This window comes from Amia ocellicauda, unplaced genomic scaffold (genome assembly GCF_036373705.1).
Source record: "Amia ocellicauda isolate fAmiCal2 unplaced genomic scaffold, fAmiCal2.hap1 HAP1_SCAFFOLD_159, whole genome shotgun sequence".
NCBI classification, from domain to species: Eukaryota; Metazoa; Chordata; class Actinopteri; order Amiiformes; family Amiidae; genus Amia; species Amia ocellicauda.
This window is the reverse complement of record NW_027102722.1, coordinates 1-142,279: the sequence shown is the minus strand read 5'-3', so window position 1 is coordinate 142,279 and position 142,279 is coordinate 1. Positions and strand designations below refer to the sequence as shown.

Below are 142,279 nucleotides of genomic sequence, written 5' to 3'. Positions count from 1 at the left end.
AGGTCCAGTCGTTGAGGTAGGAGGAGATCCAGGTGAGAGCAGTTCCAGAGATACCGAGGTCAGCAAGGTAGGAGAGGAGGATGGAGTGATCGACAGTGTCAAATGCTGCAGAGAGATCAAGGAGGATGAGGACTGAGGAGAGGGAGGCCGCCCGAGCACACCGGGGGGAGTCAGTGACTGCCAGGAGAGCCGTCTCGGTGGTGATTCTGAGTCTGAGATGTCCAGGGGTGTCACGAAGAGTTGCGAAGGGGAACAGCCTCTAGACAAGATGAGGTCTAACTGGCAACCTGCACTGTGAGTGGGTGGAGACGAAGAGAGAAGTTAAAGGAGTAAAAGAGAGGAAGAAATCCGGCAGAGTGGGAGGGTTTGGAGAGGATGGTAGGTGAGGACAGCGAGGGGAGGGAGGAGAGAAGAAAGTCGAGTTCATCCAGGAAGGTGGTGAGTGGACCAGGAGGACAGTAGAGAACTAGAAGAAAGAGGTGAGAGGGAATTCAAAGCTGTTGGAGGCGATAGAGGAGAGAGAAGGGGGTGGCACAGAGAAGAGCAGAGAAGGGGAGATCAGGAGCCCTATTCCCCCCCCACCCAGTAAGACAGGGGGAGTGGGACAGGACAAACACAGAGGATAAGGCAGCAGGGGTGGATGAGTTCTCCGGGGAAATCCATGTCTCAGTGAGAGCAAGGAAATCCAGAGAGTGGTGGGAGGCGAAGGCGGAGATGAAGTCGGCCTTGTTGGAAGCATACTTTACACATTTGGATGCCTGTGTGTATGTGTGTTTACTACATGTATGAATAAACTTTATTGCAAACTGCTATGCCCTGTACATGAAAAAGCAAAAGCCACAAGTGTTTTTCATTTATACTATCATTCATGCTTAGTTGGCGCTTTGTGTGCCTATTCAAATAATGGTTTGTGTGTACTGTATTGCATACGCAACCTATCGTTATCTTTCAAGTCGGAAGCACTGCCCAAGGGGGAGGGGTTGCTGTATAACAAAGCTGTCGCAGGGGCAGAGGCAGCGAGCTGATAAGGGAGCCTGCCACGAGGTGCACCGCAAGTGTGCCTAGGCAACACAACTCCAGACAGTTACCTCAGGGATCCCGTAGGGCCGCACCTGAGCCGTCCAGGAGCGAGGACCATAGTCACGCTCTACCGGGAGCTGTCTGCTATCAGCATATACAAAGCGGGGCTACAGAGGTTAACTCTTATGCCCTCCACTTACAAGAACAAGGCCGGCTGCTCTACTAGTGCAGCTAGGAGCGAGGCCGTAATCTACTTGCACAATGTCTGGTGTAGGCAATCAAGCACTTGTGCGGCCTCCGTGCAATATCATGGCAGTGGACCCCTGATCCAATAGGAGCGGGTCACAGACCCAATGAGAAAAATACAATATAATACATAGCTGGCTAATCAGCAGAGTAGCCGAGCTGAACAATATACAATATAAACATATCGCATGACAGGAAGACCTTCATGGATTTTACTGCCGCTGCTAGCACTCCTGCTGTGGAGGAAAAAGCCCTGTGGACAAACAACCAACACAGCAAGCAGTCGGAATATATATAGAACTATATAAATACGACTATTATTTTTTAAAGGGTCTTCTTGTGAACGAAACTGAAACCGAAAGGGGCAGAATTGGGATTAGCTATCAATAATAACTAAACACACACCAGACAGAGACTATGTGTAGTGAAAAACGGTGGTGAACAACACTATGAAGTGAGCCAGCTAGCCAGATGAAATACGCAGTTTGAATGTTTATTACAAACACAGAGAGCTTACATTCCTGAGTCCAGCGAAGAGGCAAAAGAGGATGAACCTCCGCTGACGTCACATTTTATAGAACAGGAAGTGGGAAGGGACCTGTTCTGAGTGACGCGCGCAGGTGCCAATGCCAGCTTTGATAGAGTGATGTTTCGATCGGGTTCCTACGGAAGTGCGCAGAAACCCCTCCCCCTTGGGCAGTGCTTCCGACTTGAAAGATAACATAATGATATGATTATCTGTAACCCACTTTACTCTTATATCTGACAATTGAGATTCACACAGAAATGTTTTTACTTTGATTAACTTTAGTCAATCTCTCAATGAAGCTAAATAAAATGTATTGTGTTTGTTGAACGAAAGTTGTTGATTGATTTTGAAGTCGTGAAAAATGTTTTATAGTCTGTAATTAGTAAGCAAACTTCGGAGGTTTCAGGAGAAGCATGCAATCTGCCTTAATGTTTCTAAATAGCCCTATTGTAAATATAAACCAAAGATATTAAATGTTGTAATTTCCAAAACAGGGCAGTTGCCATAATATCAGGTACTGTCAAATGTTCTCTAGCCGAAAACTGTTTTTTTCAGTTTGTTACGCCATGGCGTCCAACTCGTAACACCTTTTTTCACTATGTCACCATAGAGACATTTCAAGCCAGGCAGTTTATTAGGTTTACAAATAATAATAAATAATCTAGCTGCTGTTTGACGTCTCCCATGTCAGCTTCTCCTTGTACTGCTTCGAGACAGGACAGAAGATTGCTTTAGTTTCTATGTCGCCACAGTTTCAATGAAGGCACTGTTCCTCGGAAGATGTCACAGAAAATATACAGTATCCTCTTGGACTGGGGCTGGTATTGCGAGACCATGACCGTGCAGGCCCCACACCCCCATCTCCACAGCCATACTTCGTCCCAGTCAGCCTCACTGCGGAGAATAAAGGAGTCAAGGAAAAACATCCTTGGCAAGAATTCATGAGCTCGGCAGGATGACACAAAGAAGGAAATACTACAGAGTAACGAAACAATCACCAATCTAGATGTACACGTAATGTCACTTAAGGAAATATTGAAAGTTTAAAGTTTTTAAATACTGATTATCCCCCAGTCCATTATACTGTGGGTGCAAATATTATATTTCCTCATAGTTTACATTTGCTTACTATAGTATGTTTTTCCAAGGTTTTGCATGTAAACAATACATTAGCTGTTCTTCTCTTATAATATTATTATTGTTATACTGTTTAAAGTTATTGGATCCTATAGGGTATGAAGTTAAAAGTCACACATGAAAGAAGACAACAACATGCCAAAAAATGCAACGAAGTATCCCATAACCACAATATGTAATCTTTACATGCAAAAGTTAATAGAAACAAGAATATCGAAGTTGCCATGGTAAGAATACATAATGTCTCCGTATAGAATAGTATTCAAAGTTATACAGTATATCTAACCTTTAATTAGTTATTTTAAATCAAACTTATGTGTAATGATTGTAGGCTATTCATATTGCAGATATTAAACCACTAAAAACATGATCCTAAGTCAAACTCACTAACAAGCCATTCAGCGGTGGTTCTAGCCCCTTTCATCTCGGGGGGCATGGCTGGGGCCAGTTGTAATCGTAGCGGGGCCATCATCGGGGGGGTGTATTGTCCATGATGTTAGTGGTGGGGGGGGTGCTGACAGTGTTTTGTCCACGGTGCCAGTTAGGGGGGCCACAGGGGGTATGTGCCAAATTTGAGGTATGTGCCTATCCTGCGTTTTCTTTTTTTTCTTATTTCTTTTTTTTTTTACATACCAAAGTAAAGCTGTGACCTTATTTGGCAAAGTAGGGTTCAGGATTTAAATTCACAGTGGCTACCTGAACTAACAGTAATGGGGCACACAACAAGTAAACAGAGAAAATAACTACACTATTCCTACCCTCCCAAATCTTACAGGACAGGACAGGTGAGATGCCCCTACTCCAAGATACTTATACAATAGAAAAACTATGGTAATAATAATATAGCCCAAGACAAAAAATATTAATCTTTCTAGACTGTATTAAAGTTCAGCACTTCGGAAAAATAGAATTATTTTGTATTTCAATAAAACAAAAATTATTACTGGTATCCACACACCCAACCAATGTAAATGTCACGGACGGTGTTAATTAGCTCCTTAATCACCATTACTTATTATATTTATATTTCACTTCACTTTATGCAATATGGCTTGTGTATTTTGTTTGGTTCTATATTGCCATTATTTTGTGTGTTGATTATCTTTCACTTTATTGTTTAATTTGTTATTCACTTAGTATTATTTTGATTGTTTGCACGCGTGCCTTATTATTTGTGTTTCTTTGAGCCAATCACCACCGCACAACTCACCTGGGTCCACCTGCACTCTTCACACGCGTCCCCACTTAATCACCCTGCCCTGGGAGAGGAGAGGAGGGAGCGTCTGATACGAGCCGCAGAGACCTCCCACATTGGAAAGTGGACTACAGCAGACAGGAGGGGAGGTGGCAGACCTGGGAGCAGGACCCAGATCAACACGGCGCACAGGGACAGAATAGTGATGTCGTTCGCGAATGTGCCGGGTCCCGTCTGAGAAAGGATGTCTGTTCTTATGTTTTTATTTCTTATAAATGAATACAAGACAGAAAAAAAGTATGAATGTTGTGTTGATGTGCTGCGTATGATGACATTGTCCCGGTGCTCCCGTTTGGTGCAGCACACACACCTCAACACAAGATTCAGTCAGTGCGAGTGGTGCGGCCGAGCAGTGTGGCGAAAAAAAAATACGATCTTCCAACAGCAATTTCAACTAAAAAAGGAACACAATACAAACTCTTCAATGTAAAGCCAAAATTCACAACAAGCCAAAAAAAAATAAAAAACGGGTTAATTGTTGTTTTAGATCAATTGATTGGAATATAGCTAATAGGATCAGCACAATCCAATCAATCAATCACTCACTCACTTGGCCCTGTTACACAGACTGATTAATAGCAGTATGTTTAAGTCTAACCATAAATTCATAAATTAAAGCAAAGAAACTATTACTATGGGCAAGGACTTGTATAAAATCAAGTTTAAACAATGAAAACATGTAATCAAATACACATAATCCCACAAACAAATACATATAGATTTAAAATAGAGTCAGAGAGCTCCCGTCAACTGAACAGCTCCCCAGCATTTGGCGCACACTGCACACTGCACACTGCACATGTAAAAACAAGCAGCCCCCTATTATCTGCACACAAACCAACACAAGCAATGCTAGCCATAGAAAGAGTCTCTCTTGTGTCTTCTGAGCACTGCTTATATCCCCATCTGCTCCCGGTATGACATCCCGTGATTGGTCGCAATGCTCAGTCCAATTAGGGTTAATAAGAGCCAATTCAATCAGTGACAGAGCCGACTGGCTCATCACAGTACTACTATATTTACAGCATGACATAACAGCGTGGCGCTGGAGCGGGAAAGTGCGCTTCTTTTTGCACATCGTCTACATGCGCGAAAAGCCTGGACACTTGGGCTAAAAAAAAGACAAAAATAGAAAGTGTGAAATATGAACGTTAACATTGTAGCGCAAACATTGGGCTTCGAGCCACGTGTAACAGACAGTGCGATTCAGAACAAAGTCAAAAATAGCTTCTGCACAACAATACAACTCTTAGCTAGTAAATTCATGTGGAAAATGGACGCCCCGTCTACAGGGCTGCGGCAAGTCGTGGCCTATTTGTTGGGGAAGGATGTTGAGCTCGGTTTTCCAAACGAGCCGCTGCATATTGACCTATGTCTATTGTCTAAATGTCTATTTATTTATTGATGTATTCATTTATTTATTTCAACATGTATTGATTCATTGATGATTTTCTCTGTGTATTCATTTTTAATTCTGGCATGGATTATCCTGCATACAAAAGCAAAGGCCCGGGACAGTGCGAGCATGACTTATACAGCGCAGTGCAATCATGGTCGCTGCTTGACATCGTCCTGCAAATAAAAAAACATTGGCTGGATGTCAAGTCACACATTGCCGGGCCAGACCTCAAACCCGGATCCTCCGGATCATCACCCTGCTGCTCTCCAGCTGAGCTACTCCGGCAACGGAACATCGGCGCGGAAGGGCGCTATTAACTGTGCGCTGTTTCTGCCGTCACTCATCTCCTGCAATGCCGTGTTTATGTGAGAGCTGTGACGCGCTGTAGCAGCAACTACATGTTTACTACATCTCATCTCCTCTGGGGTTTCAGTGTTTGTGAGACGGTGACACTAAACGCTGAAGTATAATGTCGGCCAATAAGCGCACTGGACACCGCCCATTGGCTGTGATTGACACAGCGGGTTTGTATGACGTCATTCACTGCTACAATGATCGAGTCCAGAAATACACCGTGGTCGTGCAAAAATGCTTTTTCTACTCTTGCGGTTTTTATTTTACACTACAGGAATAAATAACTAAACGAATATTAAATACATAGATACATGTCCCTGCCGATTCCAATGTTGGCGATTCATTGAACATGTAGCACTATTTGCACATGCATGTATTTATTGTCTCACATTAGAGATGAGATGTAGAAAACATGTAGTTGCTGCTACAGCGCGTCACAGCTCTCACATAAACACGGCATTGCACATGCCTGTAGCCAAAGTCCGTTTTTTTGTCTTCATTAAAATGATCCTTTACAGGAGTATTACATGCGAAGCCAAGGCCGGCCCTATCGGAATAGGCAAATGCTAGGGGCGCCCGAAAGAGTGAACATTTGTACGGAGGTTTGTTGCACTCAGTGCTTGTTATTGTGTGGAACCAAGTCACAGCAATTCCTGGTTATTAGCCAATAGGATGTGAGTGTTAATATGGGATGTCCTGTATAGAGCTGCTGTTAGGGAGTCAGTCAGTGAGTTGCACTGGGCAACAGCGGCACTTTGTACTGTCAAAAACAACACAAAAACAGCTATTGGGTTTTGCTGATTTCTATACATAAGCAGCTAAAATTGGACATTGTCAACCTCGCCTCTAAAATATAAAAGTGCGCACACGACCGGGGGTCACGGTGCCATAGCTTGTGTTCACCTAGAAACTCGTCCGGCAGCGGCGGACACAGCGGATTTCAGTGCAGACGCGTTTCAGCAGCGACACGTTTCCATCACACCCACCGGCACCGCGTCCAGTTTGCATATATAATGTTGCTTGATATGGGATTTTCCGCTGCTGATGTGTGGTTGTGAAGCAAAGATATGTTTGAGTCCAAATCTGCCTGATTTCATGGAGATTTTGAGCTGTTTTTTGACTTGTCTCCAGTTGTTAAAATCTTCCCCAGAACCCGCACCCTGAATTACTCAATCGTCTTCGCCCTCATTTTTCAACACTAATTTTGTGCAGTGCACAGTGGGACAAAGGGAAATGGTACAGACTTTAATCTAATAAGACACAAAATGCTTGAAAGTTTCTATTATGTTTATCTATATGACTACAATAATCTTTAACAAATTAAAATGTAAGTGGTCTGAAACAGTTTTAATACAAATATATACATTTATTTAACCAGTTGATTTTTGTACTTTGTGAAATGAATGTACTAAATATAAGCAACGGGGTAAATGACTAATTCACAGATTTAGTCCATGTCTGGACCTTGACTATACCTTGACCAAGAAATGTGGACCCTGACACAACATAATTGACTACCCCTGCTGTAGAACATTGCTACATTATGCATATTGCACTAAGGTGTCTGTAATATCATTTTTTCGTGCAATACTTTTTTAATACTGTATTTATAATTCATTTTATGTCACTTGTTTCTTTAAATTATGTTTTTATACTGTTTGTGTGGGGGTTTTGTTTCTAAAATAAAGAAGATCTCAAAGACATAAAGCTATGCAGTCTGTGAGTGTATGAACACAATGACCCTGCGATGCAGGGGGCACCACTTAAAATCTTGCCTAGGGCACCAAATTGGCCCTGTGCGCAGCAACTGACGTTATGCAAACGACATCCAGCTGGATAGTGAGTATGGGGTGAAAAGAGCAGGAGAGACGGGAGAGAAAGCAGGCAGCAGCGTCATTGTCGCAGAATATTGAACATATGTTCAAAAACACTGCCAAACAGGGTAAGGTTGTTATATGTACTACCTAATCTAACAGTTGAGATAGATAACGCTAACTACGTGCTAGCAAACAGTCGTCAACTCCACGCAGAAGGTAGCTAATGTTTTTACTCGTGTGTGTCTGTGTCTGTCAGGATTACACAAAAACTACAAGACCGATTTTCACAAAACTCAGTGGAGGGGTGTAGCATGGGTCAAGGAAGAACACAGTAAATTCTGACCATTATCCATCCAGTGGGACTAGCTAGCTACAGTGACCGATTCAGAAGATTTTTACCCTGAATATGTGTGATGTGTCGGTGCTCCATTCACGTGTGTGTGTGTGTGTGTGTGTGTGCATGTGTCTGTGTGTCTGTGTGCGTGCATGCGTGTGTTTGGACTGAAAAAGGTGGTACATGATCTTGGTAAGCAATTTGACAGCATTGTAGTAAATATTTTCGGTGCATCAAAAAGCGTCCTCGTTAAGATACCAGCAGACAAGCTAATCCAGCACAAATTATTGCATAAAAAGTAACCAAAATGAAGTATTTAAACCTCATAATTGAATACAAAATGAGGGGAAAAACTGCAAAAAGGTCCACTTTTTGAAAAAAAGAACCCCCCTTCCACTAGGCTGGCTACGGGCCTGTTGCAGGAGATGAGTGACAGCAGAAACAGCGCACACTTAATAGCGCTCTTCCGGGTCTTTCCGGAGTTGCCCGAGTAGCTCAGTCGGGAGCGCGTCAGACTGAAGGTATGAAGCCCCAGGTCCGATCCCTGGCTCTGGCAATGAGCTACACTGTTTCCACTTCCACACTTTTACTCTGTACAACAATCTGACGCAGAGCAACCATGATTTTACAGCGAAGTGAAATCATGGTCACTCTGCTTCAGATTGTTCTGCAAAGTAAAAGCTTTCATTACATGTCGTGTAAAAAAAGTGCAAAAGTCCAAAAGTGTCTTGACAAGTGTTGAAATTAAAGCTAGACCCACGCTAACGCGATTCTTTAAATCCCAGACGATATTTAAAATGGTGGGCTGCTCACATTTAATGACAGGCAGGATTTCACGGAATTTAGGTCTTTTGCATCATGATGCCCCAAAACAACTATTGTTATTTGAGGTATTTGAATCAATACTTATGAAAATCAAAATCAAAAACTCAAAATAATGTAACTTGTTTTCGTGGATGTGCTCGACTCTCATTGGCTGCTGCCGGTCTCGGACCCGAGTCGCATCTTTAATATGAATTGTGTTGAATCTACTCGCCTGCCTGGCGAGCTGCAGGTTTGAGCAGAGGGCAGCGGCTCATCGGTTAGGCCCCGACCTGCTGCTTTCTGTTCAACCGGACACTTAATGACTCCATTGAATGAACAACCGGCTTAGATTGTACTTTTCAAATTGTGTAAAAAAGAGTTGGTTCTTTAATATGTTATTCATACAATTCTATGCTTAACTTAAACCCTCTACAGTTAAAAATAATGAAAATGCTCTGATTAAGGTTCAATTAAGCAATCGAGAGCTCTGTTGGAACAGATACCACAGGCAGTGCCCATCTTGCCCATCTTGCCAAAGACTATCAACATCAATATTATTAGCATTAGTAATGTAACTATTCTCAATTTCCCAGCTGAGCTCACAGACACTTTCACTGACCCCCCCCTCCTTCCTGGGGGGTGAATCCCTTCCTAATTGATAGGGTATTTCTGTTAGTGAAAGGACTATTTCCATACAATTTCATGACTTTAGACTTTAAACTATATCTCATTCAATGATTTATTTATTTTACATTAAGTTATACCTTCAGTAGCTTCCTTATTTTCCCTCATATTCCATTCAACCACCATCACAACTCTCATGCTGAAAGTGGCAGCACATGTCTTTCACACATATCAAACTCCCTTTTTCCAGCTTCCCAAGCCTTATTAACTCTTAAACCCCTCGTCAACTTCCTCAAACCTTCCTCAACATCGCTCAGACCCACTAAATTGCTCTGTATCCTAACAGCTGTTCTTTCTCCTTTTCCTAATTTCTTACAAGAAAATTCAAGTTATATTTATTGACATGTATTATTACTATTTATACACACATTTCACTCCATTATTTTAACTAAAATATTTACTTAACAAAATATCTTTTAGAAAATAAGCCTTTTAATTGATTTCAATAATGATTCCCAGGTACCTCAGGAAAACAAAGTTTCAAAAAATGTGTCCAGTCAATGATTTCCCCAATGAAGAGTTTGCGTGAGCACTAAGACTGTCCACCTGCGCGGCTCATATGTCCTTATTGTGTCAACTTCCTCCTATTGAAGTCCAATCTACACCGGTACATGTTCAGAAGAACTGTTCCCGAAACCAGATTGAACTGATCAATAGTTAATTTCTTACCTACACACTGTATTTAGGGATCTTATATCTGGGAATTTCAAAAACTCTTCATTGTGGAACTCACAGCTACCAAATGACCCTTTAATTTCCTGGAGTATCTGGTTATCTATTGAAGACTCTGTATAGGAAGTTGAAGAAAGTGTTTTGTGATAATTATATAATGTTTTATATTAATACTAGCATTAGAAGTAGTTTTGTATACAGACTGAGCAGATTCGATTTAGCAGGACAAGTAAAGGGTCAACAAGGTTGATTTGTTAGAAACTCCTGTCAGAAATGAAAGATCACCCAGTGCCGAAATAGCCTACAGATGTCTGCTGAGAATTTGTTTATGACTTAATCATTTCTCCAGATAGGCAGGAATTGTTTCTGTTAACGAGCGATTGACACTAGGTAAATGACGACCGTGGGATCGCATCTTCCTAGTGCACATCAAAGACGGACATCTGCTTTGGATCCATCACCTCTTCACGGGAGGACAGATCATAAAACGGACCCGGACCTGTATCTTCTGATTGGATGAACGGCCATAAGATGTTACGTCATTTTCCTATAAAGCTGCACTCATGTTGGTAAACATTAAGTTCTCACTGAAGGAATTATGCCTGACGTGGGGCTTCCGAGCGGCTTGATTAAAGTTCTATTTGCTTTATCTCCACGATTTCTCCACTTATTTCCGAGACGGTTCTACATCTATGTATTCATATCTTCACCATATTTTACTGTTTCCTCAGATTCCCATTTCAGAAATTAGCTCAAATTCAATTTTCAACATTTTATTTTGTAGTTCTGGTTTGTAAAATAGTATTTTATTTTTATTTTCTCCTTTAAATGGTTCAATGTTAATTTAGCTCACTTATTCAATGCTTGTCATTTTATATTTCTATAGTATCCTTCAAATTCGTACCCTTTGACTATTTCACTCATCTTAAATCCAAGGTCTAATTTTAACATTTATTTCAGGTATTTTATGCTGGCCCCAAACATTTTCTGAAAATAAGACTATAATATATAACTATTCTGTTTACATTCTCCTGCCTGGATTTTACATCAGGCTGTCAGGGCTGCACCAGAGTGCTGCTCCTGTGGATTTCAGCCTTTCATTTCCCTTTAATTTGACTTTATAGAATTTGTCCATAATATGATTTTTAACAAACAAATCCTTGTCCTTCTGGGTCTTAGACGACACCATTACTATTTATTTACTTTATTATTACTTTATTTTTATTATTTAGTGTATATTGTGTATTACTTTAACATTATTCTCATAATAGAATATATAATTTATTTATAATTTGTGATGCCTTATGCACTCTATATGCACTCTATATACAGTTAAATGTTTAGATCCAGCCTGGAGCTGAACCTCTGGAGCCACTGGGGAGCTGTTCAGTTGACGGGAGCTCTCTGACTCTATTTTAAATCTATATGTGTTTGTTTGTGGGATTATGTGTATTTGATTACATGTTTTCATTGTTTAAACTTGGTTTTATACAAGTCCTTGCCCATAGTAACAGTTTCTTTGCTTTAATTTATGAATTTATGGTTAGACTTAAACATACTGCTATTAATCAGTCTGTGTAACAGGGCCAAGTGAGTGATTGATTGATTGGATTTTGCTGATCCTATTAGCTATATTCCAATCAATTGATCTAAAACAGCAATTAACCCGTTTTTTTTTTGTTTTTTTTTGGCTTGTTGTGAATTTTGGCTTTACATTGAAGAGTTTGTATTGTGTTTTTTTTTTAGTTGAAATTGCTGTTGGAAGATCGTATTTTTTTTTCGCCACACTGCTCGGCCGCACCACTCGCACTGACTGAATGTTGTGTTGAGGTGTGTGTGCTGCACCAAACGGGAGCACCGGGACAATGTCATCATACGCAGCACATAAACACAACATTCATACTTTTATTCTGTCTTTTTTTTTTTTTGGATTGTTGTGAATTTTGGCTTTACATTGAAGAGTTTGTATTGTGTTCTTTTTTAGTTGAAATTGCTGTTGTAATTGTGGTAACTTATATTGGTGTGTTTATTGTATGGTTTATCTGATGTTTATATTGTGGTTTCTTTTCACTTACATTGGTGTTTATTGTATGTTTTTTTTTAGTATTTCTTTAATGAAGGTCAATTGCGGTTTTATTATAATAATTGGTCGTATGTATTTGAGGGAGAAATTAACTTAACTGTTTAATGGATATTGACTTTTTATGGATTGTTTAGTGATACTGTGATTGTTATTCTATTTGCCTAAATTGCACATTGTGCACCCAGCGTATTAAATTGGTTATTAAAAAGACTTGGTTATATACTTCCTCTTGGCTTTTCACTCTCCCTTTACATCACTAATTTTAGCTTCCAGGGTTATTCGACCGGACCGTCCGGTAAACCAAAGGTGGTGGCAGCTACACGCTCCTCTGTCAAATCCAGTTAGGACACGACCTTACTAGGACAGGTTTCGTTACAGTACATATTGATGATCCTGTACTGTTATCCTTACCAACAAAGGCAGATGTGACAAATGAATGCATAACAATAATATTAGTAAATTGGGTTTGATGTATAAGGTGTTGTAGATTATGCAATAGATCTCAACGTCATTTACTGATAGACATCACTCTTTATCACTTTCACTTTTGAAGGAACTGCTTTGTATTCTGTGTATTGTTTTATTGTAGTGCTGCTTCCTTTCTTGGCCAGGTTTTACTTGCAAAAGTGATTTTATTCTCAATGTAAGCTCAAAGTCAAATAGTTTAAATAAGAAAACAATGTATTGAAATGAGAACATCATGAACCTGTGTAATTATGCTGAAGGACAAGCACTGAAAGCAGAGAGAATTTTGTGTTTGGCATTGAATAGCCTTAAAGAAAACTATGCCGTTTTTGGAAACTTTCATATTTAAGTTGAATGTAGGTAAAAACATTCCAGTCACTCTGAAGAGAGAATACAGTTTACTGTGCGAATAAGTAGCCCCTGAATTGAAGATAAAAATCAAAAGTGCTGTTCGTAATTAGTTTACACTTTTACATCAGATGTCTTGTTTTTGCTTTCCAAATTGAGGAGTTGTGGCATATAATGTAAATGAAGTTACTTCACTAGTAGTGTGATTTCTACGTTGTGTATGTGTGTTTGTATATATGAACTCATACATTTTTTAAAGATTGTATTTGGAAAACAAATTCAGGTATAGCACGTGTCCCCCTTTTGAATGGGTTCTATATATAACATTTTAAAACGAATGATTCTGTATAGAACGCTATGTTTGGGGGTTCTTCATGTAACCCCTTTGAAGGGGTTCTACATAGAGCCATAAAGGGATCCACCAGAGCGATTACTCGAGGAACCCTTTATGGTTCTGTGCAGAACAATTTCTTCTAAGAGTGTGGAGTGTCGCCACACAATTTCTCTCAGAGGGCTTTTGACCAATGGCAATCCAATCCTGAATGACGTCACCACTATCCTGTTGTACTTTATGGGAGAGATGTATTAAGTAGTTTATAATGAGAAGAATAACAATAATCACCTGTTTTTCATAGTTGCCTATAGGTTTTGTAGTTTTGTATCCATTGTCTCCTTCATATTAGGAAAGGAAGTTGATCCATAGCCTACTCAGAGACAACTGAGAGTTGGTCTCTGAGCAGCAGCACAAAGGGGTCGAGTCTCTCAATGTCCGTGTGTTGGAGATATTCCACCATATTGGTCCCAGCCTTTAAAACAATGTTAATGAAAGGTACTCACAGTCATTTTAAATATTACATCCTGTAGTGTTTCCTTTCAAAATATGATCTTATTATGACTTGAACTAAATAAATCCTTTGACCCACTAATACCAAATTACAGTTAGGGGGGCCACAGGTGTGATTTGAAAAAACGATCTTCCATGTCTTTCTGTTGTGTTTTGACCTGGGGATCTGTAATTGTCCAAGTGGCTACTGCACATGTACTTATTTTATATTAAATGTGTTATTTAATTAGGCTTGGTTCTGGTGAGCATGTACAAGACGTCAGCTTTTTAAATAACTGTGTGTATTGGATCATACACATTTTAGAAATACTCTCTCAAACTTCCCGCATTGGTACCTCACCAGGGAGGTAGAAAACAGCAATAGCATTGAAAAAGTGTGATTGTAGTTCTGCTCTTCTGCAATATATTTCTACAAGATCAAGAACGGGCTCTGAAAACACTGAGGGTACAGGACGAGGACAGCGAAGCAATGAGCAACACTTGATACAGGATAAGAGCAACGGATACTTAGAATTTATAGGTGTAGGCCCCGTAGTAAAATATTCCCATCCGTTTTCATGGTACAATACTTTGATAATGACCCCCAATAGTCTTTCAAATGCCAGAATATCTGATAAACATTTTTTTTTCTGAATTGAAAACCCTAGCTGGCTATGCATTCGTTTGGCACCATCTAACATTTCGGAATCTGTGCATTCTTTACCCTTCCACAGGCGGTACACACTGGCAGCAAAACATAAATTGTTACCTTGGTTTATGTCTATTATTTTACTAAATAAAATACCTTTTAAGCGCCTCCGCGCACCACCACCACCTTGCATATTTCTAATCACAGTGACCGTTATTCGCAAACTCCCATGTGTTAGAATTTCGGTGTGACTTTGTAGTAAATTAGCTATGCTCTCTAAGAAATCTGCAGCGTCCAGCTCCCCCACATTTCGCCTCCTCGATTAGAAAGGATTATTTAATGACCCCGAGCTCGGTCTCAGCTGTACAAAATCATTAGGACCCACATTGTGTGATATTTCATTTAGCAATCCTTGCACAGCTCCATGCACAATACGGACAGCATTCATATAAGATTGTACCAGATCCAGGTTCACAAACCTGAATTCTTCATAAAACTCCATATCCCGAAACCTATTAATTTCTCGGTCATAGCGACGAATAATCTCCAAAAACCCCCGAGGAGGGTCCCCGCCAACGCCACCCTCAGCCATTTGTTCATCATTTTCATTATTCATCTCTAACATTGCAGCATCACCACCCCCAATCTGATTATCATTGTTATTAGCTACCGATGCTAGTTCCTTAGATACATCCTGATCTATATATTCCTGAATTTCCAAGTTTACCGGATGGCCTCCCGTCTGGAGAGTGTGCAACAGTGTCTGTGACCGTGCTAATTGTGACACATTTGTTCTAAATTTAAGCCTACGCAGCATTCTTTTCGCAGCATTAATTTTATTTCTCATTACCCCCCTAATTACACAAGCAGACTGACAGTTTTTGTGCTTCTCCTTTTTCATTGTTTGTCAATTGTTGTTTTCAGAATTGGTTGTTTTTTGTAACAACCCTTCTCGATCGTGCAGAGACTGATTGATTCACAGTGTTAATTACAGATTCATCAAACTCTCATCAGAAACGGGGCAATTCCCTATTTGTTTTAACAAATTTGTCAAAACATGTATTTTGCACTGAGCGGTGTTTAACGCCTCCACAAGCTGACTTGCTTGCTTGCTAAACACCAGGGCCCTACAATCACCAGGGGTCTGTATGTCAACACAGGGTGATTGATCACATTTCATCTCAGTATCCCCACTAGTGGTGGCTTTAACCGTGCTTTTACCCCGTTTACCTCTTTTTACAGTAGCGGAGCTCGGTCGGTTCACTTTCACACATTGCACCCCCACATCGGTGGTGTCGTGTGCCACCCGGTTTGTCTTACTCAGGGCTTTTCTGGGCGCTGTGTTTCCCCTTTGTGTGACTGGTGGCTGTCTCCCCCGCTGTAGAACGGACCTCCCTTTATCAGCACGATCGGATCTCTTCAGCTGTTTTCCACTTGACACGCCTCTCAAGCAGGGCAATGCAGGCTGTGCCGCATTTTTAGCTATAATAAAACAAACATGTCAATTACACTTTATACAGTGACTTTTCACTACATTTCGAACAAATACAAAATATAATAATATTATTATTATTATTATTATTAATAACATTGGTAAAAATGGTGAATGTTACACACCTCCATTCAAAGTTTGCTCTGTGACTTGGGGTGGGTGGGGGAGTGCTTAGTTATGTGGGTTAAACAACTGTCAATTCAAAAAACAAACATTGGTCCCATAAATGTACACAATATAATGTTTTAGAAGATGTAATTAATTTATAATATATAACAACTTGTTCTATGGCATACCATGGAATCTGAATAAAACTGGCCATTAAACGGACCCCATCATCATCAAATGGACCCCAGTCAGATGCCATTATGAAGAGTGTGTCCCTTCATATATTATATTGGATGTGTAAAATTAACTGCTTGGAGCGGCTTATTTATGGGGGGGCAAAATGGTATTTCATAATTTTTCTAAGAATCACACAAAATTGTATTCCACATAACATACCAGGAAACCGCCAAAAATGTTGTTCTCATTACAGAATTCAGTTGGGGCGGAATGTTGGGGTGTCTATTTCACTCCGATAAAGTTGATCTCCAACAGACATCTGTATCTATGCGTGCTATGGTCATGGTCTCACGTTCAAAACAACGTGTACACACTGGGTGAGGTGACCATTTGGAGAGATAAATTGTTATCACATATTTGTTATGGACACGAGCCTAATGGGTACAAATGACTGTACCCACGTGGCACCCATACACGCACCCAACTCCGTCCACACTCCTCCTCCTCTGTATAGCCACTGCCCCCCATTTACCCACGTGTCCCCACACACGCCCCCAACCCCGCCCACACCCCGCCTCCTCTGTAGAGCCGCCGGCCACCATTTACAGTATAAAGAGCATGCTGGTAAACACAGAAAACATGTCACCCGTTCGGGACAGAACAGGTCTGCGGTAACTGGTGGAAACCCCCATAGCGCACTATGGCTACACCAGCTAAGAAGACACCCCCTAGCGACCACGCTGCTGATGAAGATGCGGGGGCACCTAACACAAAATTAAGATGGTCGGAAGACAGGGACCCAAAAGAGGTAACACTTTATTTTACTTTAAAAACGTGTTTAGAATATTATTATTAATTTTAAACGTATGCCGGTGTTTACATGCTGTTAGGCCGTATGTGTGTATATATGAATTTCAATGCAAAGTGAATTTAAATGCATGTTTTCTTCTTTGTATGTTTATCAAAAGAATAGTGTCAGCGCTCCTCCTCTGAGCCCCAGGGATGCTCTCCCAATGTCTGATGAAGACGAAGGTGTCAACACTGGTGATGAGTCTGAAGATGATGACAAGGACCATGAACATGGCAGGGAGGATAAAACCTCAGACACTGATGATGGAGTTGGACCATCAATGGAAAGAGAGGTAAATATAGAGGTCCTACAACTGTGTTTAGTTGTGTACTTCTTTACTGACCGACACACATTACAGTTTTAAGTGTTATTTTCTTTTCTCTTCATTAGAATAGTGGAGTACCAGACACCAGTGATATTGATTCCTCTGTCAACTCTTTAAGACCCCAAACAAGATTGAACATTGCATGCTTCTGTTCTTGCCTTGCTAGAACCCACAAGAGTTTTGATTCAGACAGGGAAGTTCCGAGATATAATTGTAAAAACTATGATGATCATGTAACACTAGTGATGACACACACCATAAAGGGCATTATTGCGCTAGTGTTACAACATTGTATTGGCCGTGAATTAGTTGATAAGTGTGAGGCCTGTCTGATAGGTGACCCCAGCCAAGCACAGCATCTCTGTCTAACTTTAGATCACGAGCAAGGGAGTGTCTGGAGTAGTGTCGCTCTTATATGTAACAAAATAAGTGTCACCCGCTTTCTAAATGTTGTGTTATGTGTTGCACGTGCCCTATGTGGGCTATGCATCACCAGACAGACTGAGAAACAAGTGAAATCTCTTTTGCATAGCTTAGAAACATGCACAAAGGAATTAATGTTTAGTTCCCCCCCCCGCTGTACCGAACCCATAACGAACCGAGACTTCAAAACCGAGGTACGTACCGAACTGTCAGTTTTGTGTACCGTAACGTTACACCCCTAACAAATGCTGTTAAACGGCATATTTGAAACAATACATTTTTGGGAAACAGTCGCGGCTATCTAAGTTTATTTATTCAACGTTGCAGAACCTGAAGGGGAGGGAGTCATATCTCAAAGGAGATCTGATAACACTTTATTTTAAGGGGCCAGAAGTATGCATTAGTTAAGCACAAACACACTCGTAATTAATTTTTAACTTTACATATTAGTCATTATTTATTAAACATTTGAAGGATCCACATTCATGCAATAAATAAACATAAACCTAGTAATTAATGATTAACCGAATGCACAGTAAATGCATTTTAGCCATTATTTACAACTTAGCAAACCATATATTATTGTAGTGTTATGTTGGGTGTATTTTGATAAGAGCATTTTAGCTCTGAGCTGAAGCACTGATCTAAAGAAGACCTCTCCCCCCACCAAAAGTTATCAGATTTCCTTAACTCATCAGCTTGGAACTGGTTTACATCAAAGTGACAGTTTTGGGGAGGATGGCACCGAGAATAGGCCAAATAGTTTGGAATCCTGCTATGAGATAGGAGAAAGGGGCCTGTAGGTAATAAAAACTCTTTGAAGTGGACGAGAGCCGAAATCCCGACATAGAGCTACGAACCCGGGCCAACCGGCATTTCCAAAAGATGGCATGGATTGACATCAGTCATAAATCAAGCCCCCCTCCAATAGGACACTGGGGGCTGAAACCGAAATCCAATCTAAAAAAATCAAGAACCAATCACCTATTGATCTGACAGACTATAAAGAACAGCGCACGGTCTCTCTCTCTTACTCTCTCTCTCACCTGAACCAGAAACTCGCAACCTGTAGCTCTGTTGCCAGAACCGGAACCAGAAACCAACCAAGTCTTTGCCGGCAACAGAAGAATTAAACTGGGAGAAGGAGATTGAGCCGTACGAAGAATTCTTTTAAAGGACTTTATTAAATAAAGAACTTTACAGACCCACCTGATCAGTGGAGTTTTACAGCTGGACAATTGACTAAGTCGACTGAATACGAAAGTGCCAGTCATTTAAATAGCTATTTGAGTCTTAAGAAACTTGACCCTTGGAACGAACAGGGCCCTGCTTTCCTCAAAGACTTTGTCTTCAAGTAACTACGGTGGAACCCTGCTTACAAAGAAGATTTTGTGCACAACCTTGGAGCCTTCAAACCAATGGAAAATCTGTTTGGAAAAGACTCTACATTCGCGAAACCCCAACTTCCAGGTGCATCGACTGAGTGGAAGTTCTTGGACAAAGCTGAACCGGACTGCCTTTGTTCCAACCACACGGACCTCGTGCCGTGTGCTGTTATCTGAGCCCGAAGCCAGAGAGGCCTCTCTGCGACGAAGTTCAGATAAGTTTAACAGTTTGGAGTTTGTGATTCATGACATTTAAGAAATCAATTAGAAATGTTAATCTGTGATTCATAACTCTAGAATGTGTAATATCATTTAGTTTTCTTAAATATAAATGTGTGTTGCATTCAACTGTTTTGTTGATAATTTTAGAAATAAAATCTGTCAACGCCGAGAAATATCTTCTCATTCCTGTTTAACTGTTTAGTCTGAAATTGACACAAGTCAATAGACGTTAGATTATTGGTGGCCCTGCCTATCCTTGATCATTGAATAATAATCAGTTAAGGGAAATTGTGGTAACAAGTAATGATAGGATCTTTCTCGGCACCTAAACGTAAATGAGACTGATATATATATAACGAGAAGTTACCTGACATAAATACTAACCTGCGTAGTTATTTAATGTCTGACTAACAATACTAACGAGAGACTCACCTTCGTCTTACTAACCGGTATTGTAGTTAATGTGTTTATAACCTTTTTTGTTTAACGATTTGTGTGTTATCATATGCGATCCCATGGTCTTTGATTTGGTCACGGAAGTGATTTGTCTTTGATTTGTTGATCTAGAGTTGAATTTTGATTAGCTTTTCCCTTTTGTATAATTAGTGTAGTGCTACATTTAGTCTTTGTTTTTGAATAAATTTAACAATTTATATCTTTGGAATTGGTGTCTGTGTCCAATTATTACAGAAATTGAGTTCTACAAGATTCCAGGATTCGTGATAAGGTGATACTATAAATTCACTTCTTAAATTGAAATTTATAAGTGTACCTTACGATACAACTGATAGCACTGCAACTCAGTGTAGGTGTGCGTTCAGTCCGGCAAACACAACATTTCAGTTATGAAACGCTTTCTACAGGTGATGTATAAATGTAATATTTTCACACATTTGAATAAGTTTGATTTGATACAAGATTTATGAAGTTGACCAAACAAAATGACATAATATTTTTCAGGGGATAAAAATCTCACGACACAATTGGGTAGTCCTCACGGCACACGGGTTGAAAACCACTGAGCCAAGCCACGGTGCTTCTTGGCTTTGCACGGCCACTGAGACTGCCAGGGGAAGACGGTGAGAAGCTTCCCTTCGATAGCTCAGTTGGTAGAGCGGAGGACTGTAGGTTTCAGGCAGCGGGCATCCTTAGGTCGCTGGTTCAATTCCGGCTCGAAGGAAGGCGTGATTATGGTTTGACATCGGTTTTGGACGAGCTCCCAAATGTCAAGCCATTGGAATTGCATGAGGACAAGGAGAAAACACCGGAAATTCGGATTTGCTGTGGAGAACTCGCATTGCCCAAACATCTCATATGCATGTGACCCTTTTCACCCTGAGCCCAGTTTTCTAAACCGGCCAGAAAGCGGTCTGGAACAATCATGAAGCCAACACATTGTGAAGCACTTCACTGAAGCCCGGGTAGCTCAGCCGGTAGAGCATCAGACTTTTAATCTGAGGGTCCAGGGTTCGAGTCCCTGTTCGGGCGCCTTGTTGACCGAGGGCCATGATGGTGAAAAGCCTGGATGGCCTTCCAGGTGACAATGAAATATGCAGTTGCGTCTAGGCAAGGTGTCTAGTCCTCTTTGCTTCTTTCGGCAAATATCCAGCCTGGGCAAGTGTTGTCTTCCAGAGGCAAGTCAAGCCAGGAACTCTGAGAGATGTTTTTGCCGTTGACGACGTGTCACTTTAGAACAGCACAACATGCATCTCTACTTGACTTGGCACAATCTGTGAGGGTTGGGCCAACACAACGTGTCCACACATTTGCAGGCGTCTTGAAATACTTGGAATGACCTGTGGCCCCATGCCATGCAGAAGTCCACAGCTATGCGTGTCAGCATGCTCTGCTCCTCATCCCCAATGTGCCACTTGTAAGAACTTTGTAAAAAGCGACAGAGAACATGATCAGCAAAGAAACACAATTCTCCTGAGAACGACAATCATCGTGCCGATCGTAATCTCAGTGCATACCTGGATGCCCAACAAGCCAAGCCAGTGGTTCCCAAGCGTTGTAATGCCACGGCACACTTTGCTGAGACCAAAAACCTTCGCGGCGCACCAACATGAAAAAAAAAAAAACGGATTTACTAGGTATTGTCTCACCTGAATGGCAACAGGCTGCTAAAACTATTATCACACGCACATTGCATGTTAAAGTATGTCAGTAAGGGAGTAATTTAAAGGGCAAATGTGTGAAGTGCAAGGAGTGGCCCTTAGTGGTTAGGTAAAAAAGTACACAGACAAACTAAATAATCCCTTGATACAAATCATTTATTTAGTGCAGACAGACCAAGACCAGCCACAATAAACTATTCGCAGTAAATATAAATTCACAGCAAAATAGGTTCAGTTCACAATATCCTATAACAAGCTGCACAAAGGCAGCGCTAGCAGTGGAAAGAACGAAGAACTGCAGGAGAAATGCTCATCAGCTTGGAACTGGTTTGCATCAAAGTGACAGTTTTGGGGAGGATGGCACCGAGAAGAGGCCAAATAGGTTGAATCCTGCTATGAGATGTCTGGAGAAAGGGGCCTGTAGGTGATAAAAACTCTTTGAAGTGGACGAGAGCCGAAATCCCGACATAGTGCTACGAACCCGGGCCAACCGGCATTTCCAAAAGATGGCATGGATTGACATCAGTCATAAATCAAGCCCCCCTCCATTAGGACACTGGGGGCTGAAACCGAAATCCAATCTCAAGAACTCAAGAACCAATCACCTATTGATCTGACAGACAATAAGGAACAGTGCACAGTCTCTCTCTCTCTCTCTCTTTCTCTCTCTCTCTCTTTCTCTCTCACCTGAACCAGTAACTCGCTGCCACAGCTCAACCTGTAGCTCTGTTGCCCGAACCGGAACCAGAAACCAACCAAGTCTTTGCCGGCAACAGAAGAGTTAAACTGGGAGAAGGAGATTGAGCCGTACGAAGAATTCTTTTAAAGGACTTTATTAAATAAAGAACTTTACAGACTGCGCATGCCCGCCTGTGCCCACCTGATCAGTGGAGTTTTACAGCTGGACAATTGAGTAAGTCGAATGTATATGAAAGTGTTCAGTCATTTAAATAGCTATTTGAGTCTTAAGAAACTTGACCCTTGGAACGAACAGGGCCCTGCTTTCCTCAAAGACTTTGTCTTCAAGTAACTACGGTGGAACCCTGCTTACAAAGAAGATTTTGTGCACAACCTTGGAGCCTTAAAACCAGTGGAAAATCTGTTTGGAAAAGACTCTAATTTCGCGAAACCCCAACTTCCAGGTGCATCGACTGAGTGGAAGTTCTTGGACAAAGCCGAACCGCACTGCCTTTGTTCCAAACCACACGGACCATGTGCCGTGTGCTGTGATCTGAGCCCGAAGCCAGAGAGGCCTCTCTGCGACGAAGTTCAGATAAGTTTAACAGTTTGGAGTTCATGATTCATGACATTTGAGAAATCAATTAGAAATGTTATTCTGTGATTCATAACTCTAGAATGTGTAATATCATTTAGTTTTCTTAAATATAAATGTGTGTTGCATTAAACTGTTTTGTTGATAATTTTAGAAATAAAATCTGTCAACCCCGAGAAATATCTTCTCATTCCTGTTTAACTGTTTAGTCTGAAATTGACACAAGTCAATAGACGTTAGATTATTGGTGGCCCTGCCTATCCTTGATCATTGAATAATAATCAGTTAAGGGAAATTGTGGTAACAAGTAACGATAGGATCTTTCTCGGCACCTAAACGTAAATGAGACTGATATATATATAACGAGAAGTTACCTGACATAAATACTAACCTGCGTAGTTATTTAATGTCTGACTAACAATACTAACGAGAGACTCACCTTCGTCTTACTAACCGGTATTGTAGTTAATGTGTTTATAACCTTTTTTGTTTAACGATTTGTGTGTTATCATATGCGATCCCATGGTCTTTGATTTGGTCACGGAAGTGATTTGTCTTTGATTTGTTGATCTAGAGTTGAATTTTGATTAGCTTTTCCCTTTTGTATAATTAGTGTAGTGCTACATTTAGTCTTTGTTTTTGAATAAATTTAACAATTTATATCTTTGGAATTGGTGTCTGTGTCCAATTATTACAGAAATTGAGTTCTACAAGATTCCAGGATTCGTGATAAGGTGATACTATAAATTCACTTCTTAAATTGAAATTTATAAGTGTACCTTACGATACAACTGATAGCACTGCAACTCAGTGTAGGTGTGCGTTCAGTCCGGCAAACACAACATTTCAGTTATGAAACGCTTTCTACAGGTGATGTATAAATGTAATATTTTCACACATTTGAATAAGTTTGATTTGATACAAGATTTATGAAGTTGACCAAACAAAATGACATAATATTTTTCAGGGGATAAAAATCTCACGACACAATTGGGTAGTCCTCACGGCACACGGGTTGAAAACCACTGAGCCAAGCCACGGTGCTTCTTGGCTTTGCACGGCCACTGAGACTGCCAGGGGAAGACGGTGAGAAGCTTCCCTTCGATAGCTCAGTTGGTAGAGCGGAGGACTGTAGGTTTCAGGCAGCGGGCATCCTTAGGTCGCTGGTTCAATTCCGGCTCGAAGGAAGGCGTGATTATGGTTTGACATCGGTTTTGGACGAGCTCCCAAATGTCAAGCCATTGGAATTGCATGAGGACAAGGAGAAAACACCGGAAATTCGGATTTGCTGTGGAGAACTCGCATTGCCCAAACATCTCATATGCATGTGACCCTTTTCACCCTGAGCCCAGTTTTCTAAACCGGCCAGAAAGCGGTCTGGAACAATCATGAAGCCAACACATTGTGAAGCACTTCACTGAAGCCCGGGTAGCTCAGCCGGTAGAGCATCAGACTTTTAATCTGAGGGTCCAGGGTTCGAGTCCCTGTTCGGGCGCCTTGTTGACCGAGGGCCATGATGGTGAAAAGCCTGGATGGCCTTCCAGGTGACAATGAAATATGCAGTTGCGTCTAGGCAAGGTGTCTAGTCCTCTTTGCTTCTTTCGGCAAATATCCAGCCTGGGCAAGTGTTGTCTTCCAGAGGCAAGTCAAGCCAGGAACTCTGAGAGATGTTTTTGCCGTTGACGACGTGTCACTTTAGAACAGCACAACATGCATCTCTACTTGACTTGGCACAATCTGTGAGGGTTGGGCCAACACAACGTGTCCACACATTTGCAGGCGTCTTGAAATACTTGGAATGACCTGTGGCCCCATGCCATGCAGAAGTCCACAGCTATGCGTGTCAGCATGCTCTGCTCCTCATCCCCAATGTGCCACTTGTAAGAACTTTGTAAAAAGCGACAGAGAACATGATCAGCAAAGAAACACAATTCTCCTGAGAACGACAATCATCGTGCCGATCGTAATCTCAGTGCATACCTGGATGCCCAACAAGCCAAGCCAGTGGTTCCCAAGCGTTGTAATGCCACGGCACACTTTGCTGAGACCAAAAACCTTCGCGGCGCACCAACATGAAAAAAAAAAAAACGGATTTACTAGGTATTGTCTCACCTGAATGGCAACAGGCTGCTAAAACTATTATCACACGCACATTGCATGTTAAAGTATGTCAGTAAGGGAGTAATTTAAAGGGCAAATGTGTGAAGTGCAAGGAGTGGCCCTTAGTGGTTAGGTAAAAAAGTACACAGACAAACTAAATAATCCCTTGATACAAATCATTTATTTAGTGCAGACAGACCAAGACCAGCCACAATAAACTATTCGCAGTAAATATAAATTCACAGCAAAATAGGTTCAGTTCACAATATCCTATAACAAGCTGCACAAAGGCAGCGCTAGCAGTGGAAAGAACGAAGAACTGCAGGAGAAACGCCGGGGCTATTTAGAGCCCGATTATTCAACACAGAGGGGGAAAACCAAGGCCAAATGAGACTTAGAGGAACAGGAGACATCCAACAACAGTATAAAGATAAAAAGGAATTCACCACATGTCCCTTTAATCAATTGCCTTGCAGTTCCACTGTGTAGCGTTATGTTGGGTGTATTTTGATAAGAGCATTTGGGCTCTGAGCTGAAGCACTGATCTAAAGAAGACCTCTCCACCCCCAAAGTTATCAGATTTCCTTTGCTCATCAGCTTGGAACTGGTTTGCATCAAAGTGACAGTTTTGGGGAGGATGGCACCGAGAAGAGGCCAAATAGGTTGAATCCTGCTATGAGATGTCTGGAGAAAGGGGCCTGTAGGTGATAAAAACTCTTTGAAGTGGACGAGAGCCGAAATCCCGACATAGTGCTACGAACCCGGGCCAACCGGCATTTCCAAAAGATGGCATGGATTGACATCAGTCATAAATCAAGCCCCCCTCCATTAGGACACTGGGGGCTGAAACCGAAATCCAATCTCAAGAACTCAAGAACCAATCACCTATTGATCTGACAGACTATAAGGAACAGTGCACAGTCTCTCTCTCTCTCTCTCTCTTTCTCTCTCTCTCTCTTTCTCTCTCACCTGAACCAGTAACTCGCTGCCACAGCTCAACCTGTAGCTCTGTTGCCCGAACCGGAACCAGAAACCAACCAAGTCTTTGCCGGCAACAGAAGAGTTAAACTGGCAGAAGGAGATTGAGCCGTACGAAGAATTCTTTTAAAGGACTTTATTAAATAAAGAACTTTACAGACTGCGCATGCCCGCTTGTGCCCACCTGATCAGTGGAGTTTTACAGCTGGACAATTGAGTAAGTCGAATGTATATGAAAGTGTTCAGTCATTTAAATAGCTATTTGAGTCTTAAGAAACTTGACCCTTGGAACGAACAGGGCCCTGCTTTCCTCAAAGACTTTGTCTTCAAGTAACTACGGTGGAACCCTGCTTACAAAGAAGATTTTGTGCACAACCTTGGAGCCTTCAAACCAGTGGAAAATCTGTTTGGAAAAGACTCTAATTTCGCGAAACCCCAACTTCCAGGTGCATCGACTGAGTGGAAGTTCTTGGACAAAGCCGAACCGCACTGCCTTTGTTCCAAACCACACGGACCATGTGCCGTGTGCTGTGATCTGAGCCCGAAGCCAGAGAGGCCTCTCTGCGACGAAGTTCAGATAAGTTTAACAGTTTGGAGTTCATGATTCATGACATTTGAGAAATCAATTAGAAATGTTATTCTGTGATTCATAACTCTAGAATGTGTAATATCATTTAGTTTTCTTAAATATAAATGTGTGTTGCATTAAACTGTTTTGTTGATAATTTTAGAAATAAAATCTGTCAACCCCGAGAAATATCTTCTCATTCCTGTTTAACTGTTTAGTCTGAAATTGACACAAGTCAATAGACGTTAGATTATTGGTGGCCCTGCCTATCCTTGATCATTGAATAATAATCAGTTAAGGGAAATTGTGGTAACAAGTAACGATAGGATCTTTCTCGGCACCTAAACGTAAATGAGACTGATATATATATAACGAGAAGTTACCTGACATAAATACTAACCTGCGTAGTTATTTAATGTCTGACTAACAATACTAACGAGAGACTCACCTTCGTCTTACTAACCGGTATTGTAGTTAATGTGTTTATAACCTTTTTTGTTTAACGATTTGTGTGTTATCATATGCGATCCCATGGTCTTTGATTTGGTCACGGAAGTGATTTGTCTTTGATTTGTTGATCTAGAGTTGAATTTTGATTAGCTTTTCCCTTTTGTATAATTAGTGTAGTGCTACATTTAGTCTTTGTTTTTGAATAAATTTAACAATTTATATCTTTGGAATTGGTGTCTGTGTCCAATTATTACAGAAATTGAGTTCTACAAGATTCCAGGATTCGTGATAAGGTGATACTATAAATTCACTTCTTAAATTGAAATTTATAAGTGTACCTTACGATACAACTGATAGCACTGCAACTCAGTGTAGGTGTGCGTTCAGTCCGGCAAACACAACATTTCAGTTATGAAACGCTTTCTACAGGTGATGTATAAATGTAATATTTTCACACATTTGAATAAGTTTGATTTGATACAAGATTTATGAAGTTGACCAAACAAAATGACATAATATTTTTCAGGGGATAAAAATCTCACGACACAATTGGGTAGTCCTCACGGCACACGGGTTGAAAACCACTGAGCAAATATCCAGCCTGGGCAAGTGTTGTCTTCCAGAGGCAAGTCAAGCCAGGAACTCTGAGAGATGTTTTTGCCGTTGACGACGTGTCACTTTAGAACAGCACAACATGCATCTCTACTTGACTTGGCACAATCTGTGAGGGTTGGGCCAACACAACGTGTCCACACATTTGCAGGCGTCTTGAAATACTTGGAATGACCTGTGGCCCCATGCCATGCAGAAGTCCACAGCTATGCGTGTCAGCATGCTCTGCTCCTCATCCCCAATGTGCCACTTGTAAGAACTGTGTAAAAAGCGACAGAGAACATGATCAGCAAAGAAACACAATTCTCCTGAGAACGACAATCATCGTGCCGATCGTAATCTCAGTGCATACCTGGATGCCCAACAAGCCAAGCCAGTGGTTCCCAAGCGTTGTAATGCCACGGCACACTTTACTGAGACCAAAAACCTTCGCGGCGCACCAACATGAAAAAGAAAAAAAAAGGATTTACTAGGTATTGTCTCACCTGAATGGCAACAGGCTGCTAAAACTATTATCACACGCACATTGCATGTTAAAGTATGTCAGTAAGGGAGTAATTAAAAGGGCAAATGTGTGAAGTGCAAGGAGTGGCCCTTAGTGGTTAGGTAAAAAAGTACACAGACAAACTAAATAATCCCTTGATACAAATCATTTATTTAGTGCAGACAGACCAAGACCAGCCACAATAAACTATTCGCAGTAAATATAAATTCACAGCAAAATAGGTTCAGTTCACAATATCTTATAAGAAGCTGCACAAAGGCAGCGCTAGCAGTGGAAAGAACGAAGAACTGCAGGAGAAACGCCGGGGCTATTTAGAGCCCGATTATTCAACACAGAGGGGGAAAACCAAGGCCAAATGAGACTTAGAGGAACAGGAGACATCCAACAACAGTATAAAGATAAAAAGGAATTCACCACATGTCCCTTTAATCAATTGCCTTGCAGTTCCACTGTGTAGCGTTATGTTGGGTGTATTTTGATAAGAGCATTTGGGCTCTGAGCTGAAGCACTGATCTAAAGAAGACCTCTCCACCCCCAAAGTTATCAGATTTCCTTTGCTCATCAGCTTGGAACTGGTTTGCATCAAAGTGACAGTTTTGGGGAGGATGGCACCGAGAAGAGGCCAAATAGGTTGAATCCTGCTATGAGATGTCTGGAGAAAGGGGCCTGTAGGTGATAAAAACTCTTTGAAGTGGACGAGAGCCGAAATCCCGACATAGAGCTACGAACCCGGGCCAACCGGCATTTCCAAAAGATGGCATGGATTGACATCAGTCATAAATCAAGCCCCCCTCCATTAGGACACTGGGGGCTGAAACCGAAATCCAATCTCAAGAACTCAAGAACCAATCACCTATTGATCTGACAGACTATAAGGAACAGTGCACAGTCTCTCTCTCTCTCTCTCTCTCTTTCTCTCTCACCTGAACCAGTAACTCGCTGCCACAGCTCAACCTGTAGCTCTGTTGCCCGAACCGGAACCAGAAACCAACCAAGTCTTTGCCGGCAACAGAAGAGTTAAACTGGGAGAAGGAGATTGAGCCGTACGAAGAATTCTATTAAAGGACTATATTAAAGAAAGAACTTTACAGACTGCGCATGCCCGCCTGTGCCCACCTGATCAGTGGAGTTTTACAGCTGGACAATTGAGTAAGTCGAATGTATATGAAAGTGTTCAGTCATTTAAATAGCTATTTGAGTCTTAAGAAACTTGACCCTTGGAACGAACAGGGCCCTGCTTTCCTCAAAGACTTTGTCTTCAAGTAACTACGGTGGAACCCTGCTTACAAAGAAGATTTTGTGCACAACCTTGGAGCCTTCAAACCAGTGGAAAATCTGTTTGGAAAAGACTCTAATTTCGCGAAACCCCAATTTCCAGGTGCATCGACTGAGTGGAAGTTCTTGGACAAAGCCGAACCGCACTGCCTTTGTTCCAAACCACACGGACCATGTGTCGTGTGCTGTGATCTGAGCCCGAAGACAGAGAGGCCTCTCTGCGACGAAGTTCAGATAAGTTTAACAGTTTGGAGTTCATGATTCATGACATTTGAGAAATCAATTAGAAATGTTATTCTGTGATTCAAAACTCTAGAATGTGTAATATCATTTAGTTTTCTTAAATATAAATGTGTGTTGCATTAAACTGTTTTGTTGATAATTTTAGAAATAAAATCTGTCAACCCCGAGAAATATCTTCTCATTCCTGTTTAACTGTTTAGTCTGAAATTGACACAAGTCAATAGACGTTAGATTATTGGTGGCCCTGCCTATCCTTGATCATTGAATAATAATCAGTTAAGGGAAATTGTGGTAACAAGTAATGATAGGATCTTTCTCGGCACCTAAACGTAAATGAGACTGATATATATATAACGAGAAGTTACCTGACATAAATACTAAACTGCGTAGTTATTTAATGTCTGACTAACAATACTAACGAGAGACTCACCTTCGTCTTACTAACCGGTATTGTAGTTAATGTGTTTATAACCTTTTTTGTTTAACGATTTGTGTGTTAGAGCATCAGACTTTTAATCTGAGGGTCCAGGGTTCGAGTCCCTGTTCGGGCGCCTTGTTGACCGAGGGCCATGATGGTGAAAAGCCTGGATGGCCTTCCAGGTGACAATGAAATATGCAGTTGCGTCTAGGCAAGGTGTCTAGTCCTCTTTGCTTCTTTCGGCAAATATCCAGCCTGGGCAAGTGTTGTCTTCCAGAGGCAAGTCAAGTCAGGAACTCTGAGAGATGTTTTTGCCGTTGATGACGTGTCACTTTAGAACAGCACAACATGCATCTCTACTTGACTTGGCATAATCTGTGAGGGTTGGGCCAACACAACGTGTCCACACATTTGCAGGCGTCTTGAAATACTTGGAATGACCTGTGGCCCCATGCCATGCAGAAGTCCACAGCTATGCGTGTCAGCATGCTCTGCTCTTCATCCCCAATGTGCCACTTGTAAGAACTGTGTAAAAAGCCACAGAGAACGTGATCAGCAAAGAAACACAACTCTCCTGAGAACGACAATCATCGTGCCGATCGTAATCTCAGTGCATACCTGGATGCCCAACAAGCCAAGCCAGTGGTTCCCAAGCGTTGTAATGCCACGGCACACTTTGCTGAGACCAAAAACCTTCGCGGCGCACCAACATGAAAAAAAAAAAAAAGGATTTACTAGGTATTGTCTCACCTGAATGGCAACAGGCTGCTAAAACTATTATCACACGCACATTGCATGTTAAAGTATGTCAGTAAGGGAGTAATTAAAAGGGCAAATGTGTGAAGTGCAAGGAGTGGCCCTTAGTGGTTAGGTAAAAAAGTACACAGACAAACTAAATAATCCCTTGATACAAATCATTTATTTAGTGCAGACAGACCAAGACCAGCCACAATAAACTATTCGCAGTAAATATAAATTCACAGCAAAATAGGTTCAGTTCACAATATCCTATAACAAGCTGCACAAAGGCAGCGCTAGCAGTGGAAAGAACGAAGAACTGCAGGAGAAACGCCGGGGCTATTTAGAGCCCGATTATTCAACACAGAGGGGGAAAACCAGGGCCAAATGAGACTTAGAGGAACAGGAGACATCCAACAACAGTATAAAGATAAAAAGGAATTCACCACATGTCCCTTTAATCAATTGCCTTGCAGTTCCACTGTGTAGCGTTATGTTGGGTGTATTTTGATAAGAGCATTTGGGCTCTGAGCTGAAGCACTGATCTAAAGAAGACCTCTCCACCCCCAAAGTTATCAGATTTCCTTTGCTCATCAGCTTGGAACTGGTTTGCATCAAAGTGACAGTTTTGGGGAGGATGGCACCGAGAAGAGGCCAAATAGGTTGAATCCTGCTATGAGATGTCTGGAGAAAGGGGCCTGTAGGTGATAAAAACTCTTTGAAGTGGACGAGAGCCGAAATCCCGACATAGAGCTACGAACCCGGGCCAACCGGCATTTCCAAAAGATGGCATGGATTGACATCAGTCATAAATCAAGCCCCCCCCCATTAGGACACTGGGGGCTGAAACCGAAATCCAATCTCAAGAACTCAAGAACCAATCACCTATTGATCTGACAGACTATAAGGAACAGTGCACAGTCTCTCTCTCTCTCTCTCTCTCTCTCTCTCTTTCTCTCTCACCTGAACCAGTAACTCGCTGCCACAGCTCAACCTGTAGCTCTGTTGCCCGAACCGGAACCAGAAACCAACCAAGTCTTTGCCGGCAACAGAAGAGTTAAACTGGGAGAAGGAGATTGAGCCGTACGAAGAATTCTATTAAAGGACTTTATTAAATAAAGAACTTTACAGACTGCGCATGCCCGCCTGTGCCCACCTGATCAGTGGAGTTTTACAGCTGGACAATTGAGTAAGTCGAATGTATATAAAAGTGTTCAGTCATTTAAATAGCTATTTGAGTCTTAAGAAACTTGACCCTTGGAACGAACAGGGCCCTGCTTTCCTCAAAGACTTTGTCTTCAAGTAACTACGTTGGAACCCTGCTTACAAAGAAGATTTTGTGCACAACCTTGGAGCCTTCAAACCAGTGGAAAATCTGTTTGGAAAAGACTCTAATTTCGCGAAACCCCAATTTCCAGGTGCATCGACTGAGTGGAAGTTCTTGGACAAAGCCGAACCGCACTGCCTTTGTTCCAAACCACACGGACCATGTGCCGTGTGCTGTGATCTGAGCCCGAAGACAGAGAGGCCTCTCTGCGACGAAGTTCAGATAAGTTTAACAGTTTGGAGTTCATGATTCATGACATTTGAGAAATCAATTAGAAATGTTATTCTGTGATTCAAAACTCTAGAATATGTAATATCATTTAGTTTTCTTAAATATAAATGTGTGTTGCATTAAACTGTTTTGTTGATAATTTTAGAAATAAAATCTGTCAACCCCGAGAAATATCTTCTCATTCCTGTTTAACTGTTTAGTCTGAAATTGACACAAGTCAATAGACGTTAGATTATTGGTGGCCCTGCCTATCCTTGATCATTGAATAATAATCAGTTAAGGGAAATTGTGGTAACAAGTAACGATAGGATCTTTCTCGGCACCTAAACGTAAATGAGACTGATATATATATAACGAGAAGTTACCTGACATAAATACTAACCTGCGTAGTTATTTAATGTCTGACTAACAATACTAACGAGAGACTCACCTTCGTCTTACTAACCGGTATTGTAGTTAATGTGTTTATAACCTTTTTTGTTTAACGATTTGTGTGTTATCATATGCGATCCCATGGTCTTTGATTTGGTCACGGAAGTGATTTGTCTTTGATTTGTTGATCTAGAGTTGAATTTTAATTAGCTTTTCCCTTTTGTATAATTAGTGTAGTGCTACATTTAGTCTTTGTTTTTGAATAAATTTAACAATTTATATCTTTGGAATTGGTGTCTGTGTCCAATTATTACAGAAATTGAGTTCTACAAGATTCCAGGATTCGTGATAAGGTGATACTATAAATTCACTTCTTAAATTGAAATTTATAAGTGTACCTTACGATACAACTGATAGCACTGCAACTCAGTGTAGGTGTGCGTTCAGTCCGGCAAACACAACATTTCAGTTATGAAACGCTTTCTACAGGTGATGTATAAATGTAATATTTTCACACATTTGAATAAGTTTGATTTGATACAAGATTTATGAAGTTGACCAAACAAAATGACATAATATTTTTCAGGGGATAAAAATCTCACGACACAATTGGGTAGTCCTCACGGCACACGGGTTGAAAACCACTGAGCCAAGCCACGGTGCTTCTTGGCTTTGCACGGCCACTGAGACTGCCAGGGGAAGACGGTGAGAAGCTTCCCTTCGATAGCTCAGTTGGTAGAGCGGAGGACTGTAGGTTTCAGACAGCGGGCATCCTTAGGTCGCTGGTTCAATTCCGGCTCGAAGGAAGGCGTGATTATGGTTTGACATCGGTTTTGGACGAGCTCCCAAAAGTCAAGCCATTGGAATTGCATGAGGACAAGGAGAAAACATCGGAAATTCGGATTTGCTGTGGAGAACTCGCATTGCCCAAACATCTCATATGCATGTGACCCTTTTCACCCTGAGCCCTGTTTTTTAAACCGGCCAGAAAGCGGTCTGGAACAATCATGAAGCCAACACATTGTGAAGCACTTCACTGAAGCCCGGGTAGCTCAGCCGGTAGAGCATCAGACTTTTAATCTGAGGGTCCAGGGTTTGAGTCCCTGTTCGGGCGCCTTGTTGACCGAGAGCCATGATGGTGAAAAGCCTGGATGGCCTTCCAGGTGACAATGAAATATGCAGTTGTGTCTAGGCAAGGTGTCTAGTCCTCTTTGCTTCTTTCGGCAAATATCCAGCCTGGGCAAGTGTTGTCTTCCAGAGGCAAGTCAAGCCAGGAACTCTGAGAGATGTTTTTGCCGTTGACGACGTGTCACTTTAGAACAGCACAACATGCATCTCTACTTGACTTGGCACAATCTGTGAGGGTTGGGCCAACACAACGTGTCCACACATTTGCAGGCGTCTTGAAATACTTGGAATGACCTGTGGCCCCATGCCATGCAGAAGTCCACAGCTATGCGTGTCAGCATGCTCTGCTCCTCATCCCCAATGTGCCACTTTTAAGAACTTTGTAAAAAGCGACAGAGAACATGATCAGCAAAGAAACACAATTCTCCTGAGAACGACAATCATCGTGCCGATCGTAATCTCAGTGCATACCTGGATGCCCAACAAGCCAAGCCAGTGGTTCCCAAGCGTTGTAATGCCACGGCACACTTTGCTGAGACCAAAAACCTTCGCGGCGCACCAACATGAAAAAAAAAAAAAAGGATTTACTAGGTATTGTCTCACCTGAATGGCAACAGGCTGCTAAAACTATTATCACACGCACATTGCATGTTAAAGTATGTCAGTAAGGGAGTAATTAAAAGGGCAAATGTGTGAAGTGCAAGGAGTGGCCCTTAGTGGTTAGGTAAAAAAGTACACAGACAAACTAAATAATCCCTTGATACAAATCATTTATTTAGTGCAGACAGACCAAGACCAGCCACAATAAACTATTCGCAGTACATATAAATTCACAGCAAAATAGGTTCAGTTCACAATATCCTATAACAAGCTGCACAAAGGCAGCGCTAGCAGTGGAAAGAACGAAGAACTGCAGGAGAAACGCCGGGGCTATTTAGAGCCCGATTATTCAACACAGAGGGGGAAAACCAAGGCCAAATGAGACTTAGAGGAACAGGAGACATCCAACAACAGTATAAAGATGAAAAGGAATTCACCACATGTCCCTTTAATCAATTGCCTTGCAGTTCCACTGTGTAGCGTTATGTTGGGTGTATTTTGATAAGAGCATTTGGGCTCTGAGCTGAAGCACTGATCTAAAGAAGACCTCTCCACCCCCAAAGTTATCAGATTTCCTTTGCTCATCAGCTTGGAACTGGTTTGCATCAAAGTGACAGTTTTGGGGAGGATGGCACCGAGAAGAGGCCAAATAGGTTGAATCCTGCTATGAGATGTCTGGAGAAAGGGGCCTGTAGGTGATAAAAACTCTTTGAAGTGGACGAGAGCCGAAATCCCGACATAGAGCTACGAACCCGGGCCAACCGGCATTTCCAAAAGATGGCATGGATTGACATCAGTCATAAATCAAGCCCCCCTCCATTAGGACACTGGGGGCTGAAACCGAAATCCAATCTCAAGAACTCAAGAACCAATCACCTATTGATCTGACAGACTATAAGGAACAGTGCACAGTCTCTCTCTCTCTCTCTCTCTCTCTCTATCTCTCTCTCTCTCTTTCTCTCTCACCTGAACCAGTAACTCGCTGCCACAGCTCAACCTGTAGCTCTGTTGCCCGAACCGGAACCAGAAACCAACCAAGTCTTTGCCGGCAACAGAAGAGTTAAACTGGGAGAAGGAGATTGAGCCGTACGAAGAATTCTATTAAAGGACTTTATTAAATAAAGAACTTTACAGACTGCGCATGCCCGCCTGTGCCCACCTGATCAGTGGAGTTTTACAGCTGGACAATTGAGTAAGTCGAATGTATATGAAAGTGTTCAGTCATTTAAATAGCTATTTGAGTCTTAAGAAACTTGACCCTTGGAACGAACAGGGCCCTGCTTTCCTCAAAGACTTTGTCTTCAAGTAACTACGTTGGAACCCTGCTTACAAAGAAGATTTTGTGCACAACCTTGGAGCCTTCAAACCAGTGGAAAATCTGTTTGGAAAAGACTCTAATTTCGCGAAACCCCAATTTCCAGGTGCATCGACTGAGTGGAAGTTCTTGGACAAAGCCGAACCGCACTGCCTTTGTTCCAAACCACACGGACCATGTGCCGTGTGCTGTGATCTGAGCCCGAAGACAGAGAGGCCTCTCTGCGACGAAGTTCAGATAAGTTTAACAGTTTGGAGTTCATGATTCATGACATTTGAGAAATCAATTAGAAATGTTATTCTGTGATTCAAAACTCTAGAATATGTAATATCATTTAGTTTTCTTAAATATAAATGTGTGTTGCATTAAACTGTTTTGTTGATAATTTTAGAAATAAAATCTGTCAACCCCGAGAAATATCTTCTCATTCCTGTTTAACTGTTTAGTCTGAAATTGACACAAGTCAATAGACGTTAGATTATTGGTGGCCCTGCCTATCCTTGATCATTGAATAATAATCAGTTAAGGGAAATTGTGGTAACAAGTAACGATAGGATCTTTCTCGGCACCTAAACGTAAATGAGACTGATATATATATAACGAGAAGTTACCTGACATAAATACTAACCTGCGTAGTTATTTAATGTCTGACTAACAATACTAACGAGAGACTCACCTTCGTCTTACTAACCGGTATTGTAGTTAATGTGTTTATAACCTTTTTTGTTTAACGATTTGTGTGTTATCATATGCGATCCCATGGTCTTTGATTTGGTCACGGAAGTGATTTGTCTTTGATTTGTTGATCTAGAGTTGAATTTTAATTAGCTTTTCCCTTTTGTATAATTAGTGTAGTGCTACATTTAGTCTTTGTTTTTGAATAAATTTAACAATTTATATCTTTGGAATTGGTGTCTGTGTCCAATTATTACAGAAATTGAGTTCTACAAGATTCCAGGATTCGTGATAAGGTGATACTATAAATTCACTTCTTAAATTGAAATTTATAAGTGTACCTTACGATACAACTGATAGCACTGCAACTCAGTGTAGGTGTGCGTTCAGTCCGGCAAACACAACATTTCAGTTATGAAACGCTTTCTACAGGTGATGTATAAATGTAATATTTTCACACATTTGAATAAGTTTGATTTGATACAAGATTTATGAAGTTGACCAAACAAAATGACATAATATTTTTCAGGGGATAAAAATCTCACGACACAATTGGGTAGTCCTCACGGCACACGGGTTGAAAACCACTGAGCCAAGCCACGGTGCTTCTTGGCTTTGCACGGCCACTGAGACTGCCAGGGGAAGACGGTGAGAAGCTTCCCTTCGATAGCTCAGTTGGTAGAGCGGAGGACTGTAGGTTTCAGACAGCGGGCATCCTTAGGTCGCTGGTTCAATTCCGGCTCGAAGGAAGGCGTGATTATGGTTTGACATCGGTTTTGGACGAGCTCCCAAATGTCAAGCCATTGGAATTGCATGAGGACAAGGAGAAAACATCGGAAATTCGGATTTGCTGTGGAGAACTCGCATTGCCCAAACATCTCATATGCATGTGACCCTTTTCACCCTGAGCCCTGTTTTTTAAACCGGCCAGAAAGCGGTCTGGAACAATCATGAAGCCAACACATTGTGAAGCACTTCACTGAAGCCCGGGTAGCTCAGCCGGTAGAGCATCAGACTTTTAATCTGAGGGTCCAGGGTTTGAGTCCCTGTTCGGGCGCCTTGTTGACCGAGAGCCATGATGGTGAAAAGCCTGGATGGCCTTCCAGGTGACAATGAAATATGCAGTTGTGTCTAGGCAAGGTGTCTAGTCCTCTTTGCTTCTTTCGGCAAATATCCAGCCTGGGCAAGTGTTGTCTTCCAGAGGCAAGTCAAGCCAGGAACTCTGAGAGATGTTTTTGCCGTTGACGACGTGTCACTTTAGAACAGCACAACATGCATCTCTACTTGACTTGGCACAATCTGTGAGGGTTGGGCCAACACAACGTGTCCACACATTTGCAGGCGTCTTGAAATACTTGGAATGACCTGTGGCCCCATGCCATGCAGAAGTCCACAGCTATGCGTGTCAGCATGCTCTGCTCCTCATCCCCAATGTGCCACTTGTAAGAACTTTGTAAAAAGCGACAGAGAACATGATCAGCAAAGAAACACAATTCTCCTGAGAACGACAATCATCGTGCCGATCGTAATCTCAGTGCATACCTGGATGCCCAACAAGCCAAGCCAGTGGTTCCCAAGCGTTGTAATGCCACGGCACACTTTGCTGAGACCAAAAACCTTCGCGGCGCACCAACATGAAAAAAAAAAAAAAGGATTTACTAGGTATTGTCTCACCTGAATGGCAACAGGCTGCTAAAACTATTATCACACGCACATTGCATGTTAAAGTATGTCAGTAAGGGAGTAATTAAAAGGGCAAATGTGTGAAGTGCAAGGAGTGGCCCTTAGTGGTTAGGTAAAAAAGTACACAGACAAACTAAATAATCCCTTGATACAAATCATTTATTTAGTGCAGACAGACCAAGACCAGCCACAATAAACTATTCGCAGTACATATAAATTCACAGCAAAATAGGTTCAGTTCACAATATCCTATAACAAGCTGCACAAAGGCAGCGCTAGCAGTGGAAAGAACGAAGAACTGCAGGAGAAACGCCGGGGCTATTTAGAGCCCGATTATTCAACACAGAGGGGGAAAACCAAGGCCAAATGAGACTTAGAGGAACAGGAGACATCCAACAACAGTATAAAGATGAAAAGGAATTCACCACATGTCCCTTTAATCAATTGCCTTGCAGTTCCACTGTGTAGCGTTATGTTGGGTGTATTTTGATAAGAGCATTTGGGCTCTGAGCTGAAGCACTGATCTAAAGAAGACCTCTCCACCCCCAAAGTTATCAGATTTCCTTTGCTCATCAGCTTGGAACTGGTTTGCATCAAAGTGACAGTTTTGGGGAGGATGGCACCGAGAAGAGGCCAAATAGGTTGAATCCTGCTATGAGATGTCTGGAGAAAGGGGCCTGTAGGTGATAAAAACTCTTTGAAGTGGACGAGAGCCGAAATCCCGACATAGAGCTACGAACCCGGGCCAACCGGCATTTCCAAAAGATGGCATGGATTGACATCAGTCATAAATCAAGCCCCCCTCCATTAGGACACTGGGGGCTGAAACCGAAATCCAATCTCAAGAACTCAAGAACCAATCACCTATTGATCTGACAGACTATAAGGAACAGTGCACAGTCTCTCTCTCTCTCTCTCTCTCTCTCTATCTCTCTCTCTCTCTTTCTCTCTCACCTGAACCAGTAACTCGCTGCCACAGCTCAACCTGTAGCTCTGTTGCCCGAACCGGAACCAGAAACCAACCAAGTCTTTGCCGGCAACAGAAGAGTTAAACTGGGAGAAGGAGATTGAGCCGTACGAAGAATTCTTTTAAAGGACTTTATTAAATAAAGAACTTTACAGACTGTGCATGCCCGCCTGTGCCCACCTGATCAGTGGAGTTTTACAGCTGGACAATTGAGTAAGTCGAATGTATATGAAAGTGTTCAGTCATTTAAATAGCTATTTGAGTCTTAAGAAACTTGACCCTTGGAACGAACAGGGCCCTGCTTTCCTCAAAGACTTTGTCTTCAAGTAACTACGGTGGAACCCTGCTTACAAAGAAGATTTTGTGCACAACCTTGGAGCCTTCAAACCAGTGGAAAATCTGTTAGGAAAAGACTCTAATTTCGCGAAACCCCAACTTCCAGGTGCTTCGACTGAGTGGAAGTTCTTGGACAAAGCCGAACCGCACTGCCTTTGTTCCAAACCACACGGACCATGTGCCGTGTGCTGTGATCTGAGCCCGAAGACAGAGAGGCCTCTCTGCGACGAAGTTCAGATAAGTTTAACAGTTTGGAGTTCATGATTCATGACATTTGAGAAATCAATTAGAAATGTTATTCTGTGATTCAAAACTCTAGAATGTGTAATATCATTTAGTTTTCTTAAATATAAATGTGTGTTGCATTAAACTGTTTTGTTGATAATTTTAGAAATAAAATCTGTCAACCCCGAGAAATATCTTCTCATTCCTGTTTAACTGTTTAGTCTGAAATTGACACAAGTCAATAGACGTTAGATTATTGGTGGCCCTGCCTATCCTTGATCATTGAATAATAATCAGTTAAGGGAAATTGTGGTAACAAGTAACGATAGGATCTTTCTCGGCACCTAAACGTAAATGAGACTGATATATATATAACGAGAAGTTACCTGACATAAATACTAACCTGCGTAGTTATTTAATGTCTGACTAACAATACTAACGAGAGACTCACCTTCGTCTTACTAACCGGTATTGTAGTTAATGTGTTTATAACCTTTTTTGTTAAACGATTTGTGTGCTATCATATGCGATCCCATGGTCTTTGATTTGGTCACGGAAGTGATTTGTCTTTGATTTGTTGATCTAGAGTTGAATTTTAATTAGCTTTTCCCTTTTGTATAATTAGTGTAGTGCTACATTTAGTCTTTGTTTTTGAATAAATTTAACAATTTATATCTTTGGAATTGGTGTCTGTGTCCAATTATTACAGAAATTGAGTTCTACAAGATTCCAGGATTCGTGATAAGGTGATACTATAAATTCACTTCTTAAATTGAAATTTATAAGTGTACCTTACGATACAACTGATAGCACTGCAACTCAGTGTAGGTGTGCGTTCAGTCCGGCAAACACAACAATTCAGTTATGAAACGCTTTCTACAGGTGATGTATAAATGTAATATTTTCACACATTTGAATAAGTTTGATTTGATACAAGATTTATGAAGTTGACCAAACAAAATGACATAATATTTTTCAGGGGATAAAAATCTCACGACACAATTGGGTAGTCCTCACGGCACACGGGTTGAAAACCACTGAGCCAAGCCACGGTGCTTCTTGGCTTTGCACGGCCACTGAGACTGCCAGGGGAAGACGGTGAGAAGCTTCCCTTCGATAGCTCAGTTGGTAGAGCGGAGGACTGTAGGTTTCAGGCAGCGGGCATCCTTAGGTCGCTGGTTCAATTCCGGCTCGAAGGAAGGCGTGATTATGGTTTGACATCGGTTTTGGACGAGCTCCCAAATGTCAAGCCATTGGAATTGCATGAGGACAAGGAGAAAACACCGGAAATTCGGATTTGCTGTGGAGAACTCGCATTGCCCAAACATCTCATATGCATGTGACCCTGAGCCCAGTTTTCTAAACCGGCCAGAAAGCGGTCTGGAACAATCATGAAGCCAACACATTGTGAAGCACTTCACTGAAGCCCGGGTAGCTCAGCCGGTAGAGCATCAGACTTTTAATCTGAGGGTCCAGGGTTCGAGTCCCTGTTCGGGCGCCTTGTTGACCGAGAGCCATGATGGTGAAAAGCCTGGATGGCCTTCCAGGTGACAATGAAATATGCAGTTGCGTCTAGGCAAGGTGTCTAGTCCTCTTTGCTTCTTTCGGCAAATATCCAGCCTGGGCAAGTGTTGTCTTCCAGAGGCAAGTCAAGCCAGGAACTCTGAGAGATGTTTTTGCCGTTGACGACGTGTCACTTTAGAACAGCACAACATGCATCTCTACTTGACTTGGCACAATCTGTGAGGGTTGGGCCAACACAACGTGTCCACACATTTGCAGGCGTCTTGAAATACTTGGAATGACCTGTGGCCCCATGCCATGCAGAAGTCCACAGCTATGCCTCATCCCCAATGTGCCACTTGTAAGAACTTTGTAAAAAGCGACAGAGAACATGATCAGCAAAGAAACACAATTCTCCTGAGAACGACAATCATCGTGCCGATCGTAATCTCAGTGCATACCTGGATGCCCAACAAGCCAAGCCAGTGGTTCCCAAGCGTTGTAATGCCACGGCACACTTTGCTGAGACCAAAAACCTTCGCGGCGCACCAACATGAAAAAAAAAAAAAAGGATTTACTAGGTATTGTCTCACCTGAATGGCAACAGGCTGCTAAAACTATTATCACACGCACATTGCATGTTAAAGTATGTCAGTAAGGGAGTAATTAAAAGGGCAAATGTGTGAAGTGCAAGGAGTGGCCCTTAGTGGTTAGGTAAAAAAGTACACAGACAAACTAAATAATCCCTTGATACAAATCATTTATTTAGTGCAGACAGACCAAGACCAGCCACAATAAACTATTCGCAGTAAATATAAATTCACAGCAAAATAGGTTCAGTTCACAATATCCTATAACAAGCTGCACAAAGGCATCGCTAGCAGTGGAAAGAACGAAGAACTGCAGGAGAAACGCCGGGGCTATTTAGAGCCCGATTATTCAACACAGAGGGGGAAAACCAAGGCCAAATGAGACTTAGAGGAAGAGGAGACATCCAACAACAGTATAGAGATAAAAAGGAATTCACCACATGTCCCTTTAATCAATTGCCTTGCAGTTCCACTGTGTAGCGTTATGTTGGGTGTATTTTGATAAGAGCATTTGGGCTCTGAGCTGAAGCACTGATCTAAAGAAGACCTCTCCACCCCCAAAGTTATCAGATTTCCTTTGCTCATCAGCTTGGAACTGGTTTGCATCAAAGTGACAGTTTTGGGGAGGATGGCACCGAGAAGAGGCCAAATAGGTTGAATCCTGCTATGAGATGTCTGGAGAAAGGGGCCTGTAGGTGATAAAAACTCTTTGAAGTGGACGAGAGCCGAAATCCCGACATAGAGCTACGAACCCGGGCCAACCGGCATTTCCAAAAGATGGCATGGATTGACATCAGTCATAAATCAAGCCCCCCCCCATTAGGACACTGGGGGCTGAAACCGAAATCCAATCTCAAGAACTCAAGAACCAATCACCTAATGATCTGACAGACTATAAGGAACAGTGCACAGTCTCTCTCTCTCTCTCTCTCTCTCTTTCTCTCTCTCTCTCTTTCTCTCTCACCTGAACCAGTAACTCGCTGCCACAGCTCAACCTGTAGCTCTGTTGCCCGAACCGGAACCAGAAACCAACCAAGTCTTTGCCGGCAACAGAAGAGTTAAACTGGGAGAAGGAGATTGAGCCGTACGAAGAATTCTTTTAAAGGACTTTATTAAATAAAGAACTTTACAGACTGCGCATGCCCGCCTGTGCCCACCTGATCAGTGGAGTTTTACAGCTGGACAATTGAGTAAGTCGAATGTATATGAAAGTGTTCAGTCATTTAAATAGCTATTTGAGTCTTAAGAAACTTGACCCTTGGAACGAACAGGGCCCTGCTTTCCTGAAAGACTTTGTCTTCAAGTAACTACGGTGGAACCCTGCTTACAAAGAAGATTTTGTGCACAACCTTGGAGCCTTCAAACCAGTGGAAAATCTGTTTGGAAAAGACTCTAATTTCGCGAAACCCCAACTTCCATCTGCATCGACTGAGTGGAAGTTCTTGGACAAAGCCGAACCGCACTGCCTTTGTTCCAAACCACACGGACCATGTGCCGTGTGCTGTGATCTGAGCCCGAAGACAGAGAGGCCTCTCTGCGACGAAGTTCAGATAAGTTTAACAGTTTGGAGTTCATGATTCATGACATTTGAGAAATCAATTAGAAATGTTATTCTGTGATTCATAACTCTAGAATGTGTAATATCATTTAGTTTTCTTAAATATAAATGTGTGTTGCATTAAACTGTTTTGTTGATAATTTTAGAAATAAAATCTGTCAACCCCGAGAAATATCTTCTCATTCCTGTTTAACTGTTTAGTCTGAAATTGACACAAGTCAATAGACGTTAGATTATTGGTGGCCCTGCCTATCCTTGATCATTGAATAATAATCAGTTAAGGGAAATTGTGGTAACAAGTAACGATAGGATCTTTCTCGGCACCTAAACGTAAATGAGACTGATATATATATAACGAGAAGTTACCTGACATGAATACTAACCTGCGTAGTTATTTAATGTCTGACTAACAATACTAACGAGAGACTCACCTTCGTCTTACTAACCGGTATTGTAGTTAATGTGTTTATAACCTTTTTTGTTTAACGATTTGTGTGTTAGAGCATCAGACTTTTAATCTGAGGGTCCAGGGTTCGAGTCCCTGTTCGGGCGCCTTGTTGACCGAGGGCCATGATGGTGAAAAGCCTGGATGGCCTTCCAGGTGACAATGAAATATGCAGTTGCGTCTAGGCAAGGTGTCTAGTCCTCTTTGCTTCTTTCGGCAAATATCCAGCCTGGGCAAGTGTTGTCTTCCAGAGGCAAGTCAAGCCAGGAACTCTGAGAGATGTTTTTGCCGTTGACGACGTGTCACTTTAGAACAGCACAACATGCATCTCTACTTGACTTGGCACAATCTGTGAGGGTTGGGCCAACACAACGTGTCCACACATTTGCAGGCGTCTTGAAATACTTGGAATGACCTGTGGCCCCATGCCATGCAGAAGTCCACAGCTATGCGTGTCAGCATGCTCTGCTCTTCATCCCCAATGTGCCACTTGTAAGAACTGTGTAAAAAGCGACAGAGAACGTGATCAGCAAAGAAACACAATTCTCCTGAGAACGACAATCATCGTGCCGATCGTAATCTCAGTGCATACCTGGATGCCCAACAAGCCAAGCCAGTGGTTCCCAAGCGTTGTAATGCCACGGCACACTTTGCTGAGACCAAAAACCTTCGCGGCGCACCAACATGAAAAAAAAAAAAAAGGATTTACTAGGAATTGTCTCACCTGAATGGCAACAGGCTGCTAAAACTATTATCACACGCACATTGCATGTTAAAGTATGTCAGTAAGGGAGTAATTAAAAGGGCAAATGTGTGAAGTGCAAGGAGTGGCCCTTAGTGGTTAGGTAAAAAAGTACACAGACAAACTAAATAATCCCTTGATACAAATCATTTATTTAGTGCAGACAGACCAAGACCAGCCACAATAAACTATTCGCAGTACATATAAATTCACAGCAAAATAGGTTCAGTTCACAATATCCTATAACAAGCTGCACAAAGGCAGCGCTAGCAGTGGAAAGAACGAAGAACTGCAGGAGAAACGCCGGGGCTATTTAGAGCCCGATTATTCAACACAGAGGGGGAAAACCAAGGCCAAATGAGACTTAGAGGAACAGGAGACATCCAACAACAGTATAAAGATAAAAAGGAATTCACCACATGTCCCTTTAATCAATTGCCTTGCAGTTCCACTGTGTAGCGTTATGTTGGGTGTATTTTGATAAGAGCATTTGGGCTCTGAGCTGAAGCACTGATCTAAAGAAGACCTCTCCACCCCCAAAGTTATCAGATTTCCTTTGCTCATCAGCTTGGAACTGGTTTGCATCAAAGTGACAGTTTTGGGGAGGATGGCACCGAGAAGAGGCCAAATAGGTTGAATCCTGCTATGAGATGTCTGGAGAAAGGGGCCTGTAGGTGACAAAAACTCTTTGAAGTGGACGAGAGCCGAAATCCCGACATAGAGCTACGAACCCGGGCCAACCGGCATTTCCAAAAGATGGCATGGATTGACATCAGTCATAAATCAAGCCCCCCTCCATTAGGACACTGGGGGCTGAAACCGAAATCCAATCTCAAGAACTCAAGAACCAATCACCTATTGATCTGACAGACTATAAGGAACAGTGCACAGTCTCTCTCTCTCTCTCTCTCTCTTTCTCTCTCACCTGAACCAGTAATTCGCTGCCACAGCTCAACCTGTAGCTCTGTTGCCCGAACCGGAACCAGAAACCAACCAAGTCTTTGCCGGCAACAGAAGAGTTAAACTGGGAGAAGGAGATTGAGCCGTACGAAGAATTCTATTAAAGGACTATATTAAAGAAAGAACTTTACAGACTGCGCATGCCCGCCTGTGCCCACCTGATCAGTGGAGTTTTACAGCTGGACAATTGAGTACGTCGAATGTATATGAAAGTGTTCAGTCATTTAAATAGCTATTTGAGTCTTAAGAAACTTGACCCTTGGAACGAACAGGGCCCTGCTTTCCTCAAAGACTTTGTCTTCAAGTAACTACGGTGGAACCCTGCTTACAAAGAAGATTTTGTGCACAACCTTGGAGCCTTCAAACCAGTGGAAAATCTGTTTGGAAAAGACTCTAATTTCGCGAAACCCCAACTTCCAGCTGCATCGACTGAGTGGAAGTTCTTGGACAAAGCCGAACCGCACTGCCTTTGTTCCAAACCACACAGACCATGTGTCGTGTGCTGTGATCTGAGCCCGAAGACAGAGAGGCCTCTCTGCGACGAAGTTCAGATAAGTTTAACAGTTTGGAGTTCATGATTCATGACATTTGAGAAATCAATTAGAAATGTTATTCTGTGATTCAAAACTCTAGAATGTGTAATATCATTTAGTTTTCTTAAATATAAATGTGTGTTGCATTAAACTGTTTTGTTGATAATTTTAGAAATAAAATCTGTCAACCCCGAGAAATATCTTCTCATTCCTGTTTAACTGTTTAGTCTGAAATTGACACAAGTCAATAGACGTTAGATTATTGGTGGCCCTGCCTATCCTTGATCATTGAATAATAATCAGTTAAGGGAAATTGTGGTAACAAGTAATGATAGGATCTTTCTCGGCACCTAAACGTAAATGAGACTGATATATATATAACGAGAAGTTACCTGACATAAATACTAAACTGCGTAGTTATTTAATGTCTGACTAACAATACTAACGAGAGACTCACCTTCGTCTTACTAACCGGTATTGTAGTTAATGTGTTTATAACCTTTTTTGTTTAACGATTTGTGTGTTAGAGCATCAGACTTTTAATCTGAGGGTCCAGGGTTCGAGTCCCTGTTCGGGCGCCTTGTTGACCGAGGGCCATGATGGTGAAAAGCCTGGATGGCCTTCCAGGTGACAATGAAATATGCAGTTGCGTCTAGGCAAGGTGTCTAGTCCTCTTTGCTTCTTTCGGCAAATATCCAGCCTGGGCAAGTGTTGTCTTCCAGAGGCAAGTCAAGTCAGGAACTCTGAGAGATGTTTTTGCCGTTGATGACGTGTCACTTTAGAACAGCACAACATGCATCTCTACTTGACTTGGCATAATCTGTGAGGGTTGGGCCAACACAACGTGTCCACACATTTGCAGGCGTCTTGAAATACTTGGAATGACCTGTGGCCCCATGCCATGCAGAAGTCCACAGCTATGCGTGTCAGCATGCTCTGCTCTTCATCCCCAATGTGCCACTTGTAAGAACTGTGTAAAAAGCCACAGAGAACGTGATCAGCAAAGAAACACAACTCTCCTGAGAACGACAATCATCGTGCCGATCGTAATCTCAGTGCATACCTGGATGCCCAACAAGCCAAGCCAGTGGTTCCCAAGCGTTGTAATGCCACGGCACACTTTGCTGAGACCAAAAACCTTCGCGGCGCACCAACATGAAAAAAAAAAAAAAGGATTTACTAGGTATTGTCTCACCTGAATGGCAACAGGCTGCTAAAACTATTATCACACGCACATTGCATGTTAAAGTATGTCAGTAAGGGAGTAATTAAAAGGGCAAATGTGTGAAGTGCAAGGAGTGGCCCTTAGTGGTTAGGTAAAAAAGTACACAGACAAACTAAATAATCCCTTGATACAAATCATTTATTTAGTGCAGACAGACCAAGACCAGCCACAATAAACTATTCGCAGTAAATATAAATTCACAGCAAAATAGGTTCAGTTCACAATATCCTATAACAAGCTGCACAAAGGCAGCGCTAGCAGTGGAAAGAACGAAGAACTGCAGGAGAAACGCCGGGGCTATTTAGAGCCCGATTATTCAACACAGAGGGGGAAAACCAGGGCCAAATGAGACTTAGAGGAACAGGAGACATCCAACAACAGTATAAAGATAAAAAGGAATTCACCACATGTCCCTTTAATCAATTGCCTTGCAGTTCCACTGTGTAGCGTTATGTTGGGTGTATTTTGATAAGAGCATTTGGGCTCTGAGCTGAAGCACTGATCTAAAGAAGACCTCTCCACCCCCAAAGTTATCAGATTTCCTTTGCTCATCAGCTTGGAACTGGTTTGCATCAAAGTGACAGTTTTGGGGAGGATGGCACCGAGAAGAGGCCAAATAGGTTGAATCCTGCTATGAGATGTCTGGAGAAAGGGGCCTGTAGGTGATAAAAACTCTTTGAAGTGGACGAGAGCCGAAATCCCGACATAGAGCTACGAACCCGGGCCAACCGGCATTTCCAAAAGATGGCATGGATTGACATCAGTCATAAATCAAGCCCCCCCCCATTAGGACACTGGGGGCTGAAACCGAAATCCAATCTCAAGAACTCAAGAACCAATCACCTATTGATCTGACAGACTATAAGGAACAGTGCACAGTCTCTCTCTCTCTCTCTCTCTCTCTCTCTCTTTCTCTCTCACCTGAACCAGTAACTCGCTGCCACAGCTCAACCTGTAGCTCTGTTGCCCGAACCGGAACCAGAAACCAACCAAGTCTTTGCCGGCAACAGAAGAGTTAAACTGGGAGAAGGAGATTGAGCCGTACGAAGAATTCTATTAAAGGACTTTATTAAATAAAGAACTTTACAGACTGCGCATGCCCGCCTGTGCCCACCTGATCAGTGGAGTTTTACAGCTGGACAATTGAGTAAGTCGAATGTATATAAAAGTGTTCAGTCATTTAAATAGCTATTTGAGTCTTAAGAAACTTGACCCTTGGAACGAACAGGGCCCTGCTTTCCTCAAAGACTTTGTCTTCAAGTAACTACGTTGGAACCCTGCTTACAAAGAAGATTTTGTGCACAACCTTGGAGCCTTCAAACCAGTGGAAAATCTGTTTGGAAAAGACTCTAATTTCGCGAAACCCCAATTTCCAGGTGCATCGACTGAGTGGAAGTTCTTGGACAAAGCCGAACCGCACTGCCTTTGTTCCAAACCACACGGACCATGTGCCGTGTGCTGTGATCTGAGCCCGAAGACAGAGAGGCCTCTCTGCGACGAAGTTCAGATAAGTTTAACAGTTTGGAGTTCATGATTCATGACATTTGAGAAATCAATTAGAAATGTTATTCTGTGATTCAAAACTCTAGAATATGTAATATCATTTAGTTTTCTTAAATATAAATGTGTGTTGCATTAAACTGTTTTGTTGATAATTTTAGAAATAAAATCTGTCAACCCCGAGAAATATCTTCTCATTCCTGTTTAACTGTTTAGTCTGAAATTGACACAAGTCAATAGACGTTAGATTATTGGTGGCCCTGCCTATCCTTGATCATTGAATAATAATCAGTTAAGGGAAATTGTGGTAACAAGTAACGATAGGATCTTTCTCGGCACCTAAACGTAAATGAGACTGATATATATATAACGAGAAGTTACCTGACATAAATACTAACCTGCGTAGTTATTTAATGTCTGACTAACAATACTAACGAGAGACTCACCTTCGTCTTACTAACCGGTATTGTAGTTAATGTGTTTATAACCTTTTTTGTTTAACGATTTGTGTGTTATCATATGCGATCCCATGGTCTTTGATTTGGTCACGGAAGTGATTTGTCTTTGATTTGTTGATCTAGAGTTGAATTTTAATTAGCTTTTCCCTTTTGTATAATTAGTGTAGTGCTACATTTAGTCTTTGTTTTTGAATAAATTTAACAATTTATATCTTTGGAATTGGTGTCTGTGTCCAATTATTACAGAAATTGAGTTCTACAAGATTCCAGGATTCGTGATAAGGTGATACTATAAATTCACTTCTTAAATTGAAATTTATAAGTGTACCTTACGATACAACTGATAGCACTGCAACTCAGTGTAGGTGTGCGTTCAGTCCGGCAAACACAACATTTCAGTTATGAAACGCTTTCTACAGGTGATGTATAAATGTAATATTTTCACACATTTGAATAAGTTTGATTTGATACAAGATTTATGAAGTTGACCAAACAAAATGACATAATATTTTTCAGGGGATAAAAATCTCACGACACAATTGGGTAGTCCTCACGGCACACGGGTTGAAAACCACTGAGCCAAGCCACGGTGCTTCTTGGCTTTGCACGGCCACTGAGACTGCCAGGGGAAGACGGTGAGAAGCTTCCCTTCGATAGCTCAGTTGGTAGAGCGGAGGACTGTAGGTTTCAGACAGCGGGCATCCTTAGGTCGCTGGTTCAATTCCGGCTCGAAGGAAGGCGTGATTATGGTTTGACATCGGTTTTGGACGAGCTCCCAAAAGTCAAGCCATTGGAATTGCATGAGGACAAGGAGAAAACATCGGAAATTCGGATTTGCTGTGGAGAACTCGCATTGCCCAAACATCTCATATGCATGTGACCCTTTTCACCCTGAGCCCTGTTTTTTAAACCGGCCAGAAAGCGGTCTGGAACAATCATGAAGCCAACACATTGTGAAGCACTTCACTGAAGCCCGGGTAGCTCAGCCGGTAGAGCATCAGACTTTTAATCTGAGGGTCCAGGGTTTGAGTCCCTGTTCGGGCGCCTTGTTGACCGAGAGCCATGATGGTGAAAAGCCTGGATGGCCTTCCAGGTGACAATGAAATATGCAGTTGTGTCTAGGCAAGGTGTCTAGTCCTCTTTGCTTCTTTCGGCAAATATCCAGCCTGGGCAAGTGTTGTCTTCCAGAGGCAAGTCAAGCCAGGAACTCTGAGAGATGTTTTTGCCGTTGACGACGTGTCACTTTAGAACAGCACAACATGCATCTCTACTTGACTTGGCACAATCTGTGAGGGTTGGGCCAACACAACGTGTCCACACATTTGCAGGCGTCTTGAAATACTTGGAATGACCTGTGGCCCCATGCCATGCAGAAGTCCACAGCTATGCGTGTCAGCATGCTCTGCTCCTCATCCCCAATGTGCCACTTTTAAGAACTTTGTAAAAAGCGACAGAGAACATGATCAGCAAAGAAACACAATTCTCCTGAGAACGACAATCATCGTGCCGATCGTAATCTCAGTGCATACCTGGATGCCCAACAAGCCAAGCCAGTGGTTCCCAAGCGTTGTAATGCCACGGCACACTTTGCTGAGACCAAAAACCTTCGCGGCGCACCAACATGAAAAAAAAAAAAAAGGATTTACTAGGTATTGTCTCACCTGAATGGCAACAGGCTGCTAAAACTATTATCACACGCACATTGCATGTTAAAGTATGTCAGTAAGGGAGTAATTAAAAGGGCAAATGTGTGAAGTGCAAGGAGTGGCCCTTAGTGGTTAGGTAAAAAAGTACACAGACAAACTAAATAATCCCTTGATACAAATCATTTATTTAGTGCAGACAGACCAAGACCAGCCACAATAAACTATTCGCAGTACATATAAATTCACAGCAAAATAGGTTCAGTTCACAATATCCTATAACAAGCTGCACAAAGGCAGCGCTAGCAGTGGAAAGAACGAAGAACTGCAGGAGAAACGCCGGGGCTATTTAGAGCCCGATTATTCAACACAGAGGGGGAAAACCAAGGCCAAATGAGACTTAGAGGAACAGGAGACATCCAACAACAGTATAAAGATGAAAAGGAATTCACCACATGTCCCTTTAATCAATTGCCTTGCAGTTCCACTGTGTAGCGTTATGTTGGGTGTATTTTGATAAGAGCATTTGGGCTCTGAGCTGAAGCACTGATCTAAAGAAGACCTCTCCACCCCCAAAGTTATCAGATTTCCTTTGCTCATCAGCTTGGAACTGGTTTGCATCAAAGTGACAGTTTTGGGGAGGATGGCACCGAGAAGAGGCCAAATAGGTTGAATCCTGCTATGAGATGTCTGGAGAAAGGGGCCTGTAGGTGATAAAAACTCTTTGAAGTGGACGAGAGCCGAAATCCCGACATAGAGCTACGAACCCGGGCCAACCGGCATTTCCAAAAGATGGCATGGATTGACATCAGTCATAAATCAAGCCCCCCTCCATTAGGACACTGGGGGCTGAAACCGAAATCCAATCTCAAGAACTCAAGAACCAATCACCTATTGATCTGACAGACTATAAGGAACAGTGCACAGTCTCTCTCTCTCTCTCTCTCTCTCTCTATCTCTCTCTCTCTCTTTCTCTCTCACCTGAACCAGTAACTCGCTGCCACAGCTCAACCTGTAGCTCTGTTGCCCGAACCGGAACCAGAAACCAACCAAGTCTTTGCCGGCAACAGAAGAGTTAAACTGGGAGAAGGAGATTGAGCCGTACGAAGAATTCTATTAAAGGACTTTATTAAATAAAGAACTTTACAGACTGCGCATGCCCGCCTGTGCCCACCTGATCAGTGGAGTTTTACAGCTGGACAATTGAGTAAGTCGAATGTATATGAAAGTGTTCAGTCATTTAAATAGCTATTTGAGTCTTAAGAAACTTGACCCTTGGAACGAACAGGGCCCTGCTTTCCTCAAAGACTTTGTCTTCAAGTAACTACGTTGGAACCCTGCTTACAAAGAAGATTTTGTGCACAACCTTGGAGCCTTCAAACCAGTGGAAAATCTGTTTGGAAAAGACTCTAATTTCGCGAAACCCCAATTTCCAGGTGCATCGACTGAGTGGAAGTTCTTGGACAAAGCCGAACCGCACTGCCTTTGTTCCAAACCACACGGACCATGTGCCGTGTGCTGTGATCTGAGCCCGAAGACAGAGAGGCCTCTCTGCGACGAAGTTCAGATAAGTTTAACAGTTTGGAGTTCATGATTCATGACATTTGAGAAATCAATTAGAAATGTTATTCTGTGATTCAAAACTCTAGAATATGTAATATCATTTAGTTTTCTTAAATATAAATGTGTGTTGCATTAAACTGTTTTGTTGATAATTTTAGAAATAAAATCTGTCAACCCCGAGAAATATCTTCTCATTCCTGTTTAACTGTTTAGTCTGAAATTGACACAAGTCAATAGACGTTAGATTATTGGTGGCCCTGCCTATCCTTGATCATTGAATAATAATCAGTTAAGGGAAATTGTGGTAACAAGTAACGATAGGATCTTTCTCGGCACCTAAACGTAAATGAGACTGATATATATATAACGAGAAGTTACCTGACATAAATACTAACCTGCGTAGTTATTTAATGTCTGACTAACAATACTAACGAGAGACTCACCTTCGTCTTACTAACCGGTATTGTAGTTAATGTGTTTATAACCTTTTTTGTTTAACGATTTGTGTGTTATCATATGCGATCCCATGGTCTTTGATTTGGTCACGGAAGTGATTTGTCTTTGATTTGTTGATCTAGAGTTGAATTTTAATTAGCTTTTCCCTTTTGTATAATTAGTGTAGTGCTACATTTAGTCTTTGTTTTTGAATAAATTTAACAATTTATATCTTTGGAATTGGTGTCTGTGTCCAATTATTACAGAAATTGAGTTCTACAAGATTCCAGGATTCGTGATAAGGTGATACTATAAATTCACTTCTTAAATTGAAATTTATAAGTGTACCTTACGATACAACTGATAGCACTGCAACTCAGTGTAGGTGTGCGTTCAGTCCGGCAAACACAACATTTCAGTTATGAAACGCTTTCTACAGGTGATGTATAAATGTAATATTTTCACACATTTGAATAAGTTTGATTTGATACAAGATTTATGAAGTTGACCAAACAAAATGACATAATATTTTTCAGGGGATAAAAATCTCACGACACAATTGGGTAGTCCTCACGGCACACGGGTTGAAAACCACTGAGCCAAGCCACGGTGCTTCTTGGCTTTGCACGGCCACTGAGACTGCCAGGGGAAGACGGTGAGAAGCTTCCCTTCGATAGCTCAGTTGGTAGAGCGGAGGACTGTAGGTTTCAGACAGCGGGCATCCTTAGGTCGCTGGTTCAATTCCGGCTCGAAGGAAGGCGTGATTATGGTTTGACATCGGTTTTGGACGAGCTCCCAAATGTCAAGCCATTGGAATTGCATGAGGACAAGGAGAAAACATCGGAAATTCGGATTTGCTGTGGAGAACTCGCATTGCCCAAACATCTCATATGCATGTGACCCTTTTCACCCTGAGCCCTGTTTTTTAAACCGGCCAGAAAGCGGTCTGGAACAATCATGAAGCCAACACATTGTGAAGCACTTCACTGAAGCCCGGGTAGCTCAGCCGGTAGAGCATCAGACTTTTAATCTGAGGGTCCAGGGTTTGAGTCCCTGTTCGGGCGCCTTGTTGACCGAGAGCCATGATGGTGAAAAGCCTGGATGGCCTTCCAGGTGACAATGAAATATGCAGTTGTGTCTAGGCAAGGTGTCTAGTCCTCTTTGCTTCTTTCGGCAAATATCCAGCCTGGGCAAGTGTTGTCTTCCAGAGGCAAGTCAAGCCAGGAACTCTGAGAGATGTTTTTGCCGTTGACGACGTGTCACTTTAGAACAGCACAACATGCATCTCTACTTGACTTGGCACAATCTGTGAGGGTTGGGCCAACACAACGTGTCCACACATTTGCAGGCGTCTTGAAATACTTGGAATGACCTGTGGCCCCATGCCATGCAGAAGTCCACAGCTATGCGTGTCAGCATGCTCTGCTCCTCATCCCCAATGTGCCACTTGTAAGAACTTTGTAAAAAGCGACAGAGAACATGATCAGCAAAGAAACACAATTCTCCTGAGAACGACAATCATCGTGCCGATCGTAATCTCAGTGCATACCTGGATGCCCAACAAGCCAAGCCAGTGGTTCCCAAGCGTTGTAATGCCACGGCACACTTTGCTGAGACCAAAAACCTTCGCGGCGCACCAACATGAAAAAAAAAAAAAAGGATTTACTAGGTATTGTCTCACCTGAATGGCAACAGGCTGCTAAAACTATTATCACACGCACATTGCATGTTAAAGTATGTCAGTAAGGGAGTAATTAAAAGGGCAAATGTGTGAAGTGCAAGGAGTGGCCCTTAGTGGTTAGGTAAAAAAGTACACAGACAAACTAAATAATCCCTTGATACAAATCATTTATTTAGTGCAGACAGACCAAGACCAGCCACAATAAACTATTCGCAGTACATATAAATTCACAGCAAAATAGGTTCAGTTCACAATATCCTATAACAAGCTGCACAAAGGCAGCGCTAGCAGTGGAAAGAACGAAGAACTGCAGGAGAAACGCCGGGGCTATTTAGAGCCCGATTATTCAACACAGAGGGGGAAAACCAAGGCCAAATGAGACTTAGAGGAACAGGAGACATCCAACAACAGTATAAAGATGAAAAGGAATTCACCACATGTCCCTTTAATCAATTGCCTTGCAGTTCCACTGTGTAGCGTTATGTTGGGTGTATTTTGATAAGAGCATTTGGGCTCTGAGCTGAAGCACTGATCTAAAGAAGACCTCTCCACCCCCAAAGTTATCAGATTTCCTTTGCTCATCAGCTTGGAACTGGTTTGCATCAAAGTGACAGTTTTGGGGAGGATGGCACCGAGAAGAGGCCAAATAGGTTGAATCCTGCTATGAGATGTCTGGAGAAAGGGGCCTGTAGGTGATAAAAACTCTTTGAAGTGGACGAGAGCCGAAATCCCGACATAGAGCTACGAACCCGGGCCAACCGGCATTTCCAAAAGATGGCATGGATTGACATCAGTCATAAATCAAGCCCCCCTCCATTAGGACACTGGGGGCTGAAACCGAAATCCAATCTCAAGAACTCAAGAACCAATCACCTATTGATCTGACAGACTATAAGGAACAGTGCACAGTCTCTCTCTCTCTCTCTCTCTCTCTCTATCTCTCTCTCTCTCTTTCTCTCTCACCTGAACCAGTAACTCGCTGCCACAGCTCAACCTGTAGCTCTGTTGCCCGAACCGGAACCAGAAACCAACCAAGTCTTTGCCGGCAACAGAAGAGTTAAACTGGGAGAAGGAGATTGAGCCGTACGAAGAATTCTTTTAAAGGACTTTATTAAATAAAGAACTTTACAGACTGTGCATGCCCGCCTGTGCCCACCTGATCAGTGGAGTTTTACAGCTGGACAATTGAGTAAGTCGAATGTATATGAAAGTGTTCAGTCATTTAAATAGCTATTTGAGTCTTAAGAAACTTGACCCTTGGAACGAACAGGGCCCTGCTTTCCTCAAAGACTTTGTCTTCAAGTAACTACGGTGGAACCCTGCTTACAAAGAAGATTTTGTGCACAACCTTGGAGCCTTCAAACCAGTGGAAAATCTGTTAGGAAAAGACTCTAATTTCGCGAAACCCCAACTTCCAGGTGCTTCGACTGAGTGGAAGTTCTTGGACAAAGCCGAACCGCACTGCCTTTGTTCCAAACCACACGGACCATGTGCCGTGTGCTGTGATCTGAGCCCGAAGACAGAGAGGCCTCTCTGCGACGAAGTTCAGATAAGTTTAACAGTTTGGAGTTCATGATTCATGACATTTGAGAAATCAATTAGAAATGTTATTCTGTGATTCAAAACTCTAGAATGTGTAATATCATTTAGTTTTCTTAAATATAAATGTGTGTTGCATTAAACTGTTTTGTTGATAATTTTAGAAATAAAATCTGTCAACCCCGAGAAATATCTTCTCATTCCTGTTTAACTGTTTAGTCTGAAATTGACACAAGTCAATAGACGTTAGATTATTGGTGGCCCTGCCTATCCTTGATCATTGAATAATAATCAGTTAAGGGAAATTGTGGTAACAAGTAACGATAGGATCTTTCTCGGCACCTAAACGTAAATGAGACTGATATATATATAACGAGAAGTTACCTGACATAAATACTAACCTGCGTAGTTATTTAATGTCTGACTAACAATACTAACGAGAGACTCACCTTCGTCTTACTAACCGGTATTGTAGTTAATGTGTTTATAACCTTTTTTGTTAAACGATTTGTGTGCTATCATATGCGATCCCATGGTCTTTGATTTGGTCACGGAAGTGATTTGTCTTTGATTTGTTGATCTAGAGTTGAATTTTAATTAGCTTTTCCCTTTTGTATAATTAGTGTAGTGCTACATTTAGTCTTTGTTTTTGAATAAATTTAACAATTTATATCTTTGGAATTGGTGTCTGTGTCCAATTATTACAGAAATTGAGTTCTACAAGATTCCAGGATTCGTGATAAGGTGATACTATAAATTCACTTCTTAAATTGAAATTTATAAGTGTACCTTACGATACAACTGATAGCACTGCAACTCAGTGTAGGTGTGCGTTCAGTCCGGCAAACACAACAATTCAGTTATGAAACGCTTTCTACAGGTGATGTATAAATGTAATATTTTCACACATTTGAATAAGTTTGATTTGATACAAGATTTATGAAGTTGACCAAACAAAATGACATAATATTTTTCAGGGGATAAAAATCTCACGACACAATTGGGTAGTCCTCACGGCACACGGGTTGAAAACCACTGAGCCAAGCCACGGTGCTTCTTGGCTTTGCACGGCCACTGAGACTGCCAGGGGAAGACGGTGAGAAGCTTCCCTTCGATAGCTCAGTTGGTAGAGCGGAGGACTGTAGGTTTCAGGCAGCGGGCATCCTTAGGTCGCTGGTTCAATTCCGGCTCGAAGGAAGGCGTGATTATGGTTTGACATCGGTTTTGGACGAGCTCCCAAATGTCAAGCCATTGGAATTGCATGAGGACAAGGAGAAAACACCGGAAATTCGGATTTGCTGTGGAGAACTCGCATTGCCCAAACATCTCATATGCATGTGACCCTGAGCCCAGTTTTCTAAACCGGCCAGAAAGCGGTCTGGAACAATCATGAAGCCAACACATTGTGAAGCACTTCACTGAAGCCCGGGTAGCTCAGCCGGTAGAGCATCAGACTTTTAATCTGAGGGTCCAGGGTTCGAGTCCCTGTTCGGGCGCCTTGTTGACCGAGAGCCATGATGGTGAAAAGCCTGGATGGCCTTCCAGGTGACAATGAAATATGCAGTTGCGTCTAGGCAAGGTGTCTAGTCCTCTTTGCTTCTTTCGGCAAATATCCAGCCTGGGCAAGTGTTGTCTTCCAGAGGCAAGTCAAGCCAGGAACTCTGAGAGATGTTTTTGCCGTTGACGACGTGTCACTTTAGAACAGCACAACATGCATCTCTACTTGACTTGGCACAATCTGTGAGGGTTGGGCCAACACAACGTGTCCACACATTTGCAGGCGTCTTGAAATACTTGGAATGACCTGTGGCCCCATGCCATGCAGAAGTCCACAGCTATGCCTCATCCCCAATGTGCCACTTGTAAGAACTTTGTAAAAAGCGACAGAGAACATGATCAGCAAAGAAACACAATTCTCCTGAGAACGACAATCATCGTGCCGATCGTAATCTCAGTGCATACCTGGATGCCCAACAAGCCAAGCCAGTGGTTCCCAAGCGTTGTAATGCCACGGCACACTTTGCTGAGACCAAAAACCTTCGCGGCGCACCAACATGAAAAAAAAAAAAAAGGATTTACTAGGTATTGTCTCACCTGAATGGCAACAGGCTGCTAAAACTATTATCACACGCACATTGCATGTTAAAGTATGTCAGTAAGGGAGTAATTAAAAGGGCAAATGTGTGAAGTGCAAGGAGTGGCCCTTAGTGGTTAGGTAAAAAAGTACACAGACAAACTAAATAATCCCTTGATACAAATCATTTATTTAGTGCAGACAGACCAAGACCAGCCACAATAAACTATTCGCAGTAAATATAAATTCACAGCAAAATAGGTTCAGTTCACAATATCCTATAACAAGCTGCACAAAGGCATCGCTAGCAGTGGAAAGAACGAAGAACTGCAGGAGAAACGCCGGGGCTATTTAGAGCCCGATTATTCAACACAGAGGGGGAAAACCAAGGCCAAATGAGACTTAGAGGAAGAGGAGACATCCAACAACAGTATAGAGATAAAAAGGAATTCACCACATGTCCCTTTAATCAATTGCCTTGCAGTTCCACTGTGTAGCGTTATGTTGGGTGTATTTTGATAAGAGCATTTGGGCTCTGAGCTGAAGCACTGATCTAAAGAAGACCTCTCCACCCCCAAAGTTATCAGATTTCCTTTGCTCATCAGCTTGGAACTGGTTTGCATCAAAGTGACAGTTTTGGGGAGGATGGCACCGAGAAGAGGCCAAATAGGTTGAATCCTGCTATGAGATGTCTGGAGAAAGGGGCCTGTAGGTGATAAAAACTCTTTGAAGTGGACGAGAGCCGAAATCCCGACATAGAGCTACGAACCCGGGCCAACCGGCATTTCCAAAAGATGGCATGGATTGACATCAGTCATAAATCAAGCCCCCCCCCATTAGGACAGGGGGGGCTGAAACCGAAATCCAATCTCAAGAACTCAAGAACCAATCACCTAATGATCTGACAGACTATAAGGAACAGTGCACAGTCTCTCTCTCTCTCTCTCTCTCTCTTTCTCTCTCTCTCTCTTTCTCTCTCACCTGAACCAGTAACTCGCTGCCACAGCTCAACCTGTAGCTCTGTTGCCCGAACCGGAACCAGAAACCAACCAAGTCTTTGCCGGCAACAGAAGAGTTAAACTGGGAGAAGGAGATTGAGCCGTACGAAGAATTCTTTTAAAGGACTTTATTAAATAAAGAACTTTACAGACTGCGCATGCCCGCCTGTGCCCACCTGATCAGTGGAGTTTTACAGCTGGACAATTGAGTAAGTCGAATGTATATGAAAGTGTTCAGTCATTTAAATAGCTATTTGAGTCTTAAGAAACTTGACCCTTGGAACGAACAGGGCCCTGCTTTCCTGAAAGACTTTGTCTTCAAGTAACTACGGTGGAACCCTGCTTACAAAGAAGATTTTGTGCACAACCTTGGAGCCTTCAAACCAGTGGAAAATCTGTTTGGAAAAGACTCTAATTTCGCGAAACCCCAACTTCCATCTGCATCGACTGAGTGGAAGTTCTTGGACAAAGCCGAACCGCACTGCCTTTGTTCCAAACCACACGGACCATGTGCCGTGTGCTGTGATCTGAGCCCGAAGACAGAGAGGCCTCTCTGCGACGAAGTTCAGATAAGTTTAACAGTTTGGAGTTCATGATTCATGACATTTGAGAAATCAATTAGAAATGTTATTCTGTGATTCATAACTCTAGAATGTGTAATATCATTTAGTTTTCTTAAATATAAATGTGTGTTGCATTAAACTGTTTTGTTGATAATTTTAGAAATAAAATCTGTCAACCCCGAGAAATATCTTCTCATTCCTGTTTAACTGTTTAGTCTGAAATTGACACAAGTCAATAGACGTTAGATTATTGGTGGCCCTGCCTATCCTTGATCATTGAATAATAATCAGTTAAGGGAAATTGTGGTAACAAGTAACGATAGGATCTTTCTCGGCACCTAAACGTAAATGAGACTGATATATATATAACGAGAAGTTACCTGACATAAATACTAACCTGCGTAGTTATTTAATGTCTGACTAACAATACTAACGAGAGACTCACCTTCGTCTTACTAACCGGTATTGTAGTTAATGTGTTTATAACCTTTTTTGTTTAACGATTTGTGTGTTAGAGCATCAGACTTTTAATCTGAGGGTCCAGGGTTCGAGTCCCTGTTCGGGCGCCTTGTTGACCGAGGGCCATGATGGTGAAAAGCCTGGATGGCCTTCCAGGTGACAATGAAATATGCAGTTGCGTCTAGGCAAGGTGTCTAGTCCTCTTTGCTTCTTTCGGCAAATATCCAGCCTGGGCAAGTGTTGTCTTCCAGAGGCAAGTCAAGCCAGGAACTCTGAGAGATGTTTTTGCCGTTGACGACGTGTCACTTTAGAACAGCACAACATGCATCTCTACTTGACTTGGCACAATCTGTGAGGGTTGGGCCAACACAACGTGTCCACACATTTGCAGGCGTCTTGAAATACTTGGAATGACCTGTGGCCCCATGCCATGCAGAAGTCCACAGCTATGCGTGTCAGCATGCTCTGCTCTTCATCCCCAATGTGCCACTTGTAAGAACTGTGTAAAAAGCGACAGAGAACGTGATCAGCAAAGAAACACAATTCTCCTGAGAACGACAATCATCGTGCCGATCGTAATCTCAGTGCATACCTGGATGCCCAACAAGCCAAGCCAGTGGTTCCCAAGCGTTGTAATGCCACGGCACACTTTGCTGAGACCAAAAACCTTCGCGGCGCACCAACATGAAAAAAAAAAAAAAGGATTTACTAGGAATTGTCTCACCTGAATGGCAACAGGCTGCTAAAACTATTATCACACGCACATTGCATGTTAAAGTATGTCAGTAAGGGAGTAATTAAAAGGGCAAATGTGTGAAGTGCAAGGAGTGGCCCTTAGTGGTTAGGTAAAAAAGTACACAGACAAACTAAATAATCCCTTGATACAAATCATTTATTTAGTGCAGACAGACCAAGACCAGCCACAATAAACTATTCGCAGTACATATAAATTCACAGCAAAATAGGTTCAGTTCACAATATCCTATAACAAGCTGCACAAAGGCAGCGCTAGCAGTGGAAAGAACGAAGAACTGCAGGAGAAACGCCGGGGCTATTTAGAGCCCGATTATTCAACACAGAGGGGGAAAACCAAGGCCAAATGAGACTTAGAGGAACAGGAGACATCCAACAACAGTATAAAGATAAAAAGGAATTCACCACATGTCCCTTTAATCAATTGCCTTGCAGTTCCACTGTGTAGCGTTATGTTGGGTGTATTTTGATAAGAGCATTTGGGCTCTGAGCTGAAGCACTGATCTAAAGAAGACCTCTCCACCCCCAAAGTTATCAGATTTCCTTTGCTCATCAGCTTGGAACTGGTTTGCATCAAAGTGACAGTTTTGGGGAGGATGGCACCGAGAAGAGGCCAAATAGGTTGAATCCTGCTATGAGATGTCTGGAGAAAGGGGCCTGTAGGTGACAAAAACTCTTTGAAGTGGACGAGAGCCGAAATCCCGACATAGAGCTACGAACCCGGGCCAACCGGCATTTCCAAAAGATGGCATGGATTGACATCAGTCATAAATCAAGCCCCCCTCCATTAGGACACTGGGGGCTGAAACCGAAATCCAATCTCAAGAACTCAAGAACCAATCACCTATTGATCTGACAGACTATAAGGAACAGTGCACAGTCTCTCTCTCTCTCTCTCTCTCTTTCTCTCTCACCTGAACCAGTAATTCGCTGCCACAGCTCAACCTGTAGCTCTGTTGCCCGAACCGGAACCAGAAACCAACCAAGTCTTTGCCGGCAACAGAAGAGTTAAACTGGGAGAAGGAGATTGAGCCGTACGAAGAATTCTATTAAAGGACTATATTAAAGAAAGAACTTTACAGACTGCGCATGCCCGCCTGTGCCCACCTGATCAGTGGAGTTTTACAGCTGGACAATTGAGTACGTCGAATGTATATGAAAGTGTTCAGTCATTTAAATAGCTATTTGAGTCTTAAGAAACTTGACCCTTGGAACGAACAGGGCCCTGCTTTCCTCAAAGACTTTGTCTTCAAGTAACTACGGTGGAACCCTGCTTACAAAGAAGATTTTGTGCACAACCTTGGAGCCTTCAAACCAGTGGAAAATCTGTTTGGAAAAGACTCTAATTTCGCGAAACCCCAACTTCCAGCTGCATCGACTGAGTGGAAGTTCTTGGACAAAGCCGAACCGCACTGCCTTTGTTCCAAACCACACAGACCATGTGCCGTGTGCTGTGATCTGAGCCCGAAGACAGAGAAGCCTCTCTGCGACGAAGTTCAGATAAGTTTAACAGTTTGGAGTTCATGATTCATGACATTTGAGAAATCATTTAGAAATGTTATTCTGTGATTCATAACTCTAGAATGTGTAATATCATTTAGTTTTCTTAAATATAAATGTGTGTTGCATTAAACTGTTTTGTTGATAATTTTAGAAATAAAATCTGTCAACCCCGAGAAATATGTTCTCATTCCTGTTTAACTGTTTAGTATGAAATTGACACAAGTCAATAGACGTTAGATTATTGGTGGCCCTGCCTATCCTTGATCATTGAATAATAATCAGTTAAGGGAAATTGTGGTAACAAGTAACGATAGGATCTTTCTCGGCACCTAAACGTAAATGAGACTGATATATATATAACGAGAAGTTACCTGACATAAATACTAACCTGCGTAGTTATTTAATGTCTGACTAACAATACTAACGAGAGACTCACCTTCGTCTTACTAACCGGTATTGTAGTTAATGTGTTTATAACCTTTTTTGTTTAACGATTTGTGTGTTAGAGCATCAGACTTTTAATCTGAGGGTCCAGGGTTCGAGTCCCTGTTCGGGCGCCTTGTTGACCGAGGGCCATGATGGTGAAAAGCCTGGATGGCCTTCCAGGTGACAATGAAATATGCAGTTGCGTGTAGGCAAGGTGTCTAGTCCTCTTTGCTTCTTTCGGCAAATATCCAGCCTGGGCAAGTGTTGTCTTCCAGAGGCAAGTCAAGCCAGGAACTCTGAGAGATGTTTTTGCCGTTGACGACGTGTCACTTTAGAACAGCACAACATGCATCTCTACTTGACTTGGCACAATCTGTGAGGGTTGGGCCAACACAACGTGTCCACACATTTGCAGGCGTCTTGAAATACTTGGAATGACCTGTGGCCCCATGCCATGCAGAAGTCCACAGCTATGCGTGTCAGCATGCTCTGCTCTTCATCCCCAATGTGCCACTTGTAAGAACTGTGTAAAAAGCGACAGAGAACGTGATCAGCAAAGAAACACAATTCTCCTGAGAACGACAATCATCGTGCCGATCGTAATCTCAGTGCATACCTGGATGCCCAACAAGCCAAGCCAGTGGTTCCCAAGCGTTGTAATGCCACGGCACACTTTGCTGAGACCAAAAACCTTCGCGGCGCACCAACATGAAAAAAAAAAAAAAGGATTTACTAGGTATTGTCTCACCTGAATGGCAACAGGCTGCTAAAACTATTATCACACGCACATTGCATGTTAAAGTATGTCAGTAAGGGAGTAATTAAAAGGGCAAATGTGTGAAGTGCAAGGAGTGGCCCTTAGTGGTTAGGTAAAAAAGTACACAGACAAACTAAATAATCCCTTGATACAAATCATTTATTTAGTGCAGACAGACCAAGACCAGCCACAATAAACTATTCGCAGTAAATATAAATTCACAGCAAAATAGGTTCAGTTCACAATATCCTATAACAAGCTGCACAAAGGCAGCGCTAGCAGTGGAAAGAACGAAGAACTGCAGGAGAAACGCCGGGGCTATTTAGAGCCCGATTATTCAACACAGAGGGGGAAAACCAAGGCCAAATGAGACTTAGAGGAACAGGAGACATCCAACAACAGTATAAAGATAAAAAGGAATTCACCACATGTCCCTTTAATCAATTGCCTTGCAGTTCCACTGTGTAGCGTTATGTTGGGTGTATATTGATAAGAGCATTTGGGCTCTGAGCTGAAGCACTGATCTAAAGAAGACCTCTCCACCCCCAAAGTTATCAGATTTCCTTTGCTCATCAGCTTGGAACTGGTTTGCATCAAAGTGACAGTTTTGGGGAGGATGGCACCGAGAAGAGGCCAAATAGGTTGAATCCTGCTATGAGATGTCTGGAGAAAGGGGCCTGTAGGTGACAAAAACTCTTTGAAGTGGACGAGAGCCGAAATCCCGACATAGAGCTACGAACCCGGGCCAACCGGCATTTCCAAAAGATGGCATGGATTGACATCAGTCATAAATCAAGCCCCCCTCCATTAGGACACTGGGGGCTGAAACCGAAATCCAATCTCAAGAACTCAAGAACCAATCACCTATTGATCTGACAGACTATAAGGAACAGTGCACAGTCTCTCTCTCTCTCTCTCTCTCTTTCTCTCTCACCTGAACCAGTAATTCGCTGCCACAGCTCAACCTGTAGCTCTGTTGCCCGAACCGGAACCAGAAACCAACCAAGTCTTTGCCGGCAACAGAAGAGTTAAACTGGGAGAAGGAGATTGAGCCGTACGAAGAATTCTATTAAAGGACTATATTAAAGAAAGAACTTTACAGACTGCGCATGCCCGCCTGTGCCCACCTGATCAGTGGAGTTTTACAGCTGGACAATTGAGTACGTCGAATGTATATGAAAGTGTTCAGTCATTTAAATAGCTATTTGAGTCTTAAGAAACTTGACCCTTGGAACGAACAGGGCCCTGCTTTCCTCAAAGACTTTGTCTTCAAGTAACTACGGTGGAACCCTGCTTACAAAGAAGATTTTGTGCACAACCTTGGAGCCTTCAAACCAGTGGAAAATCTGTTTGGAAAAGACTCTAATTTCGCGAAACCCCAACTTCCAGCTGCATCGACTGAGTGGAAGTTCTTGGACAAAGCCGAACCGCACTGCCTTTGTTCCAAACCACACAGACCATGTGCCGTGTGCTGTGATCTGAGCCCGAAGACAGAGAGGCCTCTCTGCGACGAAGTTCAGATAAGTTTAACAGTTTGGAGTTCATGATTCATGACATTTGAGAAATCATTTAGAAATGTTATTCTGTGATTCATAACTCTAGAATGTGTAATATCATTTAGTTTTCTTAAATATAAATGTGTGTTGCATTAAACTGTTTTGTTGATAATTTTAGAAATAAAATCTGTCAACCCCGAGAAATATGTTCTCATTCCTGTTTAACTGTTTAGTATGAAATTGACACAAGTCAATAGACGTTAGATTATTGGTGGCCCTGCCTATCCTTGATCATTGAATAATAATCAGTTAAGGGAAATTGTGGTAACAAGTAACGATAGGATCTTTCTCGGCACCTAAACGTAAATGAGACTGATATATATATAACGAGAAGTTACCTGACATAAATACTAACCTGCGTAGTTATTTAATGTCTGACTAACAATACTAACGAGAGACTCACCTTCGTCTTACTAACCGGTATTGTAGTTAATGTGTTTATAACCTTTTTTGTTTAACGATTTGTGTGTTAGAGCATCAGACTTTTAATCTGAGGGTCCAGGGTTCGAGTCCCTGTTCGGGCGCCTTGTTGACCGAGGGCCATGATGGTGAAAAGCCTGGATGGCCTTCCAGGTGACAATGAAATATGCAGTTGCGTGTAGGCAAGGTGTCTAGTCCTCTTTGCTTCTTTCGGCAAATATCCAGCCTGGGCAAGTGTTGTCTTCCAGAGGCAAGTCAAGCCAGGAACTCTGAGAGATGTTTTTGCCGTTGACGACGTGTCACTTTAGAACAGCACAACATGCATCTCTACTTGACTTGGCACAATCTGTGAGGGTTGGGCCAACACAACGTGTCCACACATTTGCAGGCGTCTTGAAATACTTGGAATGACCTGTGGCCCCATGCCATGCAGAAGTCCACAGCTATGCGTGTCAGCATGCTCTGCTCTTCATCCCCAATGTGCCACTTGTAAGAACTGTGTAAAAAGCGACAGAGAACGTGATCAGCAAAGAAACACAATTCTCCTGAGAACGACAATCATCGTGCCGATCGTAATCTCAGTGCATACCTGGATGCCCAACAAGCCAAGCCAGTGGTTCCCAAGCGTTGTAATGCCACGGCACACTTTGCTGAGACCAAAAACCTTCGCGGCGCACCAACATGAAAAAAAAAAAAAAGGATTTACTAGGTATTGTCTCACCTGAATGGCAACAGGCTGCTAAAACTATTATCACACGCACATTGCATGTTAAAGTATGTCAGTAAGGGAGTAATTAAAAGGGCAAATGTGTGAAGTGCAAGGAGTGGCCCTTAGTGGTTAGGTAAAAAAGTACACAGACAAACTAAATAATCCCTTGATACAAATCATTTATTTAGTGCAGACAGACCAAGACCAGCCACAATAAACTATTCGCAGTAAATATAAATTCACAGCAAAATAGGTTCAGTTCACAATATCCTATAACAAGCTGCACAAAGGCAGCGCTAGCAGTGGAAAGAACGAAGAACTGCAGGAGAAACGCCGGGGCTATTTAGAGCCCGATTATTCAACACAGAGGGGGAAAACCAAGGCCAAATGAGACTTAGAGGAACAGGAGACATCCAACAACAGTATAAAGATAAAAAGGAATTCACCACATGTCCCTTTAATCAATTGCCTTGCAGTTCCACTGTGTAGCGTTATGTTGGGTGTATTTTGATAAGAGCATTTGGGCTCTGAGCTGAAGCACTGATCTAAAGAAGACCTCTCCACCCCCAAAGTTATCAGATTTCCTTTGCTCATCAGCTTGGAACTGGTTTGCATCAAAGTGACAGTTTTGGGGAGGATGGCACCGAGAAGAGGCCAAATAGGTTGAATCCCGCTATGAGATGTCTGGAGAAAGGGGCCTGTAGGTGATAAAAACTCTTTGAAGTGGACGAGAGCCGAAATCCCGACATAGAGCTACGAACCCGGGCCAACCGGCATTTTCAAAAGATGGCATGGATTGACATCAGTCATAAATCAAGCCCCCCTCCATTAGGACACTGGGGGCTGAAACCGAAATCCAATCTCAAGAACTCAAGAACCAATCACCTATTGATCTGACAGACTATAAGGAACAGTGCACAGTCTCTCTCTCTCTCTCTCTCTCTCTCTTTCTCTCTCTCTCTCTTTCTCTCTCACCTGAACCAGTAACTCGCTGCCACAGCTCAACCTGTAGCTCTGTTGCCCGAACCGGAACCAGAAACCAACCAAGTCTTTGCCGGCAACAGAAGAGTTAAACTGGGAGAAGGAGATTGAGCCGTACGAAGAATTCTTTTAAAGGACTTTATTAAATAAAGAACTTTACAGACTGCGCATGCCCGCCTGTGCCCACCTGATCAGTGGAGTTTTACAGCTGGACAATTGAGTAAGTCGAATGTATATGAAAGTGTTCAGTCATTTAAATAGCTATTTGAGTCTTAAGAAACTTGACCCTTGGAACGAACAGGGCCCTGCTTTCCTCAAAGACTTTGTCTTCAAGTAACTACGGTGGAACCCTGCTTACAAAGAAGATTTTGTGCACAACCTTGGAGCCTTCAAACCAGTGGAAAATCTGTTTGGAAAAGACTCTAATTTCACGAAACCCCAACTTCCAGCTGCATCGACTGAGTGGAAGTTCTTGGACAAAGCCGAACCGCACTGCCTTTGTTCCAAACCACACGGACCATGTGCCGTGTGCTGTGATCTGAGCCCGAAGACAGAGAGGCCTCTCTGCGACGAAGTTCAGATAAGTTTAACAGTTTGGAGTTCATGATTCATGACATTTGAGAAATCAATTAGAAATGTTATTCTGTGATTCATAACTCTAGAATGTGTAATATCATTTAGTTTTCTTAAATATAAATGTGTGTTGCATTAAACTGTTTTGTTGATAATTTTAGAAATAAAATCTGTCAACCCCGAGAAATATGTTCTCATTCCTGTTTAACTGTTTAGTATGAAATTGACACAAGTCAATAGACGTTAGATTATTGGTGGCCCTGCCTATCCTTGATCATTGAATAATAATCAGTTAAGGGAAATTGTGGTAACAAGTAACGATAGGATCTTTCTCGGCACCTAAACGTAAATGAGACTGATATATATATAACGAGAAGTTACCTGACATAAATACTAACCTGCGTAGTTATTTAATGTCTGACTAACAATACTAACGAGAGACTCACCTTCGTCTTACTAACCGGTATTGTAGTTAATGTGTTTATAACCTTTTTTGTTTAACGATTTGTGTGTTATCATATGCGATCCCATGGTCTTTGATTTGGTCACGGAAGTGATTTGTCTTTGATTTGTTGATCTAGAGTTGAATTTTAATTAGCTTTTCCCTTTTGTATAATTAGTGTAGTGCTACATTTAGTCTTTGTTTTTGAATAAATTTAACAATTTATATCTTTGGAATTGGTGTCTGTGTCCAATTATTACAGAAATTGAGTTCTACAAGATTCCAGGATTCGTGATAAGGTGATACTATAAATTCACTTCTTAAATTGAAATTTATAAGTGTACCTTAAGATACAACTGATAGCACTGCAACTCAGTGTAGGTGTGCGTTCAGTCCGGCAAACACAACATTTCAGTTATGAAACGCTTTCTACAGGTGATGTATAAATGTAATATTTTCACACATTTGAATAAGTTTGATTTGATACAAGATTTATGAAGTTGACCAAACAAAATGACATAATATTTTTCAGGGGATAAAAATCTCACGACACAATTGGGTAGTCCTCACGGCACACGGGTTGAAAACCACTGAGCCAAGCCACGGTGCTTCTTGGCTTTGCACGGCCACTGAGACTGCCAGGGGAAGACAGTGAGAATCTTCCCTTCGATAGCTCAGTTGGTAGAGCGGAGGACTGTAGGTTTCAGACAGCGGGCATCCTTAGATCGCTGGTTCAATTCCGGCTCGAAGGAAGGCGTGATTATGGTTTGACATCGGTTTTGGACGAGCTCCCAAATGTCAAGCCATTGGAATTGCATGAGGACAAGGAGAAAACACCGGAAATTCGGATTTGCTGTGGAGAACTCGCATTGCCCAAACATCTCATATGCATGTGGCCCTTTTCACCCTGAGCCCAGTTTTCTAAACCGGCCAGAAAGCGGTCTGGAACAATCATGAAGCCAACACATTGTGAAGCACTTCACTGAAGCCCGGGTAGCTCAGCCGGTAGAGCATCAGACTTTTAATCTGAGGGTCCAGGGTTCGAGTCCCTGTTCGGGTGCCTTGTTGACCGAGGGCCATGATGGTGAAAAGCCTGGATGGCCTTCCAGGTGACAATGAAATATGCAGTTGTGTCTAGGCAAGGTGTCTAGTCCTCTTTGCTTCTTTCTGCAAATATCCAGCCTGGGCAAGTGTTGTCTTCCAGAGGCAAGTCAAGCCAGGAACTCTGAGAGATGTTTTTGCCGTTGACGACGTGTCACTTTAGAACAGCACAACATGCATCTCTACTTGACTTGGCACAATCTGTGAGGGTTGGGCCAACACAACGTGTCCACACATTTGCAGGCGTCTTGAAATACTTGGAATGACCTGTGGCCCCATGCCATGCAGAAGTCCACAGCTATGCGTGTCAGCATGCTCTGCTCCTCATCCCCAATGTGCCACTTGTAAGAACTTTGTAAAAAGCGACAGAGAACATGATCAGCAAAGAAACACAATTCTCCTGAGAACGACAATCATCGTGCCGATCGTAATCTCAGTGCATACCTGGATGCCCAACAAGCCAAGCCAGTGGTTCCCAAGCATTGTAATGCCACGGCACACTTTGCTGAGACCAAAAACCTTCGCGGCGCACCAACATGAAAAAAAAAAAAAAGGATTTACTAGGTATTGTCTCACCTGAATGGCAACAGGCTGCTAAAACTATTATCACACGCACATTGCATGTTAAAGTATGTCAGTAAGGGAGTAATTAAAAGGGCAAATGTGTGAAGTGCAAGGAGTGGCCCTTAGTGGTTAGGTAAAAAAGTACACAGACAAACTAAATAATCCCTTGATACAAATCATTTATTTAGTGCAGACAGACCAAGACCAGCCACAATAAACTATTCGCAGTAAATATAAATTCACAGCAAAATAGGTTCAGTTCACAATATCCTATAACAAGCTGTATTTAACGAAGTAGTTAAACGTTACAAAGGGCATTACAATTGTTGAAAAACAATAGCACACGGATCAAACATGCTATCCCCGCCATTTTATTCGATTTGATTAGACGTTTCGCGACCGAAATGTTTTGTGTGCAGACTGAACGCACACCTGAGCCGAGCACGATCACAATACATATCCACAGTTAATCTAAGCAGTATCATATTGTAACCATTTCGGTCTGTTATCAACCCTTCCGGATCCAAAACCAGGAGTCAGACACCCTTTTCGGTGGACATGCTGTTGACTTCTCACAAGCACCATCTGCCTTCACAAAGGCAGCGCTAGCAGTGGAAAGAACGAAGAACTGCAGAAGAAACGCCGGGGCTATTTAGAGCCCGATTATTCAACACAGAGGGGGGAAACCAAAGCCAAATGAGACTTAGAGGAACAGGAGACATCCAACAACAGTATAAAGATGAAAAGGAATTCACCACATGTCCCTTTAATCAATTGCCTTGCAGTTCCACTGTGTAGCGTTATGTTGGGTGTATTTTGATAAGAGCATTTGGGCTCTGAGCTGAAGCACTGATCTAAAGAAGACCTCTCCACCCCCAAAGTTATCAGATTTCCTTTGCTCATCAGCTTGGAACTGGTTTGCATCAAAGTGACAGTTTTGGGGAGGATGGCACCGAGAAGAGGCCAAATAGGTTGAATCCTGCTATGAGATGTCTGGAGAAAGGGGCCTGTAGGTGATAAAAACTCTTTGAAGTGGTCGAGAGCCGAAATCCCGACATAGAGCTACGAACCCGGGCCAACCGGCATTTCCAAATGATGGCATGGATTGACATCAGTCATAAATCAAGCCCCCCTCCATTAGGACACTGGGGGCTGAAACCGAAATCCAATCTCAAGAACTCAAGAACCAATCACCTATTGATCTGACAGACTATAAGAAACAGTGCACAGTCTCTCTCTCTCTCTCTCTCTTTCTCTCTCACCTGAACCAGTAACTCGCTGCCACAGCTCAACCTGTAGCTCTGTTGCCCGAACCGGAACCAGAAACCAACCAAGTCTTTGCCGGCAACAGAAGAGTTAAACTGGGAGAAGTAGATTGAGCCGTACGAAGAATTCTATTAAAGGACTATATTAAAGAAAGAACTTTACAGACTGCGCATGCCCGCCTGTGCCCACCTGATCAGTGGAGTTTTACAGCTGGACAATTGAGTAAGTCGAATGTATATGAAAGTGTTCAGTCATTTAAATAGCTATTTGAGTCTTAAGAAACTTGACCCTTGGAACGAACAGGGCCCTGCTTTCCTCAAAGACTTTGTCTTCAAGTAACTACGGTGGAACCCTGCTTACAAAGAAGATTTTGTGCACAACCTTGGAGCCTTCAAACCAGTGGAAAATCTGTTGGAAAAGACTCTAATTTCGCGAAACCCCAATTTCCAGGTGCATCGACTGAGTGGAAGTTCTTGGACAAAGCCGAACCGCACTGCCTTTGTTCCAAACCACACGGACCATATGCCGTGTGCTGTGATCTGAGCCCGAAGACAGAGAGGCCTCTCTGTGACGAAGTTCAGATAAGTTTAACAGTTTGGAGTTCATGATTCATGACATTTGAGAAATCAATTAGAAATGTTATTCTGTGATTCAAAACTCTAGAATGTGTAATATCATTTCGTTTTCTTAAATATAAATGTGTGTTGCATTAAACTGTTTTGTTGATAATTTTAGAAATAAAATCTGTCAACCCCGAGAAATATCTTCTCATTCCTGTTTAACTGTTTAGTCTGAAATTGACACAAGTCAATAGACGTTAGATTATTGGTGGCCCTGCCTATCCTTGATCATTGAATAATAATCAGTTAAGGGAAATTGTGGTAACAAGTAATGATAGGATCTTTCTCGGCACCTAAACGTAAATGAGACTGATATATATATAACGAGAAGTTACCTGACATAAATACTAACCTGCGTAGTTATTTAATGTCTGACTAACAATACTAACGAGAGACTCACCTTCGTCTTACTAACCGGTATTGTAGTTAATGTGTTTATAACCTTTTTTGTTTAACGATTTGTGTGTTAGAGCATCAGACTTTTAATCTGAGGGTCCAGGGTTCGAGTCCCTGTTCGGGCGCATTGTTGACCGAGGGCCATGATGGTGAAAAGCCTGGATGGCCTTCCAGGTGACAATGAAATATGCAGTTGCGTCTAGGCAAGGTGTCTAGTCCTCTTTGCTTCTTTCGGCAAATATCCAGCCTGGGCAAGTGTTGTCTTCCAGAGGCAAGTCAAGCCAGGAACTCTGAGAGATGTTTTTGCCGTTGACGACGTGTCACTTTAGAACAGCACAACATGCATCTCTACTTGACTTGGCACAATCTGTGAGGGTTGGGCCAACACAACGTGTCCACACATTTGCAGGCGTCTTGAAATACTTGGAATGACCTGTGGCCCCATGCCATGCAGAAGTCCACAGCTATGCGTGTCAGCATGCTCTGCTCTTCATCCCCAATGTGCCACTTGTAAGAACTGTGTAAAAAGCGACAGAGAACGTGATCAGCAAAGAAACACAATTCTCCTGAGAACGACAATCATCGTGCCGATCGTAATCTCAGTGCATACCTGGATGCCCAACAAGCCAAGCCAGTGGTTCCCAAGCGTTGTAATGCCACGGAACACTTTGCTGAGACCAAAAACCTTTGCGGCGCACCAACATGAAAAAAAAAAAAAAGGATTTACTAGGTATTGTCTCACCTGAATGGCAACAGGCTGCTAAAACTATTATCACACGCACATTGCATGTTAAAGTATGTCAGTAAGGGAGTAATTAAAAGGGCAAATGTGTGAAGTGCAAGGAGTGGCCCTTAGTGGTTAGGTAAAAAAGTACACAGACAAACTAAATAATCCCTTGATACAAATCATTTATTTAGTGCAGACAGACCAAGACCAGCCACAATAAACTATTCGCAGTAAATATAAATTCACAGCAAAATAGGTTCAGTTCACAATATCCTATAACAAGCTGCACAAAGGCAGCGCTAGCAGTGGAAAGAACGAAGAACTGCAGGAGAAACGCCGGGGCTATTTAGAGCCCGATTATTCAACACAGAGGGGGAAAACCAGGGCCAAATGAGACTTAGAGGAACAGGAGACATCCAACAACAGTATAAAGATAAAAAGGAATTCACCACATGTCCCTTTAATCAATTGCCTTGCAGTTCCACTGTGTAGCGTTATGTTGGGTGTATTTTGATAAGAGCATTTGGGCTCTGAGCTGAAGCACTGATCTAAAGAAGACCTCTCCACCCCCAAAGTTATCAGATTTCCTTTGCTCATCAGCTTGGAACTGGTTTGCATCAAAGTGACAGTTTTGGGGTGGATGGCACCGAGAAGAGGCCAAATAGGTTGAATCCTGCTATGAGATGTCTGGAGAAAGGGGCCTGTAGGTGATAAAAACTCTTTGAAGTGGACGAGAGCCGAAATCCCGACATAGAGCTACGAACCCGGGCCAACCGGCACTTCCAAAAGATGGCATGGATTGACATCAGTCATAAATCAAGCCCCCCTCCATTAAGACACTGGGGGCTGAAACCGAAATCCAATCTCAAGAACTCAAGAACCAATCACCTATTGATCTGACAGACTATAAGGAACAGTGCACAGTCTCTCTCTCTCTCTCTCTCTCTCTCTCTCTTTCTCTCTCACCTGAACCAGTAACTCGCTGCCACAGCTCAACCTGTAGCTCTGTTGCCCGAACCGGAACCAGAAACCAACCAAGTCTTTGCCGGCAACAGAAGAGTTAAACTGGGAGAAGGAGATTGAGCCGTACGAAGAATTCTATTAAAGGACTTTATTAAATAAAGAACTTTACAGACTGCGCATGCCCGCCTGTGCCCACCTGATCAGTGGAGTTTTACAGCTGGACAATTGAGTAAGTCGAATGTATATGAAAGTGTTCAGTCATTTAAATAGCTATTTGAGTCTTAAGAAACTTGACCCTTGGAACGAACAGGGCCCTGCTTTCCTCAAAGACTTTGTCTTCAAGTAACTACGGTGGAACCCTGCTTACAAAGAAGATTTTGTGCACAACCTTGGAGCCTTCAAACCAGTGGAAAATCTGTTTGGAAAAGACTCTAATTTCGCGAAACCCCAATTTCCAGGTGCATCGACTGAGTGGAAGTTCTTGGACAAAGCCGAACCGCACTGCCTTTGTTCCAAACCACACGGACCATGTGCCGTGTGCTGTGATCTGAGCCCGAAGACAGAGAGGCCTCTCTGCGACGAAGTTCAGATAAGTTTAACAGTTTGGAGTTCATGATTCATGACATTTGAGAAATCAATTAGAAATGTTATTCTGTGATTCAAAACTCTAGAATGTGTAATATCATTTAGTTTTCTTAAATATAAATGTGTGTTGCATTAAACTGTTTTGTTGATAATTTTAGAAATAAAATCTGTCAACCCCGAGAAATATCTTCTCATTCCTGTTTAACTGTTTAGTCTGAAATTGACACAAGTCAATAGACGTTAGATTATTGGTGGCCCTGCCTATCCTTGATCATTGAATAATAATCAGTTAAGGGAAATTGTGGTAACAAGTAACGATAGGATCTTTCTCGGCACCTAAACGTAAATGAGACTGATATATATATAACGAGAAGTTACCTGACATAAATACTAACCTGCGTAGTTATTTAATGTCTGACTAACAATACTAACGAGAGACTCACCTTCGTCTTACTAACCGGTATTGTAGTTAATGTGTTTATAACCTTTTTTGTTTAACGATTTGTGTGTTATCATATGCGATCCCATGGTCTTTGATTTGGTCACGGAAGTGATTTGTCTTTGATTTGTTGATCTAGAGTTGAATTTTAATTAGCTTTTCCCTTTTGTATAATTAGTGTAGTGCTACATTTAGTCTTTGTTTTTGAATAAATTTAACAATTTATATCTTTGGAATTGGTGTCTGTGTCCAATTATTACAGAAATTGAGTTCTACAAGATTCCAGGATTCGTGATAAGGTGATACTATAAATTCACTTCTTAAATTGAAATTTATAAGTGTACCTTACGATACAACTGATAGCACTGCAACTCAGTGTAGGTGTGCGTTCAGTCCGGCAAACACAACATTTCAGTTATGAAACGCTTTCTACAGGTGATGTATAAATGTAATATTTTCACACATTTGAATAAGTTTGATTTGATACAAGATTTATGAAGTTGACCAAACAAAATGACATAATATTTTTCAGGGGATAAAAATCTCACGACACAATTGGGTAGTCCTCACGGCACACGGGTTGAAAACCACTGAGCCAAGCCACGGTGCTTCTTGGCTTTGCACGGCCACTGAGACTGCCAGGGGAAGACGGTGAGAAGCTTCCCTTCGATAGCTCAGTTGGTAGAGCGGAGGACTGTAGGTTTCAGACAGCGGGCATCCTTAGGTCGCTGGTTCAATTCCGGCTCGAAGGAAGGCGTGATTATGGCTTGACATCGGTTTTGGACGAGCTCCCAAATGTCAAGCCATTGGAATTGCATGAGGACAAGGAGAAAACACCGGAAATTCGGATTTGCTGTGTAGAACTCGCATTGCCCAAACATCTCATATGCATGTGACCCTTTTCACCCTGAGCCCAGTTTTCTAAACCGGCCAGAAAGCGGTCTGGAACAATCATGAAGCCAACACATTGTGAAGCACTTCACTGAAGCCCGGGTAGCTCAGCCGGTAGAGCATCAGACTTTTAATCTGAGGGTCCAGGGTTCGAGTCCCTGTTCGGGCGCCTTGTTGACCGAGGGCCATGATGGTGAAAAGCTTGGATGGCCTTCCAGGTGACAATGAAATATGCAGTTGCGTCTATGCAAGGTGTCTAGTCCTCTTTGCTTCTTTCGGCAAATATCCAGCCTGGGCAAGTCAAGCCAGGAACTCTGAGAGATGTTTTTGCCGTTGACGACGTGTCACTTTAGAACAGCACAACATGCATCTCTACTTGATTTGGCACAATCTGTGAGGGTTGGGCCAACACAACGTGTCCACACATTTGCAGGCGTCTTGAAATACTTGGAATGACCTGTGGCCCCATGCCATGCAGAAGTCCACAGCTATGCGTGTCAGCATGCTCTGCTCCTCATCCCCAATGTGCTACTTGTAAGAACTGTATAAAAAGCGACAGAGAACGTGATCAGCAAAGAAACACAATTCTCCTGAGAACGACAATCATCGTGCCGATCGTAATCTCAGTGCATACCTGGATGCCCAACAAGCCAAGCCAGTGGTTCCCAAGCGTTGTAATGCCACTGCACACTTTGCTGAGACCAAAAACCTTCGCGGCGCACCAACATGAAAAAAAAAAAAAAGGATTTACTAGGTATTGTCTCACCTGAATGGCAACAGGCTGCTAAAGCTATTATCACACGCACATTGCATGTTAAAGTATGTCAGTAAGGGAGTAATTAAAAGGGCAAATGTGTGAAGTGCAAGGAGTGGCCCTTAGTGGTTAAGTAAAAAAGTACACAGACAAACTAAATAATCCCTTGATACATATCATTTATTTAGTGCAGACAGACCAAGACCAGCCACAATAAACTATTCGCAGTAAATATAAATTCACAGCAAAATAGGTTCAGTTCACAATATCCTATAACAAGCTGCACAAAGGCAGCGCTAGCAGTGGAAAGAACGAAGAACTGCAGGAGAAACGCCGGGGCTATTTAGAGCCCGATTATTCAACACAGAGGGGGAAAACCAAGGCCAAATGAGACTTAGAGGAACAGGAGACATCCAACAACAGTATAAAGATAAAAAGGAATTCACCACATGTCCCTTTAATCAATTGCCTTGCAGTTCCACTGTGTAGCATTATGTTGGGTGTATTTTGATAAGAGCATTTGGGCTCTGAGCTGAAGCACTGATCTAAAGAAGACCTCTCCACCCCCAAAGTTATCAGATTTCCTTTGCTCATCAGCTTGGAACTGGTTTGCATCAAAGTGACAGTTTTGGGGAGGATGGCACCGAGAAGAGGCCAAATAGGTTGAATCCTGCTATGAGATGTCTGGAGAAAGGGGCCTGTAGGTGATAAAAACTCTTTGAAGTGGACGAGAGCCGAAATCCCGACATAGAGCTACGAACCCGGGCCAACCGGCATTTCCAAAAGATGGCATGGATTGACATCAGTCATAAATCAAGCCCCCCTCCATTAGGACACTGGGGGCTGAAACCGAAATCCAATCTCAAGAACTCAAGAACCAATCACCTATTGATCTGACAGACTATAAGGAACAGTGCACAGTCTCTCTCTCTCTCTCTCTCTCTCTCTTTCTCTCTCTCTCTCTTTCTCTCTCACCTGAACCAGTAACTCGCTGCCACAGTTCAACCAGTAGCTCTGTTGCCCGAACCGGAACCAGAAACCAACCAAGTCTTTGCCGGCAACAGAAGAGTTAAACTGGGAGAAGGAGATTGAGCCGTACGAAGAATTCTTTTAAAGGACTTTATTAAATAAAGAACTTTACAGACTGCGCATGCCCGCCTGTGCCCACCTGATCAGTGGAGTTTTACAGCTGGACAATTGAGTAAGTCGAATGTATATGAAAGTGTTCAGTCATTTAAATAGCTATTTGAGTCTTAAGAAACTTGACCCTTGGAACGAACAGGGCCCTGCTTTCCTCAAAGACTTTGTCTTCAAGTAACTACGGTGGAACCCTGCTTACAAAGAAGATTTTGTGCACAACCTTGGAGCCTTCAAACCAGTGGAAAATCTGTTTGGAAAAGACTCTAATTTCGCGAAACCCCAACTTCCAGCTGCATCGACTGAGTGGAAGTTCTTGGACAAAGCCGAACCGCACTGCCTTTGTTCCAAACCACACGGACCATGTGCCGTGTGCTGTGATCTGAGCCCGAAGACAGAGAGGCCTCTCTGCGACGAAGTTCAGATAAGTTTAACAGTTTGGAGTTCATGATTCATGACATTTGAGAAATCAATTAGAAATGTTATTCTGTGATTCATAACTCTAGAATGTGTAATATCATTTAGTTTTCTTAAATATAAATGTGTGTTGCATTAAACTGTTTTGTTGATAATTTTAGAAATAAAATCTGTCAACCCCGAGAAATATCTTCTCATTCCTGTTTAACTGTTTAGTCTGAAATTGACACAAGTCAATAGACGTTAGATAATTGGTGTCCCTGCCTATCCATGATCATTGAATAATAATCAGTTAAGGGAAATTGTGGTAACAAGTAACGATAGGATCTTTCTCGGCACCTAAACGTAAATGAGACTGATATATATATAACGAGAAGTTACCTGACATAAATACTAACCTGCGTAGTTATTTAATGTCTGACTAACAATACTAACGAGAGACTCACCTTCGTCTTACTAACCGGTATTGTAGTTAATGTGTTTATAACCTTTTTTGTTTAACGATTTGTGTGTTAGAGCATCAGACTTTTAATCTGAGGGTCCAGGGTTCGAGTCCCTGTTCGGGCGCCTTGTTGACCGAGGGCCATGATGGTGAAAAGCCTGGATGGCCTTCCAGGTGACAATGAAATATGCAGTTGCGTCTAGGCAAGGTGTCTAGTCCTCTTTGCTTCTTTCGGCAAATATCCAGCCTGGGCAAGTGTTGTCTTCCAGAGGCAAGTCAAGCCAGGAACTCTGAGAGATGTTTTTGCTGTTGACGACGTGTCACTTTAGAACAGCACAACATGCATCTCTACTTGACTTGGCACAATCTGTGAGGGTTGGGCCAACACAACGTGTCCACACATTTGCAGGCGTCTTGAAATACTTGGAATGACCTGTGGCCCCATGCCATGCAGAAGTCCACAGCTATGCGTGTCAGCATGCTCTGCTCTTCATCCCCAATGTGCCACTTGTAAGAACTGTGTAAAAAGCGACAGAGAACGTGATCAGCAAAGAAACACAATTCTCCTGAGAACGACAATCATCGTGCCGATCGTAATCTCAGTGCATACCTGGATGCCCAACAAGCCAAGCCAGTGGTTCCCAAGCGTTGTAATGCCACGGCACACTTTGCTGAGACCAAAAACCTTCGCGGCGCACCAACATGAAAAAAAAAAAAAGGATTTACTAGGTATTGTCTCACCTGAATGGCAACAGGCTGCTAAAACTATTATCACACGCACATTGCATGTTAAAGTATGTCAGTAAGGGAGTAATTAAAAGGGCAAATGTGTGAAGTGCAAGGAGTGGACCTTAGTGGTTAGGTAAAAAAGTACACAGACAAACTAAATAATCCCTTGATACAAATCATTTATTTAGTGCAGACAGACCAAGACCAGCCACAATAAACTATTCGCAGTAAATATAAATTCACAGCAAAATAGGTTCAGTTCACAATATCCTATAACAAGCTGCACAAAGGCAGCGCTAGCAGTGGAAAGAACGAAGAACTGCAGGAGAAACGCCGGGGCTATTTAGAGCCCGATTATTCAACACAGAGGGGGAAAACCAAGGCCAAATGAGACTTAGAGGAACAGGAGACATCCAACAACAGTATAAAGATAAAAAGGAATTCACCACATGTCCCTTTAATCAATTGCCTTGCAGTTCCACTGTGTAGCGTTATGTTGGGTTTATTTTGATAAGAGCATTCGGGCTCTGAGCTGAAGCACTGATCTAAAGAAGACCTCTCCACCCCCAAAGTTATCAGATTTCCTTTGCTCATCAGCTTGGAACTGGTTTGCATCAAAGTGACAGTTTTGGGGAGGATGGCACCGAGAAGAGGCCAAATAGGTTGAATCCTGCTATGAGATGTCTGGAGAAAGGGGCCTGTAGGTGATAAAAACTCTTTGAAGTGGACGAGAGCCGAAATCCCGACATAGAGCTACGAACCCGGGCCAACCGGCATTTCCAAAAGATGGCATGGATTGACATCAGTCATAAATCAAGCCCCCCTCCATTAGGACACTGGGGGCTGAAACCGAAATCCAATCTCAAGAACTCAAGAACCAATCACCTATTGATCTGACAGACTATAAGGAACAGTGCACAGTCTCTCTCTCTCTCTCTCTCTCTCTCTCTCTCTCTCTCTCTCTCTCTCTCTCTCGCTCTATTTCTCTCTCACCTGAACCAGTAACTCGCTGCCACAGCTCAACCTGTAGCTCTGTTGCCCGAACCGGAACCAGAAACCAACCAAGTCTTTGCCGGCAACAGAAGAGTTAAACTGGGAGAAGGAGATTGAGCCGTACGAAGAATTCTATTAAAGGACTATATTAAAGAAAGAACTTTACAGACTGCGCATGCCCGCCTGTGCCCACCTGATCAGTGGAGTTTTACAGCTGGACAATTGAGTAAGTCGAATGTATATGAAAGTGTTCAGTCATTTAAATAGCTATTTGAGTCTTAAGAAACTTGACCCTTGGAACGAACAGGGCTCTGCTTTCCTCAAAGACTTTGTCTTCAAGTAACTACGGTGGAACCCTGCTTACAAAGAAGATTTTGTGCACAACCTTGGAGCCTTCAAACCAGTGGAAAATCTGTTTGGAAAAGACTCTAATTTCGCGAAACCCCAATTTCCAGGTGCATCGACTGAGTGGAAGTTCTTGGACAAAGCCGAACCGCACTGCCTTTGTTCCAAACCACACGGACCATGTGCCGTGTGCTGTGATCTGAGCCCGAAGACAGAGAGGCCTCTCTGCGACGAAGTTCAGATAAGTTTAACAGTTTGGAGTTCATGATTCATGACATTTGAGAAATCAATTAGAAATGTTATTCTGTGATTCAAAACTCTAGAATGTGTAATATCATTTCGTTTTCTTAAATATAAATGTGTGTTGCATTAAACTGTTTTGTTGATAATTTTAGAAATAAAATCTGTCAACCCCGAGAAATATCTTCTCATTCCTGTTTAACTGTTTAGTCTGAAATTGACACAAGTCAATAGACGTTAGATTATTGGTGGCCCTGCCTATCCTTGATCATTGAATAATAATCAGTTAAGGGAAATTGTGGTAACAAGTAACGATAGGATCTTTCTCGGCACCTAAACGTAAATGAGACAGATATATATATAACGAGAAGTTACCTGACATAAATACTAACCTGCGTAGTTATTTAATGTCTGACTAACAATACTAACGAGAGACTCACCTTCGTCTTACTAACCGGTATTGTAGTTAATGTGTTTATAACCTTTTTTGTTTAACGATTTGTGTGTAATCATATGCGATCCCATGGTCTTTGATTTGGTCACGGAAGTGATTTGTCTTTGATTTGTTGATCTAGAGTTGAATTTTGATTAGCTTTTCCCTTTTGTATAATTAGTGTAGTGCTACATTTAGTCTTTGTTTTTGAATAAATTTAACAATTTATATCTTTGGAATTGGTGTCTGTGTCCAATTATTACAGAAATTGAGTTCTACAAGATTCCAGGATTCGTGATAAGGTGATACTATAAATTCACTTCTTAAATTGAAATTTTTAAGTGTACCTTACGATACAACTGATAGCACTGCAACTCAGTGTAGGTGTGCGTTCAGTCCGGCAAACACAACATTTCAGTTATGAAACGCTTTCTACAGGTGATGTATAAATGTAATATTTTCACACATTTGAATAAGTTTGATTTGATACAAGATTTATGAAGTTGACCAAACAAAATGACATAATATTTTTCAGGGGATAAAAATCTCACGACACAATTGGGTAGTCCTCACGGCACACGGGTTGAAAACCACTGAGCCAAGCCACGGTGCTTCTTGGCTTTGCACGGCCACTGAGACTGCCAGGGGAAGACGGTGAGAAGCTTCCCTTTGATAGCTCAGCTGGTGGAGCGGAGGACTGGAGGTTTCAGGCTGCGGGCATCCTTAGGTCGCTGGTTCAATTCCGGCTCGAAGGAAGGCGTGATTATGGTTTGACATCGGTTTTGGACGAGCTCCCAAATGTCAAGCCATTGGAATTGCAGGAGGACAAGGAGAAAACACCGGAAATTTGGATTTGCTGTGGAGAACTCGCATTGCCCAAACATCTCATATGCATGTGACCCTTTTCACCCTGAGCCCAGTTTTCTAAACCGGCCAGAAAGCGGTCTGGAACAATCATGAAGCACTTCACTGAAGCTCGGGTAGCTCAGCCAGGAGGGCATCAGACTTTTAATCTGAGGGTCCAGGGTTTGAGTCCCTGTTCGGGCGCCTTGTTGACTGAGGGCCATGATGGTGAAAAGCCTGGATGGCCTTCCAGGTGACAATGAAATATGCAGTTGCGTCTAGGCAAGGTGTCTAGTCCTCTTTGCTTCTTTCGGCAAATATCCAGCCTGGGCAAGTCAAGCCAGGAACTCTGAGAGATGTTTTTGCCGTTGACGACGTGTCACTTTAGAACAGCACAACATGCATCTCTACTTGACTTGGCACAATCTGTGAGGGTTGGGCCAACACAACGTGTCCACACATTTGCAGGCGTCTTGAAATACTTGGAATGACCTGTGGCCCCATGCCATGCAGAAGTCCACAGCTATGCGTGTCAGCATGCTATGCTCCTCATCCCCAATGTGCCACTTGTAAGAACTGTGTAAAAAGCGACAGAGAACGTGATCAGCAAAGAAACACAATTCTCCTGAGAACGACAATCATCGTGCCGATCGTAATCTCAGTGCATACCTGGATGCCCAACAAGCCAAGCCAGTGGTTCCCAAGCATTGTAATGCCACGGCACACTTTGCTGAGACCAAAAACCTTCGCGGCGCACCAACATGAAAAAAAAAAAAAGGATTAACTAGGTATTGTCTCACCTGAATGGCAACAGGCTGCTAAAACTATTATCACACGCACATTGCATGTTAAAGTATGTCAGTAAGGGAGTAATTAAAAGGGCAAATGTGTGAAGTGCAAGGAGTGGCCCTTAGTGGTTAAGTAAAAAAGTACACAGACAAACTAAATAATCCCTTGATACAAACCATTTATTTAGTGCAGACAGACCAAGACCAGCCACAATAAACTATTCGCAGTAAATATAAATTCACAGCAAAATAGGTTCAGTTCACAATATCCTATAACAAGCTGCACAAAGGCAGCGCTAGCAGTGGAAAGAACGAAGAACTGCAGGAGAAACGCCGGGGCTATTTAGAGCCCGATTATTCAACACAGAGGGGGAAAACCAAGGCCAAATGAGACTTAGAGGAACAGGAGACATCCAACAACAGTATAAAGATAAAAAGGAATTCACCACATGTCCCTTTAATCAATTGCCTTGCAGTTCCACTGTGTAGCGTTATGTTGGGTGTATTTTGATAAGAGCATTCGGGCTCTGAGCTGAAGCACTGATCTAAAGAAGACCTCTCCACCCCCAAAGTTATCAGATTTCCTTTGCTCATCAGCTTGGAACTGGTTTGCATCAAAGTGACAGTTTTGGGGAGGATGGCACCGAGAAGAGGCCAAATAGGTTGAATCCTGCTATGAGATGTCTGGAGAAAGGGGCCTGTAGGTGATAAAAACTCTTTGAAGTGGACGAGAGCCGAAATCCCGACATAGAGCTACGAACCCGGGCCAACCGGCATGTCCAAAAGATGGCATGGATTGACATCAGTCATAAATCAAGCCCCCCTCCATTAGGACACTGGGGGCTGAAACCGAAATCCAATCTCAAGAACTCAAGAACCAATCACCTATTGATCTGACAGACTATAAGGAACAGTGCACAGTCTCTCTCTCTCTCTCTCTCTCTCTCTCTTTCTCTCTCACCTGAACCAGTAACTTGCTGCCACAGCTCAACCTGTAGCTCTGTTGCCCAAACCGGAACCAGAAACCAACCAAGTCTTTGCCGGCAACAGAAGAGTTAAACTGGGAGAAGGAGATTGAGCCGTACGAAGAATTCTTTTAAAGGACTTTATTAAATAAAGAACTTTACAGACTGCGCATGCCCGCCTGTGCCCACCTGATCAGTGGAGTTTTACAGCTGGACAATTGAGTAAGTCGAATGTATATGAAAGTGTTCAGTCATTTAAATAGCTATTTGAGTCTTAAGAAACTTGACCCTTGGAACGAACAGGGCCCTGCTTTCCTCAAAGACTTTGTCTTCAAGTAACTACGGTGGAACCCTGCTTACAAAGAAGATTTTGTGCACAACCTTGGAGCCTTCAAACCAGTGGAAAATCTGTTTGGAAAAGACTCTAATTTCGCGAAACCCCAACTTCCAGGTGCATCGACTGAGTGGAAGTTCTCGGACAAAGCCGAACCGCACTGCCTTTGTTCCAAACCACACGGACCATGTGCCGTGTGCTGTGATCTGAGCCCGAAGACAGAGAGGCCTCTCTGCGACGAAGTTCAGATAAGTTTAACAGTTTGGAGTTCATGATTCATGACATTTGAGAAATCAATTAGAAATGTTATTCTGTGATTCATAACTCTAGAATGTGTAATATCATTTAGTTTTCTTAAATATAAATGTGTGTTGCATTAAACTGTTTTGTTGATAATTTTAGAAATAAAATCTGTCAACCCCGAGAAATATCTTCTCATTCCTGTTTAACTGTTTAGTCTGAAATTGACACAAGTCAATAGACGTTAGATTATTGGTGGCCCTGCCTATCCTTGATCATTGAATAATAATCAGTTAAGGGAAATTGTGGTAACAAGTAATGATAGGATCTTTCTCGGCACCTAAACGTAAATGAGACTGATATATATATAACGAGAAGTTACCTGACATAAATACTAACCTGCGTAGTTATTTAATGTCTGACTAACAATACTAACGAGAGACTCACCTTCGTCTTACTAACCGGTATTGTAGTTAATGTGTTTATAACCTTTTTTGTTTAACGATTTGTGTGTTATCATATGCGATCCCATGGTCTTTGATTTGGTCACGGAAGTGATTTGTCTTTGATTTGTTGATCTAGAGTTGAATTTTAATTAGCTTTTCCCTTTTGTATAATTAGTGTAGTGCTACATTTAGTCTTTGGTTTTGAATAAATTTAACAATTTATATCGTTGGAATTGGTGTCTGTGTCCAATTATTACAGAAATTGAGTTCTACAAGATTCCAGGATTCGTGATAAGGTGATACTATAAATTCACTTCTTAAATTGAAATTTATAAGTGTACCTTACGATACAACTGATAGCACTGCAACTCAGTGTAGGTGTGCGTTCAGTCCGGCAAACACAAAATTTCAGTTATGAAACGCTTTCTACAGGTGATGTATAAATGTAATATTTTCACACATTTGAATAAGTTTGATTTGATACAAGATTTATGAAGTTGACCAAACAAAATGACATAATATTTTTCAGGGGATAAAAATCTCACGACACAATTGGGTAGTCCTCACGGCACACGGGTTGAAAACCACTGAGCCAAGCCACGGTGCTTCTTGGCGTTGCACGGCCACTGAGACTGCCAGGGGAAGACAGTGAGAAGCTTCCCTTTGATAGCTCAGTTGGTAGAGTGGAGGACTGTAGGTTTCAGGCAGCGGGCATCCTTAGGTCGCTGGTTCAATTCCTGCTCGAAGGAAGGCGTGATTATGGTTTGACATCGGTTTTTTGACGAGCTCCCAAATGTCAAGCCATTGGAATTGCATGAGGACAAGGAGAAAACACCGGAAATTCGGATTTGCTGTGGAAAACTCGCATTGGCCAAACATCTCATATGCATGTGACCCTTTTCAATATCCAGCCTGGGCAAGTGTTGTCTTCCAGAGGCAAGTCAAGCCAGGAACTCTTAGAGATGTTTTTGCCGTTGACGACGTGTCACTTTAGAACAGCACAACATGCATCTCTACTTGACTTGGCACAATCTGTGAGGGTTGGGCCAACACAACGTGTCCACACATTTGCAGGCGTCTTGAAATACTTGGAATGACCTGTGGCCCCATGCCATGCAGAAGTCCACAGCTATGCGTGTCAGCATGCTCTGCTCCTCATCCCCAATGTGCCACTTGTAAGAACTGTGTAAAAAGCGACAGAGAACGTGATCAGCAAAGAAACACAATTCTCCTGAGAACGACAATCATCGTGCCGATCGTAATCTCAGTGCATACCTGGATGCCCAACAAGCCAAGCCAGTGGTTCCCAAGCGTTGTAATGCCACGGCACACTTTGCTGAGACCAAAAACCTTCGCGGCGCACCAACATGAAAAAAAAAAAAAAGGATTTACTAGGTATTGTCTCACCTGAATGGCAACAGGCTGCTAAAACTATTATCACATGCACATTGCATGTTAAAGTATGTCAGTAAGGGAGTAATTAAAAGGGCAAATGTGTGAAGTGCAAGGAGTGGCCCTTAGTGGTTAGGTAAAATAGTACACAGACAAACTAAATAATCCCTTGATACAAATCATTTATTTAGTGCAGACAGACCAAGACCAGCCACAATAAACTATTCGCAGTAAATATAAATTCACAGCAAAATAGGTTCAGTTCACAATATCCTATAACAAGCTGTATTTAACGAAGTGGTTAAACGTTACAAAGGGCATTACAATTGTTGAAAAACAATAGCACACGGATCAAACATGCTATCCCCGCCGTTTTATTCGATTTGATTAGACGTTTCGCGACCGAAATGTTTTGTGTGCAGACTGAATGCACACCTGAGCCGAGCACGATCACAATACATATCCACAGTTAATCTAAGCAGTATCATATTGTAACCGTTTCGGTCTGTTATCAACCCTTCCGGATCCAAAACCAGGAGTCAGACACCCTTTTCGGTGGACACGCTGTTGACTTCTCACAAGCACCATCTGCCTTCACAAAGGCAGCACTAGCAGTGGAAAGAACGAAGAACTGCAGGAGAAACGCCGGGGCTATTTAGAGCCCGATTATTCAACACAGAGGGGGGAAACCAAAGCCAAATGAGACAAAGTGACAGTTTTGGGGAGGATGGCACCGAGAAGAGGCCAAATAGGTTGAAACCTGCTATGAGATGTCTGGAGAAAGGGGCCTGTAGGTGATAAAAACTCTTTGAAGTGGACGAGAGCCGAAATCCCGACATAGAGCTACGAACCCGGGCCAACCGGCATTTCCAAAAGATGGCATGGATTGACATCAGTCATAAATCAAGCCCCCCTCCATTAGGACACTGGGGGCTGAAACCGAAATCCAATCTCAAGAACTCAAGAACCAATCACCTATTGATCTGACAGACTATAAGGAACAGTGCACAGTCTCTCTCTCTCTCTCTCTCTCTCTCTCTCTCTTTCTCTCTCACCTGAACCAGTAACTCGCTGCCACAGCTCAACCTGTAGCTCTGTTGCCCGAACCGGAACCAGAAACCAACCAAGTCTTTGCCAGCAACAGAAGAGTTAAACTGGGAGAAGGAGATTGAGCCGTACGAAGAATTCTTTTAAAGGACTTTATTAAATAAAGAACTTTACAGACTGCGCATGCCCGCCTGTGCCCACCTGATCAGTGGAGTTTTACAGCTGGACAATTGAGTAAGTCGAATGTATATGAAAGTGTTCAGTCATTTAAATAGCTATTTGAGTCTTAAGAAACTTGACCCTTGGAACGAACAGGGCCCTGCTTTCCTCAAAGACTTTGTCTTCAAGTAACTACGGTGGAACCCTGCTTACAAAGAAGATTTTGTGCACAACCTTGGAGCCTTCAAACCAGTGGAAAATCTGTTTGGAAAAGACTCTAATTTCGCGAAACCCCAACTTCCAGGTGCATCGACTGAGTGGAAGTTCTTGGACAAAGCCGAACCGCACTGCCTTTGTTCCAAACCACACGGACCATGTGCCGTGTGCTGTGATCTGAGCCCGAAGACAGAGAGGCCTCTCTGCGACGAAGTTCAGATAAGTTTAACAGTTTGGAGTTCATGATTCATGACATTTGAGAAATCAATTAGAAATGTTATTCTGTGATTCATAACTCTTGAATGTGTAATATCATTTAGTTTTCTTAAATATAAATGTGTGATGCATTAAACTGTTTTGTTGATAATTTTAGAAATAAAATCTGTCAACCCCGAGAAATATCTTCTCATTCCTGTTTAACTGTTTAGTCTGAAATTGACACAAGTCAATAGACGTTAGATTATTGGTGGCCCTGCCTATCCTTGATCATTGAATAATAATCAGTTAAGGGAAATTGTGGTAACAAGTAATGATAGGATCTTTCTCGGCACCTAAACGTAAATGAGACTGATATATATATCACGAGAAGTTACCTGACATAAATACTAACCTGCGTAGTTATTTAATGTCTGACTAACAATACTAACGAGAGACTCACCTTCGTCTTACTAACCGGTATTGTAGTTAATGTGTTTATAACCTTTTTTGTTTAACGATTTGTGTGTTATCATATGCGATCCCATGGTCTTTGATTTGGTCACGGAAGTGATTTGTCTTTGATTTGTTGATCTAGAGTTGAATTTTAATTAGCTTTTCCCTTTTGTATAATTAGTGTAGTGCTACATTTAGTCTTTGGTTTTGAATAAATTTAACAATTTATATCTTTGGAATTGGTGTCTGTGTCCAATTATTACAGAAATTGAGTTCTACAAGATTCCAGGATTCGTGATAAGGTGATACTATAAATTCACTTCTTAAATTGAAATTTATAAGTGTACCTTACAATACAACTGATAGCACTGCAACTCAGTGTAGGTGTGCGTTCAGTCCGGCAAACACAACATTTCAGTTATGAAACGCTTTCTACAGGTGATGTATAAATGTAATATTTTCACACATTTGAATAAGTTTGATTTGATACAAGATTTATGAAGTTGACCAAACAAAATGACATAATATTTTTCAGGGGATAAAAATCTCACGACACAATTGGGTAGTACTCACGGTACACGGGTTGAAAACCACTGAGCCAAGCCACGGTGCTTCTTGGCTTTGCACGGCCACAGAGACTTCCAGAGGAAGACGGTGAGAAGCTTCCCTTTGATAGCTCAGTTGGTAGAGTGGAGGACTGTAGGTTTCAGGCAGCGGGCTTCCTTAGGTCGCTGGTTCAATTCCGGCTCGAAGAAAGGCGTGATTATGGTTTGACATCGGTTTTGGACGAGCTCCCAAATGTCAAGCCATTGGAATTGCATGAGGACAAGGAAAAAACCCCGGAAATTCGGATTTGTTGTGGAGAACTCGCATTGCCCACACATCTCATATGCATGTGACCCTTTTCACCCTGAGCCCAGTTTTCTAAACCGTCCAGAAAGCGGTCTGGAAATATCATGAAGCCAACACATTGTGAAGCACCTCACTGAAGCCCGGGTAGTTCAGCCGGTAGAGCATCAGACTTTTAATCCGAGGGTCCAGGGTTCAAGTCCCTGTTTGGGTGCCTTGTTGACCGAGGGCCATGATGGTAAAATGACAATGAAATCTGCAGTTGCGTCTAGGCGAGGTGTCTAGTCCTCTTTGCTTCTTTCGGCAAATATCCAGCCTGTTGTCTTCCAGAGGCAAGTCAAGCCAGGAACTCTGAGAGATGTTTTTGCCGTTGACGACGTGTCACTTTAGAACAGCACAACATGCATCTCTACTTGACTTGGCACAATCTGTGAGGGTTGGGCCAACACAACGTGTCCACACATTTGCAGGCGTCTTGAAATACTTGGAATGACCTGTGGCCCCATGCCATGCAGAAGTCCACAGCTATGCGTGTCAGCATGCTCTGCTCCTCATCCCCAATGTGCCACTTGTAAGAACTGTGTAAAAAGCGACAGAGAACGTGATCAGCAAAGAAACACAATTCTCCTGAGAACGACAATCATCGTGCCGATCGTAATCTCAGTGCATACCTGGATGCCCAACAAGCCAAGCCAGTGGTTCCCAAGCGTTGTAATGCCACGGCACACTTTGCTGAGACCAAAAACCTTCGCGGCGCACCAACATGAAAAAATAAATAAAAGGATTTACTAGTTATTGTCTCAGCTGAATGGCAACAGGCTGCTAAAACTATTATCACACGCACATTGCATGTTAATGTATGTCAGTAAGGGAGTAATTAAAAGGGCAAATGTGTGAAGTGCAAGGAGTGGCCTTTAGTGGTTAGGTAAAAAAGTACACAGACAAACTAAATAATCCCTTGATACAAATCATTTATTTAGTGCAGACAGACCAAGACCAGCCACAATAAACTATTCGCAGTAAATATAAATTCACAGCAAAATAGGTTCAGTTCAAAATATCCTATAACAAGCTGTATGTAACGAAGTGGTTAAACGTTACAAAGGGCATTACAATTGTTGAAAAACAATAGCACACGGATCAAACATGCTATCCCCGCCATTTTATTCGATTTGATTAAACGTTTCGCGACCGAAATGTTTTGTGTGCGGACTGAACGCACACCTGAGCCGAGCACGATCACAATACATATCCACAGTTAATCTAAGCAGTATCATATTGTAACCGTTTCGGTCTGTTATCAACCCTTCCGGATCCAAAACCAGGAGTCAGACACCCTTTTCGGTGGACATGCTGTTGACTTCTCACAAGCACCATCTGCCTTCACAAAGGCAGCGCTAGCAGTGGAAAGAACGAAGAACTGCAGGAGAAACGCCGGGGCTATTTAGAGCCCGATTATTCAACACAGAGGGGGAAAACCAGGGCCAAATGAGACTTAGAGGAACAGGAGACATCCAACAACAGTATAAAGATAAAAAGGAATTCACCACATGTCCCTTTAATCAATTGCCTTGCAGTTCCACTGTGTAGCGTTATGTTGGGTGTATTTTGATAAGAGCATTTGGGCTCTGAGCTGAAGCACTGATCTAAAGAAGACCTCTCCACCCCCAAAGTTATCAGATTTCCTTTGCTCATCAGCTTGGAACCGGTTTGCATCAAAGTGACAGTTTTGGGGTGGATGGCACCGAGAAGAGGCCAAATAGGTTGAATCCTGCTATGAGATGTCTGGAGAAAGGGGCCTGTAGGTGATAAAAACTCTTTGAAGTGGACGAGAGCCGAAATCCCGACATAGAGCTACGAACCCGGGCCAACCGGCATTTCCAAAAGATGGCATGGATTGACATCAGTCATAAATCAAGCCCCCCTCCATTAGGACACTGGGGGCTGAAACCGAAATCCAATCTCAAGAACTCAAGAACCAATCACCTATTGATCTGACAGACTATAAGGAACAGTGCACAGTCTCTCTCTCTCTCTCTCTCTCTCTCTCTCTCACCTGAACCAGTAACTCGCTGCCACAGCTCAACCTGTAGCTCTGTTGCCCGAACCGGAACCAGAAACCAACCAAGTCTTTGCCGGCAACAGAAGAGTTAAACTGGGAGAAGGAGATTGAGCCGTACGAAGAATTCTTTTAAAGGACTTTATTAAATAAAGAACTTTACAGACTGCGCATGCCCGCCTGTGCCCACCTGATCAGTGGAGTTTTACAGCTGGACAATTGAGTAAGTCGAATGTATATGAAAGTGTTCAGTCATTTAAATAGCTATTTGAGTCTTAAGAAACTTGACCCTTGGAACGAACAGGGCCCTGCTTTCCTCAAAGACTTTGTCTTCAAGTAACTACGGTGGAACCCTGCTTACAAAGAAGATTTTGTGCACAACCTTGGAGCCTTCAAACCAGTGGAAAATCTGTTTGGAAAAGACTCTAATTTCGCGAAACCCCAACTTCCAGGTGCATCGACTGAGTGGAAGTTCTTGGACAAAGCCGAACCGCACTGCCTTTGTTCCAAACCACACGGACCATGTGCCGTGTGCTGTGATCTGAGCCCGAAGACAGAGAGGCCTCTCTGCGACGAAGTTCAGATAAGTTTAACAGTTTGGAGTTCATGATTCATGACATTTGAGAAATCAATTAGAAATGTTATTCTGTGATTCATAACTCTAGAATGTGTAATATCATTTAGTTTTCTTAAATATAAATGTGTGTTGCATTAAACTGTTTTGTTGATAATTTTAGAAATAAAATCTGTCAACCCCGAGAAATATCTTCTCATTCCTGTTTAACTGTTTAGTCTGAAATTGACACAAGTCAATAGACGTTAGATTATTGGTGGCCCTGCCTATCCTTGATCATTGAATAATAATCAGTTAAGGGAAATTGTGGTAACAAGTAATGATAGGATCTTTCTCGGCACCTAAACGTAAATGAGACTGATATATATATAACGAGAAGTTACCTGACATAAATACTAACCTGCGTAGTTATTTAATGTCTGACTAACAATACTAACGAGAGACTCACCTTCGTCTTACTAACCGGTATTGTAGTTAATGTGTTTATAACCTTTTTTGTTTAACGATTTGTGTGTTAGAGCATCAGACTTTTAATCTGAGGGTCCAGGGTTCGAGTCCCTGTTCGGGCGCCTTGTTGACCGAGGGCCATGATGGTGAAAAGCCTGGATGGCCTTCCAGGTGACAATGAAATATGCAGTTGCGTCTAGGCAAGGTGTCTAGTCCTATTTGCTTCTTTCGGCAAATATCCAGCCTGGGCAAGTGTTGTCTTCCAGAGGCAAGTCAAGCCAGGAACTCTGAGAGATGTTTTTGCCGTTGACGACGTGTCACTTTAGAACAGCACAACATGCATCTCTACTTGACTTGGCACAATCTGTGAGGGTTGGGCCAACACAACGTGTCCACACATTTGCAGGCGTCTTGAAATACTTGGAATGACCTGTGGCCCCATGCCATGCAGAAGTCCACAGCTATGCGTGTCAGCATGCTCTGCTCTTCATCCCCAATGTGCCACTTGTAAGAACTGTGTAAAAAGCGACAGAGAACGTGATCAGCAAAGAAACACAATTCTCCTGAGAACGACAATCATCGTGCCGATCGTAATCTCAGTGCATACCTGGATGCCCAACAAGCCAAGCCAGTGGTTCCCAAGCGTTGTAATGCCACGGCACACTTTGCTGAGACCAAAAACCTTCGCGGCGCACCAACATGAAAAAAAAAAAAAAGGATTTACTAGGTATTGTCTCACCTGAATGGCAACAGGCTGCTAAAACTATTATCACACGCACATTGCATGTTAAAGTATGTCAGTAAGGGAGTAATTAAAAGGGCAAATGTGTGAAGTGCAAGGAGTGGTCCTTAGTGGTTAGGTAAAAAAGTACACAGACAAACTAAATAATCCCTTGATACAAATCATTTATTTAGTGCAGACAGACCAAGACCAGCCACAATAAACTATTCGCAGTAAATATAAATTCACAGCAAAATAGGTTCAGTTCACAATATCCTATAACAAGCTGCACAAAGGCAGCGCTAGCAGTGGAAAGAACGAAGAACTGCAGGAGAAACGCCGGGGCTATTTAGAGCCCGATTATTCAACACAGAGGGGGAAAACCAAGGCCAAATGAGACTTAGAGGAACAGGAGACATCCAACAACAGTATAAAGATAAAAAGGAATTCACCACATGTCCCTTTAATCAATTGCCTTGCAGTTCCACTGTGTAGCGTTATGTTGGGTGTATTTTGATAAGAGCATTTGGGCTCTGAGCTGAAGCACTGATCTAAAGAAGACCTCTCCACCCCCAAAGTTATCAGATTTCCTTTGCTCATCAGCTTGGAACTGGTTTGCATCAAAGTGACAGTTTTGGGGAGGATGGCACCGAGAAGAGGCCAAATAGGTTGAATCCTGCTATGAGATGTCTGGAGAAAGGGGCCTGTAGGTGATAAAAACTCTTTGAAGTGGACGAGAGCCGAAATCCCGACATAGAGCTACGAACCCGGGCCAACCGGCATTTCCAAAAGATGGCATGGATTGACATCAGTCATAAATCAAGCCCCCCTCCATTAGGACACTGGGGGCTGAAACCGAAATCCAATCTCAAGAACTCAAGAACCAATCACCTATTGATCTGACAGACTATAAGGAACAGTGCACAGTCTCTCTCTCTCTCTCTCTCTCTCTCTCTTTCTCTCTCTCTCTCTTTCTCTCTCACCTGAACCAGTAACTCGCTGCCACAGCTCAACCTGTAGCTCTGTTGCCCGAACCGGAACCAGAAACCAACCAAGTCTTTGCCGGCAACAGAAGAGTTAAACTGGGAGAAGGAGATTGAGCCGTACGAAGAATTCTTTTAAAGGACTTTATTAAATAAAGAACTTTACAGACTGCGCATGCCCGCCTGTGCCCACCTGATCAGTGGAGTTTTACAGCTGGACAATTGAGTAAGTCGAATGTATATGAAAGTGTTCAGTCATTTAAATAGCTATTTGAGTCTTAAGAAACTTGACCCTTGGAACGAACAGGGCCCTGCTTTCCTCAAAGACTTTGTCTTCAAGTAACTACGGTGGAACCCTGCTTACAAAGAAGATTTTGTGCACAACCTTGGAGCCTTCAAACCAGTGGAAAATCTGTTTGGAAAAGACTCTAATTTCGCGAAACCCCAACTTCCAGGTGCATCGACTGAGTGGAAGTTCTTGGACAAAGCCGAACCGCACTGCCTTTGTTCCAAACCACACGGACCATGTGCCGTGTGCTGTGATCTGAGCCCGAAGACAGAGAGGCCTCTCTGCGACGAAGTTCAGATAAGTTTAACAGTTTGGAGTTCATGATTCATGACATTTGAGAAATCAATTAGAAATGTTATTCTGTGATTCATAACTCTAGAATGTGTAATATCATTTAGTTTTCTTAAATATAAATGTGTGTTGCATTAAACTGTTTTGTTGATAATTTTAGAAATAAAATCTGTCAACCCCGAGAAATATCTTCTCATTCCTGTTTAACTGTTTAGTATGAAATTGACACAAGTCAATAGACGTTAGATTATTGGTGGCCCTGCCTATCCTTGATCATTGAATAATAATCAGTTAAGGGAAATTGTGGTAACAAGTAACGATAGGATCTTTCTCGGCACCTAAACGTAAATGAGACTGATATATATATAACGAGAAGTTACCTGACATAAATACTAACCTGCGTAGTTATTTAATGTCTGACTAACAATACTAACGAGAGACTCACCTTCGTCTTACTAACCGGTATTGTAGTTAATGTGTTTATGACATTTTTTGTTTAACGATTTGTGTGTTATCATATGCGATCCCATGGTCTTTGATTTGGTCACGGAAGTGATTTGTCTTTGATTTGTTGATCTAGAGTTGAATTTTGATTAGCTTTTCCCTTTTGTATAATTAGTGTAGTGCTACATTTAGTCTTTGTTTTTGAATAAATTTAACAATTTATATCTTTGGAATTGGTGTCTGTGTCCAATTATTACAGAAATTGAGTTCTACAAGATTCCAGGATTCGTGATAAGGTGATACTATAAATTCACTTCTTAAATTGAAATTTATAAGTGTACCTTACGATACAACTGATAGCACTGCAACTCAGTGTAGGTGTGCGTTCAGTCCGGCAAACACAACATTTCAGTTATGAAACGCTTTCTACAGGTGATGTATAAATGTAATATTTTCACACATTTGAATAAGTTTGATTTGATACAAGATTTATGAAGTTGACCAAACAAAATGACATAATATTTTTCAGGGGATAAAAATCTCACGACACAATTGGGTAGTCCTCACGGCACACGGGTTGAAAACCACTGAGCCAAGCCACGGTGCTTCTTGGCTTTGCACGGCCACTGAGACTGCCAGGGGAAGATGGTGAGAAGCTTCACTTCGATAGCTCAGTTGGTAGAGCGGAGAACTGTAGGTTTCAGGCAGCGGGCATCCTTAGGTCGCTGGTTCAATTCCGGCTCGAAGGAAGGCGTGATTATGGTTTGACATCGGTTTTGGACGAGCTCCCAAATGTCAAGCCATTGGAATTGCATGAGGACAAGGAGAAAACACCGGAAATTCGGATTTGCTGTGGAGAACTCGCATTGCCCAAACATCTCATATGCATGTGACCCTTTTAACCCTGAGCCCAGTTTTCTAAACCGGCCAGAAAGCGGTCTGGAACAATCATGAAGCCAACACATTGTGAAGCACTTCACTGAAGCCCGGGTAGCTCAGCCGGTAGAGCATCAGACTTTTAATCTGAGGGTCCAGGGTTCGAGTCCCTGTTCGGGCGCCTTGTTGACCGAGAGCCATGATGGTGAAAAGCCTGGATGGCCTTCCAGGTGACAATGAAATATGCAGTTGCGTCTAGGCAAGGTGTCTAGTCCTCTTTGCTTCTTTCGGCAAATATCCAGCCTGGGCAAGTGTTGTCTTCCAGAGGCAAGTCAAGCCAGGAACTCTGAGAGATGTTTTTGCCGTTGACGACGTGTCACTTTAGAACAGCACAACATGCATCTCTACTTGACTTGGCACAATCTGTGAGGGTTTGGGCCAACACAACGTGTCCACACATTTGCAGGCGTCTTGAAATACTTGGAATGACCTGTGGCCCCATGCCATGCAGAAGTCCACAGCTATGCCTCATCCCCAATGTGCCACTTGTAAGAACTTTGTAAAAAGCGACAGAGAACATGATCAGCAAAGAAACACAATTCTCCTGAGAACGACAATCATCGTGCCGATCGTAATCTCAGTGCATACCTGGATGCCCAACAAGCCAAGCCAGTGGTTCCCAAGCGTTGTAATGCCACGGCACACTTTGCTGAGACCAAAAACCTTCGCGGCGCACCAACATGAAAAAAAAAAAAAAGGATTTACTAGGTATTGTCTCACCTGAATGGCAACAGGCTGCTAAAACTATTATCACACGCACATTGCATGTTAAAGTATGTCAGTAAGGGAGTAATTAAAAGGGCAAATGTGTGAAGTGCAAGGAGTGGCCCTTAGTGGTTAGGTAAAAAAGTACACAGACAAACTAAATAATCCCTTGATACAAATCATTTATTTAGTGCAGACAGACCAAGACCAGCCACAATAAACTATTCGCAGTAAATATAAATTCACAGCAAAATAGGTTCAGTTCACAATATCCTATAACAAGCTGCACAAAGGCATCGCTAGCAGTGGAAAGTACGAAGAACTGCAGAAGAAACGCCGGGGCTATTTAGAGCCCGATTATTCAACACAGAGGGGGGAAACCAAAGCCAAATGAGACTTAGAGGAACAGGAGACAGGCTCTGAGCTGAAGCACTGATCTAAAGAAGACCTCTCCACCCCCAAAGTTATCAGATTTCCTTTGCTCATCAGCTTGGAACTGGTTTGCATCAAAGTGACAGTTTTGGGGAGGATGGCACCGAGAAGAGGCCAAATAGGTTGAATCCTGCTATGAGATGTCTGGAGAAAGGGGCCTGTAGGTGATAAAAACTCTTTGAAGTGGACGAGAGCCGAAATCCCGACATAGAGCTACGAACCCGGGCCAACCAGCATTTCCAAATGATGGCATGGATTGACATCAGTCATAAATCAAGCCCCCCTCCATTAGGACACTGGGGGCTGAAACCGAAATCCAATCTCAAGAACTCAAGAACCAATCACCTATTGATCTGACAGACTATAAGGAACAGTGCACAGTCTCTCTCTCTCTCTCTCTCTCTCTCTCTCTTTCTCTCTCACCTGAACCAGTAACTCGCTGCCACAGCTCAACCTGTAGCTCTGTTGCCCGAACCGGAACCAGAAACCAACCAAGTCTTTGCCGGCAACAGAAGAGTTAAACTGGGAGAAGGAGATTGAGCCGTACGAAGAATTCTATTAAAGGACTATATTAAAGAAAGAACTTTACAGACTGCGCATGCCCGCCTGTGCCCACCTGATCAGTGGAGTTTTACAGCTGGACAATTGAGTAAGTCGAATGTATATGAAAGTGTTCAGTCATTTAAATAGCTATTTGAGTCTTAAGAAACTTGACCCTTGGAACGAACAGGGCCCTGCTTTCCTCAAAGACTTTGTCTTCAAGTAACTACGGTGGAACCCTGCTTACAAAGAAGATTTTGTGCACAACCTTGGAGCCTTCAAACCAGTGGAAAATCTGTTTGGAAAAGACTCTAATTTCGCGAAACCCCAATTTCCAGGTGCATCGACTGAGTGGAAGTTCTTGGACAAAGCCGAACCGCACTGCCTTTGTTCCAAACCACACGGACCATGTGCCGTGTGCTGTGATCTGAGCCCGAAGACAGAGAGGCCTCTCTGCGACGAAGTTCAGATAAGTTTAAAAGTTTGGAGTTCATGATTCATGACATTTGAGAAATCAATTAGAAATGTTATTCTGTGATTCAAAACTCTAGAATGTGTAATATCATTTAGTTTTCTTAAATATAAATGTGTGTTGCATTAAACTGTTTTGTTGATAATTTTAGAAATAAAATCTGTCAACCCCGAGAAATATCTTCTCATTCCTGTTTAACTGTTTAGTCTGAAATTGACACAAGTCAATAGACGTTAGATTATTGGTGGCCCTGCCTATCCTTGATCATTGAATAATAATCAGTTAAGGGAAATTGTGGTAACAAGTAATGATAGGATCTTTCTCGGCACCTAAACGTAAATGAGACTGATATATATATAACGAGAAGTTACCTGACATAAATACTAACCTGCGTAGTTATTTAATGTCTGACTAACAATACTAACGAGAGACTCACCTTCGTCTTACTAACCGGTATTGTAGTTAATGTGTTTATAACCTTTTTTGTTTAACGATTTGTGTGTTAGAGCATCAGACTTTTAATCTGAGGGTCCAGGGTTCGAGTCCCTGTTCGGGCGCCTTGTTGACCGAGGGCCATGATGGTGAAAAGCCTGGATGGCCTTCCAGGTGACAATGAAATATGCAGTTGCGTCTAGGCAAGGTTTCTAGTCCTCTTTGCTTCTCTCGGCAAATATCCAGCCTGGGCAAGTGTTGTCTTCCAGAGGCAAGTCAAGCCAGGAACTCTGAGAGATGTTTTTGCCGTTGACGACGTGTCACTTTAGAACAGCACAACATGCATCTCTACTTGACTTGGCACAATCTGTGAGGGTTGGGCCAACACAACGTGTCCACACATTTGCAGGCGTCTTGAAATACTTGGAATGACCTGTGGCCCCATGCCATGCAGAAGTCCACAGCTATGCGTGTCAGCATGCTCTGCTCTTCATCCCCAATGTGCCACTTGTAAGAACTGTGTAAAAAGCGACAGAGAACGTGATCAGCAAAGAAACACAATTCTCCTGAGAACGACAATCATCGTGCCGATCGTAATCTCAGTGCATACCTGGATGCCCAACAAGCCAAGCCAGTGGTTCCCAAGCGTTGTAATGCCACGGAACACTTTGCTGAGACCAAAAACCTTCGCGGCGCACCAACATGAAAAAAAAAAAAAAGGATTTACTAGGTATTGTCTCACCTGAATGGCAACAGGCTGCTAAAACTATTATCACACGCACATTGCATGTTAAAGTATGTCAGTAAGGGAGTAATTAAAAGGGCAAATGTGTGAAGTGCAAGGAGTGGCCCTTAGTGGTTAGGTAAAAAAGTACACAGACAAACTAAATAATCCCTTGATACAAATCATTTATTTAGTGCAGACAGACCAAGACCAGCCACAATAAACTATTCGCAGTAAATATAAATTCACAGCAAAATAGGTTCAGTTCACAATATCCTATAACAAGCTGTATTTAACGAAGTAGTTAAACGTTACAAAGGGCATTACAATTTTAGAAAAACAATAGCACACGGATCAAACATGCTATCCCTGCCATTTTATTCGATTTGATTAAACGTTTCGCGACCGAAATGTATTGTGTGCAGACTGAACGCACACCTGAGCCGAGCACGATCACAATACATATCCACAGTTAATCTAAGCAGTATCATATTGTAACCGTTTCGGTCTGTTATCAACCCTTCCGGATCCAAAACCAGGAGTCAGACACCCTTTTCGGTGGACATGCTGTTGACTTCTCACAAGCACCATCTGCCTTCACAAAGGCAGCGCTAGCAGTGGAAAGAACGAAGAACTGCAGGAGAAACGCCGGTGCTATTTAGAGCCCGATTATTCAACACAGAGGGGGAAAACCAAGGCCAAATGAGACTTAGAGGAACAGGAGACATCCAACAACAGTATAAAGATAAAAAGGAATTCACCACATGTCCCTTTAATCAATTGCCTTGCAGTTCCACTGTGTAGCGTTATGTTGGGTGTATTTTGATAAGAGCATTTGGGCTCTGAGCTGAAGCACTGATCTAAAGAAGACCTCTCCACCCCCAAAGTTATCAGATTTCCTTTGCTCAACAGCTTGGAACTGGTTTGCATCAAAGTGACAGTTTTGGGGAGGATGGCACCGAGAAGAGGCCAAATAGGTTGAATCCTGCTATGAGATGTCTGGAGAAAGGGGCCTGTAGGTGATAAAAACTCTTTGAAGTGGACGAGAGCCGAAATCCCGACATAGTGCTACGAACCCGGGCCAACCGGCATTTCCAAAAGATGGCATGGATTGACATCAGTCATAAATCAAGCCCCCCTCCATTAGGACACTGGGGGCTGAAACCGAAATCCAATCTCAAGAACTCAAGAACCAATCATCTATTGATCTGACAGACTATAAGGAACAGTGCACAGTCTCTCTCTCTCTCTCTCTCTCTCTCTCTCTTTCTCTCTCTCTCTCTTTCTCTCACCTGAACCAGTAACTCGCTGCCACAGCTCAACCTGTAGCTCTGTTGCCCGAACCGGAACCAGAAACCAACCAAGTCTTTGCCGGCAACAGAAGAGTTAAACTGGGAGAAGGAGATTGAGCCGTACGAAGAATTCTTTTAAAGGACTTTATTAAATAAAGAACTTTACAGACTGCGCATGCCCGCCTGTGCCCACCTGATCAGTGGAGTTTTACAGCTGGACAATTGAGTAAGTCGAATGTATATGAAAGTGTTCAGTCATTTAAATAGCTATTTGAGTCTTAAGAAACTTGACCCTTGGAACGAACAGGGCCCTGCTTTCCTCAAAGACTTTGTCTTCAAGTAACTACGGTGGAACCCTGCTTACAAAGAAGATTTTGTGCACAACCTTGGAGCCTTCAAACCAGTGGAAAATCTGTTTGGAAAAGACTCTAATTTCGCGAAACCCCAACTTCCAGGTGCATCGACTGAGTGGAAGTTCTTGGACAAAGCCGAACCGCACTGCCTTTGTTCCAAACCACACGGACCATGTGCCGTGTGCTGTGATCTGAGCCCGAAGACAGAGAGGCCTCTCTGCGACGAAGTTCAGATAAGTTTAACAGTTTGGAGTTCATGATTCATGACATTTGAGAAATCAATTAGAAATGTTATTCTGTGATTCATAACTCTAGAATGTGTAATATCATTTAGTTTTCTTAAATATAAATGTGTGTTGCATTAAACTGTTTTGTTGATAATTTTAGAAATAAAATCTGTCAACCCCGAGAAATATCTTCTCATTCCTGTTTAACTGTTTAGTCTGAAATTGACACAAGTCAATAGACGTTAGATTATTGGTGGCCCTGCCTATCCTTGATCATTGAATAATAATCAGTTAAGGGAAATTGTGGTAACAAGTAACGATAGGATCTTTCTCGGCACCTAAACGTAAATGAGACTGATATATATATAACGAGAAGTTACCTGACATAAATACTAACCTGCGTAGTTATTTAATGTCTGACTAACAATACTAACGAGAGACTCACCTTCGTCTTACTAACCGGTATTGTAGTTAATGTGTTTATAACCTTTTTTGTTTAACGATTTGTGTGTTATCATATGCGATCCCATGGTCTTTGATTTGGTCACGGAAGTGATTTGTCTTTGATTTGTTGATCTAGAGTTGAATTTTGATTAGCTTTTCCCTTTTGTATAATTAGTGTAGTGCTACATTTAGTCTTTGTTTTTGAATAAATTTAACAATTTATATCTTTGGAATTGGTGTCTGTGTCCAATTATTACAGAAATTGAGTTCTACAAGATTCCAGGATTCGTGATAAGGTGATACTATAAATTCACTTCTTAAATTGAAATTTATAAGTGTACCTTACGATACAACTGATAGCACTGCAACTCAGTGTAGGTGTGCGTTCAGTCCGGCAAACACAACATTTCAGTTATGAAACGCTTTCTACAGGTGATGTATAAATGTAATATTTTCACACATTTGAATAAGTTTGATTTGATACAAGATTTATGAAGTTGACCAAACAAAATGACATAATATTTTTCAGGGGATAAAAATCTCACGACACAATTGGGTAGTCCTCACGGCACACGGGTTGAAAACCACTGAGCCAAGCCACGGTGCTTCTTGGCTTTGCACGGCCACTGAGACTGCCAGGGGAAGACGGTGAGAAGCTTCCCTTCGATAGCTCAATTGGTAGAGCGGAGGACTGTAGGTTTCAGGCAGCGGGCATCCTTAGGTCGCTGGTTCAATTCCGGCTCGAAGGAAGGCATGATTATGGTTTGACATCGGTTTTGGACGAGCTCCCAAATGTCAAGCCATTGGAATTGCATGAGGACAAGGAGAAAACACCGGAAATTCAGATTTGCTGTGGAGAACTCGCATTGCCCAAACATCTCATATGCATGTGACCCTTTTCACCCTGAGCCCAGTTTTCTAAACCGGCCAGAAAGCGGTCTGGAACAATCATGAAGCCAACACATTGTGAAGCACTTCACTGAAGCCCGGGTAGCTCAGCCGGTAGAGCATCAGACTTTTAATCTGAGGGTCCAGGGTTCGAGTCCCTGTTCGGGTGCCTTGTTGACCAAGGGCCCTGATGGTGAAAAGCCTGGATGGCCTTCCAGTTGACAATGAAATATGCAGTTGCGTCTAGGCAAGCTGTCTAGTCCTCTTTGCTTCTTTCGGCAAATATCCAGCCTGGGCAAGTGTTGTCTTCCAGAGGCAAGTCAAGCCAGGAACTCTGACGACGTGTCACTTTAGAACAGCACAACATGCATCTCTACTTGACTTGGCACAATCTGTGAGGGTTGGGCCAACACAACGTGTCCACACATTTGCAGGCGTCTTGAAATACTTGGAATGACCTGTGGCCCCATGCCATGCAGAAGTCCACAGCTATGCGTGTCAGCATGCTCTGCTCCTCATCCCCAATGTGCCACTTGTAAGAACTTTGTAAAAAGCGACAGAGAACATGATCAGCAAAGAAACACAATTCTCCTGAGAACGACAATCATCGTGCCGATCGTAATCTCAGTGCATACCTGGATGCCCAACAAGCCAAGCCAGTGGTTCCCAAGCGTTGTAATGCCACGGCACACTTTACTGAGACCAAAAACCTTCGCGGTGCACCAACATGAAAAAGAAAAAAAAAGGATTTACTAGGTATTGTCTCACCTGAATGGCAACAGGCTGCTAAAACTATTATCACACGCACATTGCATGTTAAAGTATGTCAGTAAGGGAGTAATTAAAAGGGCAAATGTGTGAAGTGCAAGGAGTGGCCCTTAGTGGTTAGGTAAAAAAGTACACAGACAAACTAAATAATCCCTTGATACAAATCATTTATTTAGTGCAGACAGACCAAGACCAGCCACAATAAACTATTCGCAGTAAATATAAATTCACAGCAAAATAGGTTCAGTTCACAATATCTTATAAGAAGCTGCACAAAGGCAGCGCTAGCAGTGGAAAGAACGAAGAACTGCAGGAGAAACGCCGGGGCTATTTAGAGCCCGATTATTCAACACAGAGGGGGAAAACCAAGGCCAAATGAGACTTAGAGGAACAGGAGACATCCAACAACAGTATAAAGATAAAAAGGAATTCACCACATGTCCCTTTAATCAATTGCCTTGCAGTTCCACTGTGTAGCGTTATGTTGGGTATATTTTGATAAGAGCATTTGGGCTCTGAGCTGAAGCACTGATCTAAAGAAGACCTCTCCACCCCCAAAGTTATCAGATTTCCTTTGCTCATCAGCTTGGAACTGGTTTGCATCAAAGTGACAGTTTTGGGGAGGATGGCACCGAGAAGAGGCCAAATAGGTTGAATCCTGCTATGAGATGTCTGGAGAAAGGGGCCTGTAGGTGATAAAAACTCTTTGAAGTGGACGAGAGCCGAAATCCCGACATAGAGCTACGAACCCGGGCCAACCGGCATTTCCAAAAGATGGCATGGATTGACATCAGTCATAAATCAAGCCCCCCTCCATTAGGACACTGGGGGCTGAAACCGAAATCCAATCTCAAGAACTCAAGAACCAATCACCTATTGATCTGACAGACTATAAGGAACAGTGCACAGTCTCTCTCTCTCTCTCTCTCTCTTTCTCTCTCACCTGAACCAGTAACTCGCTGCCACAGCTCAACCTGTAGCTCTGTTGCCCGAACCGGAACCAGAAACCAACCAAGTCTTTGCCGGCAACAGAAGAGTTAAACTGGGAGAAGGAGATTGAGCCGTACGAAGAATTCTATTAAAGGACTATATTAAAGAAAGAACTTTACAGACTGCGCATGCCCGCCTGTGCCCACCTGATCAGTGGAGTTTTACAGCTGGACAATTGAGTAAGTCGAATGTATATGAAAGTGTTCAGTCATTTAAATAGCTATTTGAGTCTTAAGAAACTTGACCCTTGGAACGAACAGGGCCCTGCTTTCCTCAAAGACTTTGTCTTCAAGTAACTACGGTGGAACCCTGCTTACAAAGAAGATTTTGTGCTCAACCTTGGAGCCTTCAAACCAGTGGAAAATCTGTTTGGAAAAGACTCTAATTTCGCGAAACCCCAATTTCCAGGTGCATCGACTGAGTGGAAGTTCTTGGACAAAGCCGAACCGCACTGCCTTTGTTCCAAACCACACGGACCATGTGTCGTGTGCTGTGATCTGAGCCCGAAGACAGAGAGGCCTCTCTGCGACGAAGTTCAGATAAGTTTAACAGTTTGGAGTTCATGATTCATGACATTTGAGAAATCAATTAGAAATGTTATTCTGTGATTCAAAACTCTAGAATGTGTAATATCATTTAGTTTTCTTAAATATAAATGTGTGTTGCATTAAACTGTTTTGTTGATAATTTTAGAAATAAAATCTGTCAACCCCGAGAAATATCTTCTCATTCCTGTTTAACTGTTTAGTCTGAAATTGACACAAGTCAATAGACGTTAGATTATTGGTGGCCCTGCCTATCCTTGATCATTGAATAATAATCAGTTAAGGGAAATTGTGGTAACAAGTAATGATAGGATCTTTCTCGGCACCTAAACGTAAATGAGACTGATATATATATAACGAGAAGTTACCTGACATAAATACTAACCTGCGTAGTTATTTAATGTCTGACTAACAATACTAACGAGAGACTCACCTTCGTCTTACTAACCGGTATTGTAGTTAATGTGTTTATAACCTTTTTTGTTTAACGATTTGTGTGTTAGAGCATCAGACTTTTAATCTGAGGGTCCAGGGTTCGAGTCCCTGTTCGGGCGCCTTGTTGACCGAGGGCCATGATGGTGAAAAGCCTGGATGGCCTTCCAGGTGACAATGAAATATGCAGTTGCGTCTAGGCAAGGTGTCTAGTCCTCTTTGCTTCTTTCGGCAAATATCCAGCCTGGGCAAGTGTTGTCTTCCAGAGGCAAGTCAAGTCAGGAACTCTGAGAGATGTTTTTGCCGTTGATGACGTGTCACTTTAGAACAGCACAACATGCATCTCTACTTGACTTGGCACAATCTGTGAGGGTTGGGCCAACACAACGTGTCCACACATTTGCAGGCGTCTTGAAATACTTGGAATGACCTGTGGCCCCATGCCATGCAGAAGTCCACAGCTATGCGTGTCAGCATGCTCTGCTCCTCATCCCCAATGTGCCACTTGTAAGAACTTTGTAAAAAGCGACAGAGAACATGATCAGCAAAGAAACACAATTCTCCTGAGAACGACAATCATCGTGCCGATCGTAATCTCAGTGCATACCTGGATGCCCAACAAGCCAAGCCAGTGGTTCCCAAGCGTTGTAATGCCACGGCACACTTTGCTGAGACCAAAAACCTTCGCGGCGCACCAACATGAAAAAAAAAAAAAAGGATTTACTAGGTATTGTCTCACCTGAATGGCAACAGGCTGCTAAAACTATTATCACACGCACATTGCATGTTAAAGTATGTCAGTAAGGGAGTAATTAAAAGGGCAAATGTGTGAAGTGCAAGGAGTGGCCCTTAGTGGTTAGGTAAAAAAGTACACAGACAAACTAAATAATCCCTTGATACAAATCATTTATTTAGTGCAGACAGACCAAGACCAGCCACAATAAACTATTCGCAGTAAATATAAATTCACAGCAAAATAGGTTCAGTTCACAATATCCTATAACAAGCTGCACAAAGGCAGCGCTAGCAGTGGAAAGAACGAAGAACTGCAGGAGAAACGCCGGGGCTATTTAGAGCCCGATTATTCAACACAGAGGGGGAAAACCAAGGCCAAATGAGACTTAGAGGAACAGGAGACATCCAACAACAGTATAAAGATGAAAAGGAATTCACCACATGTCCCTTTAATCAATTGCCTTGCAGTTCCACTGTGTAGCGTTATGTTGGGTGTATTTTGATAAGAGCATTTGGGCTCTGAGCTGAAGCACTGATCTAAAGAAGACCTCTCCACCCCCAAAGTTATCAGATTTCCTTTGCTCATCAGCTTGGAACTGGTTTGCATCAAAGTGACAGTTTTGGGGAGGATGGCACCGAGAAGAGGCCAAATAGGTTGAATCCTGCTATGAGATGTCTGGAGAAAGGGGCCTGTAGGTGATAAAAACTCTTTGAAGTGGACGAGAGCCGAAATCCCGACATAGAGCTACGAACCCGGGCCAACCGGCATTTCCAAAAGATGGCATGGATTGACATCAGTCATAAATCAAGCCCCCCTCCATTAGGACACTGGGGGCTGAAACCGAAATCCAATCTCAAGAACTCAAGAACCAATCACCTATTGATCTGACAGACTATAAGGAACAGTGCACAGTCTCTCTCTCTCTCTCTCTCTCTCTCTATCTCTCTCTCTCTCTTTCTCTCTCACCTGAACCAGTAACTCGCTGCCACAGCTCAACCTGTAGCTCTGTTGCCCGAACCGGAACCAGAAACCAACCAAGTCTTTGCCGGCAACAGAAGAGTTAAACTGGGAGAAGGAGATTGAGCCGTACGAAGAATTCTTTTAAAGGACTTTATTAAATAAAGAACTTTACAGACTGCGCATGCCCGCCTGTGCCCACCTGATCAGTGGAGTTTTACAGCTGGACAATTGAGTAAGTCGAATGTATATGAAAGTGTTCAGTCATTTAAATAGCTATTTGAGTCTTAAGAAACTTGACCCTTGGAACGAACAGGGCCCTGCTTTCCTCAAAGACTTTGTCTTCAAGTAACTACGGTGGAACCCTGCTTACAAAGAAGATTTTGTGCACAACCTTGGAGCCTTCAAACCAGTGGAAAATCTGTTAGGAAAAGACTCTAATTTCGCGAAACCCCAACTTCCAGGTGCTTCGACTGAGTGGAAGTTCTTGGACAAAGCCGAACCGCACTGCCTTTGTTCCAAACCACACGGACCATGTGCCGTGTGCTGTGATCTGAGCCCGAAGACAGAGAGGCCTCTCTGCGACGAAGTTCAGATAAGTTTAACAGTTTGGAGTTCATGATTCATGACATTTGAGAAATCAATTAGAAATGTTATTCTGTGATTCAAAACTCTAGAATGTGTAATATCATTTAGTTTTCTTAAATATAAATGTGTGTTGCATTAAACTGTTTTGTTGATAATTTTAGAAATAAAATCTGTCAACCCCGAGAAATATCTTCTCATTCCTGTTTAACTGTTTAGTCTGAAATTGACACAAGTCAATAGACGTTAGATTATTGGTGGCCCTGCCTATCCTTGATCATTGAATAATAATCAGTTAAGGGAAATTGTGGTAACAAGTAACGATAGGATCTTTCTCGGCACCTAAACGTAAATGAGACTGATATATATATAACGAGAAGTTACCTGACATAAATACTAACCTGCGTAGTTATTTAATGTCTGACTAACAATACTAACGAGAGACTCACCTTCGTCTTACTAACCGGTATTGTAGTTAATGTGTTTATAACCTTTTTTGTTTAACGATTTGTGTGTTAGAGCATCAGACTTTTAATCTGAGGGTCCAGGGTTCGAGTCCCTGTTCGGGCGCCTTGTTGACCGAGGGCCATGATGGTGAAAAGCCTGGATGGCCTTCCAGGTGACAATGAAATATGCAGTTAAATCTAGGCAAGGTGTCTAGTCCTCTTTGCTTCTTTCGGCAAATATCCAGCCTGGGCAAGTGTTGTCTTCCAGAGGCAAGTCAAGCCAGGAACTCTGAGAGATGTTTTTGCCGTTGACGACGTGTCACTTTAGAACAGCACAACATGCATCTCTACTTGACTTGGCACAATCTGTGAGGGTTGGGCCAACACAACGTGTCCACACATTTGCAGGCGTCTTGAAATACTTGGAATGACCTGTGGCCCCATGCCATGCAGAAGTCCACAGCTATGCGTGTCAGCATGCTCTGCTCTTCATCCCCAATGTGCCACTTGTAAGAACTGTGTAAAAAGCGACAGAGAACGTGATCAGCAAAGAAACACAATTCTCCTGAGAACGACAATCATCGTGCCGATCGTAATCTCAGTGCATACCTGGATGCCCAACAAGCCAAGCCAGTGGTTCCCAAGCGTTGTAATGCCACGGCACACTTTGCTGAGACCAAAAACCTTCGCGGCGCACCAACATGAAAAAAAAAAAAAAGGATTTACTAGGTATTGTCTCACCTGAATGGCAACAGGCTGCTAAAACTATTATCACACGCACATTGCATGTTAAAGTATGTCAGTAAGGGAGTAATTAAAAGGGCAAATGTGTGAAGTGCAAGGAGTGGCCCTTAGTGGTTAGGTAAAAAAGTACACAGACAAACTAAATAATCCCTTGATACAAATCATTTATTTAGTGCAGACAGACCAAGACCAGCCACAATAAACTATTCGCAGTACATATAAATTCACAGCAAAATAGGTTCAGTTCACAATATCCTATAACAAGCTACACAAAGGCAGCGCTAGCAGTGGAAAGAACGAAGAACTGCAGGAGAAACGCCGGGGCTATTTAGAGCCCGATTATTCAACACAGAGGGGGAAAACCAAGGCCAAATGAGACTTAGAGGAACAGGAGACATCCAACAACAGTATAAAGATAAAAAGGAATTCACCACATGTCCCTTTAATCAATTGCCTTGCAGTTCCACTGTGTAGCGTTATGTTGGGTGTATTTTGATAAGAGCATTTGGGCTCTGAGCTGAAGCACTGATCTAAAGAAGACCTCTCCACCCCCAAAGTTATCAGATTTCCTTTGCTCATCAGCTTGGAACTGGTTTGCATCAAAGTGACAGTTTTGGGGAGGATGGCACCGAGAAGAGGCCAAATAGGTTGAATCCTGCTATGAGATGTCTGGAGAAAGGGGCCTGTAGGTGACAAAAACTCTTTGAAGTGGACGAGAGCCGAAATCCCGACATAGAGCTACGAACCCGGGCCAACCGGCATTTCCAAAAGATGGCATGGATTGACATCAGTCATAAATCAAGCCCCCCTCCATTAGGACACTGGGGGCTGAAACCGAAATCCAATCTCAAGAACTCAAGAACCAATCACCTATTGATCTGACAGACTATAAGGAACAGTGCACAGTCTCTCTCTCTCTCTCTCTCTCTTTCTCTCTCACCTGAACCAGTAATTCGCTGCCACAGCTCAACCTGTAGCTCTGTTGCCCGAACCGGAACCAGAAACCAACCAAGTCTTTGCCGGCAACAGAAGAGTTAAACTGGGAGAAGGAGATTGAGCCGTACGAAGAATTCTATTAAAGGACTATATTAAAGAAAGAACTTTACAGACTGCGCATGCCCGCCTGTGCCCACCTGATCAGTGGAGTTTTACAGCTGGACAATTGAGTAAGTCGAATGTATATGAAAGTGTTCAGTCATTTAAATAGCTATTTGAGTCTTAAGAAACTTGACCCTTGGAACGAACAGGGCCCTGCTTTCCTCAAAGACTTTGTCTTCAAGTAACTACGGTGGAACCCTGCTTACAAAGAAGATTTTGTGCACAACCTTGGAGCCTTCAAACCAGTGGAAAATCTGTTTGGAAAAGACTCTAATTTCGCGAAACCCCAACTTCCAGCTGCATCGACTGAGTGGAAGTTCTTGGACAAAGCCGAACCGCACTGCCTTTGTTCCAAACCACACGGACCATGTGCCGTGTGCTGTGATCTGAGCCCGAAGACAGAGAGGCCTCTCTGCGACGAAGTTCAGATAAGTTTAACAGTTTGGAGTTCATGATTCATGACATTTGAGAAATCATTTAGAAATGTTATTCTGTGATTCATAACTCTAGAATGTGTAATATCATTTAGTTTTCTTAAATATAAATGTGTGTTGCATTAAACTGTTTTGTTGATAATTTTAGAAATAAAATCTGTCAACCCCGAGAAATATGTTCTCATTCCTGTTTAACTGTTTAGTATGAAATTGACACAAGTCAATAGACGTTAGATTATTGGTGGCCCTGCCTATCCTTGATCATTGAATAATAATCAGTTAAGGGAAATTGTGGTAACAAGTAACGATAGGATCTTTCTCGGCACCTAAACGTAAATGAGACTGATATATATATAACGAGAAGTTACCTGACATAAATACTAACCTGCGTAGTTATTTAATGTCTGACTAACAATACTAACGAGAGACTCACCTTCGTCTTACTAACCGGTATTGTAGTTAATGTGTTTATAACCTTTTTTGTTTAACGATTTGTGTGTTAGAGCATCAGACTTTTAATCTGAGGGTCCAGGGTTCGAGTCCCTGTTCGGGCGCCTTGTTGACCGAGGGCCATGATGGTGAAAAGCCTGGATGGCCTTCCAGGTGACAATGAAATATGCAGTTGCGTCTAGGCAAGGTGTCTAGTCCTCTTTGCTTCTTTCGGCAAATATCCAGCCTGGGCAAGTGTTGTCTTCCAGAGGCAAGTCAAGCCAGGAACTCTGAGAGATGTTTTTGCCGTTGACGACGTGTCACTTTAGAACAGCACAACATGCATCTCTACTTGACTTGGCACAATCTGTGAGGGTTGGGCCAACACAACGTGTCCACACATTTGCAGGCGTCTTGAAATACTTGGAATGACCTGTGGCCCCATGCCATGCAGAAGTCCACAGCTATGCGTGTCAGCATGCTCTGCTCTTCATCCCCAATGTGCCACTTGTAAGAACTGTGTAAAAAGCGACAGAGAACGTGATCAGCAAAGAAACACAATTCTCCTGAGAACGACAATCATCGTGCCGATCGTAATCTCAGTGCATACCTGGATGCCCAACAAGCCAAGCCAGTGGTTCCCAAGCGTTGTAATGCCACGGCACACTTTGCTGAGACCAAAAACCTTCGCGGCGCACCAACATGAAAAAAAAAAAAAAGGATTTACTAGGTATTGTCTCACCTGAATGGCAACAGGCTGCTAAAACTATTATCACACGCACATTGCATGTTAAAGTATGTCAGTAAGGGAGTAATTAAAAGGGCAAATGTGTGAAGTGCAAGGAGTGGCCCTTAGTGGTTAGGTAAAAAAGTACACAGACAAACTAAATAATCCCTTGATACAAATCATTTATTTAGTGCAGACAGACCAAGACCAGCCACAATAAACTATTCGCAGTAAATATAAATTCACAGCAAAATAGGTTCAGTTCACAATATCCTATAACAAGCTGCACAAAGGCAGCGCTAGCAGTGGAAAGAACGAAGAACTGCAGGAGAAACGCCGGGGCTATTTAGAGCCCGATTATTCAACACCTAGGGGGAAAACCAAGGCCAAATGAGACTTAGAGGAACAGGAGACATCCAACAACAGTATAAAGATAAAAAGGAATTCACCACATGTCCCTTTAATCAATTGCCTTGCAGTTCCACTGTGTAGCGTTATGTTGGGTGTATTTTGATAAGAGCATTTGGGCTCTGAGCTGAAGCACTGATCTAAAGAAGACCTCTCCACCCCCAAAGTTATCAGATTTCCTTTGCTCATCAGCTTGGAACTGGTTTGCATCAAAGTGACAGTTTTGGGGAGGATGGCACCGAGAAGAGGCCAAATAGGTTGAATCCTGCTATGAGATGTCTGGAGAAAGGGGCCTGTAGGTGATAAAAACTCTTTGAAGTGGACGAGAGCCGAAATCCCGACATAGAGCTACGAACCCGGGCCAACCGGCATTTCCAAAAGATGGCATGGATTGACATCAGTCATAAATCAAGCCCCCCTCCATTAGGACACTGGGGGCTGAAACCGAAATCCAATCTCAAGAACTCAAGAACCAATCACCTATTGATCTGACAGACTATAAGGAACAGTGCACAGTCTCTCTCTCTCTCTCTCTCTCTCTCTTTCTCTCTCTCTCTCTTTCTCTCTCACCTGAACCAGTAACTCGCTGCCACAGCTCAACCTGTAGCTCTGTTGCCCGAACCGGAACCAGAAACCAACCAAGTCTTTGCCGGCAACAGAAGAGTTAAACTGGGAGAAGGAGATTGAGCCGTACGAAGAATTCTTTTAAAGGACTTTATTAAATAAAGAACTTTACAGACTGCGCATGCCCGCCTGTGCCCACCTGATCAGTGGAGTTTTACAGCTGGACAATTGAGTAAGTCGAATGTATATGAAAGTGTTCAGTCATTTAAATAGCTATTTGAGTCTTAAGAAACTTGACCCTTGGAACGAACAGGGCCCTGCTTTCCTCAAAGACTTTGTCTTCAAGTAACTACGGTGGAACCCTGCTTATAAAGAAGATTTTGTGCACAACCTTGGAGCCTTCAAACCAGTGGAAAATCTGTTTGGAAAAGACTCTAATTTCGCGAAACCCCAACTTCCAGCTGCATCGACTGAGTGGAAGTTCTTGGACAAAGCCGAACCGCACTGCCTTTGTTCCAAACCACACGGACCATGTGCCGTGTGCTGTGATCTGAGCCCGAAGACAGAGAGGCCTCTCTGCGACGAAGTTCAGATAAGTTTAACAGTTTGGAGTTCATGATTCATGACATTTGAGAAATCAATTAGAAATGTTATTCTGTGATTCATAACTCTAGAATGTGTAATATCATTTAGTTTTCTTAAATATAAATGTGTGTTGCATTAAACTGTTTTGTTGATAATTTTAGAAATAAAATCTGTCAACCCCGAGAAATATGTTCTCATTCCTGTTTAACTGTTTAGTATGAAATTGACACAAGTCAATAGACGTTAGATTATTGGTGGCCCTGCCTATCCTTGATCATTGAATAATAATCAGTTAAGGGAAATTGTGGTAACAAGTAACGATAGGATCTTTCTCGGCACCTAAACGTAAATGAGACTGATATATATATAATGAGAAGTTACCTGACATAAATACTAACCTGCGTAGTTATTTAATGTCTGACTAACAATACTAACGAGAGACTCACCTTCGTCTTACTAACCGGTATTGTAGTTAATGTGTTTATAACCTTTTTTGTTTAACGATTTGTGTGTTATCATATGCGATCCCATGGTCTTTGATTTGGTCACGGAAGTGATTTGTCTTTGATTTGTTGATCTAGAGTTGAATTTTAATTAGCTTTTCCCTTTTGTATAATTAGTGTAGTGCTACATTTAGTCTTTGTTTTTGAATAAATTTAACAATTTATATCTTTGGAATTGGTGTCTGTGTCCAATTATTACAGAAATTGAGTTCTACAAGATTCCAGGATTCGTGATAAGGTGATACTATAAATTCACTTCTTAAATTGAAATTTATAAGTGTACCTTACGATACAACTGATAGCACTGCAACTCAGTGTAGGTGTGCGTTCAGTCCGGCAAACACAACATTTCAGTTATGAAACGCTTTCTACAGGTGATGTATAAATGTAATATTTTCACACATTTGAATAAGTTTGATTTGATACAAGATTTATGAAGTTGACCAAACAAAATGACATAATATTTTTCAGGGGATAAAAATCTCACGACACAATTGGGTAGTCCTCACGGCACACGGGTTGAAAACCACTGAGCCAAGCCACGGTGCTTCTTGGCTTTGCACGGCCACTGAGACTGCCAGGGGAAGACGGTGAGAATCTTCGCTTCGATAGCTCAGTTGGTAGAGCGGAGGACTGTAGGTTTCAGACAGCGGGCATCCTTAGGTCGCTGGTTCAATTCCGGCTCGAAGGAAGGCGTGATTATGGTTTGACATCGGTTTTGGACGAGCTCCCAAATGTCAAGCCATTGGAATTGCATGAGGACAAGGAGAAAACACCGGAAATTCGGATTTGCTGTGGAGAACTCGCATTGCCCAAACATCTCATATGCATGTGGCCCTTTTCACCCTGAGCCCAGTTTTCTAAACCGGCCAGAAAGCGGTCTGGAACAATCATGAAGCCAACACATTGTGAAGCACTTCACTGAAGCCCGGGTAGCTCAGCCGGTAGAGCATCAGACTTTCAATCTGAGGGTCCAGGGTTCGAGTCCCTGTTCAGGTGCCTTGTTGACCGAGGGCCATGATGGTGAAAAGCCTGGATGGCCTTCCAGGTGACAATGAAATATGCAGTTGTGTCTAGGCAAGGTGTCTAGTCCTCTTTGCTTCTTTCTGCAAATATCCAGCCTGGGCAAGTGTTGTCTTCCAGAGGCAAGTCAAGCCAGGAACTCTGAGAGATGTTTTTGCCGTTGACGACGTGTCACTTTAGAACAGCACAACATGCATCTCTACTTGACTTGGCACAATCTGTGAGGGTTGGGCCAACACAACGTGTCCACACATTTGCAGGCGTCTTGAAATACTTGGAATGACCTGTGGCCCCATGCCATGCAGAAGTCCACAGCTATGCGTGTCAGCATGCTCTGCTCCTCATCCCCAATGTGCCACTTGTAAGAACTTTGTAAAAAGCGACAGAGAACATGATCAGCAAAGAAACACAATTCTCCTGAGAACGACAATCATCGTGCCGATCGTAATCTCAGTGCATACCTGGATGCCCAACAAGCCAAGCCAGTGGTTCCCAAGCGTTGTAATGCCACGGCACACTTTGCTGAGACCAAAAACCTTCGCGGCGCACCAACATGAAAAAAAAAAAAAAGGATTTACTAGGTATTGTCTCACCTGAATGGCAACAGGCTGCTAAAACTATTATCACACGCACATTGCATGTTAAAGTATGTCAGTAAGGGAGTAATTAAAAGGGCAAATGTGTGAAGTGCAAGGAGTGGCCCTTAGTGGTTAGGTAAAAAAGTACACAGACAAACTAAATAATCCCTTGATACAAATCATTTATTTAGTGCAGACAGACCAAGACCAGCCACAATAAACTATTCGCAGTAAATATAAATTCACAGCAAAATAGGTTCAGTTCACAATATCCTATAACAAGCTGCACAAAGGCAGCGCTAGCAGTGGAAAGAACGAAGAACTGCAGGAGAAACGCCGGGGCTATTTAGAGCCCGATTATTCAACACAGAGGGGGAAAACCAGGGCCAAATGAGACTTAGAGGAACAGGAGACATCCAACAACAGTATAAAGATAAAAAGGAATTCACCACATGTCCCTTTAATCAATTGCCTTGCAGTTCCACTGTGTAGCGTTATGTTGGGTGTATTTTGATAAGAGCATTTGGGCTCTGAGCTGAAGCACTGATCTAAAGAAGACCTCTCCACCCCCAAAGTTATCAGATTTCCTTTGCTCATCAGCTTGGAACTGGTTTGCATCAAAGTGACAGTTTTGGGGTGGATGGCACCGAGAAGAGGCCAAATAGGTTGAATCCTGCTATGAGATGTCTGGAGAAAGGGGCCTGTAGGTGATAAAAACTCTTTGAAGTGGACGAGAGCCGAAATCCCGACATAGAGCTACGAACCCGGGCCAACCGGCACTTCCAAAAGATGGCATGGATTGACATCAGTCATAAATCAAGCCCCCCTCCATTAAGACACTGGGGGCTGAAACCGAAATCCAATCTCAAGAACTCAAGAACCAATCACCTATTGATCTGACAGACTATAAGGAACAGTGCACAGTCTCTCTCTCTCTCTCTCTCTCTCTCTTTCTCTCTCTCTCTCTTTCTCTCTCACCTGAACCAGTAACTCGCTGCCACAGTTCAACCAGTAGCTCTGTTGCCCGAACCGGAACCAGAAACCAACCAAGTCTTTGCCGGCAACAGAAGAGTTAAACTGGGAGAAGGAGATTGAGCCGTACGAAGAATTCTTTTAAAGGACTTTATTAAATAAAGAACTTTACAGACTGCGCATGCCCGCCTGTGCCCACCTGATCAGTGGAGTTTTACAGCTGGACAATTGAGTAAGTCGAATGTATATGAAAGTGTTCAGTCATTTAAATAGCTATTTGAGTCTTAAGAAACTTGACCCTTGGAACGAACAGGGCCCTGCTTTCCTCAAAGACTTTGTCTTCAAGTAACTACGGTGGAACCCTGCTTACAAAGAAGATTTTGTGCACAACCTTGGAGCCTTCAAACCAGTGGAAAATCTGTTTGGAAAAGACTCTAATTTCGCGAAACCCCAACTTCCAGCTGCATCGACTGAGTGGAAGTTCTTGGACAAAGCCGAACCGCACTGCCTTGTTCCAAACCACACGGACCATGTGCCGTGTGCTGTGATCTGAGCCCGAAGACAGAGAGGCCTCTCTGCGACGAAGTTCAGATAAGTTTAACAGTTTGGAGTTCATGATTCATGACATTTGAGAAATCAATTAGAAATGTTATTCTGTGATTCATAACTCTAGAATGTGTAATATCATTTAGTTTTCTTAAATATAAATGTGTGTTGCATTAAACTGTTTTGTTGATAATTTTAGAAATAAAATCTGTCAACCCCGAGAAATATCTTCTCATTCCTGTTTAACTGTTTAGTCTGAAATTGACACAAGTCAATAGACGTTAGATAATTGGTGTCCCTGCCTATCCATGATCATTGAATAATAATCAGTTAAGGGAAATTGTGGTAACAAGTAACGATAGGATCTTTCTCGGCACCTAAACGTAAATGAGACTGATATATATATAACGAGAAGTTACCTGACATAAATAATAACCTGCGTAGTTATTTAATGTCTGACTAACAATACTAACGAGAGACTCACCTTCGTCTTACTAACCGGTATTGTAGTTAATGTGTTTATAACCTTTTTTGTTTAACGATTTGTGTGTTAGAGCATCAGACTTTTAATCTGAGGGTCCAGGGTTCGAGTCCCTGTTCGGGCGCCTTGTTGACCGAGGGCCATGATGGTGAAAAGCCTGGATGGCCTTCCAGGTGACAATGAAATATGCAGTTGCGTCTAGGCAAGGTGTCTAGTCCTCTTTGCTTCTTTCGGCAAATATCCAGCCTGGGCAAGTGTTGTCTTCCAGAGGCAAGTCAAGCCAGGAACTCTGAGAGATGTTTTTGCTGTTGACGACGTGTCACTTTAGAACAGCACAACATGCATCTCTACTTGACTTGGCACAATCTGTGAGGGTTGGGCCAACACAACGTGTCCACACATTTGCAGGCGTCTTGAAATACTTGGAATGACCTGTGGCCCCATGCCATGCAGAAGTCCACAGCTATGCGTGTCAGCATGCTCTGCTCTTCATCCCCAATGTGCCACTTGTAAGAACTGTGTAAAAAGCGACAGAGAACGTGATCAGCAAAGAAACACAATTCTCCTGAGAACGACAATCATCGTGCCGATCGTAATCTCAGTGCATACCTGGATGCCCAACAAGCCAAGCCAGTGGTTCCCAAGCGTTGTAATGCCACGGCACACTTTGCTGAGACCAAAAACCTTCGCGGCGCACCAACATGAAAAAAAAAAAAGGATTTACTAGGTATTGTCTCACCTGAATGGCAACAGGCTGCTAAAACTATTATCACACGCACATTGCATGTTAAAGTATGTCAGTAAGGGAGTAATTAAAAGGGCAAATGTGTGAAGTGCAAGGAGTGGACCTTAGTGGTTAGGTAAAAAAGTACACAGACAAACTAAATAATCCCTTGATACAAATCATTTATTTAGTGCAGACAGACCAAGACCAGCCACAATAAACTATTCGCAGTAAATATAAATTCACAGCAAAATAGGTTCAGTTCACAATATCCTATAACAAGCTGCACAAAGGCAGCGCTAGCAGTGGAAAGAACGAAGAACTGCAGGAGAAACGCCGGGGCTATTTAGAGCCCGATTATTCAACACAGAGGGGGAAAACCAAGGCCAAATGAGACTTAGAGGAACAGGAGACATCCAACAACAGTATAAAGATAAAAAGGAATTCACCACATGTCCCTTTAATCAATTGCCTTGCAGTTCCACTGTGTAGCGTTATGTTGGGTTTATTTTGATAAGAGCATTCGGGCTCTGAGCTGAAGCACTGATCTAAAGAAGACCTCTCCACCCCCAAAGTTATCAGATTTCCTTTGCTCATCAGCTTGGAACTGGTTTGCATCAAAGTGACAGTTTTGGGGAGGATGGCACCGAGAAGAGGCCAAATAGGTTGAATCCTGCTATGAGATGTCTGGAGAAAGGGGCCTGTAGGTGATAAAAACTCTTTGAAGTGGACGAGAGCCGAAATCCCGACATAGAGCTACGAACCCGGGCCAACCGGCATTTCCAAAAGATGGCATGGATTGACATCAGTCATAAATCAAGCCCCCCTCCATTAGGACACTGGGGGCTGAAACCGAAATCCAATCTCAAGAACTCAAGAACCAATCACCTATTGATCTGACAGACTATAAGGAACAGTGCACAGTCTCTCTCTCTCTCTCTCTCTCTCTCTCTCTCTCTCTCTCTCTCTCTCTCTCTCTCGCTCGCTCTATTTCTCTCTCACCTGAACCAGTAACTCGCTGCCACAGCTCAACCTGTAGCTCTGTTGCCCGAACCGGAACCAGAAACCAACCAAGTCTTTGCCGGCAACAGAAGAGTTAAACTGGGAGAAGGAGATTGAGCCGTACGAAGAATTCTATTAAAGGACTATATTAAAGAAAGAACTTTACAGACTGCGCATGCCCGCCTGTGCCCACCTGATCAGTGGAGTTTTACAGCTGGACAATTGAGTAAGTCGAATGTATATGAAAGTGTTCAGTCATTTAAATAGCTATTTGAGTCTTAAGAAACTTGACCCTTGGAACGAACAGGGCTCTGCTTTCCTCAAAGACTTTGTCTTCAAGTAACTACGGTGGAACCCTGCTTACAAAGAAGATTTTGTGCACAACCTTGGAGCCTTCAAACCAGTGGAAAATCTGTTTGGAAAAGACTCTAATTTCGCGAAACCCCAATTTCCAGGTGCATCGACTGAGTGGAAGTTCTTGGACAAAGCCGAACCGCACTGCCTTTGTTCCAAACCACACGGACCATGTGCCGTGTGCTGTGATCTGAGCCCGAAGACAGAGAGGCCTCTCTGCGACGAAGTTCAGATAAGTTTAACAGTTTGGAGTTCATGATTCATGACATTTGAGAAATCAATTAGAAATGTTATTCTGTGATTCAAAACTCTAGAATGTGTAATATCATTTCGTTTTCTTAAATATAAATGTGTGTTGCATTAAACTGTTTTGTTGATAATTTTAGAAATAAAATCTGTCAACCCCGAGAAATATCTTCTCATTCCTGTTTAACTGTTTAGTCTGAAATTGACACAAGTCAATAGACGTTAGATTATTGGTGGCCCTGCCTATCCTTGATCATTGAATAATAATCAGTTAAGGGAAATTGTGGTAACAAGTAACGATAGGATCTTTCTCGGCACCTAAACGTAAATGAGACAGATATATATATAACGAGAAGTTACCTGACATAAATACTAACCTGCGTAGTTATTTAATGTCTGACTAACAATACTAACGAGAGACTCACCTTCGTCTTACTAACCGGTATTGTAGTTAATGTGTTTATAACCTTTTTTGTTTAACGATTTGTGTGTAATCATATGCGATCCCATGGTCTTTGATTTGGTCACGGAAGTGATTTGTCTTTGATTTGTTGATCTAGAGTTGAATTTTGATTAGCTTTTCCCTTTTGTATAATTAGTGTAGTGCTACATTTAGTCTTTGTTTTTGAATAAATTTAACAATTTATATCTTTGGAATTGGTGTCTGTGTCCAATTATTACAGAAATTGAGTTCTACAAGATTCCAGGATTCGTGATAAGGTGATACTATAAATTCACTTCTTAAATTGAAATTTTTAAGTGTACCTTACGATACAACTGATAGCACTGCAACTCAGTGTAGGTGTGCGTTCAGTCCGGCAAACACAACATTTCAGTTATGAAACGCTTTCTACAGGTGATGTATAAATGTAATATTTTCACACATTTGAATAAGTTTGATTTAATACAAGATTTATGAAGTTGACCAAACAAAATGACATAATATTTTTCAGGGGATAAAAATCTCACGACACAATTGGGTAGTCCTCACGGCACACGGGTTGAAAACCACTGAGCCAAGCCACGGTGCTTCTTGGCTTTGCACGGCCACTGAGACTGCCAGGGGAAGACGGTGACAAGCTTCCCTTTGATAGCTCAGCTGGTGGAGCGGAGGACTGGAGGTTTCAGGCTGCGGGCATCCTTAGGTCGCTGGTTCAATTCCGGCTCGAAGGAAGGCGTGATTATGGTTTGACATCGGTTTTGGACGAGCTCCCAAATGTCAAGCCATTGGAATTGCATGAGGACAAGGAGAAAACACCGGAAATTTGGATTTGCTGTGGAGAACTCGCATTGCCCAAACATCTCATATGCATGTGACCCTTTTCACCCTGAGCCCAGTTTTCTAAACCGGCCAGAAAGCGGTCTGGAACAATCATGAAGCCAACACATTGTGAAGCACTTCACTGAAGCTCGGGTAGCTCAGCCAGGAGGGCATCAGACTTTTAATCTGAGGGTCCAGGGTTTGAGTCCCTGTTCGGGCGCCTTGTTGACTGAGGGCCATGATGGTGAAAAGCCTGGATGGCCTTCCAGGTGACAATGAAATACGCAGTTGCGTCTAGGCAAGGTGTCTAGTCCTCTTTGCTTCTTTCGGCAAATATCCAGCCTGGGCAAGTGTTGTCTTCCAGAGGCAAGTCAAGCCAGGAACTCTGAGAGATGTTTTTGCCGTTGACGACGTGTCACTTTAGAACAGCACAACATGCATCTCTACTTGACTTGGCACAATCTGTGAGGGTTGGGCCAACACAACGTGTCCACACATTTGCAGGCGTCTTGAAATACTTGGAATGACCTGTGGCCCCATGCCATGCAGAAGTCCACAGCTATGCGTGTCAGCATGCTCTGCTCCTCATCCCCAATGTGCCACTTGTAAGAACTGTGTAAAAAGCGACAGAGAACGTGATCAGCAAAGAAACACAATTCTCCTGAGAACGACAATCATCGTGCCGATCGTAATCTCAGTGCATACCTGGATGCCCAACAAGCCAAGCCAGTGGTTCCCAAGCGTTGTAATGCCACGGCACACTTTGCTGAGACCAAAAACCTTCGCGGCGCACCAACATGAAAAAAAAAAAAAAGGATTTACTAGGTATTGTCTCACCTGAATGGCAACAGGCTGCTAAAACTATTATCACACGCACATTGCATGTTAAAGTATGTCAGTAAGGGAGTAATTAAAAGGGCAAATGTGTGAAGTGCAAGGAGTGGCCCTTAGTGGTTAAGTAAAAAAGTACACAGACAAACTAAATAATCCCTTGATACAAATAATTTATTTAGTGCAGACAGACCAAGACCAGCCACAATAAACTATTCGCAGTAAATATAAATTCACAGCAAAATAGGTTCAGTTCACAATATCCTATAACAAGCTGCACAAAGGCAGCGCTAGCAGTGGAAAGAACGAAGAACTGCAGGAGAAACGCCGGGGCTATTTAGAGCCCGATTATTCAACACAGAGGGGGAAAACCAAGGCCAAATGAGACTTAGAGGAACAGGAGACATCCAACAACAGTATAAAGATAAAAAGGAATTCACCACATGTCCCTTTAATCAATTGCCTTGCAGTTCCACTGTGTAGCGTTATGTTGGGTGTATTTTGATAAGAGCATTCGGGCTCTGAGCTGAAGCACTGATCTAAAGAAGACCTCTCCACCCCCAAAGTTATCAGATTTCCTTTGCTCATCAGCTTGGAACTGGTTTGCATCAAAGTGACAGTTTTGGGGAGGATGGCACCGAGAAGAGGCCAAATAGGTTGAATCCTGCTATGAGATGTCTGGAGAAAGGGGCCTGTAGGTGATAAAAACTCTTTGAAGTGGACGAGAGCCGAAATCCCGACATAGAGCTACGAACCCGGGCCAACCGGCATGTCCAAAAGATGGCATGGATTGACATCAGTCATAAATCAAGCCCCCCTCCATTAGGACACTGGGGGCTGAAACCGAAATCCAATCTCAAGAACTCAAGAACCAATCACCTATTGATCTGACAGACTATAAGGAACAGTGCACAGTCTCTCTCTCTCTCTCTCTCTCTTTCTCTCTCACCTGAACCAGTAACTCATTGCCACAGCTCAACCTGTAGCTCTGTTGCCCGAACCGGAACCAGAAACCAACCAAGTCTTTGCCGGCAACAGAAGAGTTAAACTGGGAGAAGGAGATTGAGCCGTACGAAGAATTCTATTAAAGGACTTTATTAAATAAAGAACTTTACAGACTGCGCATGCCCGCCTGTGCCCACCTGATCAGTGGAGTTTTACAGCTGGACAATTGAGTAAGTCGAATGTATATGAAAGTGTTCAGTCATTTAAATAGCTATTTGAGTCTTAAGAAACTTGACCCTTGGAACGAACAGGGCCCTGCTTTCCTCAAAGACTTTGTCTTCAAGTAACTACGGTGGAACCCTGCTTACAAAGAAGATTTTGTGCACAACCTTGGAGCCTTCAAACCAGTGGAAAATCTGTTTGGAAAAGACTCTAATTTCACGAAACCCCAATTTCCAGGTGCATCGACTGAGTGGAAGTTCTCGGACAAAGCCGAACCGCACTGCCTTTGTTCCAAACCACACGGACCATGTGCCGTGTGCTGTGATCTGAGCCCGAAGACAGAGAGGCCTCTCTGCGACGAAGTTCAGATAAGTTTAACAGTTTGGAGTTCATGATTCATGACATTTGAGAAATCAATTAGAAATGTTATTCTGTGATTCAAAACTCTAGAATGTGTAATATCATTTAGTTTTCTTAAATATAAATGTGTGTTGCATTAAACTGTTTTGTTGATAATTTTAGAAATAAAATCTGTCAACCCCGAGAAATATCTTCTCATTACTGTTTAACTGTTTAGTCTGAAATTGACACAAGTCAATAGACGTTAGATTATTGGTGGCCCTGCCTATCCTTGATCATTGAATAATAATCAGTTAAGGGAAATTGTGGTAACAAGTAATGATAGGATCTTTCTCGGCACCTAAACGTAAATGAGACTGATATATATATAACGAGAAGTTACCTGACATAAATACTAACCTGCGTAGTTATTTAATGTCTGACTAACAATACTAACGAGAGACTCACCTTCGTCTTACTAACCGGTATTGTAGTTAATGTGTTTATAACCTTTTTTGTTTAACGATTTGTGTGTTATCATATGCGATCCCATGGTCTTTGATTTGGTCACGGAAGTGATTTGTCTTTGATTTGTTGATCTAGAGTTGAATTTTAATTAGCTTTTCCCTTTTGTATAATTAGTGTAGTGCTACATTTAGTCTTTGGTTTTGAATAAATTTAACAATTTATATCTTTGGAATTGGTGTCTGTGTCCAATTATTACAGAAATTGAGTTCTACAAGATTCCAGGATTCGTGATAAGGTGATACTATAAATTCACTTCTTAAATTGAAATTTATAAGTGTACCTTACGATACAACTGATAGCACTGCAACTCAGTGTAGGTGTGCGTTCAGTCCGGCAAACACAACATTTCAGTTATGAAACGCTTTCTACAGGTGATGTATAAATGTAATATTTTCACACATTTGAATAAGTTTGATTTGATACAAGATTTATGAAGTTGACCAAACAAAATGACATAATATTTTTCAGGGGATAAAAATCTCACGACACAATTGGGTAGTCCTCACGGCACACGGGTTGAAAACCACTGAGCCAAGCCACGGTGCTTCTTGGCTTTGCACGGCCACTGAGACTGCCAGGGGAAGACGGTGAGAAGCTTCCCTTCGATAGCTCAGTTGGTATAGCGGAGGACTGTAGGTTTCAGGCAGCGGGCATCCTTAGGTCGCTGGTTCAATTCCGGCTCGAAGGAAGGCGTGATTATGGTTTGACATCGGTTTTGGACGAGCTCCCAAATGTCAAGCCATTGGAATTGCATGAGGACAAGGAGAAAACACCGGAAATTTGGATTTGCTGTGGAGAACTCGCATTGCCCAAACATCTCATATGCATGTGACCCTTTTCACCCTGAGCCCAGTTTTCTAAACCGGCCAGAAAGCGGTCTGGAACAATCATGAAGCACTTCACTGAAGCCTGGGTAGCTCAGCCGGTAGAGCATCAGACTTTTAATCTGAGGGTCCAGGGTTCGAGTCTCTGTTCGGGCGCCTTGTTGACCGAGGGCCATGATGGTGAAAAGCCTGGATGGCCTTACAGGTGACAATGAAATATGCAGTTGCGTCTAGGCAAGGTGTCTAGTCCTCTTTGCTTCTTTCGGCAAATATCCAGCCTGGGCAAGTGTTGTCTTCCAGAGGCAAGTCAAGCCAGGAACTCTGAGAGGTGTTTTTGCCGTTGACGACGTGTCACTTTAGAACAGCACAACATGCATCTCTACTTGACTTGGCACAATCTGTGAGGGTTGGGCCAACACAACGTGTCCACACATTTGCAGTCGTCTTGAAATACTTGGAATGACCTGTGGCCCCATGCCATGCAGAAGTCCACAGCTATGCGTGTCAGCATGCTCTGCTCCTCATCCCCAATGTGCCACTTGTAAGAACTGTGTAAAAAGCGACAGAGAACGTGATCAGCAAAGAAACACAATTCTCCTGAGAACGACAATCATCGTGCCGATCGTAATCTCAGTGCATACCTGGATGCCCAACAAGCCAAGCCAGTGGTTCCCAAGCGTTGTAATGCCACGGCACACTTTGCTGAGACCAAAAACCTTCGCGGCGCACCAACATGAAAAAATAAATAAAAGGATTTACTAGTTATTGTCTCACCTGAATGGCAACAGGCTGCTAAAACTATTATCACACGCACATTGCATGTTAATGTATGTCAGTAAGGGAGTAATTAAAAGGGCAAATGTGTGAAGTGCAAGGAGTGGCCTTTAGTGGTTAGGTAAAAAAGTACACAGACAAACTAAATAATCCCTTGATACAAATCATTTATTTAGTGCAGACAGACCAAGACCAGCCACAATAAACTATTCGCAGTAAATATAAATTCACAGCAAAATAGGTTCAGTTCAAAATATCCTATAACAAGCTGTATGTAACGAAGTGGTTAAACGTTACAAAGGGCATTACAATTGTTGAAAAACAATAGCACACGGATCAAACATGCTATCCCCGCCATTTTATTCGATTTGATTAGACGTTTCGCGACCGAAATGTTTTGTGTGCGGACTGAACGCACACCTGAGCCGAGCACGATCACAATACATATTCACAATTAATCTAAGCAGTATCATATTGTAACCGTTTCGGTCTGTTATCAACCCTTCCGGATCCAAAACCAGGAGTCAGACACCCTTTTCGGTGGACACGCTGTTGACTTCTCACAAGCACCATCCGCCTTCACAGAGGCAGCGCTAGCAGTGGAAAGAACAAAAACGGAGGGAAAATTCGCTTGCGCCGAACGGGGTCGAGAGATCCGCTGTGACGCAGGAGTGCGAGAGGACTCGACACCACCGAGCACGGGCGCGAGAGGGAGAGATACCCACGGTGTGAGAAACCGCCCGCGACGCAAGCACCAGATGCCCGCAAGGACAATGGGAACCGGCGCGCTACCGAGAAACTGACCAAGATATGGAACGCTTCACGAATTTGCGTGTCATCCTTGCACAGGGGCCATGCAAATCTTCTCTGTATCGTTCCAGTTTTATTATACGTATTGCCGTCGCGAACACAAGGGCTGGGTTAGAGAGCACCCGCCTTTGTACCCAGGTGGGCCGGGGGAGCGAGGCGACTCGCTGTTTGGGGCCGGGAAGCCTGTCCCACTCCCTGCTCGTTGGCGGTGAGGCCGGGGGCCTTCCCTGGAGAGACTCTAGCGCCTCTCTTTCACCAAACGTCCGTACCACCATGGCAGACAGGGACACTTCACCCCATCCCCATGCCGGGCAGAGGCATGCTGGGGGAATGTGCAAATCCGGAGAGGTAATCAATCAACCGTAATCCCAAGTGTCATTGGAAAACGGAGCAGAAATCCACTACAATCCCCGATACGCCGAAGTAGTGGGCAGAGATGCTTCCCCCCTGCCAGCCGCCAGGCGGAGCGGCCGGGGCTGCGCTGGTGAGGTGAGGTGTATCGTATCGTATCGTATCGTATCTTGATGTTCCCTTACAGCCCCCCTCCCCTGAGCCATTAACGATGACTCCATACCTGGTCTGCAATGATTAGCTCACAATGTGGGCTGCAGGACGTGCGTGACCTGTAGATTTCTCCACTGCACCTGTGTAACGTCTTGAACACGTCATTGGTACTAAGCCTTGGTGGGTAATTTGATTCTGAATTGCACCATTATAAAAATCTCTTGTGCCTTGGCAAGTCGCACAGGAAGAGGGCGTCTGCTAAGAAAGAAGTAGTGAGAAATGACAATCGGTCGCCTGCCCCGTTTAGCTTCCGAGATCTGACGAGATCGGGCGCGTTCAGGATGGTGTGGCCAAAAGCAGAGAGGCCTGGCTGCATGATGTCGCTTAAAGGCTGGTGGGTATTGACGGAACTTCCAGCAAAAAAAAAAAAAAAAAAAAAAAAAATGGAGGGAACAATATCAGTGCAGCAAAGGGTGTTGTAAGTAGCGGGGTACGTGTAAAATTCTTCAATTATATCTCCTCCAGACAGAAAGAGAGTATTAAGAGCTACGATGAAGTTACCCAAGTGACGTAAAAAGCTTGCAGCACCTGGTATTTCCAGGAGGTCTCCCATCCAAGTACTGACCAGGCCCTGACCCGTTTAAGTTCCGAGATCTGACGAGACGGGGTGCGTCCAGGACGGTGTAGCCGCAAGCCGAGAGGCCTGGCTGCATGATGTCTCTTTAAGGCAGACGGGTGTTGACGGAACTTCCAGCAAATAAAAAAAGAAAAATGGAGGGAAAAATATCAGTTCAGCAAAGGGTGTTGAAAGTAGCCGGGTACGTGTACATTTCTTCAATTATATCTCCTCCAGACAGAAAGAGAGAATTAAGAGCTACAATGAAGTTACCCAGGAGACATAAAAAGCTTGCAGCACCTGGTATTTCCAGGAGGTCACCCATCCAAGTACTGACCAGGCCCTGCCCCGTTTAGCTTCCGAGATCTGACAAGATCGGTAGCGTTCAGGACGGTGAGGCCGCAAGCCGAGACGCCTGGCTGCATGATGTCTCTTAAAGGCTGGCGGGTATTGACGGAACTTCCAGCAAAAAAAAAAAAAAAAAAAAGAAAAATGGATGGAAAAATATCAGTGCAGCAAAGGGTGTTGAAAGAAGCCGGGTACGTGTACAATTCTTCAATTATATCTCCTCCAGACAGAAAGAGAGAATTAAGAGCTACAATGAAGTTACCCAGGAGACGTAAAAAGCTTGCAGTACCTGGTATTTCCAGGAGGTCTCCCATGCAAGTACTGATCAGGCCCTGCCCCGTTTAGCTTCCGAGATCTGATGAGATCGGGCGTGTTCAGGACGGTGAGGCCGCAAGCCAAGAGGCCAGGCTGCATGATGTCTCTTAATGGCTGGCGGGTATTGACGTAACTTCCAGCAAAAAAAAAAAAAAAATGAAAAATGGAGGGAAAAATATCAGTGCAGCAAAGGGTGTTGACAGTAGCCGGGTACGTGTACAATTCTTCAATTATATCTCCTCCTGACAGAAAGAGAGAATTAAGAACTACGATGAAGTAACCCAGGAGACGTAAAAAGTTTGCAGTACCTGGTATTTCCAGGAGGTCACCCATCCAAATACTGACCAGGCCCTGCCACGATTTGCTTCCAAGATCTCACAAGATTGGGCGCGTTCAGGACAGTGTGGCCGCAAGCAAAGAGGCCTGGCTGCATGATGTCTCTTAAAGGCTGGCGGGTATTGACGGAACTTCCAGCAAAAAAAAATAAAAATAAAGAAAAATGGAGGGAAAAATATCAGTGCAGCAAAGGCTGTTGATAGTAGCCGGGTACGTGTACAATTCCTAAATTATAACACCTCCAGACAGAAAGAGAGTATTAAGAGCTACGATGAAGTTTCCCAGGAGACGTAAAAAGCTGGCAGCACCTGGTATTTCCAGGAGATCACCCATCAAAGTACTGACCAGGCCCTGCCCCGTTTAGCTTCCGAGATCTGTCGAGATCGGGCGCGTTCAGGACGGTGTGGACGCAAGCCAAGAGGGCTGGCTGCATGATATCTCTTAAAGGCTGGCGGGTATTGACGGAACTTCCAGCAAAAAAAAAAAGAAAAATAGAGGGAAAAATACCAGTGCAGCAAAGGGTGTTGAAAGTAGCCGGGTACGTGTACAATTCTTCAATTATATCTTCTCCAGACAGAAAGAGAGTATTAAGAGCTACGATGAAGTTTCCCAGGAGACGTAAAAGCTTGCAGCACCAGGTATTTCCAGGAGGTCTCACATTCAAGTACTGACCAGGTCCTGCCCCGTTTAGCTTCCGAGATCTGACGAGATCGGTCGCGTTCAGGATGGTGTGGCCGCAAGCCAAGATGCCTGGCTGCATGATGTCTCTTAAAGGCTGGCGGGTATTGACGGAACTTCCAGCAAAAAAAAAAAGAAAAATAGAGGGAAAAATACCAGTGCAGCAAAGGGTGTTGAAAGTAGCCGGGTACGTGTACAATTCTTCAATTATATCTTCTCCAGACAGAAAGAGAGTATTAAGAGCTACGATGAAGTTCCCCAGGAGACGTAAAAAGCTGGCAGCACCTGGTATTTCCTGGAGATCTCCCATCCAAGTACTGACCAGGTCCTGCCCCGTTTAGTTTCCGAGATCTGACGAGATCGGGCGCGTTCAGGACTGTGTGTCCGCAAGCCGAGAGGCCTGGTTGCATGATGTCTCTTAAAGGCTGGCGGATATTGACGGAACTTCCAGAAAAAAGAAAAAAGAAAAAGAATAATGGAGGAAAAAATATCAGTGCAGCAAAGGGTGTTGAAAGTAGCCGGGTACGTGTACATTTCATCAATTATATCTCCTCCAGACAGAAAGAGAGTATTAAGATCTACGATGAAGTTACCCAGGAGACGTAAAAAGCTTGCAGTACCTGGTATTTCCAGGAGGTCTCCCATCCAAGTACTGATCAGGCGCTGCTCCATTTAGCTTCCGAGATCTGATGAAATCGGGCGCGTTCAGAACGGTGTGGCCGCAAGCCAAGAGGCCTGGCTGCATGATGTCTCTTAAAGGCTGGAGGGTATTGACAGAACTTCCAGCAAAAAAAAAAAAAAAAAGAAAAATACACATACCACGTGGGCAATTCTAGAGCGTCCCCTAGAGTACAAACAGTGTATCGTGCCTACAAAAGTTTTCTTGTTACTAACCTTTGGAATCTGGATTTCTGGACAAAGCTCTCCAATAACTATTACAGAACTTAGTTCTTTTCAGTCTAAGATTCCTCTCACGGGGCACCAATTATGTAGCGTAAGGTACACTTATAAATTTCAATTATAGAAGTGTATTTATAGTATCACCTTATCACGAATCCTGGAATCTTGTAGAACTCAATTTCTGTAATAATTTGACGCAGACACCATTTCCAAAGATATAAATTGTCAAATTTATTCAAAACAAAGACTAAATGTAGCACTACACTAATTATACAAAAGGGAAAAACTAATTAAAATTCAACTCTAGATCAACAAATCAAAGACAAATCACTTCCGTGACCAAATCAAAGACCATGGGATCGCATATGATAACACACAAATCGTTAAACAAAAAAGGTTATAAACACATTGACTACAATACCGGTTAGTAAGACGAAGGTGAGTCTCTCGTTAGTATTATTAGTCACACATTAAATAACTACGCAGGTTAGTATTTATGTCAGGTAACTTCTCATTATATATATATATATATATATATATATATATATATATATATATATATATATATCAGTCTCATTTACGTTTAGGTGCCAAGAAAGATCCTATCATTACTTGTTACCACAATTTCCCTTAACTGATTATTATTCAATGATTAAGGATAGGCAGGGCCACCACTAATCTAATGTCTATTAACTTGTGTCAATTTCAGAATAAACAGTAAAACAGGAATGAGAAGATATTTCTCGGCGTTGACAGATTTTATTTCTAAAATTATCAACAAAACAGTTTAATGCAACACACATTTATATTTAAGAAAACTAAATGATATTACACATTCTAGAGTTATGAATCACAGATTAACATTTCTAATTGATTTCTCAAATGTCATGAATCATGAACTCCAAACTGTTAAACTTATGTGAACTTCGTCGCAGATAGGCCTCTCTGGCTTCCGGCTCAGATAACAGCACACGGCACGAGTTCCGTGTGGTTGGAACAAAGGCAGTCCGGTTCGGCTTTGTCCAAGAACTTCCACTCAGTCGATGCACCTGGAAGTTGGGGTTTCGCGAAAGTAGAGTCGTTTCCAAACAGATTTTCCACTGGTTTGAAGGCTCCAAGGTTGTGCACAAAATCTTCTTTGTAAGCTGGGGTTCCACCGTAGTTACTTGAAGATGAAGTCTTTGAGGAAAGCAGGGCCCTGTTTGTTCCAAGGGTCAAGTTTCTTAAGACTCAAATAGCTATTTAAATGACTGACACTTTCGTATTCAGTCGACTTAGTCAATTGTCCAGCTGTAAAACTCCACTGATCAGGTGGGCACAGGCGGGCAGTGCAGTCTGTAAAGTTCTTTATTTAATAAAGTCCTTTAAAAGAATTCTTCGTACGGCTCAATCTCCTTCTCCCAGTTTAACTCTTCTGTTGCCGGCAAAGACTTGGTTGGTTTCTGATTCCGGTTCTGGCAACAGAGCTACAGGTTATGCTGTGGCAGCGAGTTACTGGTTCAGGTGAGAGAGAGAGAGAAAGAAAGGCCGTGTTTGTCCTTTATAGTCTGTCAGATCAATAGGTGATTGGTTCCTGAGTTCTTGAGATTGGATTTCGGTTTCAGCCCCCAGTGTCCTATTGGAGGGGGGCTTGATTTATGACTGATGTCAATCCATGCCATCTTTTGGAAATGCCGGTTGGCCTGGGTTCGTAGCTCTATGTCGGGATTTCAGCTCTCATCCACTTCAAAGAGTTTTTATCACCAACAGGCCCCTTTCTCCAGACATCTCATAGCAGAATAACAAACTATTTGGCCTCTTCTCGGTGCCATCCTCCCCAAAACTGTCACTTTGATGCAAACCAGTTCCAAGCTGATGAGCTAAGGAAATCTGATAACTTTGGGGGGGAGAGGTCTTCTTTAGATCCGTGCTTCAGCTCAGAGCCCAAATACTCTTATCCAAATACACCCAACATAACGCTACACACCACATCCCAAAGATGCTCTATTGGGTTGAGATCTGGTGACTGTGGTTGCCAGTTTAGTACAGTGAACTCATTGTCATGTTCAAGAAACCAATTTGAAATGATTCGACCTTTGTGACATGGTGCATTATCCTGCTGGAAGTAGCCATCAGAGGACGGGTACATGGTGGTCATAAAGGGATGGACATGGTCAGAAACAATGGGCCGTGGCATTTAAACGATGCCCGATTGGCACTAAGGGGCCTAAAGTGTGCCAAGAAAACATCCCCCACACCATTACACCACCACCACCAGCCTGCACAGTGGTAACAAGGCATGATGGATCCATGTTCTCATTCTGTATACACCAAATTCTGACTCTGAAATCGAGACTCATCAGACGTATGTATGTATGTATGCATGTCCAATTGCTTTGACAATACAAATGCACTGAATTGAGAGAGAGAGAGAGAGAGAGGTAGTCCAGACCGCTGCAAAATTCCTGCTGAAGTGATCTGGATCACCACACAATGGCCCAAGGACCACTGCAAACTTGGATTTCAATGTATTTGTGTAATGTGTGTTGCAATAGCACCTACCATGTTCCTTTGTGGTGATCTGGTTAATTCTGATCTGGGAAAACCACAATCCTGCAGGTTTAATAAGTCTCTCTACACATCAGTCCCTGAGTACCTTCAACCAATGGTCATTTTGACCAATTAAGCCCAAGATTTGAGTCAATTAAGTTGTCAAGGACTACCCAGTGAAGACGTGAACTCACGACTAGGTCACACTGTGAGCTCACCAGAGCAGACATTACACTGAGCTCACTGTGAGCTCACTTAGTGCTTTTCCAGCGACATGGTGATGGTGCTGGAGCCGGAGCCGCTGCCCTTACTCGGTGGCTAACCCACCTCTATGTTACAAATGTTCCCTAAACACTTATTTTGCAAGATCAATAAAAATCCTTTAGGAAATTTAAACTTTTACTGACACACATAGTTAATAGCAATGTATTATAACTTTACCAAAAATAATAATCTGTATATCTTTAATTGTTTAGACATTATTAAGATATAATGCATCTTTCACATAGGGAACATTTGTAACATGTTAGGAAAAACAAACAAATGATTTGAAAATATTCATAATTACAGCATACAATTTGTCAGGCTTCATAAGAATGGTATTTATAACATACTCTGTAAAAATCAAGCAAATAGCATTTGTGGTTCACAAGAAAATATATATATATATATATATAATCAAAGCTATCAGACTATAGCAGCCGTTGTATGAAGACACATACGATTATACAGCATTATTTGGCAGCTTCGCAAGACCTAATTTTAAACGTTGTTGGTAAGTTAGATAATTAGTGGGGACCCTCTATTTGCAGTTCTTCCCCTCCATAATTGCTAAAATAAAGTTTTACTGACATTTTATTGACCCTACCACTGCATAGGGCATATCTGTAACATGAACGCTACTGAATGGCACATACATTGAAAACTACAGAGAACTGAGACAAATCCACTTTACACTTCATAAATAATCTTAAAACGTTTCCAACCAAGGCAACACCCACTTGAAATACATTAATTCTCATTTTTGGTAAACAAAAAGAGAGATTGTTACATATGTTCCCTATGATGCATCTACAGAGAGAGAGAGACAGACAGACACTAACACTCTCTCTCTCTCTCTCTCTCAGCTGGGAGTGTGTGGGAGGGGTCTGCAGTGAGCGGGAGTGCTGCTGAGAGCTCTGTCCTTTGGCTGCGTTTTTTTGTTGCTTTACTTTTTTCAGTTTGTTTATTTTGTCTTCTGTTTTCAGTGCTTTTCTTATTGTGGGGGAACAGGGGAGGGGAGGGGGGAGTTCCGGTAGTTCTTCCCGGGTCGGGGGGTCGGACCCCCTGAATGCGTCTTTGATAAGAAAAACTGACCCGACGCCATGGAGTCAAGATCGCTCCGGTGCAGTTCTGCCCCCTAGAGCAGTGTGTGTTAGCGGTTGGGGAGGTAGCAGGGTGTGAAAATATCAAGTCTGCTGCCATTGTTATCTTCTTAAAAACCACTGATCTGCTCAATCAGCTAGTGGCTAATGGCACAGTGTTAGACGACACTTTCACCCCGGTGTTGCCGCTCGCTGCTCCTGCCCGGAAGGTAACGCTGTCTAACGTCCCTCTGTTCATCCGCACCGGCTCGGGCAGCTGATGTCCGGCATTAAGAGGGTCCCGCTGGGCTGCAAAGCCCCGCAACTGAAACACGTCGTGTCCTTCCGAAGGCAGCTGTATATGATCCTCAATAACATCAATGAGGATCTTAATGTCTCCGAAGTTGGATCTCTCTTTCTGCCACCACCACGAAGATTGCTCTTTAGTAATGTTGGAAAGTCAAAGACAGCAACCGTCAGGGTTCTTGCATATGACGTATTCGTGCTGCACCTCTCTGCAAGGATCCAGGACAGTTTGTCAATGTAAACTCCAGTGCCTGGGAATATTTCCACCTAAAAGACAATGGTAAATAAAAAACAAGTTTATCCCCAAACTATTCTTATATTATGTTAAGTGGAATACTCAGACATTATCAGTGAGGCTGTGATTTTGTTACAGAAATGTGTTATTAAAGACCACAGTATGTCTCAATTCTAAGTTTATTAATTTACAGACATAATAAAGTCAGTGAATCTGTGACACCCATAATTCAATTACATTCTTATTATCAACTATAACTATGAATATACCTGATAATGTAGCATCATTAGATTGTTTACAACCAATATTTGTTTTCAATATATATATTTTTACCTTGTCTTTGTAATATTGTAGACCAAGAGTGTTACACCTGTTTTGGTGATTCTTTGTCAGATTCAGAACAATTTGCTGTGGGGCTGTCAGAACCACTTGATGGTGACACACTTTTGTCTTCATTGCTGATAAATGTGGCTTTTGTTACAATTTTTTTCAGATTGTCCAAAATTGATTGATAATCATTTCTAGTAATATATTTAATACAAAGTGAAAACAAAACCATCAATGCCTGCAATTATACTTGAGAGACTTGCTCTATGTTATTGGCAAACTGACCTTTTTGTGGGTCATTAACATTAGCTACGAAAAAAATAAAAAAGATAAAATACAACAATTACCAGGTCTAATGTAATGCATATAGTCATTAATGTAGGATTATGAAGTTATGTTGAAAAACTTTATTTAATAATCAGTATTATTAAACTATTAGACAGTGCACATTACGAGTCTGTATTGTGGTTCTAGATTACTTCAGTATGATCAACTATAATACATTACTCTGGAATCTAAATTACTTAAGAATAACATTTATCAAGGTAAGGAATTATTTGCTATAAATAAAAAAACTTACCATCAACCATACGGTTTCGAAGACATTGGTTTTCATTTTTAAGTCTTGTGTTTTCCTTATCGAGCTGCTTAACTTTTTGCTGTAGCTCAACTTCACTGGACTCTTTAAATGTCTGTAGAATGTGATGGGATCTAATTCTTGAAGCTCCATCGGTTTTCTTTCTTATTTTGTGCTGTATTCAGAGAGAAAAAGAGTTTAAAATGAAATTATATATATATATATATATATATATATATATATATATATATATATATATATATATATATATATATATATATATATATATATATATGAAAATGATTAAAAAAAAACAATCCTGCAATACATTTATTTAATATTTGCAGTAATTATCTCACCGGTAACTGTGGTTCATCAAGGTCACTATCATCTGAAATTTGAAGTTTTTTGTTTGTTTTAGGTACTCTCTTCATTTTAGGAGAGGGCATTTTTGTTAGGTCATTAAGTTTTCTTCTTAGTTCACCTTCTTTTCCTAAAATAAAAATAAAATAAATAAAACCCTGCATTATGTCCACAGATATTTGGGGATTATATTTATTTGTCATAAAAATACTGTGCTTTGACCATACAAATTAAGATGAACAGCCAACACTGAATCAAAACTGAAGTTAAATTATATCTGGTTTAATTTATTTTGTGATTTGGGGGATTTTATTGTAAAGCACAACACACAATAAATCGTTCTTACAAATGCCAGTCAAGTATGACGAGTTTTTAGTGCCCTCACCACCACCTACCATGTTATAAGAGTATGTTAGAAGTACAACACATTAATAACTTAAACATTCATTTCAAATATACTGTGATTGTATATATCAAATAGCATGTAAAGACTTTAATGTTTTTTTTTTTTTAATAAACATTTTTACCAGTCATAATGATCTGCGCTTCATGGACAGGCCATCCACCTTTTGGAGGTTTGTTCATGTCTCTCCACTCTGCTCTGAAGTTTCGAGTCGTCTCTTCGTCATCATCAGCAATGCTGAATAAATCAAAATTGCGAAAGCAAGCAGTGGGAATCACGCTGTAAGAGTCTTTGTCGACCCCGCTTTCCCACTTCACCAACGCGTGCATCACCGCCATACTACCTTCACCTTCTCATCCGTTTTTTCTGCGCGTTTTTCCCCCGACAAGTCACGGCACAAAAAACAGTCCCGCTCTGCATTCTGGTACTTGGCGTTCTTAATAACACCAACAGGGTGTAATCGCATAGACCACTCGAGTATAAAGTACTACATATCCCATCAGTTACAGTTTTTTTTCATCTTCTGAAACTGCAATTTAGCACTTTCAACTGTTTCTTAGTGATTCCTAGAATTACTAACCGGTATTGTAGTCAATGTGTTTATAACCTTTTTTGTTTAACGATTTGTGTGTTATCCTATGTGATCCCATGGTCTTTGATTTGGTCACGGAAGTGATTTGTCTTTGATTTGTTGATCTAGAGTTGAATTTTAATTAGTTTTTCCCTTTTGTATAATTAGTGTAGTGCTACATTTAGTCTTTGTTTTTAAATAAATTTGACAATTTATATCTTTGGAATTGGTGTCTGCGTCCAATTATTACAGAAATTGAGTTCTAAAAGACTCCAGGATTCGTGATAAGGTGATACTATGAATTCACTTCTTTAATTGAAATTTATAAGTGTACCTTACGCTACATATATATATATATGTATGTATGTATGTCCAATTGCTTTGACAATACAAATGAATTGAATTGAGAGAGAGACAGACAGACAGACAGACTGACAAACAGAAAAACAGACAGACACAGATACACACACACACACACACACACACAGAGCCAGCCAGCCAGCCAGCTCAGCGATGACATCACGAGCCTCTCTCAGCTGACTGCTATGACATCACAGAGCATGTACATTCCGTTGCTTGCCGTCTGTCAACCACTCAGTCACTGCCAGCCAGACTGGCTGGCTGGCTGGATGGGGGGGCTGCTTGCTGCTGCTGCGTACCTTAGCAAGCTTATTTGCTTGACCGGCCTTCCTCCTCCGCCCACATGCCCACCTATGCCCGATCTGCTGTTCACCTGGATCACAGCTCCGCCCCAACAAGGCAGAGCCTCCCAAAAATGGTACAAACTCACCCACGATCCCCTCCACGGAAAGCTTTAGCAAAAGGCAAAAGCGTTATACGTAATGAAGAGGAACCCGAGTCCAAGACGCATCCGACCAGCCATACATATTTGTGTGTATTAAAGATCACATTTTCTTACATTTAGTTTTTCTGTACTTTATTACATCTTATTGTGATTTATAAATGTATTGTTTCTTTTCCATATGTATGTATGTATGTATGTGTGTGTGTGTGTGTCTGTCTCTGTGTGAAAGTTAGTGTGTGTGTCTGTACGTGTGTGTGCCTGTCTCTGTGTGAAAGTGAGTGTGTGTGTGTGTATGTCTCTCTGTGAAAGTGTGTGTGTGTGGGGGGCTGACATCCTTGGACAGCTCTTTGGTCTTGGCCATGGTGGAGAGTTTGGAATCTGATTGATTGATTGCTTCTGTGGACAGGTGTCTTTTATACAGGTAACGAGCTGAGATTAGGAGCACTTCAACAGAGTATGAAAGACACCTGGGAGCCAGAAATCTTGCTGATTGATAGGGGATCAAATACTTATTTCCTTCATTAACATGCAAATCAATTTATAACTTTTTTGAAATGCATTTTTCTGGATTTTTTGGCTGTTATTCTGTCTCTCACTGTTAAAATACACCTACCATTAAAATTATAGACTGATCATTTCTTTGTCAGTGGGCAAACGTACAAAATCAGCAGGGGATCAAATACTTTTTTCCCCCACTGTACATACATATATATGGAAAAGAAACATTACAAGTATAAATCACAATAAGATGTAATAAAGTACAGATAAACAAAATGTAATAAAATGTGATCTTTTTGAAAATGCAGGGACGTCACTGGAAAAGATGAGGTCTGGATGGCAGCATATGTTGCTCCAAAATGTGTACATCTCTTCTGCAAAAATGGTGCCCTCACAGATGTGCGAGTTATATGACAGACAAACAGACAGACAGACAGACAGACACTCACACACACTGTCACACCCCCACACACACACACTTTCACAGAGAGACATACACACACACACACTCACTTTCACACAGAGACAGGCACACACACGTACAGACACACACACTAACTTTCACACAGAGACAGACACACACACACACACACATACATACAGGATAACGCCAAACCACATTCTGCCCAGATTTCAAGCGCATGGTTGCATAGGCAGAGAGTGCGGGTGCTAGCATGGCCTGCCTGCAGTCCTGACCTGTCTCCAAATTGAGAATGTGTGGCGCACTAGTGCAAATTAAGACAACGAAGGCCCTGTGCAGTTGCGCAGCTGAGGAAATGCATAATGGATGAATGGGGGAAAATCCCGCTTGCTAAACTTAACCAAGTGGTGTCTTCAGTGCCCAAGTGCTTAATAAGTGTTATTAAAAGAAAAGGTGATGTTACATAGTGGTAAACAGTCGACTGTCCCAACTTTCTTGGTTTCTTTTCACTGCTAATGAGATGCTGTAGAGTGAGTTAGTTATATTGCTTTCAGGAGCTCTAATCGTATTGATGAGTTCATGCAGCATTTTTAATTGAATTTCAAAAAGAAATCCTTGCTGTCTGGCCTGTGTGTATGAGATGTACTCTGTCAATCTTTGGCTAACAACTGAAACATTGGTAGAACAGAAATGGCAACATAAAAAAGAAAAGTACATTTTAAAAGAGCACATTAAATAGGATGAATATACAGTTTTTTACAATCACTTTGTCACTAATTTCAGAACCTTGATGTCATTTTTCAAAACTCTAGACACAAAACTCAAAACGGTCATCACTTGTAACACAGGCTGTCCAATGTTCAAGACATTGCATTGTGCATTCATATCTTTAAAGAAACCTTGCACTTGCAGACTTGTTGGTTCAAATAACTCATTTATCATGAAATACCATAGTAACATAGTAAAACAGAAGATACCGATAGTTTCACTGTGTAGTTGTTCGTACAATCATTAAATATTGTAGTACAAAATATGTGATACATGTTTCATTATGGTACTACACATAAATACATCACTGTAAAAGGACTAGTAGAGAGAATACTACAGACACAGTGGAATCATTGAACAAAATCTGAAATACAATACAATACAATACAATCAAATCACACCATAGGTTTCTTTGAATCCATGCAACAATAATTAGCTACAAAAAAGAACAAAACTACAGTAAAATGTCAACTGCAGTGTTCCTCACCTGGCTTAGTGTAAAAAGCAAAACAAAGGATTGATTACCGTACTTCTAAATTTCCATCAGCCCTGTGTTCAGGTTCAGGTTCTCACAACCATTTTTCACAAGAGGCATCTTGAAACTGAACATACCTGAACATATTCAGTCATCAGCTGCTTCACTCTGTCTGCATTTCTTTCAAAAGGCACACTATACTCTGTGCTACACATTGGTATGCAGTATACAGTCATTTGACAATTGAGAGTAGCCTAATGTTTTGTGCATGCTGAAGACTTGCCGCTTCTCAGTACGGAAATTTCTGATGATTGAGGCCACAGTTGATCCTGAGTTGATTCTGAGGTTTGATTGAATCATTGTAGCTGCCTCAGTCATGGTCATGCCATGATTTACAACATGCTCTACAACTATTTCTCGGATTTCACTGGACACTATTTGCTGTTGCTGCCGCTGTCTGGTCCGTGGCCTTGTCCTCTACCACGTTCCCCCAACACCTCTCAAATGAGGCCCATGGCTGCCTCTCTGGTGAGCCCTAAGCCCTCCTCTATGACGAGGCCCATGACCACCTCTCAGAAGGGGTGCATGTCCCCTTCCATTCCTTTGACCACCACGTCTTCCTCCTCCCACTGCTTTACCTCTATTGTGACCTGGATGACCTGCCGGCTCCATGTTATCACTGTGTTGCTGGGGTGGATAGCACTCATTTCACTCGATACTCGTACCACAATGTGAAATCAATCATCAATAACCAGTTGGCAGTATTGGAAAAGCAATTACAAGGGCCTGCATACATACAGTAATGTCAAATCTGATGTGGAAGAACAATCATCTTCAACCAGGTTGGAGCGTTAGTTGCAATGCCTTTAATACACGCAGCGTGGAGAGGAACAGTGACTCAAGAAGATCCCAAAGTCACTCTGCCTTCATTTTAACAGTCAGAGCTTTTATACACAAAAATCAAAGAGCTGGTTATAATCAGAACGTCATTACTATGTTATCTTAAAAGTTAGCTAAGCAGAATTTATATCATTATAGGACAGAGTTCATAGATCAACACATGGATTAGGGAGCAGGCACTTCAATCATACTGTTTGACATTGTCTCCAAGATTCTCATCGTAAATAAAAAACAGAAATCAAACTACCTTCTGGCCTGACCTTCTAGCTTGACCTTATCTTTCTTAAGTATACAAGAAAGAAAAACAGGTATTAGAGAAAGAATTTCCAACTTTCCTTCCACACTGAAAACATGGTGTGGAAAAGTGCTACATGATGATGAATGATGATGAAATATTACATCCATAGATAATGTAGTCCAACTGGTTCATGCTCCTCGGTTATTGGTGTCAATGGATCTCATTATCCTGAAACTTTCATTATCGAAACATGGAATACTCTTCGTCAGTTTCCATAAAACTATGAATTAAGAGTAATGCAACAGTCACTTATCATTTTGAGCAGCTGTATCAATTGATAGTTAGATCTTTGTAATGAAATGAATAGACAGTGATCTCAGATGTAATGTGTGAATTGCATTTTGAAATGGTAATTCTTTGATGTTAAGTTGTGTCATTTTAGTTCAATGAACAAATGATCTGAGGTTGATGTGTATTGTATCCAAGCAATTGAAAAATGTGCATTTTGATCATTGGGTGTGAGTTTAGTGTCTAGAGTTTTGAAAAATGACATCAAGGTTCTGAAATGAGTGCCAAAGTGATTGTAAAAAAGTGTTAGAGTTTTGAAAAATGTGCATTTTGATCATCGGGTGTGAGTTTAGTGTCTAGAGTTTTGAAAAATGACATCAAGGTTCTGAAATGAGTGCCAAAGTGATTGTAAAAAAGTGTAATATCAGGGGACAGTGGCTATTAGTGATCTGGCCTTCCGTGGCCTCTGTATTAATGTAACAGGTCACATTGTATGTGTACACTGATACTTGATAGTATAATATAGTACAAGTAAAAAACATACATAGGTATCATAGAAGTATTTTGCAGAAATGATTAAGGATACTTATCAAAATGGAGAGGAAATGCTAAATCCAGTCTCCCCAGGCTGAGCTTCTATTGCTACACCTGCTAAGTGGCTGCTGGCCCCACTATATGGATAGAGCCACACCAAGTACAAGAGTCTCCCCGTTGCTATTTATATCTCCCTATCCAGTCTTCTATACGTGTCAGGGTGGGGTGCCTATTCCCCTGTGTGTGTGTGAAAGTGTGTCTGTGTGTGTGTCTGTAAGTGTGTGTGTCTGTCTGTGATAGTGTGTGTGTGTGTCTGTCTGTCTGTCTGTCTGTCTGTCTGTGAAAGTGTGTGTGTGTGTGTGTGTGTGTGAAAGTGTGTGTGAGTGTTTGTCTGTCTGTCTGTCATGTAACTTGCACATCTGTTAGGGCACCATTAATGCAGAGATGTACACATATTGTTTATTTTCCATATATATGTATGTATGTATGTATGCATGTCCAATTGCTTTGACAATACAAATGCACTGAATTGAGACAGAGAGAGAGAGAGAGAGAGAGAGAGAGAGAGAGAGAGAGAGACAGAGAGAGAGAGGTGCTAAGGCACATTTGTAACATAAATTAGGGAACATTTGAAACATGCTTAGGGAACATTCATAAGAACATAAGAACATAAGAACATAAGAAAGTTTACAAACGAGAGGAGGCCATTCGACCCATCATGCTCGTTTGGTGTCCATTAATATCTAAGTGATCCATGGATCCTATCCAGTCTATTTTTAAATGTTCCCAAACTTTCAGCTTCTACCACTTTCCATCTTGAATGCCTTGAAGCCCAATTTCCATTTGTGTCCCCTGGTGTGTGTGTCCCTGCTGATCTGGAAAAGCTCCTCTGGTTTGAGGAACCTTTCATGATTTTGAAGACTTGGATCAAGTCCCCACGTAATCTCCTCTGTTCCAGGGTGAAAAGGTTCAGTTCCCTCAGTCTCTCCGAGTAGGACTTTCCCTTCAGACCTGGAATAAGTCTGGTTGCTCTCCTCTG

At 42.4% G+C, this 142,279-nt stretch overlaps 37 non-coding genes and 8 pseudogenes across 37 annotated transcripts; 35 read left to right on the top strand and 10 right to left on the bottom strand.

Moving 5' to 3' along the window:
* Positions 1-20,692: 20,692 nt before the first annotated feature.
* trnay-gua (transfer RNA tyrosine (anticodon GUA)) lies at positions 20,693-20,781 on the top strand. Its single transcript is given in 2 exon segments — positions 20,693-20,729; positions 20,746-20,781. It is a non-coding gene; the product is annotated as a tRNA-Tyr (tRNA).
* A 235-nt stretch (positions 20,782-21,016) lies between these two features.
* Positions 21,017-21,089, top strand: trnak-uuu (transfer RNA lysine (anticodon UUU)). The gene has a single exon. It is a non-coding gene; the product is annotated as a tRNA-Lys (tRNA).
* Positions 21,090-24,089: 3,000 nt separating this feature from the next.
* On the top strand, positions 24,090-24,178 carry trnay-gua (transfer RNA tyrosine (anticodon GUA)). Its single transcript is given in 2 exon segments — positions 24,090-24,126; positions 24,143-24,178. It is a non-coding gene; the product is annotated as a tRNA-Tyr (tRNA).
* Positions 24,179-24,413: 235 nt separating this feature from the next.
* Positions 24,414-24,486, top strand: trnak-uuu (transfer RNA lysine (anticodon UUU)). Its single transcript has one exon. It is a non-coding gene; the product is annotated as a tRNA-Lys (tRNA).
* Positions 24,487-33,525: 9,039 nt separating this feature from the next.
* Positions 33,526-33,614, top strand: trnay-gua (transfer RNA tyrosine (anticodon GUA)). The gene is given in 2 exon segments: positions 33,526-33,562; positions 33,579-33,614. It is a non-coding gene; the product is annotated as a tRNA-Tyr (tRNA).
* Positions 33,615-33,849: 235 nt separating this feature from the next.
* On the top strand, positions 33,850-33,922 carry trnak-uuu (transfer RNA lysine (anticodon UUU)). Its single transcript has one exon. It is a non-coding gene; the product is annotated as a tRNA-Lys (tRNA).
* Positions 33,923-37,186: 3,264 nt separating this feature from the next.
* trnay-gua (transfer RNA tyrosine (anticodon GUA)) lies at positions 37,187-37,275 on the top strand. The gene is given in 2 exon segments: positions 37,187-37,223; positions 37,240-37,275. It is a non-coding gene; the product is annotated as a tRNA-Tyr (tRNA).
* A 235-nt stretch (positions 37,276-37,510) lies between these two features.
* On the top strand, positions 37,511-37,583 carry trnak-uuu (transfer RNA lysine (anticodon UUU)). The gene has a single exon. It is a non-coding gene; the product is annotated as a tRNA-Lys (tRNA).
* Positions 37,584-40,847: 3,264 nt separating this feature from the next.
* trnay-gua (transfer RNA tyrosine (anticodon GUA)) lies at positions 40,848-40,936 on the top strand. The gene is given in 2 exon segments: positions 40,848-40,884; positions 40,901-40,936. It is a non-coding gene; the product is annotated as a tRNA-Tyr (tRNA).
* A 226-nt stretch (positions 40,937-41,162) lies between these two features.
* trnak-uuu (transfer RNA lysine (anticodon UUU)) lies at positions 41,163-41,235 on the top strand. The gene has a single exon. It is a non-coding gene; the product is annotated as a tRNA-Lys (tRNA).
* An 8,663-nt stretch (positions 41,236-49,898) lies between these two features.
* Positions 49,899-49,987, top strand: trnay-gua (transfer RNA tyrosine (anticodon GUA)). Its single transcript is given in 2 exon segments — positions 49,899-49,935; positions 49,952-49,987. It is a non-coding gene; the product is annotated as a tRNA-Tyr (tRNA).
* A 235-nt stretch (positions 49,988-50,222) lies between these two features.
* Positions 50,223-50,295, top strand: trnak-uuu (transfer RNA lysine (anticodon UUU)). The gene has a single exon. It is a non-coding gene; the product is annotated as a tRNA-Lys (tRNA).
* Positions 50,296-53,559: 3,264 nt separating this feature from the next.
* trnay-gua (transfer RNA tyrosine (anticodon GUA)) lies at positions 53,560-53,648 on the top strand. Its single transcript is given in 2 exon segments — positions 53,560-53,596; positions 53,613-53,648. It is a non-coding gene; the product is annotated as a tRNA-Tyr (tRNA).
* A 235-nt stretch (positions 53,649-53,883) lies between these two features.
* trnak-uuu (transfer RNA lysine (anticodon UUU)) lies at positions 53,884-53,956 on the top strand. The gene has a single exon. It is a non-coding gene; the product is annotated as a tRNA-Lys (tRNA).
* A 3,264-nt stretch (positions 53,957-57,220) lies between these two features.
* trnay-gua (transfer RNA tyrosine (anticodon GUA)) lies at positions 57,221-57,309 on the top strand. Its single transcript is given in 2 exon segments — positions 57,221-57,257; positions 57,274-57,309. It is a non-coding gene; the product is annotated as a tRNA-Tyr (tRNA).
* Positions 57,310-57,535: 226 nt separating this feature from the next.
* trnak-uuu (transfer RNA lysine (anticodon UUU)) lies at positions 57,536-57,608 on the top strand. The gene has a single exon. It is a non-coding gene; the product is annotated as a tRNA-Lys (tRNA).
* An 11,381-nt stretch (positions 57,609-68,989) lies between these two features.
* Positions 68,990-69,078, top strand: trnay-gua (transfer RNA tyrosine (anticodon GUA)). The gene is given in 2 exon segments: positions 68,990-69,026; positions 69,043-69,078. It is a non-coding gene; the product is annotated as a tRNA-Tyr (tRNA).
* A 235-nt stretch (positions 69,079-69,313) lies between these two features.
* On the top strand, positions 69,314-69,386 carry trnak-uuu (transfer RNA lysine (anticodon UUU)). Its single transcript has one exon. It is a non-coding gene; the product is annotated as a tRNA-Lys (tRNA).
* A 6,264-nt stretch (positions 69,387-75,650) lies between these two features.
* On the top strand, positions 75,651-75,739 carry trnay-gua (transfer RNA tyrosine (anticodon GUA)). The gene is given in 2 exon segments: positions 75,651-75,687; positions 75,704-75,739. It is a non-coding gene; the product is annotated as a tRNA-Tyr (tRNA).
* A 235-nt stretch (positions 75,740-75,974) lies between these two features.
* trnak-uuu (transfer RNA lysine (anticodon UUU)) lies at positions 75,975-76,047 on the top strand. The gene has a single exon. It is a non-coding gene; the product is annotated as a tRNA-Lys (tRNA).
* Positions 76,048-82,034: 5,987 nt separating this feature from the next.
* trnas-gga (transfer RNA serine (anticodon GGA)) lies at positions 82,035-82,123 on the top strand. The gene is given in 2 exon segments: positions 82,035-82,071; positions 82,088-82,123. It is a non-coding gene; the product is annotated as a tRNA-Ser (tRNA).
* A 219-nt stretch (positions 82,124-82,342) lies between these two features.
* On the top strand, positions 82,343-82,415 carry trnak-uuu (transfer RNA lysine (anticodon UUU)). Its single transcript has one exon. It is a non-coding gene; the product is annotated as a tRNA-Lys (tRNA).
* A 3,229-nt stretch (positions 82,416-85,644) lies between these two features.
* On the top strand, positions 85,645-85,733 carry trnay-gua (transfer RNA tyrosine (anticodon GUA)). The gene is given in 2 exon segments: positions 85,645-85,681; positions 85,698-85,733. It is a non-coding gene; the product is annotated as a tRNA-Tyr (tRNA).
* Positions 85,734-89,115: 3,382 nt separating this feature from the next.
* trnay-gua (transfer RNA tyrosine (anticodon GUA)) lies at positions 89,116-89,204 on the top strand. Its single transcript is given in 2 exon segments — positions 89,116-89,152; positions 89,169-89,204. It is a non-coding gene; the product is annotated as a tRNA-Tyr (tRNA).
* Positions 89,205-89,439: 235 nt separating this feature from the next.
* trnak-uuu (transfer RNA lysine (anticodon UUU)) lies at positions 89,440-89,512 on the top strand. The gene has a single exon. It is a non-coding gene; the product is annotated as a tRNA-Lys (tRNA).
* Positions 89,513-95,766: 6,254 nt separating this feature from the next.
* trnay-gua (transfer RNA tyrosine (anticodon GUA)) lies at positions 95,767-95,855 on the top strand. Its single transcript is given in 2 exon segments — positions 95,767-95,803; positions 95,820-95,855. It is a non-coding gene; the product is annotated as a tRNA-Tyr (tRNA).
* Positions 95,856-96,090: 235 nt separating this feature from the next.
* trnak-uuu (transfer RNA lysine (anticodon UUU)) lies at positions 96,091-96,163 on the top strand. The gene has a single exon. It is a non-coding gene; the product is annotated as a tRNA-Lys (tRNA).
* Positions 96,164-102,323: 6,160 nt separating this feature from the next.
* trnay-gua (transfer RNA tyrosine (anticodon GUA)) lies at positions 102,324-102,412 on the top strand. Its single transcript is given in 2 exon segments — positions 102,324-102,360; positions 102,377-102,412. It is a non-coding gene; the product is annotated as a tRNA-Tyr (tRNA).
* Positions 102,413-102,647: 235 nt separating this feature from the next.
* trnak-uuu (transfer RNA lysine (anticodon UUU)) lies at positions 102,648-102,720 on the top strand. Its single transcript has one exon. It is a non-coding gene; the product is annotated as a tRNA-Lys (tRNA).
* An 11,384-nt stretch (positions 102,721-114,104) lies between these two features.
* trnay-gua (transfer RNA tyrosine (anticodon GUA)) lies at positions 114,105-114,193 on the top strand. The gene is given in 2 exon segments: positions 114,105-114,141; positions 114,158-114,193. It is a non-coding gene; the product is annotated as a tRNA-Tyr (tRNA).
* A 235-nt stretch (positions 114,194-114,428) lies between these two features.
* Positions 114,429-114,501, top strand: trnae-uuc (transfer RNA glutamic acid (anticodon UUC)). Its single transcript has one exon. It is a non-coding gene; the product is annotated as a tRNA-Glu (tRNA).
* A 6,011-nt stretch (positions 114,502-120,512) lies between these two features.
* Positions 120,513-120,601, top strand: trnas-gga (transfer RNA serine (anticodon GGA)). The gene is given in 2 exon segments: positions 120,513-120,549; positions 120,566-120,601. It is a non-coding gene; the product is annotated as a tRNA-Ser (tRNA).
* A 235-nt stretch (positions 120,602-120,836) lies between these two features.
* Positions 120,837-120,909, top strand: trnak-uuu (transfer RNA lysine (anticodon UUU)). Its single transcript has one exon. It is a non-coding gene; the product is annotated as a tRNA-Lys (tRNA).
* Positions 120,910-124,153: 3,244 nt separating this feature from the next.
* On the top strand, positions 124,154-124,242 carry trnay-gua (transfer RNA tyrosine (anticodon GUA)). Its single transcript is given in 2 exon segments — positions 124,154-124,190; positions 124,207-124,242. It is a non-coding gene; the product is annotated as a tRNA-Tyr (tRNA).
* Positions 124,243-124,461: 219 nt separating this feature from the next.
* trnak-uuu (transfer RNA lysine (anticodon UUU)) lies at positions 124,462-124,534 on the top strand. The gene has a single exon. It is a non-coding gene; the product is annotated as a tRNA-Lys (tRNA).
* A 1,422-nt stretch (positions 124,535-125,956) lies between these two features.
* Positions 125,957-126,063, bottom strand: LOC136723339 (U6 spliceosomal RNA). Its single transcript, XR_010806676.1, has one exon. It is a non-coding gene; the product is annotated as a U6 spliceosomal RNA (small nuclear RNA).
* A 979-nt stretch (positions 126,064-127,042) lies between these two features.
* LOC136723335 (uncharacterized) lies at positions 127,043-127,161 on the bottom strand (annotated as a pseudogene).
* Positions 127,162-127,370: 209 nt separating this feature from the next.
* Positions 127,371-127,489, bottom strand: LOC136723340 (uncharacterized; annotated as a pseudogene).
* Positions 127,490-127,707: 218 nt separating this feature from the next.
* On the bottom strand, positions 127,708-127,826 carry LOC136723334 (uncharacterized; annotated as a pseudogene).
* A 215-nt stretch (positions 127,827-128,041) lies between these two features.
* Positions 128,042-128,160, bottom strand: LOC136723336 (uncharacterized; annotated as a pseudogene).
* Positions 128,161-128,377: 217 nt separating this feature from the next.
* Positions 128,378-128,496, bottom strand: LOC136723343 (uncharacterized; annotated as a pseudogene).
* Positions 128,497-128,704: 208 nt separating this feature from the next.
* Positions 128,705-128,823, bottom strand: LOC136723342 (uncharacterized; annotated as a pseudogene).
* Positions 128,824-129,032: 209 nt separating this feature from the next.
* Positions 129,033-129,151, bottom strand: LOC136723337 (uncharacterized; annotated as a pseudogene).
* Positions 129,152-129,367: 216 nt separating this feature from the next.
* LOC136723344 (uncharacterized) lies at positions 129,368-129,486 on the bottom strand (annotated as a pseudogene).
* Positions 129,487-137,060: 7,574 nt separating this feature from the next.
* LOC136723338 (U5 spliceosomal RNA) lies at positions 137,061-137,175 on the bottom strand. The gene has a single exon (XR_010806675.1). It is a non-coding gene; the product is annotated as a U5 spliceosomal RNA (small nuclear RNA).
* Between the last annotated feature and the right edge of the window lie 5,104 nt (positions 137,176-142,279).